The 144,179-nt window shown below is 37.7% G+C and overlaps 3 protein-coding genes and 2 non-coding genes across 6 annotated transcripts; 2 read left to right on the top strand and 3 right to left on the bottom strand.

Annotated features, from left to right (window-relative positions):
- Positions 1–34,124: 34,124 nt before the first annotated feature.
- LOC130942838 (small nucleolar RNA R71) lies at positions 34,125–34,232 on the bottom strand. Its single transcript, XR_009071387.1, has one exon. It is a non-coding gene; the product is annotated as a small nucleolar RNA R71 (small nucleolar RNA).
- Positions 34,233–61,672: 27,440 nt separating this feature from the next.
- On the top strand, positions 61,673–63,796 carry LOC130940401 (uncharacterized). Of its 2 annotated transcripts, XR_009070295.1 has the most exons (6): positions 61,673–62,047; positions 62,116–62,257; positions 63,000–63,052; positions 63,220–63,338; positions 63,419–63,495; positions 63,590–63,608. XR_009070295.1 is itself a non-coding variant. In XM_057868526.1 (5 exons), the coding sequence occupies exons 1-5, from the start codon at positions 61,813–61,815 to the stop codon at positions 63,613–63,615; spliced, it is 537 nt and encodes a 178-aa protein (XP_057724509.1). In that variant the 5' UTR covers positions 61,678–61,812; the 3' UTR covers positions 63,616–63,796. The 2 variants fall into 2 exon arrangements, 1 of the variants encoding a protein (XP_057724509.1); XM_057868526.1 differs by lacking the exon at positions 63,000–63,052 and having other exon boundaries at positions 61,678–62,047; positions 62,116–62,195; positions 63,590–63,796.
- Positions 63,797–65,102: 1,306 nt separating this feature from the next.
- Positions 65,103–67,430, bottom strand: LOC130941881 (transcription factor bHLH63-like). Its single transcript, XM_057870509.1, has 7 exons — positions 66,908–67,430; positions 66,610–66,825; positions 66,386–66,520; positions 66,227–66,298; positions 65,926–66,120; positions 65,685–65,787; positions 65,103–65,326 (listed from the first exon to the last, which is right to left on the bottom strand). Exons 1-7 carry the CDS (start codon positions 67,328–67,330, stop codon positions 65,283–65,285), a joined length of 1,188 nt encoding a protein of 395 aa, XP_057726492.1. The 5' UTR covers positions 67,331–67,430; the 3' UTR covers positions 65,103–65,282.
- Positions 67,431–74,510: 7,080 nt separating this feature from the next.
- On the bottom strand, positions 74,511–76,013 carry LOC130939861 (uncharacterized). The gene has a single exon (XM_057867926.1). The coding sequence runs from the start codon at positions 76,011–76,013 to the stop codon at positions 74,511–74,513; it is 1,503 nt and encodes a 500-aa protein (XP_057723909.1).
- A 21,028-nt stretch (positions 76,014–97,041) lies between these two features.
- On the top strand, positions 97,042–97,145 carry LOC130942687 (small nucleolar RNA R71). The gene has a single exon (XR_009071250.1). It is a non-coding gene; the product is annotated as a small nucleolar RNA R71 (small nucleolar RNA).
- The last annotated feature ends 47,034 nt before the right edge of the window (positions 97,146–144,179 follow it).

Genomic DNA, 144,179 nt, shown 5'->3' on the forward strand with positions numbered 1-144,179 from the left:
CTAACAAAAGGAGGTACTCGAGCACCCGATGTCCGAGAAAGCTCGGCCCGAGAAAGAAGCCTTAAACGGCAAGAACCAGGATTTCGAAAAACGCTTACTAAAAAGTTGCTTTACAAAAGCAACTAAAAAGTACAAAGCGAAAAGAACGAAATCGAAAGAAGTTCAAAACGCTAGCTAAAAAGTTGTTATCCGAAAAACAACTAAAAAGCACGAAAGTGGAGACATAAAGTCAAACGCTAGCTAAAAAGTTGTTATCCGAAAAACACTAAAAAGCACGAAAGCGGAGACATAAAGTCAAAACGCTAGCTAAAAAGTTGTTATCCGAAAAACAACTAAAAAGCACGAAAGCGGAGACATAAAGTCAAACGCTAGCTAAAAAGTTGTTCTGAAAACAACTAAAAGCACGGAAGCGGAAACATAAGTCAAAACGCTAGCTAAAAAGTTGTTATCCGAAAAACAAAAAAGCACGAAAGCGGAAACATAAAGTCAAACGCTAGCTAAAAAGTTGTTATCCGAAAAACAACTAAAAAGCACGAAGGCAGAAACCAAAGGTCAAAACACAACACCGCATAATAAAGTCACCACAAGTGGCTAAATAAAAGCAAAAGGTGTCCAAAAGTGTTCACAAAAGCCATCCAACAAAAGCCCACAGGCCGGGCAAACCACTAAAAAGATCACAGAGGATCAAGGTCCTTTCCGGTCTCCGCATCAACAGAAGGCTGCGGAGGGAACATCGAAATCGGGACTGCATCGACAGCACCATCATCCCGGCTTGAAACCTCCACACCAGATCTATCTCACCAAAGGTGAAGTCGGTTCACAACCGGAACCTCGGGTCAGACACCGGAGCCTTGTGGTCACCGGAACCTCATCCTCGGCAGGAGCAGGAACAATCTTTCCCTCCACAACAATGTTTTCCGTACTGAATAAGCTCAGATCCAGGTCGGGAGCAGAACCCGGACCTGATCCCTCAAATTCACAAACATGGCATCCATACCCTTGGCCACATTATCTTCCAGCTCGTAAAAATCATCCCGAGCAGACTGCAACTTCTCCTTCGTCTCCACAAGCTCGGCATACAGCTTAGTATAGTTCTCCGTCGCCACCCTCGCCATCTCCTCAGATGTCTTCGCCGCCACAGCCGCGGTGGCCCTAGTTTTCTCTTCCTCCAAAGAGGCCTCCAGCTCAGTAATCCTGGCAGCCTTCAGTTGACTAATCTTATCAAGCTCGGACCGTGCCTTCTCAAGTCGGGAGCTGGTCCCCAAGGGGAGCTTTCTTGAACTCCCGAGCAATAGCGCATGAAGACTAGCCATCCGAACACAGCTCCGCGCCATATACTGAAAGTGATGCTCCATAGACGCATCATCAGTAGAAATAAAGGTCTGGGGAGAATGTGCTGCTCATCCAACCAAGAGCGTCAAAATCCTTATCATTGAAACCGGCAAGCTCTTGAGAGGTCTTCTATTTCTTGGGGGAGGACCCGAGGTCGAAGACGGGGAAAGGTGACCGGGTCCGGAGGTCGGAGGATCTTGAGTTATAGCTCGGAACTGAGGAGTCGGAATGGTCTTCGACCGAGTCTGAACACCCGGTAGTCTTCTGTGGAGAAGATCGGGCAGAAGCCTCAGCCTCGATTTCCGAGCAGCCGCACTTCTTCGACCGCGAAGGAACTTCATGGAATCAGCCTGAGAAGACATCTCTGCAGAAACAAAAGAAAGGGATTATCACAACAGAAAAACTCCAAAACGAAGCCAAAATACTAAGATGAAATCTCAAAGAGGTCGGGAACTACCTAACTCGGAACGGAGAAGGCTTGGATCTCCCAACATTTTCTTCGTATCCAAGTGAGGTGCCCGACCCCATAAACTGCTCAACACACCCACAAAAGCCTGCTCCACCTCATCTAGACTCTCAAAAGTATACTTAACCGACACTACATTCTCCTGCCAACAAAGAGGAAAGAAGGCTCCCCACTCTCATCTAGAAAGAAGGTCGGACATCTCCAGCCCCCGGACCTTGAAATAGTAGTTCTTGAAATCATGAAACGACTCATCATACAAGGTACAAAACTTCTTTCCCTGGTTAGCCCTAAAAGAGACCCAGGACACCTTCCCAGCACCCGACCCCGGCTTCGTCAACACGAACAGAGGAAAAAAGAGAACAGAAGGGGGACGCCCAAAACTGACACAAAAGTTGAAACAGCTTTAAAAACGCCCAAGAATTTGGATGGAGTTGCGTAGGGGCAAGGTTACAAGACCAAAGGACCTCGGACTCCAAGTCGGTAAAAGGAAGTCGTACACCCAGCTTAGAGAAAAAACAATCGTAAGCATAAAGAATAGCTTCTCGGAACTTTCTAAAGGCGGGAAGCACACTCTCTCCTCGGACTCCGGGCTACTAGCTCATAATCCCGCTCAGACTCCCTGTTCTCACAAATACTACACTCCCTACGGAACCTAACTAGATACTCAGAATCTACAACAGAAGGGACCCTTAGAGGAACAGGATCTACCCAACCAAGACCACTCGGAATCTTCGACATTGCTTGAAACACCTTTCGAGACATAAAAAATCTTGCCTACAAAGAGAATACAACAGCAAGCCAAAATCACATAATAGGCAGACAGCAAAAAACCCATTCAGCAGAAGCAAGAAAACAAAAGTTCTTTTAGAAGAAAAAATGCAGTAACCCGAAAACAAAGTACCAAGAGAAAAGAGCCCCCCCCCCACATACAAACAACCAAAACAATGGCGGCGCCTCTTTTCGGGGCAACCCCAGCATAGAAGAAAAAGAACAAAAGCATATGTGCACAGCGAAGTAAAGACGAGAAACAAACCTGGAAGAAAGGAAGAAAACGACAAGCTCCGATGCAAGAAGAACGAAAACAGCGGCGCAGAGGAAACCCCGAAAAACAACGCACAGAAAGAATCGGAGAAGAATAACAGAGAGAAAGGAAGATGCTCGAAAGAGAGGTGGCGAAACCCAGAAAAAGGGGATAGAATAAACAAAGAAATGAGGAAAGGCAAATAAATAATGCCTTCACAGAGCCCGAACGGAAATCGAGGAGAACGGTAAAAAGCAATAAATGCTGAAACGGCCATTTTCAAATTTTGAAAAGACGACTATGCCCGAGCTCGACCTCTCAAAAGGACGAACTCGGACAGGGGCACTGTTCATACCCTGACCGAGCTCTCCAAACTCGGGAAGTTCGCAGAAGGTCCGACCTCGTCCCAAAGGCCCACGCCTAAGGTCGGACCTCGGACAAATAAAGAAGAAGGCCCATCAAAAGGAACGAAGCCCAAAACCTAAAGGCCGAAAAAGGCCTAGGAAAGGCGGTTCCACAAAAGATAGGGATAAGACTCCCAAAGATAAGATAAGATAAGAATATCTTATCCAGGGAAGATCACGACCAACCACTATAAATACACTGGAGCACCCAGGTATAACTCATACTCTAATTCTACTCAATATCTGCTTGGACCCATGCTAACTTAAGCATCGGTGTCATTGCAGGTACAACCCCCAGCCGCTCAGCACACCAAGCTCGGGTCACGGAACCCCTACCTCGGGTCTTGCCAGACGACCGAGCTACACGTTTCAGGTAACCCTCGGAACAAATATCATGGCTCCTAAGGGAAAACAAACCAATTTAAGAGGCAAGAAAGAGAATAATCCAAAGAATCTTTGGAATGAAGAGAAGTTCTTAACCAAAGAACATGAAGACCATTATCATAAAATAATGGGTCTGAGGTCAGTAATCCCGGAAGTTAAATTTGATCTGAAAGAAGATGATATCCGGGGATCCAAGAGCAAATTCGAAACAGAGGATGGGAAGTTCTAACCATCCTGAAACAAAGGTTGGAAGGAACATGGTTCAGGAATTCTACTCAAATCTGTGGCTAACAGATAAGCAGAGAATGACTGGGAACTGCTTACCATACCTATAACCATGGTCAGGGAAAGTTATACTTCCATCTGGACAAAATAAGAGAAATCTTCAAGTTGCCTCAACTGCAAGATGATCCTGATTCCTTTAATAGGAGGATGGTGAGAGTAGATAAGGGGTTGGATCAAGTTCTAGAGACATATGCCTCCCTGGAACTAAGTGGATAACCAATTCTAAGGGTGTCCCAAACCAACTCAAGAGGGAGACCTCAAACCAATTGCAAGGGTTGGCTAGACTTTATTGGGCGTTCCATATGCCCACTAGCAACCGTTCTGAGGTCACTATCAAGAGAGCAGTGATGATTCATTGCATTATGCTTGGAAAAGAAGTGCATCATGTGATTGCTTGTGAGATCTACACATTGCAAATAAGAATTCCACTGAAAGCCAAATTGGCTTATCCAAGCTTGATTTCCTTGCTCTGTAAAGAGGCTGGGGTGAAGATGGGAGTAGAGTTCATACCTATTGAACACCCAATCACCAAGAAGTCAATGGAAGGACAAGTGCAAGACAACTCCATCAGAGGAGGGCGCAGGAATTCCTCCCTGAATTCCCAAGAATTGACTACTGGTCCAACCTAGAAGCATCTATTAACAAGTTGCAAGAGACTATGGAGCAACTGAAGGAAGAACAGCAGAATCAGAACTGCATGCTCTGCAAATTGCTGAAGGAACAAGAGAAGCAGGGGCGTGAAATTCAAGAGATGAAACGCCAAAAGCTCTCCTCTCAAGCTGAGGGAGCATCCACTTCTCAAAATCAAGGTTGTTGAGTCCTAACTCTGTGAACACCTCTATCATTAGGAGCCTATTTTTTTCGTTTTTGTTCTTGTTTTTCTATTTCTAGTCTCATCTTATATCTATATTTGAGTCTTGTTCTTAGTTCATAATTAATAAATTATAAGTTTATGCCTTAAAGCTATGAATGTCCTATGAATCCATCACCTCTCTTAAAAGAAAAATGCTTTAATCACAAAGAACAAGAAGTACAGGGTTTCGAAATTTATCTCTGAAACTAGTTGAATTAGTTTGATGTGGTGACAATACTTTTTGTTTTCTGAATGAATGCTTGAACAGTGCATATGTCTTTTGAATTTGTTATTTTAAGAATGTTAAAATTGTTGGCTCTTGAAAGAATTAAGAGAAAGAGAACTGTTATTGAGGATCTGAAAAATCATACAAATGATTCTTGAAGCAAGAAAAAGCAGTGAAAAAAAAAATTTCGAAAAAAAAAGGAAAGAAAAAAAAAAGAGAGAAAGAAAAAAAGAAGAGTTGTGATCCAAGGCAACAAGAGTGTGCTTAAGAACCCTGGACACCTCTAATTGGGGACTTTAGCAAAGCTGAGTCACAATCTGAGAAGGTTCACCCAATTATGTGTCTGTGGCATGTATGTATCCGGTGGTAATACTGGAAGACAGAGTGCTTTGGGCCACAGCCAAGACTCATACACTGGCTAGTTCAAGAATCAACATACTTACTAGGAGAATCAATAACACTATCTGAGTTCTGAGTTCTTATAGATGCTAATCATTCTGAACTTCAAAGGATAGTGAGATGCCAAAACTGTTCGGAGGCAAAAGCTACTAGTCCCGCTCATCTAATTGGAGCTATGTTTCTTTGATATTTTGGAGTCTATAGTATTCTCTTCTTTTATCCTATTTTGATTTTCAGTTGCTTGGGACAAGCAACAATTTAAGTTTGGTGTTGTGATGAGCGGATAATTTGTATGCTTTTTGGCATTGTTTTTAGTATGTTTTTTAGTATCTTTTAGTTAGTTTTTAGTATATTTTTATTAGTTTTAATTAAAATTCACTTTTCTGGACTTTACTATGAGTTTGTGTGTTTTTCTGTGATTTCAGGTATTTCTGGCTGAAATTGAGGGTCCTGAGCAAAATCTGATCCAGAGACTGAAAAGGACTGCAGATGCTATTGGATTCTGACCTCCCTGCACTCGAAGTGGATTTTCTGGAGCTACAGAAGCCCAATTGGCGCGCTCTCAACGGCATTGGAAAGTAGACATCCTGGGCTTTCCAGAAATATATAATAGTCCATACTTTGCCCAAGATTTGATGGCCCAAACCGGCGCTCAAAGTCACCTACAAAATTCCAGCGTTAAACGCCGGAACTGGCATAAAATTTGGAGTTAAACCAAACTGGCATGGAAGCTGGCGTTTAACTCCAGAAAAGGTCTCTACACGAAATTCCTTCATTGCTCAGCCCAAGCACACACCAAGTGGGCCCGGAAGTGGATTTTTCTGTCATTTACTCAATTCTGTAAACCTTAGGACACTAGTTTACTACTTATAGGATTTTTGACATTGTATCCGTACCTTATGACCTCATAACATTTTGTACACGTTTCTTTCCACAGTATGAGCCTCTAAACCCCATGGTTGGGGGTGAGGAGCTCTGCTGTCTTGATGGATTAATGCAATTACTACTGTTTCTTATTCAATCATGCTTGCTTCCATTCTAAGATAACACTTGTTCTTAATCCGGATGAATGTGATGATCCGTGACAATCATCATCATTCTCAACTATGAACACGTGCCTGACAACCACCTCTGTTCTATCTTAGATTGAGTTTATCTCTTGGGTTCTTTAATCGGAATCTTCGTGGTATAGGCAGGACCTGATGGCAGCATTCAAGAGAATCCGGAAGGTCTAAACCTTGTCTGTGGTATTCTGAGTAGGATTCAATGATTGAATGACTGTGACGTGCTTCAAACCTGTAACCTACTGGGCGTTAGTGACAGACGCAAAAGAGGGATTCTATTCCGGTAGGGGAGGGAACCAAACCGGTGATTGGCAGTACTGTGACAGAGTGCGTGCATTAGCTTTCACTGCGAGGATGGGAGGTAGCCATTGACAACGGTGAAACCCTATACGAGCTTGCCATGGAAGAGACTTGCGTGTTTGATGAAGAAGACAGTAAGAAAGCAGAGATTCGGAAGATGGAGCATCTCCAAACCTCAACCTATTCTCCATTACTGCAAAACAAGTAACCATTTCATGTTCTTTTGCTTTTCACAATCAATCCTGATAATTTCTGATCTCCTGACTAAGATTTACAAGATAACCATAGCTTGCTTCAAGCCGACAATCTCCGTGGGATCGACCCTTGCTCACGCAAGGTATTACTTGGACGACCCAGTGCACTTGCTGGTTAGTTGTGCGGGATTGCAAAAGTGTTATTGCAATTTCGTGCACCAGTGTCACGGATCATCACATTCATCAAGTTGAAGAAAAAGTGATATCTTGGACAAAGAACAAGCGGAATTGAATAGAAGAACAATAGTAATTGCATTAATACTCGAGGTACAGCAGAGCTCCACACCTTAATCTATGGTGTGTAGAAACTCCACCGTTGAAAATACATAAGAACAGGGTCTAGGCATGGCCGAATGGCCAGCCTCCCAAAGTGAGTTCAATCATAAAAACATGATCAAAAGCTCTTCCTAATACAATAGTAAAAGGTCCTATATATAGAGAACTAGTAGCCTAGGGTGTACAGAGATGAGTAAATGACATAAAAATCCACTTCCGGGCCCACTTGGTGTGTGCTTGGGCTGAGCAATGAAGCAATTTCGTGTAGAGACTCTTCTTGGAGTTAAACGCCAGCTTTTATGCCAGTTTGGGCGTTTAACTCCCATTTAGGTGCCAGTTCCGGCGTTTAACGCTGGAATTTCTGAGGGTGACTTTGAACGCCGGTTTGGGCCATCAAATCTTGGGCAAAGTATGGACTATCATATATTGATGGAAAGCACAGGATGTCTACTTTCCAACGCCGTTGAGAGCGCGCCAATTGGGCTTCTGTAGCTCCAGAAAATCCACTTCGAGTGCAGGGAGGTCAGAATCCAACAGCATCTGCAGTCCTTTTCAGTCTCTGGATCAGATTTTTGCTCAGGTCCCTCAATTTCAGCCAGAAAATACCTGAAATCACAGAAAAACACACAAACTCATAATAAAGTCCAGAAAAGTGAATTTTAACTAAAAACTAATAAAAATATACTAAAAACTAACTAGATCATACTAAAAACATACTAAAAACAATGCCAAAAAGGGTACAAATTATCCGCTCATCACCTGTTTTTTGTGACTGGCGCGAGTACAGCCTCGCGGTCGCGCAACTCTCTGTTCGAAACTCTTTTTGCCAAAAATCTGGGTGACGCAATCGCGTGGGGCAAGCGATCGCGTGAGTGGCCATCATGGGGATATGACGCGGATGCATGGGGCACGCGTTCGCGTGGTGAGGCTTGGGCTTCCAGCACGAGTCCAACCCAACTCCAGCTCAACTTTCGGCCATGCACCTGGTTGACGTCGATTTTCAGGTCACACGGCCGTGTGGGTGACGCGGTCGCGTGGGAGGCATGTTTCTTATGTGACACGGACGCGTCAGCGACGCAGTCGCGTGGATCGATTTGTGCCATTAGCGCGCCTCCAGCCACGCTTTCGCGTGACTCTCTGTTCAACCTTATTTTCTTCCAAACGCACATACGACGCGGACGTGTCGGCGACGCTGTCGCGTCGCGTGCGAAAATCCCTTTTTTTATATATATATAATCTGAAAAATGCAGAATGCAGTGTTAATATGAATGTGATGCAAAACTCCAGGTTCAATATAATAAAATAAAATAAAACTAGAAAACAAATAAAACTAAATAAAAATGAAAAAGGAACAATCATACCATGGTGGGTTGTCTCCCACCTAGCACTTTTAGTTAAAGTCCTTAAGTTGGACATTCGGTGAGCTCCCTGTTATGGTGGCTTGTGTTTGAACTCATCCAGGAATCTCCACCAATGTTTGTGATTCCAGTAACCTCCGGGGTCCCAAACTAAGCATGTAAAGCCCTTAAGAAGCTTCAAACAGATTCTTAGGCTCCCGGGGTGACAAATGCCAGAACAGATTTCAGGATCCCAAACTTTACTTTTACACCCATCTTTGTCGAGATCTGTATTTTTCCAAATGGGTGATAAGTAATTTGAATTCTCACTGCATCTACCAAACAGCTTCCTAGACCCATTCAGTTGAGCTCTATACCAACCTTTACATTTAAGCTTTGAGCTTCCAACCATGATGAACCTTGCAGGACAATTCTTACCACTGGCCATCTTCCTCTTACTCTTAATGTCACAAAGAGCTCTAAGTTGGCCATCCGTCTCAAGTAGCCCATATTCAAGTGGAATTAGAAAGCTAAGGGATATGAATTTTACCCACTTGAATGTTGTGAAGGATGATGGCAACTTAGGGGGAGGTATTTTTAATGAAATTGCAAGCTCCACTCCCTTGTGCTCTTCTCTGATAACTACCACCTCTTTGCAAGCTTCTTCAATTTCAACCTCTTCCTCTTGGTAGCTCTCTTTCAATTCAATCTCCTCTTCATTGCTTTCCAAGGGCATGGGAGGTTGTGCTTCTTCTTATTGAATCTCCATCTCTTGATCAACCTCTTCCAAGTCTTCAACTGTGATATGTCTTGGAGGTTGTATACCTTACTCAACATCAATTGCAACCATCTTGGAAGGAGGCTCTATGTTTTGACTTTCCCATGGATGTTAAGCATCTCCTAAGTCTTCAACCAATTCTTCTTTTTTAATAATTCTGGCTTTCTTTACTTGTTCCAGTACAAAGTCATGCTCCGTACTGTTCACTGGAGTTTCTAGTATCTCCTTCATACTACGTTCTTCATTAGATTGTCCATATGAAGTCATGGGGTTCCTTGAGTGTCCGAACGTCGGGAAGCTAATTGACTCATTATTGCTTGCCCCAATTGATGAATGGTTGCCTGAAATCGATCCACTGTTTCCTTGAGACGATCCTTTGTCTCTTGATGCACTCGGCTTTCATAAATAGGATCATAGTGCTCTTGGATTGATGGATATGGAGATGGTGAATATTGAAGTGGTGGTTCTTGTGAGTAATTGGGTTGGAACTGGGGTGGTTCTATATATGGTTCATATGGCTCATAAGGTGGTTGGTATGGTGGTTGAGGGTTAGGGTCATATGGAGGTGAATGGTGGTAGTTGGCTTGTGAGTGTGGTGGTTCAAAGTTGTGTAGAGGAGAGGGTTTATAGGCATATGGTGGTGGTTGTTGATAGTTCATTGGAGGTGGTTGTTGCCATGAGGGTTGATCAAATCCTTGTGGCTCCTCCCATCTTTGATTGTTCCAACCTTGATACCTGTTCGCATTGTAATTTCTTCTTCCTGCAACATAATTGTAACCAGACTCATAGCCAAAGGGGTGAGAGTTCATAGTAATTAATAAAAATTAAAAACAAAAATAAATAAACAAGCAAAAGAAATTTTTTTTTTTGAAAAATATTTACAATAACCAATAATAAGGCACACGTTTGCAATTCTCCGGCAACGGCGCCATTTTGATGAGAGAACTTTTGCGTGGTCTAGAAATTTGCGAATAAATCCTCGTTGCAAGTATAGTTTCTAAACCTTCAAAGTCCTTTCATACAAATGATTTGGGTGTCACAAGTAACAAACCCCTTTAAAAATTGTTAACTGAGTATTTAAACCTCGGGTCGTCTTCTCAAGGAATTGCAGGGAAGTATGTTCTTATTATTGGTTATGCAGAGGTATGTTTTGGGGTTTTTGGATCAAGGTAAAAAGTTAGAAAAGCAATGGCAGGGGAATAAAATAGTAACAATAAATATAAACTTTTGGCAAGGTATTAGAAACTGGAAGTCCAGACCGAATTATCCTTATCAATGATAATAAAAATTGAATCTCAATTTCACTTAGTTAATCCTTACTTAAAGCAGAGGAAGGTCAAGTGACTAAATAGTTTGATCTTCAAATCCGAGTTAATTCCTAAGAAAAGATTGGGATTATTGAAGTTCAATTCAATTAGAGGAGATAACAATTATCAATTATGCTGTTGAATTGGATAACTCCTGAGTTACTGATTTCTTAACCAAAACCAAAAGGAAAGGAAATTGAAGCTACTGGAATAAAAATGTCTTCAGATTGAGAACAACAATAACATAAATAAAAAAAAGCAATATTAAACTGAAATATCTCAAATAACATTAATTTAAAAGAGTAATCTGTAACATGGAAGAGTTCATAAATTAAATTGGGATAAATAAAAATAAAGAACCTGGGATTGAGAGTCACTCCTAAAACTAAGAGAAGTCCTAAATCCTAATCCTAAGAGAGAGAGAGAGGAGAGAACCTCTCTCTCTAAAACTACATCTAAAACATGAAAGGTGAATTATGAGAGCCTGATGAGTCTCTGCAAGTTCCCTGACTTTAATCTGTGTTTCTGGGGCGAAAACTAGGTTAAAATGCGGCCCAGAATCTTTGCCAGCGACTTTTTGTAATTCTGCAGATCGCGCATGTCACGCGTCCGCGTCGTCCACGCGACCGCGTCACTCAGCGTTTTTCGTATCACGCATCCGCATCGTCCATGCATTCGCGTCGTATATGCAGCTTCCAATCCGTGCGGTCGCGTCAGGCACGCGATCGCGTCACTCCGATTTCTTCCATTTTACGCAGTCGCGTGAGCCATGCGACCGCGTGACTTCTCGCTGGTCACTGATGAGCGGATAATTTGTACACTTTTTGGCATTGTTTTTAGTATGTTTTTAGTATGTTTTAGTTAGTTTTTTAGTATATTTTTTTTAGTTTTTAGTTAAAATTCACTTTTCTGGACTTTACTATGAGTTTGAGTGTTTTTCTGTGATTTCAGGTATTTTCTGGCTGAAATTGAGGGACCTGAGCAAAAATCTGATTCAGAGACTGAAAAGGACTGCAGATGCTGTTGGATTCTGACCTCCCTGCACTCGAAGTGGATTTTCTGGAGCTATAGAAGTTCAATTGGCGCGCTCTCAACGGCGTTGGAAAGTAGACATCCTGGGCTTTCCAGCAATATATAAACCTTCAAGAAGGCTCTGTGTGACTTAGGGTCAAGTGTAAACCTCATGCCTCTCTCTGTGATGGAGAAGCTAGGGATCTTTGAGGTACAAGCTGCAAGAATCTCACTAGAGATGGCAGACAATTCAAGAAAACAAGCTTATGGACTTGTAGAGGATATTTTGGTGATGATTGAAGACCATTACATCCCTGTTGATTTCATAGTCCTAGAGACTGGGAAGTGCATGGATGAATCTATCATCCTTGGCAGACCCTTCCTAGCCACAGCAAAGGCTGTGATTGATGTGGACAGAGGAGAATTGATCATTCATGTGAATGAAGAATCCTTTGTGTTTAAGACTCAAGGATATCCCTCTGTCACCATGGAGAAGAAGCATGAAGAGCTTCTCTCAAAACAGAGTCAAACAGAGCCCCCACAGTCAAACTCTAAGTTTGGTGTTGGGAGACCACAACCAAACTCTAAGTTTGGTGTTGAACCCCCACATTCAAACTCTAAGTTTGGTGTTGGGAGGTTCCAACATTGCTCTGAGTATCTGTGAGGCTCCATGAGAGCCCTCTGTCAAGCTACTGACATTAAAGAAGCGCTTGTTGGGAGGCAACCCAATGTTATATTTTATCTATTTTCCTTTGTTATTTTATGTTTTCTGTAGGTTGATGATCATGAGAAGTCATAAAATCAATTGAAAAAGCAAAAACAGAATGAAAAACAGGAAGACAAATAGCACACCCTGGAGGAAGATCCTGCTGGCGTTTAAACGCCAGTAAGGGTAGCAGTTGGGCGTTTAACGCCCAGTCTGGCACCATTCTGGGCGTTTAACGCCAGAAAGGGGCACCAGACTGGCGTTAAACGCCAGGAAAGGGCAAGAAACTGGCGTTAAACGCCAGAAATGGGCACCAGCCTGGCGTTTAAAGCCAGAATTGGCAAAGGGTGCATTTTTTGCACGCCACTTGGTGCAGGGTTGAATTTTCCCTGACACCTCAGGATCTGTGGACCCCACAGGATCCCCACCTACCCCACCACCCTCTCTCTTCTTCACCCATTCACCAATCACCTCAACACCTCTTCCCCAAAAACCCTTCACCTATCAAATCCCATCTTTCTCTTCACCACTTACATCCATCCTTCATAAAACCCCACCTACCTCACCATTCAAATTCAAACTACTTTCCCAACCAAACCCACCCTCCCATAGCCGAACCCTACCCCTCTCTCCACCCCTATATAAACTCATCTTCACTCCTTCATTTTCACACACCCTAAACACTACTTCTCCCCCTTTGGCCGAACCACAAAGCCACCTCCATCTCCTCTATTTCTTCTTCTTCTACTCTCTTCTTTCTTCTTTTGCTCGAGGACGAGCAAACCTTTTAAGTTTGGTATGGTAAAAGCATTGCTTTTTGTTTTTCCATAACCATTTATGGCATCCAAGGCCAGAGAAACCTCTAGAAAGAGGAAAAGGAAGGCAAAAGCCTCCACCTCCGAGTCATGGGAGATGGAGAGATTTATCTCAAGGGTGCATCAAGACCACTTCTATGAATTTGTGGCCTTGAAGAAGGGAATGGTTGGAGTTTATCCAACGCTCAATCATTCCCACTAGCAACCGGTTCGAAGTTACTCTAGACCAGGCCATCATGATCCATAGCATCATGATTGGAGAATAAGTAGAAGTTCATGAGGTTATAGCCCAAGAACTCTATAAGGTGGCGGACAAGTCCTCTACCTTGGCAAGGTTAGCCTTTCCTCATCTTATTTGTCACCTCTGTTATTCAGTGGGAGTGGACATAGAAGGAGACATCCTCATTGATGAAGACAAGCCCATCACTAAGAAAAGGATGGAGCAAACAAGAGATCCCACTCATCATGAAATCCCTGAAATACCTCAAGGGATGCACTTTCCTCCACAAAACTATTGGGAGCAAATCAACACCTCCCTAGGAGAATTGAGTTCCAACATGGGACAACTATGGGTGGAGCACCAAGAACATTCCATCCTCCTCCATGAAATTAGAGAATATCAAAGAATCATGAGAGAGGAGCAACAAAGGCAAGGAAGAGACATTGAGGAGCTCAAGCACTCCATAAGATCTTCAAGAGGAAGAACAAGCTGCCATCACTAAGGTGGACCCGTTCTTTAATTTCCTTGTTCTTTATTTTTCTGTTTTTCAAAAAATCATGCTTATGTTTATCTATGTTTGTGTCTTGTGATCATTAGTGTCTTAGTGTCTATGCCTTAAAGTTATGAATGTCCTATGAATCTATCACCTTTCTTAAATAAAAAAAAATGTTCTTAATTGAAAAAGAGAAGAATTGCATGAATTTTAAATTTTATAACAGATTAATTATTTTGAAGTGGTGGCAATACTTTTGTTTTCTGAATGTATGCTTAAACAGTGCATATGTCTTTTGAATTTGTTGTTCATGATTGGTTGGCTCTTGAAAGAATGATGAAAAAGGAGACATGTTACTGAGGGTCTGAAAAATCGTAAAAATGATTCTTGAAGCAAGAAAAAGCAGTGAATATAAAAAAAAGGAAAAGAAGCGAAAAAAAAAAGAGAAAAAAACGAAAAAAAAAGAGGAGAAAGAGAAAAAGAAAGAAATAAGGTTGTGATCCAAGGCAAAAAGAGTGTTCTTAAGAACCCTGGACACCTCTAATTGGGGACTCTAGCAAAGCTGAGTCACAATCTGAAAAGGTTCACCCAATTATGTGTCTGTGGCATGTATGTATCCGGTAGTAATACTGGAAGACAGAGTGCTTTGGGCCACGGCCAAGACTCATAAAATAGCTGTGTTCAAGAATCATCATACTTAACTAGGAGAATCAATAACACTATCTAGATTCTGAGTTCCTAAAGAAGCCAATCATTCTGAATTTCAAAGGATAGAGTGAGATGCCAAAACTGTTCAGAGGCAAAAAGCTAAAAGCCCCGCTCATCTAATTAATACTGATCTTCATAGATGTTTTTGGAATTCATTGCATATTCTCTTCTTTTTATCTTATTTGATTTTCAGTTGCTTGGGGACAAGCAACAATTTAAGTTTGGTGTTGTGATGAGCGAATAATTTGTACGCTTTTTGGCATTGTTTTTAGTATGTTTTTAGTTAGTTTTTAGTATATTTTTATTAGTTTTTAGTTAAAATTCACTTTTCTGGACTTTACTAAGAGTTTTTGTGTTTTTCTGTGATTTCAGGTATTTTCTGGCTGAAATTGAGGGACCTGAGCAAAAATCTGATTCAGAGACTGAAAATGACTGCAGATGCTGTTGGATTCTGACCTCCCTGCACTCGAAGTAAATTTTCTGGAGCTACAAAATCCCAATTGGCGCGCCCTTAATGGCGTTGGAAAGTAGACATCCTGGGCTTTCCAGCAATATATAATAGTCCATACTTTGCCCAAGATTTGATGGCCCAAACCGGCGTTCCAAATTAGCTCAGGAATGCCCGGCGTTAAACGCCGGAACTGGCACAAGAATGGGAGTTAAACGCCCAAACTGGCACAAAAGCTGGCGTTTAACTCCAAGAAGAGTCTCTACACGAAAATGCTTCAATGTTCAGCCCAAGCACACACCAAGTGGGCCCGGAAGTGGATTTTTATGTCATTTACTCATCTTTGTAATTCTTAAGCTACTAGTTCCCTATAAATAGGACCTTTTACTATTGTATTTGACATCGGGGTAGCTATCTTTAGTCTTATGCTATCTTTGGATCATGTTTTTATGATTGAACCCTCTTTGGGAGGCTGGCCTCACGGCCATGCCTAGACCTTGTTCTTATGTATTTTCAACGGTGGAGTTTCTACACACCATAGATTAAGGTGTGGAGCTCTGCTGTACCTCGAGTATTAATGCAATTACTATTGTTCTTCTATTCAATTCAGCTTGTTCTTGTTCCAAGATATCACTTGTTCTTCAACTTGATGAATGTGATGATCCGTGACACTCATCCTCATTCTCACCTATGAACGTGTGACCGTCAATCACCTCCGTTCTACCTTAGATTGGGTGGATATCTCTTGGATTCTTTAACCAGAGTCTTCGTGGTATAAGCTAGAATTGATGACTGCATTCAAGAGAATCCGGAAGGTCTAAACCTTGTCTGTGGTATTCTGAGTAGGATTCAATGATTGAATGACTGTGACGAGCTTCAAACTTGCAATTGTGGGGCGTTAGTGACAGACGCAAAAGAATCACTGGATTCTATTCCGACATGATCGAGAACCGACAGTTGGATAGCCGTGCCGTGACAGGGTGCGTTGAACATTTCCACTGAGAGGACGGGACTGTAGCCATTGACAACGGTGATGCCCAACATACAGCTTGCCATGGAAAGGAGTAAGAAGGATTGGATGAAGACAGTAGGAAAGCAGAGAGACGGAAGGGACAAAGCATCTCCATTCGCTTATCTGAAGTTCTCACCAATGAATTACATAAGTATCTCTATCTTTATCTTTATGTTTTTATTCATATATCATCCATAACCATTTAAGTCTGCCTGACTAAGATTTACAAGGTGACCATAGCTTGCTTCATACCAACAATCTCCGTGGGATCGACCCTTACTCGCGTAAGGTTTATTACTTGGACGACCCAGTGCACTTGCTGGTTAGTTATGCGAAGTTGTGTTTATGCCATGGTATTGAGCACCAAGTTTTTGGACTCATTACTAGGGATTATTTGAGTTGTGAAAAGTAGTGATCACAATTTCGTGCACCAGTCACCTCCTCGATTCCTTGTGTTCCTTCCATTTTTGCACACTTCCTCTTCATCCTCTAATCCATTCCTGCCCTATGAAGCCTGAAACACTTAACACACAGATCAAGGCATCGAATAGTAATAAGAGAGAATTAAGATTAGCTAAATTAAGACCAAAGAAGCATGTTTTCAATCATGTAATAATTTTAGGAAGAAAATATAAATACATGCTAAATACATGAATAAATGGGTAAAGATCATGATAAAACCACATAATTAAGCACATTATAAACCATAAAATAGTGGTTTATCAGGCAACACCAAACTTAGTGTGATACTCTCAATTTAGAATGTTGCAAGTACCCCGTGAAGATTGAAAATGAAATTGTTGCATGGCAACACCAAACTTAGAATCTAATCATATGCCAAATTATTGAAAGTAAACTAAGCAAAGCAAGGAAATGTTACCTACGGTTGGGTTGCCTCCCAACAAGCGCTCTTTTAATGTCATTAGCTTGACATGTTGTTTATGGCTTTCTTTCTCCTCTTCCAGTTTGTTAAGAGGAATGACCTCAAGATGAAAGAGGAGCCAGTTAATGCCCCTTGCTTAGAGTGCCTCTCCCCAGCAAGCTTTCTTTTGTTGTTAGCTTGAGTAGACTTGCTTGTTAGGGTAAGGGTGGAATGGCTTTTGGTTGACCTTTTTCTTCTTCATGGATATTGTTCTTCTTTTCTTGGTTACCATCCTCTTTTTAGTGCTCACATTGATTGCCTTCACCACCTTGATTTTAGGACTTGGGTGTTGTATGATGGTTGGAGCATCCTCTTCATCAAGTGCTTCTTGAATTGGTGGTTCAATGAACTCACCCTTTATGCAACTCTCTGTTTCATTAGAGTGGGGGCTCCCTTGATTGACTTCCTCTCTTGTTCTTGACCGTTGAATGCACTCCTTTGTTTCTGGAGAGAGTGAAGTGGTCTCTCTTTGTGATTTCAGCTCTTCAATGAATTGTTCTTCAAAATAGAGTTGTGCATTCTGTCTCAATTTTTCTTCATGGTCCCTTTCTGCTATTTTCTCCTCTTAGATTGTCTTCATTATTTTTTCAAAGAGGAGTTCTATCCTAGTGAGTATATCTTCTTCTCTACTTCTTTTGAGTTCTTCAAGGATGAGTTCCATCCTAGCAAGTCTATCTAAAGAAGGTTGGGTAGGTTGTAATGGTTGGTTGTTTTGTGGTTGTGTGTTTTGAAAGTGGTATGAGTCTTGTGGGTAGTGGATTGAGTTTTGTGGATGATGAAATGAATTGTTTAGATTTGGGATAGACCTTTGTGCTGAGGCATACTCAAATGATAAAGAATTTAGGCGTGTAAAACTTGGAGGTGAGGTTGTATAATTGAGAGGTGATGGCTCTTGATGAATGGGGTATGAATGAGTGAAATCTCTTTGATTTTGATCTTCCCAGCCACAACTTGAGTAGTGATCAATTTCACCAAAATATGGATCATTTTGTGGCCCTCGGAAGCACCCCATTTCATGTTTTTGATACTCCCACCCACCATGAGCATAGTAAAGTGGATCATTCTGTGGTGGTGGAGAGTTTCCCATGAAATTTGATTGACTACCATATGATGGATGCTCTTTTCTTTTCTGCAGAAAGCTTTGTCTCAAATAATAATCACCAAAAGAAATTGGAATCTCCATTGTCACAGATGAGGAAATTCCCAGTGAGGCAATATCACAAACAGTTAGTTAGCAAAAGAAAATAAAGGAACAAAAGAAAAGTGTCTAATCTAGTAAATCAATCAACTGGTAGTTTGTTAATCACAATTAATCCCCGGCAACGGCGCCATAAACTTGATGCATGAAAACTTGTCTCTCAACAAATTTTCCTTCGGCAAGTATACCGAATTGTCGTCAAGTAATAACTCACAATAGAGTGAGGTCGAATCCCACAGAGATTAACGGATTAAGCAAACAATGATTAATTGATTATCCTAGTTAGACAAATCATATTGTAGTGATAAGTAATAAGGAAATGTAAATGGCATAAAAGTAAAGAAAAGCTATAAAGTGCAGAAGAGTAAAATGGCAAGAAAAGTAAATGTAAGAACTAAAGATAAAATGAACATTGGGATCAAGAGATATTGCAATTCTCTGAATTAAGTTCATTCTCATCTCTTCCTCAATCAATGCATTCATTGATCTCCTTGGCAATCTTAAGTGATTGGATCCCAATTCCTTGGCAATCCAATCTCTCTAAGCTTGAACAGTTTCCCAATTCCTTGATTTAATTACTCATGGGAAGAGATGAAGTTTGGTCACTGATTATACCACACACATTCATAGATCAAAGTATTGGTAGGATTACATGTCACAATATCCATCCAACCCCCAACCTAATCCAATGTGAGAGAACATTTCTAGCATGATTTCCTCATTCCTCTTCCAAGGTTTAGAGGAAATCCAAGTATGAACAATTTCTCTTCCAAGACAATTACCCAATTGAATTAAGATCGAAAGCTCTCTAGTAAAATCAAGAGAAAAGAAAGAAGAAGAAGAATAAGAACTACAATTGATCCATTGAATCACAATAGAGCTCTCTAACCCAATGAAAAGAGTTAGTTGGTCATTGCTCTACCAAAATAGAAAGAAAGAAAATGCAGAAAAGTAAAGATGAAGAATAAACTAAAAATGAAACTTCCAAATTCATAAATGAAAAGTACAAAGAAAAGAAAAGAAGGAAAAGTGTGTGAGGGGAGGGAGTCCGAAGACCCCACTTCACTCCCCCAATTTCCCAGCCTCCTTGAATGTACAAACTAAGGCCTTTATATAGGCTCTCCTAAATTACAAAATGAAATTAAAAGCAAATTACAATTAAATAAAAATTCCTATTCTAGATGCTTCTTGTGGTCTTGATTGGTTGACACTTGTGGGCTTGCTTCCTTGAGGTTGGGTGGTCCTTGAAAGAGAAGTGATCAAATTGAGGCCCATGGTGAAATGCTGCCCAGTTGATGTTTTTGGGGCTTAAAAGATGCCTCTTGTTTGTGCTTTAATTTCATTCCCACTATAGACTATTATATATCTTTGGAAATCTCTGAATGTCAGTTTTCTAACGCAACTAGAATCATCTCAATTGGATCTCCGTAACTCAAGTTATACTCCTTTGAAGTGGACATGGTCGCTGGCATAGTCACTAGAGTTAATGGAAAACGTGAGTCCCGATAACGCTAGCGACCAGGGGCTTAATATTTCCAGGTTCTGGAGCTTAAAATCAATGTCCATCCCATACTATTATATATTTTTGGAAAGCTCAGGATGTCTACTTTCCAACACCTTTGGAAGCGCATCATTTGGAGCTCTACAACTCGAGTTACACTTCTTGGAAGGTGAAGAGGTCAGTTGGCCTTACTATAGGTTGATACCATGTTCATGTTTGCACTTTCGGGGCAGGTTTTCTACCTCAAATTTAGTATCAACCATGTAGTGCCATATATTCTTGGAAAGCTCTGGAATCCTACTTTCCAATGCCGCTAGAATCACCTCATTTGAAGCTTTGTGGCTCAAGTTATGCGTGTTTGAAGAAGGCATGGTCAGGCTGCCAGGTGGGACTTTTGCCCACGTTAACTACCACGTTAACTTAGTTAACGTAGAAGTTAACGTGGGTCTTCTTTTTGCCTCGCCAACGTTAGTGGCACTCACTTTTTCCACTAACATTGGCATCTCCCTTTCCTTCCACGTTAACTACCACGTTAACTTAGTTAACGTGGCTGTTAATGTGGGTCTTTTTGCTTCGCCAACGTTAGTGGCACTCACTTTTTCTACTAACGTTGGCATATACCCCTTTCGCAAGCCTTATTGGGACTCACCTTTCCCTTTAACGTTGCTTGGTGCCTTTTGTCCCTACGTTAGAGTTCACGTTAGTGTAGCTAACGTGACTCTTAACGTGGGTCTTCCTTGCTAACGTTCCATGCTCTCCTTCTTCAAAGTTAATGCCACTAACTTTTCTCGCTAACGTTGGGGCTTCCCTTCCTTCCACGTTAGTGCCCACGTTAGTGTAACTAACGTAGCCACTAGCGTGGCTCTTCTCTTCTTCTTTTGGCCTGAAATCAATCAAACAAAGTGTATCAAAGTCTTGCTCTTAATCATGGGATCATGCATCATCCAATTTATCATTCAATTTATACATAATTCTCATGAAATCATTCAAAATTCACAATGTTTGCTTGAATCATGGTATGATTGCATTTTCAACCAAATACTTGCTTATTTCCTAAGAAAATGCATGTAACCAACCTAAAGCATACAAAAAATGGCTAGTAAAACTAGCCAAGATGTCCTGGCATCAACTATAAAAATCGCGCAACATTAAAACTTTCTCAAAATCTAAAAAGGCAGAAACCTCAATTAAAACCCTTACCGGAAGAGTCCTCCGGCGACGGCAGTGAGATTCTCCGGTGACAGAGATGGCGGAGTAGCTCGAAACGGCCAGCAGCAGTGGCGGTGCTGACCCAGCACCAACATCCACCACCGTCACCGCTTCCCTCTCCGGTCAAATCCAACGGCCGTAAAAGGAGCAGCCCCAACTTGCGATGCCATTTCCTCCTCCCTTCATGCTTGACGGCGGCAGACCTAGCAGGAAAGGAACCCTCGGTGCGGCAGAACGGCGGTGGTCAGTGGCGCGTCGGTGGTGACTGGACACAGCTCCTCCAGTTCGCATTTCCTTCTCTCCCAGCGTCACCCAGTCTCGGCCTTCTTCCTCCTTCGAGTTCGACGGAAATGGACCCACGATGGCGCTATGCTTCCTCCACGATTGTGGGCCCGACATTGGCGCAGCAGTAAGGACAACGGCAAGCTCGACGGTAATGACAGGAGTAGCCTTCCTCCCCTTCCTTGGCTCTCGAGCTCTCCGTCTTTCTCAATCTCTCATCTGGGCTTCCCCTTCAGCTCGCGGCGACGGACGTGAAGGACAGCACAGGGAGGACACGACGGACGTCTGTAAAGCGCAGCTCACGGTAAGGCGCAGTGAGGACGATGGTGGCGTGGGTGAAGCCCCATCTCTTTCCCTCAACTCTCTCAGAAGTTCTCCTCTCCTGTTTTGTGTGTGTGCTTTCATTTTTGGGGGGAGAAAGGGGTTTGCGACTGTTGTTGCAGTTTCTGATGGGAAACGGGTAACGGGTTAGGGTTTCAGGGTTAGGGTAACAATTGGGTACAAGGGTAATTTTGTAATCTCACTTAAAAATAGGGTTAATATAGTAATTAGAAATGAGTTCTAATCCAACAATAATAGTGTATAAAAATACTATTTGCTCATCAATTTCACATTCTATTTTCAATAAAATATTCAAATCAAATAATTAAAAATAATATAATTAAACCCTCTATTTTTCAAAGTAGCAGTATTAATATTTAAAATATTAATTATTTAATCCAAATCATATAAAATCCTTATTATTTCATAACTGTCGAATTTATAATCTAAATATAGAAAATAATCTAATAATTATAATATTGGATAATAATCATAACTCATCTCAAATTTAATAAATCAAAACTTACTCTAATTCTCTTTAATAAAGAAATTTCTGAATTTAAAGCTACAGAAATATTGAATTTGAAATTAGCTAATGATAGCCCTTTTTCAAAGGTTTTGGGTCTTACACACTTAGTGTGTGCTTTTTATATGGCTCAAACCCTAGCAAATGCTCCTTATTGTCCAGTGGTTGAAACTTTAATGTTGATTAACTTATTGAACTTGTACTCCATGTTCGTTACTCAATTGTACTGCACATCAAAATCATTTTTACTCTATTCTAACATGTTTATTTTTTTTTGCCAGCAGGAGGACATGATGTAAAGAAAATATATTCCATACAAATATAAGATGGGATGGGTCTTATAATGATTTTAGTTATCTAAATGTATTATTTTGATGTGTTCTTTACTTTTTGATAAAAGACTTTATCTGATATTACATGTAATGGATAAATTACACCCTATTCTGATTAGTGTTGTTTGGACTAAAAATATATCTAGTTTTTAATAAAACTTTTATGATTTAGATTTATTGAATTTTTCATTCTTAGATTTATTTCGTAATTATCATCATTTTGCGATGTGATTATGCTTTTAAAAAAATTAAATCTCATAAAACAAAATAGGCTATGGTCGCCATTTAAAAATAGGGTGACCATAGACAAGTTATGGTCACGGTAAAAATTATGACCATAGATAAAGCTATGGTTACGATTTTAAAGTGGGGTGACCATAGAAGCTATGGTCACGGTTTTAAGAAGGGGTGACCATAAAGGCTATAGATAAGGCTATGGTCACGGTTTTAGGTAGAGTGACCATAGAGGATATGATCACGGTTTTAAGTGGGGTGACCATAGAGGCTATGGTCATGGTAAAAACCGTGACCATAGATTAGGCTATGGTCACGGTTTTTATGCGTGACCATAGATTAACCCATGGTCACGGTAAAAAAATATGGCCTAAAGTGCCAGAATTTGAACACTAAAATTGTACCATAGAAATCGTGACCGTAGATAAAAAAATCGTGACCATAGGTCTATGGCCACAGCAGAATAGGTCACGGTAAAAAAATCGTGATCATAGACCTATGGTCACCCTTTTCACTAGCTATGGTCACGGTTTTTCACCGTGATCATAGACCTTTTTGTAGTGTTAGAAGAAGATTCGGAGGCTTAGTGTGTATTTGGATTAATATTTACAATACAAATGTACTTTTATAAAATTAATTTTGATCAAAGTTGGATTAATGTCAATGTAATTTGTGTTTGGATAATTTTTTGTCAAATGTGCTTTCAAAAAACAAATTATGTTTGGATTATATTGACCAAAATTACATTAGAATGTAAAATTATTAAAAAAGATATAATTTATATTATTCTTTATATTATTTATGTAAAAGATAAATATTATTAAATATAATTTTTAAAAATATAAATATTATTATATAAATATAATATGTTAACAAAAATGTATTTAAATAATAAATATTATTTTTTGATTTGAAAAACCAAAAATTTAAATATATGTAATTATGAAAAATTATAAAATAAATATGACATTATGTATTGTGCAAATTGACATATATTATAAGGTGATTAGTTTTTTTTTCGTGTATTGTAGTATTTCAAACATATATATAGAATGATGTGTAAATATAAGTATATGAAAAAAATCCAAGAACAACAACAACATAATCCAATTTTTTTTTTAAATTATAGCTTATAAGTAATATATAGATTATTTTAGATAAAATACCTATTACTATTATAAAAAAAAAGTTGAGTTCATACCAATGAAAAAATCTATTCAGATTGACAGATAATAAAAAAAAAAAAAGAAAGAGTATTTACCTATTTTGGTCCTCAAAGAATTTCGAACTAGACACTTTAGTCCTCAATTAAAATTAATTACTTGATTGGTCCTTAACAATTAACTCCGTCAGTCACTTAGGTTCTTTGCTCCGTCAACTCTAATAAAAGACAAAATAGTCCCTGCTAGCAGGGACGGACATACGGGGGGCGAGTGGAGGCCTCGTCCCCCCAGCTTTTTTAAAAAAAGATTAATAGTAATAAGTTATTAAGTATGATTTAATTTTTTAAAAAATTTATTTAGTATTTAGTTTAATATAAATAAAGTATAATCTAACTTAAATATTAATGATTTCTAATATCTAAAAAGTAAGTAACAATATTAAAAAAATCTAAAAAGATATTATTACTAATATTTTTAAATTAAATAAAATTTTTCAAATCTCATAAAGCGAATTTTTTCTTCTTGTGAGAGTCCTTCTTGATTCATTTGGTATTAATTCTCTATATTTCAACTACTACAACTGAGAGATTATTTTCAGCTATAAATGTTGTGAAGAATAACTTAGAAATAAAATAAAAGATAAATTTTTTGTTAATTGTCTTTTAATATATTAAAAAGAAAATTGCTAAAAAATTTGATACAGATTCTATTACCAATGAATTTTATGATACAAAAAAATGACTACTTCGTTAATAAAAAATACATACATATTTTTTATATTTTAAAATATATTCTCTATCGGTATATTTTTGTAATACATTTTACATTATATAATTTTTTTCATAATTTTTTAATATTATATATGTTATTGGCCCCCATGATAATATTTCTAGATCCGTCCCTGCCTGCTGGCAACTCTAACAGGGGACAAAATGATTTCTGACCCCCTCTGTTCGGAAACGACACCGTTCTCTCCCAATTTTCATAATATCTTACATAACCCTAACGTTCATATTCTCCTGCTTTACCTTCTTAGTCTTCTTCTCTATCTTTTTCTTCCTCCTCTTCAGCTCCAAGATCAAGCCATGGGGTAACTGCCACACGTGTTGTACCCATCTCAACATGCATGGACCACACACTTCCTAAATCTCTGTGACTGGTACATCCACCTCCTCTGCACTTTATCCACCAGAAGCATCCACCTCCACGTCATTGATAATAGCATTACCTCTAATCCCGACAATGTCGACCACATCCTCAAGATCAAATTCCATAACTACCTCAAGGAAACGCCTTTCTCCACTCAAACCCCGTTTTTAGGGTTTATCTTGTGTTGAATTTAGAGTATTTTGATAATATTTTCTCACATTTAGCCAATGAATTAGCATGGTTTTGTTATCTCTCCCGTATTGTGCTTGAATGTAAAAACAGACTTTTTAAGCCTTTATTTTGGTAATTTTAATTCATCCTTGATTCCATAAGATGCCTTGATGTGTTTGCTAGTAATCTCAGGTTAAAATAGGCTAGGCATGGATCAAAGGAACAAGGAAGGAAGCATGCAAGTAGATAGAAGCACAAAAAGCCAAAGAACTTATCTCGTCCAAGGACGCGCACGCGCACAAGGCGCTCGCGCGCACATTGCAATATCAACCAAGGATGCGTACGCGTACTATGCGCATCCACGCCGAAGGCCGCACGTGATTTTTAAATGAAACTCGTGCCCAGCAATTTCTGGGAAGCTATGGGGCCCAGTGCAACCAACTTCGGCGCCAAGATGCATTAAAAGGACCAAGGATTGAAGGGGAAGGCATCATCTTTGCATCAATAGTTCATTCATACACATTAGGATTAGTTTAGAGATAGTTTCTAGAGAGAGAAGCTCTCACTTCTCTCTAGAATTAGGATTAGGTTTAGGTTAATCTCTCTTCTTAGATCTAGGATTAATTCATGTTTTGATTTACTTTTCCTCTATCAATTCTTACTCTTCTACTCTTTCTCTCTCTAGTTATGTACTTTAATTCTTGCAATTCTTCCTTTTGTTGTGGATCTAATGTTGTTCTTTTGTTTTCTTTCAATAATGCAATTTGAGGTAATTCATGATAATTGTGATTTCCTTGATTGTTGTTGTTAATTCTTTGCATTCAATTGTAGGTAGAATTCATTCTTGTTGTGATTTACTATATTTCTCTTTTGTACCTTCCAAATGTTTGATGAAATGCTTGGGAGAATGTTAGAATAGAATTTTATGTTCTTGGCTTGGGAAGATAACTTAGGAACTCTTGAGTTACTAATATCCAAGTGATTGATAGTTGATAGCCATTGACTCTAGCCTTCATTAATTCAATTAGTGAACTAGGATTTATGGACTTGGATTGATATAACTCACTTGACTTTCCTTTGCTATTTAGCTAGAGGATGACTTAGTGAGATTAATCCTTGCTACTATCATGATTGTGATTAGTTATAATAATATAGGTCCTTGATCATCAAACCTTGCCAAGACCATTTTGTTAATAAAATTTCATTTCCATTTACTTTTCATATTTCTCATCTAAAACCCCAAAACAAACAACCAATAACAAGAACACTACCCTGCAAGTCCTTTGAGAGACGACCCGAGGTTTAAATACTTCGGTTTATAGATTTTAGGGGTTTGTACTTGTGACAAACAAATTTTTTGTATGAAAGGATTATTGTTGGTTTAGAGACTATACTTTACAACGAGATTTCATTAGTGAAATTCTAAACCGTCAAAAATCCAATCATCAAAATGGCGCCGTTGTCGGGGATTTGCAATGGTGTTATGTTATTGGTTATTGTACATATGTGAATATTGTGAATAGGTTGATTTTGTTTGTTTACTTGATTTTGTTAGTTTTATTTTATTTTTCCACCATGAATTCTCACTTTGGCTATGATTTTGGTCCTAATTGTGTTGTAGGAAACGTGAACTTCAATGATGACCCTCATTATGGATGGAACCAACAAAGATGGGAGGAGCCTCAAGGAATTGATCACTCTTATTGGCAACAATCTCCGGACACTTATAGGTATAATTCTCATCCTAATGTATGCCAATTCAATGGCTATGGTGACTCCTTTTATGATAATCAACCACCACCATATGCCTATGAACCTTATCCTCAACATGATGCTCAACCATACTCACAAGCCTCTCCATACCGAGCACCTTCCTATGATCCATATCCATCATATGACCAATCACCCATATCACATTCTTATGACCATCATGAGCAAGGACCTTTAGAACCACCACAACCCTACCAAGATTACTACCAAAAACCACCTCAATGCACACCATCTCCACAATTTTACCAAGAAGAACCACCTTCTTACCATGAACCCTCTCTCCAACATAATGAACTTTCCTACTCACCCTAAGTCCTAATAGACGATCCTCTCACCTTGTTACTTCAAGGACAAGAAGCCATGAAGTAGGATACATTTGCGTTTGTAACTAATTTGACCAAGGTGGTGCACGCTTTAGCCCACCAGTGTTTGAATACTCAAGTTATCCCCGTAGCCTCATGTGGAAAGCCCAAGGAAGAGCAAAGCATGGAAGAGATATCGGATAATCCGGTGAAAAAAGAAGAATCGGTAGTAGTAATGGAGCAATTGGAGAAGCCTACGGCTATTGAAATAAATGAGGAAGTGGTCCAAGATTTAAAAGATGTGGAACTACCATGTGAGTCTCAACAACCTCCGGAGCATATCAAGATTGAAGAACACGAGAAGGTTGAGCAAGAAATAGATTCAATCATGGAGGAATTTCTATCTACAATTGAATCTCTTCCTAGTAGACATGAAGTTGAAACCATAGAAGAGTGTGCACAACCCCCCAAGGAAGAAGAAAATGGCATGGAGCATATTGAAATTGAAGAATATGAAGAGGTTGATCAAGAGATGGATTTATTCATCAATGAATTCCTATCCAAAATTGAATCACCTCCCATTGGGCAAGAAACCGAAGTTCTTGAAGACAACACCAAGTCAAGTAATAAAAGGGAAAAGGTTGAAATTGAAGAAATTTGTCAAGAGATGGAAATACCCAAAGAAGAGCATAAAGAAGTAAGCCTTGCATTGTCTAAGTGTGGGAAAGTCGCCCTTCCCAAATCACCATCCAACACAACATTCAAGTGGGTAAAATTCTTATCCCTAAGTTTTACTTTCTCGTTTGAATATGGTTTAATTGAGACGGATTGACAACTTAGAGCTCTTTGTAGACTTAAAGGAAAAAGAGAATTGTGTAGTGGTTGAAAATTCGGTATAAAGCTCACTAAGGTCAAAGCTTTAAGATATAGGGATTATGATGGGACAAGAACCACTTTGTATGGGTCTAGAAGGAAGAATTTATGGGCTAAAGAGAATTCTATGTGTCAACCGCCCTTACGTCAACCACCCGTATGGAAAAATCATGAGACTCAACTCACGGATGGGTGTGAAGATAAGATATGGGATCCCGGTTCGCTATGTGAAGACCAACTATGGGGACTCATATCTTGGGTTGAAATTCACCCAAGATTGGTGAAGATGGTTGGAAATTCTATCAACCTATTGAGAAGCAAAGATTTTTAGAGATTCAAGGATGAATACAAGCACAAGCCACCATGACAATAAGCTCCTCAAAAGGTCCAACTTAAGAACTTTAACTAAAAGTGCTAGGTGGGAGACACCCCACCATGGTAAAATCTTCCCAATCTCTTTTAGTCTTGTTTAATAAGTGGTTTGAGTTGCCATTGTAGGTAGATCTTCAATTCATATAGATTTGTTTGTATGAATTGATTGTTAGCATAGTCACATGTATGTTGTGTTTTGTAGTAGATGAATAAAATCAAATTGCATTTCTTGTGAATTGTATGATATTTGATTGAATAAAAGTTGTAGGCATCATAGGGAACCCCTGGGCATATTTTTCTGCTTATTGAAAAAAAATAATAATAATAAAGGGGGAAGGACACGCGTGCACGCTGTACGCGCACGCGTCCATGAGCGGATGAACCACCATACATTTTCCAAAGAGTTGAGCCTCTCTTGGACAAACATTGTTCCTTTGGCCCAAGTCGTCCCACGCAGACGCGCACTAGCTGCGTGCGCACCCATCAACCATTAAGGGAAAGCACGCGGACGCGCACTTGCCGCGTACGCGTCCCTAAGCTGATGCCACCATCCCACACATGCCACCCGAGAGTTAGGCTTGTGTTGGGCCAACACCAAGCCCCTGGCCCAAAATCCATCACGCGGACGTGCACTGCGCGCCTCCATGCCTATGAGTCTAGAAGAAAATGCGCGCGCCTGCGCACCTGCCGCGTGCGCGCCGATCCAGTGACGCAACTTCCGGGCCAAAATCCAGAAAGTTGTGCCAACTCTGGCCAACCTTAGGCCTCCAGCCCAACCTCAAGCACGCGTGCGCGCACCATACGTGCACGCACTTTTTGCAATTCTCGTCTAGCATGCGTAAGCGCACAAGGCGCTCACGCGTCGGTTGCAAAATCATCAATGCACGCGAAGGCGCCATGTGCGCGCCCGCGTCGATTTAAAAACAGGATAACCCTAGGACGCGAGGAACGTTGCGCAGTCGCGCACCTCACCCCTACTCTCATCTCTCCAACGTCTCCTAGCCTCTTCTCCCTCCTTGTCACGGCTCCGACCACCACGCCGCCGGCGACGACAGCCGCGGCAACCATGCCACTCCCCTCTCTCTCTCCTCCTCCCCCCTCTTAACCATACTCTCTCTCTCTCTCACGGCCATCTTTCCTCTTTCTCTGCCATAACCACCGGTGCACCTCCGCCGCCGTGGGCCTCTGCCGCCACCACCAACTGAGGTGGCCTCCCAGTCTGAACCTCACTCTCCACCTCTGCCCTGTCGCCTGCCTACCCATTTCTGATTCTGCCCAGCTTCCAGGTTACCTGTTTCCCCCTCAACTCTGCTTTCTTATTTCTTCATTTTACTCTTAGTTTACTGTTAGCTTTAGTTAGTTAGGAACTTGATTTTCGCATGTTAGGTTAGCTAGAGATATCTGCTGTTAGGTAGCTAGGTCTGGATAGAGGATTCTAGGCCTGATAATTGCTCCGTTTGTGTTCATTCTCTGCTTGGTACTTGTCTGTGGAGTGCTGATTTTGAACTGCTCTGAATTCATACTAGTGTTGCCTTGCTGCTGTGTTATTGCTGCTGTGTTTAATTGTTTGCTATATGCCTCATGTAATTCTTTGTGCTACGATTGCTATCCGGGAACGTCCAATTTTAAGCCGAAATGCTGCCCAAATTTTTGATAAAACTGTTTCACTTTTAGATATCGGTTTCGAAATTGAACTTGGCACTTTCAAACTGAGCTTTGCATAACTTACCAAGTTCAATACCCGGGACTTTTGGGACAGCTTTTCCATTCTTATGTTAGTTCCCGCAATTGGCATCACCCAAGTGAACTCATGTACTTTTGAGAATTCCATACTCTCATGATGGTGAACACATTTGTTGTGCACAACTTGCATATTTCTTTTCATTAGGCAATTCTTCACTATACCACTAACCCTCTAACTTCATTTTCCTAACCCTCTAACTTCTTTCACTTACTAACTTCACTTTAATTACACTTAACCGCTTAACCATTCTTTTAGGATATGATTGATGAATATGCCTATTCTTCGAGCATTATGCTACATTGATTGAAATGTTGAATCCTTGGTTTATGGCTATGTTTTCTGTGCTTACTTGCTGATGAGCGGATAATTTGTACCCTTTTTGGCATTGTTTTTAGTATGTTTTTAGTATGATCTAGTTAGTTTTTAGTATATTTTTATTAGTTTTTAGTTAAAATTCACTTTTCTGGACTTTACTATGAGTTTGTGTATTTTTCTGTGATTTCAGGTATTTTCTGGCTGAAATTGAGGGACCTGAGCAAAAATCTGATCCAGAGACTGAAAAGGACTGCAGATGCTGTTGGATTCTGACCTCCCTGCACTCGAAGTGGATTTTCTGGAGCTACAAAAGCCCAATTGGCGCGCTCTCAACGGCGTTGGAAAGTAGACATCCTGGGCTTTCCAGCAATATATGATAGTCCATACTTTGCCCAAGATTTGATGGCCCAAACCGGCGTTCAAAGTCACCCTCAGGAATTCCAGCGTTAAACGCCGGAACTGGCACCAAAATGGGAGTTAAACGCCCAAACTGGCATAAAAGCTGGCGTTTAACTCCAAGAAGAGTCTCTACACGAAATTGCTTCATTGCTCAGCCCAAGCACACACCAAGTGGGCTCGGAAGTGGATTTTTATGTCATTTACTCATTTCTGTACACCCTAGGCTACTAGTTCTCTATATATAGGACCTTTTACTATTGTATTAAGAAGAGCTTTTGATCATGTTTTTATGATTGAACTCACTTTGGGAGGCTGGCCATTCGGCCATGCCTAGACCTTGTTCTTATGTATTTTCAACGGTGGAGTTTTTACACACCATAGATTAAGGTGTGGAGCTCTGCTGTACCTCGAGTATTAATGCAATTACTATTGTTCTTCTATTCAATTCCGCTTGTTCTTTGTCCAAGATATCACTTGTTCTTCAACTTGATGAATGTGATGATCCATGACACTCATCATCATTCTCACTTATGAACAAAGTGACTGACAACCACTCTGTTCTACAAGCAACCAAGGCTCTAGTGAATATCTCTTGGATTCCTGATACACGATGCATGGTTGATCGCCTGACAACCGAGTGCTCGCCTAACAAATGAGCCAGCCATTCCGTGAGATCAGAGTCTTCGTGGTATAGGCAAGAACTGATGGCGGCATTCAAGAGAATCCGGAAGGTCTAACCTTGTCTGTGGTATTCTGAGTAGGATTCAATGATTGAATGACTGTGACGTGCTTCAAACTCCTAGCAGGCGGGGCGTTAGTGACAGACGCAAAAGAATCACTGGATTCTATTCCGGCCTGACCGAGAACCGACAGCTGATTAGCCATATGCTGTGACAGAGCATAGGAACATTTTCACTGAGAGGATGGGAGGTAGCCACTGACAACGGTGAAACCCTACATAAGCTTGCCATGGAAAGGAGTAAGAAGGATTGGATGAAGACAGTAGGAAAGCAGAGAGACGGAAGGGAAGGCATCTTCATACGCTTATCTGAAGTTCCTACCAATGAATTACATAAGTACCTCTATCTTTATCTTTATGCTTTATTCGTATATCACTATACCCATTTGAGTCTGCCTGACTAAGATTTACAAGGTGACCATAGCTTGCTTCATACCAACAATCTCCGTGGGATCGACCCTTACTCGCGTAAGGTTTATTACTTGGACGACCCAGTGCACTTGCTGGTTAGTTGTGCGAAGTTGTAGTGATCACAATTTCGCGCACCAAGTTTTTGGCGCCGTTGCCGGGGATTGTTTTGAGTATGGACAACTGACGATTTATCTTGTTGCTTAGATTAGGTATTTTTCTTCAGAGTTCTTAAGAATAAATTCTAGTGTTTCATGATGATCTGTTGAAGTCTGGCTGGCTGAGAAGCCATGTCTAATCTTATTGGACCGAGGTTTCAACCTATCATCACAAGAGCTTGTTGATTTCTATCAATCTTACTATTGGAGCAATGATCTGCTAAGGCTTGGCTGGCCATTGGCCATGTCTAGTGTTTTGGACCGAAGCTTTCTTTGAAAGCTTGGCTGGCTGTGAAGCCATGTCTAATTCCTGGACCGAAGTCTTAGACTAACATTGCAATGATTCCTGGAATCCAAATTGAGAATTTTGAAACTTTTATTTTCTTTTCATATAATTTTCGAAAAAGCACAAAAAAATTTCAAAATCATAAAAACCAAAAATATTTTATGTTTCTTGTTTGAGTCTAGTGTCTAATTTTAAGTTTGGTGTCTTGCAATGCATTGTTTATTTGATCTTGGTTCTATTTTCAAGTCAATAGTACAGGGAACTGAAGATTCAGAACATGCAGCAGAGGAATTACACAGAAAAAGCTGGGCGTTAAAAACGCCCAGTGAAGAAGGACAGACTGGCGTTTAAACGCCAGCCAGGGTGCCTGGTTGGGCGTTTAACGCCCAAAAAGGTAGCATTTTGGGCGTTAAACGCCAGAATGGATACCATTCTGGGCGTTTAACGCCAAGATGGCACAAGGGGGAGGATTTTGTTTTCAAATCAATTTTTTTCAAGTTTTCAAAGTTTTTCAAAATCAAATCTTTTTCAAATCATATCTTTTCAATCAAATGTTTTCAAAATCAATTTCTTTCCTTTTTCAAAGATACTTACTAACAATTAATGATTTGATTGAACATCTCAAGTATATTGCCTTTTCTGTTGAGAAAGGTTTAATGTTTGAATCATATCTTTTCTTGTTAGGCAAGTCATTAATTTTTAAAATCATATCTTTTAAAATTGTTTTCAAATCATATCTTTTCAATCATATCTTTTTAATCACATCTTTTTCAAAATAGCTTTCAATCAAATCTTTTTGACTTCTAATTTCAAAATCTTTTTCAAAAATCACTTGATTTCTTTCCCACTCTTATTTTCGAAAATTAATTAGTGTTTTTCAAAATGTTTTCAATTTCTTTAACTTAATTTTCGAAAATTCTCTTCCCCTCTTCCCACATCCTTCTATTTATGGAGTACCACTCCTTCTCAATGCACAATTCGAACTCTCTCTGATTAAGTTCGAATTCTTCTACCTCCTTCTTCTATTTTTCTGTTCTTCTGACACCTCAAGGAATCTCTATACTGTGACATAGAGGATTCTACATTTTCTTGTTCTCTTCTCTTTCATATGAGCAGGAGCAGAGACAAAGGCATTCTTGTTGAAGCTGACCCTGAACCTGAGAGGACCTTGAAGCGAAAGCTAAGAGAAGCTAAGGCACAATTCTCTATAGAGGACCTAACCGAATTCTTCAAAGAAGAAGAAGACATGGCAGCCGAAAACAACAACAATGCCAACAATGCAAGGAAGGTGCTGGGTGACTTCACTGCACCTACTCCCGACCTCTATGGGAGAAGCATCTCTATCCCTGCCATTGGAGCAAACAACTTTGAGCTTAAGCCTCAATTAGTTTCTCTAATGCAACAGAATTGCAAGTTTCATGGACTTCCATTAGAAGATCCTCATCAGTTTTTAGCTGAATTCTTGCAAATCTGTGACACTGTCAAGACTAATGGGGTTGACCCTGAAGTCTACAGACTTATGCTATTCCCTTTTGCTGTAAGAGACAGAGCTAGGACATGGTTGGACTCACAACCTAAAGAAAGCCTGGACTCATAGGAGAAGCTAGTCAATGCCTTCTTGGCAAAGTTCTTTCCACCTCAAAAATTGAGTAAGCTTAGAGTGGAAGTCCAAACCTTCAGACAGAAGGATGGAGAATCCCTCTATGAAGCTTGGGAAAGATACAAACAATTAATCAGAAAATGTCCTTCTGACATGCTTTCTGAATGGAGCATCATAGGTATTTTCTATGATGGTCTCTCTGAACTATCAAAGATGTCTTTGGATAGCTCTGCTGGAGAATCTCTTCATTTGAAGAAGACGCCTACAGAAGCTCAAGAGCTGATTGAAATGGTTGCAAATAACCAATTCATGTACACTTCTGAAAGGAATCCTGTGAACAATGGGACTAATCAGAAGAAAGGAGTTCTTGAGATTGACACTCTGAATGCCATTTTCGCTCAGAACAAGATATTGACTCAACAAGTCAATTTGATCTCTCAAAGTCTGTCTGGAATGCAAAGTGCACCAAGTAGTACTAAGGATGCTTCATCTAAAGAAGAAGCCTATGATCCTGAGAACCCTTCAATGGAAGAGGTGAATTACCTAGGAGAACCCTATGGAAACACCTATAATTCTTCATGGGGAAATCACCCAAATTTCTCATGGAAGAATCAAGAAAGACCTCAACAAGGTTTTAATAACAATAATGGTGGAAGAAACAAGTTTAGCAATGGCAAGCCTTTTCCATCATCTTCTCAGCAACAGACAGAGAGTTCTAAGCAGAGCCACTCTGACTTAGCAACCATGGTCTCTGATCTAATCAAAACCACTCAAAGTTTCATGACTGAAACAAGGTCCTCCATTAGGAATTTGGAGGCACAAGTGGGACAGCTGAGCAAGAAAGTTACTGAACTCCCTCCTAGTACTCTCCCAAGTAACACAGAAGAAAATCCAAAAGGAGAGTGCAAGGCCATCAACATGGCCGAATTTGGAGAGGAAGGAGAGGAAGTGAACGCCACTGAGGAAGACCTCAGTGGGCGTGCACTAGCCTCCAATGAGTTCCCCAGTGAGGAACCATGGGAATCTGAGGCTCAAAATGAGACCATAGAGATTCCATTGGACTTACTTCTGCCTTTCATGAGCTCTGATGAGTATTCTTCCTCTGAAGAGGATGAGTATGTCACTGAAGAGCAAGTTGCTAAATACCTTGGAGCAATCATGAAGCTAAATGACAAGTTATTTGGAAATGAAACTTGGGAGAATGAACCTCCTTTGCTCACCAAAGAACTGGATGACTTGTCTAGGCAGAAATTACCTCAAAAGAGACAAGATCCTGGGAAGTTTTCAATACCTTGTACCATAGGCACCATAACCTTCAAGAAGGCTCTGTGTGACTTAGGGTCAAGTGTAAACCTCATGCCTCTCTCTGTAATGGAGAAGCTAGGGATCTTTGAGGTGCAAGCTGCAAGAATCTCATTAGAGATGGCAGACAACTCAAGAAAATAAGCTCATGGACTTGTAGAGGATGTTTTGGTGAAGATTGAAAACCATTACATCCCTGCTGATTTCATAGTCCTAGAGACTGGGAAGTGCATGATGACAAGTCATCATATATCCATTTTTCAAGCTAATTTCACTTGTTTTGTTAGCATTTATGCACTTTCTTGCATCCTAAGTTAGTGATTTGGAGTGAAAATGCATAACTTCTCTAAATCAAGCAACCACTATGAAATTAATGATAAATCATGAGGTTTAAGCTAATTTTAATTGCATTTTAATTGATTTATAAGCCTCTTGAATTTAGTGATACTTTGAGTGGTTGTTTTAGTTTATTGTAGATGAAGAAAAGAAAAGAAAATGAAAAGCGTGGCCTAAGAAAGTGTAGCCAAGAAAAGGAAAGCGTGGCCGAATCAAGAAATAGCGTGCCGCAACTCATAGGGGAAGCAACCTTGCCCTCCACAAGGGCAGAATGCCCTCTAGGAGGGCAGCATTAAGTGACCAAACCAAGACAAGGCAACCTTGCCCTGCCCACTCCAAGGGCAGAGCACAAAATGGTGCCTTGGAGCCAAGAGAAGCAAACGCTGCCCTGCCCTTGTGGAGAGCAGTATCGGGCTCCATGAGGAAAGAAATTCAAGGGAAAATGACACCCATGCAAGCTACAAGTTTCGAACAAGGGACCATGAGGAAGCCAAGGACTAAGGGTGACTATGGTGCCAAGAAACCAAGAAAATAACTAGCGTGTTTGCTTCCTCCGTGATTCGAACCCGAGGCGTGCAATATGGAAACTCTGCCCTGCCCTTGGCGCGGGCAGGGCAGCATTTGAAACTGGCGCATCACACACAAAACCTTGGCGCACCAACTTTGCTTCCTGGCGCACCAACCGCGCGCAACATTCCTTTCCTGGCGCACCAAACCATTCCTGCCCTGCCCTTGGCGCGGGCAGGGAGCATCCCACGCATCAGCGTGCAGCACGCGCACGCGCGCTCCTCAAGCATGGCGCACCAAGCGCGCGCATCAACATTTTCTGCCCCGCCCTTGGCGCGGGCAGGGCAGCTTCTGGCGCACCAATTTCTTCTTCATGCGCACCATGGCCGCACCAACTCCAAGCACCAAGCATCAATTCTCTGCCCTGCCCCCCACAAGGGCAGGGCAGCCTCCTAGGAGTGGATTTCATGGGCCGAAAATTCAAATTAAATTCCCATTTTAATTCATTTCTTCACCAATTCAAAAGCCCATCCAAACCCCATTATCCAAGAATAGAAAGTGTATAAATAGTAGTTAGTTTGATGTAATTAGGATCGGGATGCTCACTTTTGAATTTTTACTTTTACCTTGGCTTTTGAATTTTCACTTTCACATTCCTTTGGAGTTTTGACTCTCTTGGAATTGTTCTTGAGAGAATTGGCCGAGAACTAAGAGGATCAAGGGAGAATTGATTGATCTCCTTCCTCATTTCCCTTGGGCAATTCTACTCTCTGTTTTTCTGAGTATTGGATGTGTGAAATTGGGGAAATTCTGTCCCAATTCCCATTCAAACTCTTTGCGATTTGTTTTCTGCATAATTCACTTTCAATTCTGTTCTTCTACTGCTTCATCTTTAATTTTCTGTCAATTGCTTAGTAACTTCAGATCTGGGAAGGAAATTGGGTTTTAGGCTCTGCTACCTAAGCCCTTGGGATCCTGAGATCACTTTTGGTTCTTCTGTGAACCTTTACTGCACTTTAATTTCCTTGCTGTTTAAATTTCTGTTTGCATCCAATTCAATTTCTGCTACCTTCATTACTGCAATTTACTTTTCCTTCGTTTAGATCCTGCAATCCCATTCCTCAATTCCCTTTTACATTCAAGCAATTTACATTACTTGCCATTTAAGTTACTGCAATTTACCTTTCTTGCACTTTAAGTTTCAGTTATTTAGTTTCTTGTTCTTTAAGATTCTGCAATTTTTCTTTCTTGCTCTCCAATTTATTGCCCATTTCCCTTTCCCCCTTTACATTTACTGTCATTTACTTTCTGTTAAACACAAATCACTCAACCAACACTTGATTTGCTTGACTAAACCACCCACTAAACTAAAATTGCTCAATCCTTCAATCCCTGTGGGATCGACCTCACTCTTGTGAGTTATTATTACTTGATGCGACCCGGTACACTTGCCGGTTGGATTTGTGTGTTGGAAATTCGTTTTTCCACAAAAACACCATCAGTGCATGGATGAAACCATCATCCTTGGCAGACCCTTCCTAGCCACAGCAAAGGCTGTGATTGATGTTGATAGAGGAGAGTTGATCATTCAAGTGAATGAAGAATCCTTTGTGTTTAAGGCTTAAGGATATCCCTCTGTCATCATGGAGAGGAAGCATGAAGAGCTTCTCTCAAATCAGAGTCAAACAGAGCCCCCACAGTCAAACTCTAAGTTTGGTGTTGGGAGGCCACAACCAAACTCTAAGTTTGGTGTTGAACCCCCACATTCAAACTCTAAGTTTGGTGTTGGGAGGTTCCAACATTGCTCTGAGAAAATGTGAGGCTCCATGAGAGCCATCTGTCAAGCTACTGACATTAAAGAAGCGCTTGTTGGGAGGCAACCCAATGTTATATTTTATCTATTTTCTTTTATTATTTTATGTTTTTTGTAGGTTGATGATCATAAGAAGACACAAAATCAATTGAAAAAGCAAAAACAGAATGAAAAACAGGAAGAAAAACAGCACACCCTGGAGGAAGAACCCACTGGCGTTTAAACGCCAGTGAGGCTAGCAATTGGGCGTTTAACGCCCAGTCTGGCACCATTCTGGGTGTTTAACGCCAGAAAGGGGCACCAGACTGGCGTTAAACGCCAGAAAAGGGCAAGAACCTAGCGTTAAACGCCAGGAATGGGCACCAGCCCGGCGTTTAACGCCAGAAATGGCTCAAAATGTGATTTTGAAAGCCATTTGGTGCAGGGATGACTTTTCCTTGACACCACAGGATCTGTGGACCCCACAGGATCCCCACCAACCCCTCCACTCTCTCTCTTCTTCACTCATTCACCAATCACCTCAATACCTCTTCCCCAAAAACCCTTCACCTATCAAATCCCTTCTTTCTCTTCACCACTCACATCCATCCTTCATAAAACCCCACCTACCTCACCATTCAAATTCAAACCACTTTAACACCCAAACCCACCCTCACTTGACCGAACCTTACCCTCCCCCCTCCCCTATATAAACCCTTCTTCACCCCTTCATTTTCACACAACTTAACCACCACTTCTCCCCCTCTTTGGCTGAACACAAAAGCCATTCCCTTCTTCCTCATTTCTTCTTCTTCTACTCTCTTCTTTCTTCTTTTGCTTGAGGATGAGCAAACCTTTTAAGTTTGGTGTGGTAAAAGCGTTGCTTTTTCGTTTTTCCATAACCATTTATGGCATCCAAGGCCGGAGAAACCTCTAGAAAGAGGAAAGGGAAGGCAAAAGCTTCCACCTCCGAGTCATGGGAGATGGAAAGATTCATCTCAAGGGTGCATCAAGACCACTTCTATGAAGTTGTGGCCTTGAAGAAGGTGATTCCCGAGGTCCCTTTTTCACTCAAAAAGGGTGAATATCCGGAAATCCGACATGAGATCCAAAGAAGAGGTTGGGAAATTCTTACCAACCCCATTCAACAAGTCGGAATCTTAATGGTTCAAGAGTTCTATGCCAATGCATGGATCACCAAGAACCATGATCAAAGTGTGAACCCGGACCCAAAGAATTATCTTACTATGGTTCAGGGAAAATACTTGGATTTTAGTCCGGAAAGTGTAAGGTTGGCATTCAATTTGCCCATGATGCAAGGAGATGAACACCCTTACACTAGAAGGGTCAACTTTGATCAAAGGTTGGACCAAGTCCTCACAGTCATATGTGAAGAGGGCGCACAATGGAAGAGAGATTCAAGAGGCAAGCCGGTTCAATTGAGAAGGCATGACCCCAAGCCCGTGGCTAGAGGATGGTTGGAGTTTATCCAACGCTCAGTCATTTCCACTAGCAACCGGTCCGAAGTTACTCTAGACCGAGCCATCATGATTCATAGCATCCTGATTGGAGAAGAAGTGGAAGTTCATGAGGTTATAGCCCAAGAACTCTATAAGGTGGCGGACAAGTCCTCTACCTTAGCAAGGTTAGCCTTTCCTCATCTCATTTGTCACCTCTGTTATTCAGTTGGAGTTGACATAGAGGGAGATATCCCCATTGATGAGGATAAGCCCATCACTAAGAAAAGGATGGAGCACACAAGAGACCCCTCTCATCATGAGATCCCTGAGATGCCTCAAGGGATGCACTTTCCTCCACAAAACTATTGGGAGCAACTGAACACCTCCCTAGGAGAACTGAGTTCCAACATGGAACAACTAAGGGTGGAGCATCAAGAACACTCCATCATCCTCCATGAAATTAGAGAAGATCAAAGAATCATGAGAGAGGAGCAACAAAGACAAGGAAGAGACATTGAGGAGCTCAAGCACTCCATAGGATCTTCAAGAGGAAGAAAGAGCCGCCATCACTAAGGTGGACCCGTTCTTTAATCTCTTTGTTCTTTATTTTCTGTTTTTCGAATTTTAGTGCTTATGTTTATCTGTGTTTGTGTCTTGTGATCATTAGTGTCTTAGTGTCTATGCCTTAAAGTTATGAATTTCCTATGAATCCATCACCTTTCTTAAATAAACAAATGTTCTTAAATTGAAAAAGAAAAAGAATTGCATGAATTTTGAATTTTATAACAGTTTAATTATTTTGATGTGGTGGCAATATTTTTGTCTTCTGAATGTATGCTTAAACAGTGCATATGTCTTTTGAATTTGTGGTTCATGAATGTTGGCTCTTGAAAGAATGATGAAAAAGGAGACATGTTACTGAGGATCTGAAAAATCATTAAAAATGATTCTTGAAGCAAGAAAAAGCAGTGAATACAAAAAAAAAAGAGAGAGACGAAAGAAAGAAAAAGAAAGAAATAAAGTTGTGATCCAAGGCAAAAAGAGTGTGCTTAAGAACCCTGGACACCTCTAATTGGGGACTTTAGCAAAGCTGAGTCACAATCTGAAAAGGTTCACCCAATTATGTGTCTGTGGCATGTATGTATCCGGTGGTAATACTGGAAGACAGGGTGCTTTGGGCCACGGCCAAGACTCAGTAAGTAGCTGTGTTCAAGAATCATCATATTTAACTAGGAGAATCAATAACACTATCTGGATTCTGAGTTCCTAAAGAAGCCAATCATTCTGAATTTCAAAGGATAAAGTGAGATGCCAAAACTGTTCGGAGGCAAAAAGCTACTAGTCCCGCTCATCTAATTTGGAGCTAAGTTTCATTGATAATTTGGAGTCTATAGTATATTCTCTTCTTTTTATCTTATTTGATTTTCAGTTGCTTGAGGACAAGCAACAATTTAAGTTTGGTGTTGTGATGAGCGGATAATTTGTACCCTTTTTGGCATTGTTTTTAGTATGTTTTTAGTATGATCTAGTTAGTTTTTAGTATATTTTTATTAGTTTCTAGTTAAAATTCACTTTTCTGGACTTTACTATGAGTTTGTGTGTTTTTCTGTGATTTCAAGTATTTTCTGGCTGAAATTGAGGGACCTGAGCAAAAATCTGATCCAGAGACTGAAAAGGACTGCAGATGCTGTTGGATTCTGACCTCCCTGCACTCGAAGTGAATTTTCTGGAGCTACAGAAGCCCAATTGGCGCGCTCTCAACGGCGTTGGAAAGTAGACATCCTGGGCTTTCCAGCAATATATGATAGTTCATACTTTGCCCAAGATTTGATGGCCCAAACCGGCGTTCAAAGTCACCCTCAGGAATTCCAGCGTTAAACGCCGGAACTGGCACCAAAATGGGAGTTAAACGCCCAAACTGGCATAAAAGCTGGCGTTTAACTCCAAGAAGAGTCTCTACACGAAATTGCTTCATTGCTCAGCCCAAGCACACACCAAGTGGGCCCGGAAGTGGATTTTTATGTCATTTACTCATTTCTGTACACCCTAGGCTACTAGTTCTCTATATATAGGACCTTTTACTATTGTATTAAGAAGAGCTTTTGATCATGTTTTTATGATTGAACTCACTTTGGGAGGCTGGCCATTCGGCCATGCCTAGACCTTGTTCTTATGTATTTTCAACGGTGGAGTTTCTACACACCATAGATTAAGGTGTGGAGCTCTGCTGTACCTCGAGTATTAATGCAATTACTATTGTTCTTCTATTCAATTCCGCTTGTTCTTTGTCCAAGATATCACTTGTTCTTCAACTTGATGAATGTGATGATCCGTGACACTCATCATCATTCTCACTTATGAACAAAGTGACTGACAACCACTCTGTTCTACAAGCAACCAAGGCTCTAGTGAATATCTCTTGGATTCCTGATACACGATGCATGGTTGATCGCCTGACAACCGAGTGCTCGCCTGACAAACGAGCCAGCCATTCCGTGAGATCAGAGTCTTCGTGGTATAGGCAAGAACTGATGGCGGCATTCAAGAGAATCCGAAAGGTCTAACCTTGTCTGTGGTATTCTGAGTAGGATTCAATGATTGAATGATTGTGACGTGCTTCAAACTCCTAGCAGGCGGGGCGTTAGTGACAGACGCAAAAGAATCACTGGATTCTATTCCGGCCTAACCGAGAACCGACAGCTGATTAGCCATATGCTGTGACAGAGCATAGGAACATTTTCACTGAGAGGATGGGAGGTAGCCACTGACAACGGTGAAACCCTACATAAGCTTGCCATGGAAAGGAGTAAGAAGGATTGGATGAAGACAGTAGGAAAGCAGAGAGACGGAAGGGAAGGCATCTTCATACGCTTATCTGAAGTTCCTACCAATGAATTACATAAGTACCTCTATCTTTATCTTTATGCTTTATTCGTATATCACTATACCCATTTGAGTCTGCCTGACTAAGATTTACAAGGTGACCATAGCTTGCTTCATACCAACAATCTCCGTGGGATCGACCCTTACTCGCGTAAGGTTTATTACTTGGACGACCCAGTGCACTTGTTGGTTAGTTGTGCGAAGTTGTAGTGATCACAATTTCGCGCACCACTTGCTATCCAAGTTTTCAATTTTAGTTCACCACATGCCTATTTCTCATTCATCTTACATCCTGAACATGTCTTACTTGTTTCGTGCTACTCGATTAATCGCTTATACTCTATTCTATCCTTATTTTCAAGATGTCAGACAAAGGAAAGGCCATAGCCACTATCTCCAAGAAAAGGAAACACTCTAAGATTTCTACCCCTTTTCCCTATGCGAATTATGCTAAGAATCCGCTGAATGACACGAATAAGGAAAATCAGTTGCTACCTTCCACTGATCCAAAAAAATTTCCCAACCTTTACTGCGAGCTTCGCCTTCCTAGGTATCGGAAGAAGAACTTGAACATGGAGAAGAAGCTCGTCCTTCCCAATGATGTGAGACGCGCAATCAACACCCGTATCTTAGAGTTGGGTTTGGAATTTGTTGATAGGAATTTGGGAAACATCAACGTCTCATGGGTCAAGGAGTTCTATTGCAACTTTTTCCGTCCTACTCTTGATTCAGTACAGCTACGGGGTAGAGAGATCATGATTACCGACACTGCTATTGAGGAGACATTGCAGTGCCGACACCTTACTGATGGCACCTACGCTCATCGGCAGGCGGAGACAGCTATTCAGTGCATGACTTTTGACTATGAGGCACTTAAGCGCATGATTGCCATACCCGATGCCCCTTGGGTCATGGATTCGGGCAACACAAAGCCCAAAGGGATGCGTTTTGCTCATTTGACTAGAGAGGCCAAGACTTGGCAGATGATATTTGCCCACTATGTCTTACCCACTACCCACTTTTCTGAGATCCCCATGGAGATGTTACTTCTGATTGGCTGTGTTATGGAGGATAAGGAGGTTTACTTTCCCCGATTGATCCGACAGAGTATGTGGCGAGCACATATCCGTGGCCTACTCCCGTTTTCCACACTGGTCACCAGTATGGCCGCATTAGCCGAGGTTCCTTGGCTGGATGATGATGCGACACCACCACCCCCAGATGACGATGACAAGGAGGTTACTATTCCTTGGGGCGGCTGGGTGCACGAGAAGCCCCCGACTAGATGCTATTCTCGGGCTAGGGCAGCTAGACCCTTACTCGCCACAGCAGCAGCTCCATCCTCTTCTACAGCCCCTTCTTCAGCCGCTGCCCATGTACTACCACCCCCAGCACCTCAGTCGACTTACTTACTGGTTCAGCGACTCTTCCAGTTTATGGAGCACAGCAAGCGCCAGATCATGCACTGACTGGATTGGATTGATCAGATGTTTGTGGCACAGGGCCTTGAGCTACCCCCTCTTCCAGAGTCCTCCGGTTCAGATGAGGAGACCTATGAGGAGGAGCATGCCAATTTACACGATCAGGGTACTCATGAGGAGGAGTCGGTTCACATGGAGATATCACCTCAGACTCAGGAGACTCAGCCTCAGCCGGTACCACAGCCAGAGCCTCAGGATTAGCATCGAGGACGATGCTTGATCTTAAGTGTGGGGAGGTTGCCGATGGCACCATTAGAGGACCGGTGAACATTTTAGCTATTTCCTAGTTATGCTACCTAGTTATCTTATTTTTTGCACTTTTGTATATATTTGTCATTTTGGATATTTCAGATACTTTTGCCTTAGTAGTTGCATACCTTGCTATTTTGGATATTATATGTTTTGGATGCTAGATTTCATACTTTTAGTTGGGTTTTTCTTTATATACTTTTGCATATTTTTCTTTTAGTTGTGGTTGTGATTGAAAACTATTTTGGAATTGTTAAAACCTAGTTAGCCCTTTTTGCATAAGAAAATTGTTTTGATTGAAAAAGGAAAGGGTAAACTAGAGAATTTTTAGAATTTCTCAATCACAACAATTCTTAGTCAAATATTGAGATTTTCCAAGGAATTTAACTATAGGGCACCACTCCAATTGATTGGAAAAAATTTTGTGGAACTTGCTTGAATTTTATTTTGTGAAGCATGTTTTGAGCTAAGAACACAAGCAAGTGAGTTTTGAGCCTATTGATGTGGTTACATTTTATAACCACCCATTCTTCCTTCTTGTGTGCAATTATTTTCTTTCTATGATTGTGATTCTAGATTTGCTTGATTCTATATGTCCATTTATCCTTTGTATTCATGCATTTATATGATTGAGGCCATTATTTCATTAGCTCACTTAACCGAATAGCCTACCTTTTATCATCCATTGCAACCAATTTTGAGCCTATGCTCAACCCAATTATTCTTCATTCTAACACATTACAAACCCTAAAGCGGAAAACAATAAAAGTCCCTTATTTAGATCTTTGATTGGCTTAGACTAGTGAGAGTGCTTATTTTCAAGATTAGTGAGGATTGGGAACATTGGTTGGGATAAAAGGGATGTTTTGTATTTTTATATTTGAAAATTGGTGTATGCTCATGTATTGGTTAAATGTAGACCTTATGCATTGACATTCTTGAAAGAAAAGAAAGAAAAATGATGAGAAAATCAAAAGAACAAAAGAAAGAAAAAATATATAGAAAAAGAAAGGAAAAGAAAAGCAATAAAAAGGGGACAAAATTCCCCAAAGCAAAGCTCAATAAAAGATCAATGCATAAGTGTTGTGAAATGAAAAGAATATGCATGAGTATATAAAAAGTGAAAGATGGGTAGTTAGGTTAGAATTCAATTGTATAGGTCATTATATAGGCTAGGTGGGAAAGTTTAAGCTCATCAAAGGTCCAAATTCTAGTCCACTTATCCGTATATGATCCTACCTTGACCCTAACCCCATTACAACCTACGAAAGACCTCATGATGAATGTATACATGCATGGATTAAGTGTTGATTGTTAGAAGAAGATCAAATCTTGGAAAAACATGACTAGGAGAGAATTGAGTGAATTAACCCTTAAACACTTGAGTGAAAAGAGCGGATACACATCCGGTGAGGGTTCAAAAGCTCAATTACATGTTTTTACCACAATTATCTATATTCATGCAAGTTATGATTCTTTTGATAATCCAATGCAATTGTGGTTTGGACTCGATTCCTATTACCCTAGCTCTTGTGCTTACACATGTTCTCTTGGAAATTGATTTATTTTGACCAAGCATTTTCATTCACTTTAGGTAATTGCATTTAGATAGGTTCACATAGCTTAGTTGCATTTAGTAAATGCCATACCCCTTAGTTCCTTCTTATTTTAGCATGAGGACATGCTAAGGTTTAAGTGTGGGGAGGTTGATAAACCCCATTTTTAGGGTTTATCTTGTGTTGAATTTAGAGTATTTTGATAACATTTTCTCACATTTAGCCAATGAATTAGCATGGTTTTGTTATCTCTCCCGTATTTGTGCTTGAATGTAAAAACATGCTTTTTAAGCCTTTATTTTGGTAATTTTAATTCATCCTTGATTCCATAAGATGCCTTGATGTGTTTGCTAGTAATCTCAGGTTAAAATAGGCTAGGCATGGATCAAAGGAACAAGGAAGGAAGCATGCAAGTAGATAGAAGCACAAAAAGCCAAAGAACTAATCTCATCCAAGGACGCGCACGCGCACAAGGCGCTCGCGCACACATTGCAATATCGACCAGGGACGCGTACGCATACTATGCGCGTCCGTGCCGAAGGCCGCACGTGATTTTTAAATGAAACTCGTGCCCAGCAATTTCTGGGAAGCTATGGGGCCCAGTGCAACCAACTTTGGCGCCAAAATGCATTAAAAGGACCAAGGATTGAAGGGGAAGGCATCATCTTTTCATCAATAGTTCATACATTCACATTAGGATTAGTTTAGAGATAATTTCTAGAGAGAGAAGCTCTCACTTCTCTCTAGCCTTAGGATTAGGTTTAGGTTAATCTCTCTTCTTAGATCTAGGTTTAATTCATGCTTTGATTTACTTTTCCTTTATCAATCCTTACTCTTCCCTTCTTCCTCTCTCTAGTTATGTACTTTAATTCTTGCAATTCTTTATTTTGTTGTGGATCTAATGTTGTTCTTTTGTTCTCTTTCAATAATGTAATTTGAGGTAATTCATGATAATTGTGATTTCCTTGATTGTTGTTGTTAATTCTTTGCATTCAATTGTAGGTAGAATTCATTCTTGTTGTGATCTACTATACTTTTCCTTTGTACGTTCCAAGTGTTTGATGAAATGCTTGGGAGAATGTTAGAATAGAATTTTATATTCTTGGCTTGGGAAGATAACTTAGGAACTCTTGAGTTACTAATATTCAAGTGATTGATAGTTGATAGCCATTGACTCTAGCCTTCATTAATTCAATTAGTGAACTAGGATTTATGGACTTGAATTGATATAACTCACTTGACTTTCCTTTGCTATTAGCTAGAGGATGACTTGGTGAGATTGATCCTTGCTACTATCATGATTGTGATTAGTGATAATGATATAGGTCCTTTATCATCAAACCTTGCCAAGACCATTTTGTTAATAAAATTTCATTTCCATTTACTTTTCATATTTCTTATCTAAAACCCCAAAACAAATAACCAATAACAAGAACACTACCCTGCAAGTCCTTTGAGAGACGACCCGAGGTTTAAATACTTCGGTTTATAGATTTTAGGGGTTTGTACTTGTGACAAACAAAATTTTTGTATGAAAGGATTATTGTTGGTTTAGAGACTATACTTTACAACGAGATTTCATTAGTGAAATTCTAAACCGTCAAAAATCTAATCATCAGTAAGCAATATAGATTGTTGGACATTAGGATATCATGAGAAGATTCTCCTTCAATATAGTATACAAATTCTAATTTGGAATGGACCCTGAGTACTTCGTTCCTTCTCTCCTGGAGTCTAAGCTGGCAGGCAGCTTCGACCTCGCATCCAAGCTATTAGTATAGCAAGCAACGTCGTCGTCGCCGCTCATATGAGAACTGAAGCGATTATTGAACATTAGTTCAAAGAAGAAGCTGAAGGAGGCGATCAGAGTGGTGGGCAATGTGGCCATGGAAATGATAGGGCAGAGGAGGAAGGAGATGGCAACGACGACGATAGGTCTTAATAAATCGGACTTGCTGAGAGACATAGTCATTAATTTCCTGAGTATGAATTGGTTGAGAACAAATTGAGGATTTTTCTTCTTGTGAATATTGAAGTTGCATAGTATGCATTATGTAGCTTAAAGTTGCAACGTTAGACTGTTAGGGTTATGCGAGATATGATAGAAATCGGGAGAGAACAGTGTCGTTTTCGAACAGAGGAGTCGGGGACCATTTTGTCCCTTGTTAGAGTTGTCAGGGACTATTTTGTCCTCCATTAGAGTTGACAGAGTAAAAGACCTAAGTGGCTAACAGAGTTAATTGTTAGGGACCAATCGAGTAATTAATTTTAGTTGGAGATTAAAGTGTCTGATCCTAAATTCTATGCTGACCAAAATGGGTAAATTCCCAAAAAATTTATAAAAAAAAAGAAAGAAAGTATTTTATTTTTTGAATGAACCAGTCTTGTAATTTCAAAGTCAATCTACTTCTTTGTATCTTAGACTTTATAAAAAAAGGTTCTTTTTAAAGGAAAAAAAGAATATGATTAATAGAAAATAAATTAGTCTATCTTAAATTTTGAATGACATTTTCAATTGAATGTTAAAACAAGTTTAATGTTATTTTTTGAAAACGTACATTTGAAAAATACTAAACGTTGATAAAAGAGAAAAAAAAGAAACTAAACAAAAAAAAAAATTCGTTCAAAAAAATAAAACGTATATCTGTTAAATAAAACATTAAATCAAACTCTCATTTAAATCTATGTTTAATGCTTGAGGACTTTCGTTATTTTCATTGAAATTTTCTTATATGGTTGGCTACAGTTATATTAAAGAGTCATTACGAACTCTTTTTATTAATTCTATTTTATTCTTCGAGTGCCTTCTAGTTATGTTTCAGAAACAAAGGCTACATAATCTTTAATCGAAAATAATATTAAATTATTTTCAAAATATTTAAAATAGAAAAGCAATAAAAATATATTTAGAAGAATATTTTTTATCTCAAATATTTATGATAAGAATGATACTTTTTTTCAAATTTAAATGTTACACAAACTTAATTTGTGCTTGTAAATCCCGCTAAAATTGATAAATAATTAGTTAATAAATTGTATTTTAATTAGGAAAGCTAAAAATGCAAAACTAATATTAAAATAGGATAGAACTCGTCAAAACGAGAATTTTGATATCAATTTCAAAAATTTGGCCCAAAATTGGATTGGAATGGTCGAACCGGTTGAACCGAGACCCAAACCGGATTCATAGGTTCAACCGGACCCATAATATAAAAGAAGCATCATCTTCTTCTTCCTCACTTCATACACCACGCAAAAAACAGAAAGGGGAAGAGGAGGAGATCCCTAACCCTCATCCAATCTTCAAACCACCGTATCTTCCTCGTCTGAGCTCCGATCGCTACACCGTTTGCGGCCACGCGTCCAGCGCGTCGAGCTCTACCTTTCTATTGATCAATTTTACTAGTAAGCTTCACTTTTGAGTCAGAATCTCTACCCCTTTTCTTTGGTAAAATTGAAAACCTATAGTGAATCTTGTCCAATTTTTGTGTTTTAGGTTCAAGTTAGCTTCCGGGACTTATGGGCTCAAGCTATTGAGCATATGGGTATGGTAAGAATACCCTAACCCTATCTCAATCTTTTTTTTTATGGAAAAACTGAAATTGGAACATGTATATGTATTAGGTGTAGACTAAGTGGGTATATATGCTTTGGAATTGAATTGGGAATATTTGGAGGCTTGTTGGTGATCAAGACTTGGTTTGTGGCTGTTTTAATTGAGCTTGGAGGGGCTGTGTTTTGTGTTGTGAGGCTGCCTTGGGTGAAACTAAGTGGTAGGCCAAGGTATGTTTTAAGTTTCGCATGTTTAATATTTACGGTGTTGTGAAATCTTAAGTTAGAGGAATCATAGAAAAAGTTGAATTGTTTGTTGTATTTAATGATTAGCCTTGTAATGTTGTTAGAATAGATTTGTTGGTGGATATATATTGTAATTATGAGGTCTGGAAGTTATTAATGGTATGCTCTTGTATTTATTTATGAGGGATTATGGTTGGTGTTTGTTAATAAGGATGTAGAGTTGTGTTGTGGTGGTATTGCATATGCTGTAACTAATTATGTGATGATCAGAATTGCATGGAACTAAGTCCTGGTTAAACCTCAGAATATTTAGAACTGAACTGGAGAAAATGGGATCTTTTCGTTAAATATATGATTTATGGTGAATTTTCAAATTGTAGTCGTGGAATCTGATTTTTACCGCATAATTTTTAGAACAGCAGTAAATTGTTGGCTCTACTGCGAATGTTTCAAAATAAATTTTGAAATGAAACCAAATTTAAATAAAGTTTTAGTCCAATTATTTTAACTTCGTAAAATGTCAGAATGGTTGGACTTGTGGTTTTAAAGATATGAATTTTTGAAATACGATGCGTTATACAATAAAAGCCAGATTCTCTTTTCTTAGACTAGCAATTTTGAGAGTTTATAACTTCTGATTATGGATGGATATTAGATGCAACCAATTGGAGGTGAAAATTAATTATGCTTAGCAGTTGTGATTTAAATTTCAGAGCTGTCCATATTTTAATGAGTGAGTTATGGAATTTGGAAGAGGACATGTTCATTGTCTTTTAAAACAGAATTCTGCAAAAAGTTACTCAATTTCCAAGTTACATAAGTCCTTCATTAAAAATTATTTTTACCTGAAACTAATTAGATAAGATACCTGGATATGTTAAGTTGAACCATATTAATTTTTAAGGCGATTAGATTTAATTTGATTTTTATATGTAATTTTAGATATCATATGCTGCTGCTGTTTTCTAGTTTCTAAGCACTATATAGCAGTCAGAGCTTTTCTTCTGTTTCTGAGGCTAGTTAAATCTAAAAATTATGATTTTTGATTTGCTAGAAAGCTTATTCCGAGATGAATGTCTGGATATAAAGTTTTCCTAATTCCGAGTTCATTTATTATATTAAAAACAGAAAAAAAAATAGAGTATCGAGGATGTCTTAGTGATAGTCATGGGTCCGAGAAGTCAAAGATTAATCTTCGTGTTATGTGATTGACTTAATGTTAGATTTGGGTTGATTTTAAGATTATTCGATATTAAAAAGGTTGAGAAGAGTTTCATAAATGGTTTGGTCATGACCCGAAAAGGGTAAACGTGATGAGTTATAAGGGAATGATGTGAAAGCTAAATGAATACATGTTGCTATGGCTATAAAGAACGAATGTAAGGAAATGATGATGATAAATGATGAGATTTAGGAATGACTGTGTGTGGCCGAAATGGTCGATATGGCTTGAGGACGGAAGTTCCCTCTCTTGTCGTGATGCAGGTATGGGGAAGGTGAAAAGGCACTCTCCTTCGTATTGTTTCCCCCACATTCTTCTCTGGTTGCAAGGTGAAAATGCACACTCCTTCGATGTGGAAAGGCATTCTCCTTCGTTTATGATCCTCCTGGAGATGCGCAACCTAGAGACCAATGTTTGGGTTAGCTACCAGATGTGTCAGGTTCTGACAAAGTAACCGACACGTGAGCTCATGGCCAGTATGATAGACATTCATCATATGCATTTGTTTGTTTTGATTGCTATGCATTTCCTGGGTTTGCCTATTTGATATATATACCACCTACTACCTATTACACTTGCTACTTGTACTATCTGCTTATTACTTGTACGTGAACTTGTTTGGTTGCTTGTTTCTGTTGCATTATGAATGATGGAGAGATGGAGGAAATGAAAAAATGGTTTGGTGTTAGATTAGGATTGAAATTGAGTAAGTTAGATAGATTTAGAATATCTACCACTGTTTATGGCTTCTATTTAGTAATTAAGTTGGATAACTGAATAACGAAGTTCTAGGATTGCCTATGGCATTCTCAGGACCTTATTTATTATACGCGTGGCACTTTTACCATGCTGAGAACCTCCGGTTCTCATTCTATATTGTATTGTTATTTTTCAGATGCAGGTCGAGAGGCTTCTCGCTAAGCGTCTGGATTGCGAAGTAGTTCTTGGATGTCTTTTGGGTTTTTGTTCATATTTGTGTGTATATATATATTTAGCTTACTCTCCAAGTAACTTATGTATGCTGCTCCTCTTAGAGGTTGAGGGAGAGATAAGAGTTTACTTTGGCATTTTGGTGTATTTTGGGAATACTTATGTATGTTATATATATATATATATATATATATATATATATATATATATATATATATCCTCCGGCCAGCCTTAGTTAAGCAGGTTGAGTCAGGAGCTAGTTATGTTATTTCCTTGACTTTTATTTCTCTCTTATTTATCTTTATCACTTCCTTTTAGGCTTCTTAACCCGCGAGAAATTCAATTCCTCGAGCATTGCATTTTCCATTTTGCGAATTTGTTTTACCCGTTTTTCAAGGCTCCTAGTTGACTATCTTTTTCCTTATTATTATATATATATATATATATATATATATATATATATATATATATATTACTTTTAGAAGTCGTAATACCATACTATCTCAGTCTTATGACTTAAGCATAAGATTAAGTATAGTAGGGTGTTACATTATGGTATCAAAACAGTTCGTTCCTATAGAGCCTAAGGATGGATTGAATATGCTATTGTGCATTCTCTGTGTATGTGTCTATGTGCTATTAGGATATCTAATTGATATGTGTAGCATACATGTTCGTGAGCATGCATTTGGAATTCTTAAGTACTAAACTTGAGATATTGAGACTGATCACCTTAATATCAATTGTTTGGTGTGAACAGGGACCAAATGTCGACTCGCGGATCCGAGCGAGGCAACTGGAAGAAAAATCCTAGGACCGAACCAATGCAAGGACCCTGAGATAGAAGCTTGGGTGCTGGTACGCGCAACATAGGTCGATACTATAGGTCCATGACCCTTACTGATTTCCTCAAGAGTGGTCCACCCCGGTTTAACAGAAATGCCAATGCGTTAGAGGATGATCAGTGGTTTCGATATATGGAGAGATTCTTATACACTCAACACATACTGGAAGTACAGTCAGTGGAAATAGTGACTTACATGTTGGAGGGAGATGCTCAGGTATGGTGGCAGGAGTTATATCACACCCTACAAATGGAGTTAACAGATATCTCTTGGAGTAAATTCAAGACGGAATTTTACGGGAAATATTTCTTACATGGGATTCGCATTGCAAAAGAATTGGAGTTAATACAACTGAAGCAAGAAAATATGTCTGTTGCTGACTATACCCGTGAATTTGACAACTTGTGTCATCTCTCAAGAGTTTGTCAAGAAAACCCAGCCGACTATGAGGCGTGAAAGTGTGTTCAGTATGAGAAAGGGCTTAGAAGAGACATCTTCAACTGCGTGTGCCCGCAAAGGTTAACGAATTTCCCTGAATTGGTTATGAAAAGTCAATTCGCAGAACGTTACTCCATGAAGTCAACAATATTACAGGAAGGCTATGGAGAGACTACTCCGGATGAGCCGCATAGAGCCAGACTAGGCATATGTTGCAAGTGCGGGAAGCCGGGGCATATAGCTCGAGACTGTCCACACAAAAAATATCGGGATGTAGTTGAATCCGATCTTCAGACCCGAGGTAACCATAAACTAGCAGTTGAGTTTTTAACTACCTTGCGTATCATTAATATATGTATGATCCATTTGTAAAGCACGACAAGTTTTGATGATCGTGGAGTCCGAGCCGATGGTTAGTCGAAGACTACTAGTTGATGAGATGGAGCGATACTTAGCTAATTTAGATGAGTGGCTAGGTTCTTGGAAGATAAGAATCAGAATGACGAAATGGAAGCCGGGTGAATTATACCTAAGGAATTGGAACCGTTGAGAGCTATGTGGAGTTACCATTTGAAATCCAGTGACGTTAAGATTTCGAGGAAAAGGAATAGAGCGAGTTCAACCTTTAGTTGTTAATTGATCGAGAGACAAGTAGAGGTGAGACCGAATTCCTATACGAAAGAGTTTCTAAGACCGTTCTTGAAGATGTACCAGAATTTCTACCTTAGAGAGAGCGTGAGTTGGTCATAGACGTAGTGTCAAAAATCAGATCAGTGTTGATTGCACCACAAGTAAAGACATTATTAGAATCAGTAGAGTTCAAGACCGAGTTAAAGAGAGTACTGAAAGAGAGGATCGTCCAACTAAGTGTTTCTTTGCAAGAGCATGCCAGCTAATCTTCACGACTTAATCTAACCTTTCTCTTATAGCTCGCATTGAAAGTTCTATCTTGAACCTTCTCCTGTAAAAGCCCAACTCATTGTTCTTCCGATCTTGTTCCTTACTCGTACAAAGCTTGTCTCTTTTGAATTCAACTTGAACTCGTCCTAATATAATCGTATAACTTTTGAATCCTGGTGACCTGCGGTGCATGAAGTTGCTCTCTTGTGGAAACTCGCATTCCTTTCAAGTCAATTAGAACTTATTCAATCGATATGCCTTATTCTTTCTATTTAAGCTTGATTCGAACTTCTTTCCTAAAATGCAACTAGGTTTCTCTTCTTGTGCATCCCATTAGTTCTGTACAACTCCGGTTAACTGTATACAAGACTTTCTTTTGAATTTTTGTGAACACCATTCGCGCTACTCGTTCATCCCTTTGAACATAACTTTTCTTTGAAAAATAAACTCATATTGGATTTTGCGTCACGCACAAGTCTTAGATGCAATTATTAGAGTGTCAATCCTTTAGGGCAAGACTTTGGAACATGAAAGTAAACCAGCGATATTATGAGGGAATTCAAAACCTTAATCCTCGCCTATCGTATCGCTCGTGACTAGATAGATGCAATGAGGTGCACCGTGTGAATGAAATACCAGGATACGATGAAAGCCTTCGAGTCATGGAAAGAAGATCGATCCTTATGCCAATACTTGTATCACTTGAACCTAATAAACCATTTGGGAAAATTATTACGAGGCATTATTGGAAGACTTAAGACGCGTGCTGAAATGACATCGTGAGATCGTAGCAGACGCCTTAAGCAAGAAGATTTTAAGGGATTCTTGAACGTTAATTCCAAAGGAGAAAATGTTAGATGAGTTAAAGTTCTAAGTTGAAGAGTGAGAGTGTGGTTGGGTGTGCCGGACTAAAACCACTGCTCGTCTACAACATGATGACAATGAGATATGGGATGCGTAACGAGACAATAAGGAGCCACCAAAGATATCGAAGTTTGGTAAACAAAGGAGGATTAAAAAGAGATTTATATGCCTAATGCAAATGCCGAAATAGAGATCGTAGGGTCAAGGGCTTAGGGAGTGCAATAACAGTGATAAGGAGCTACTAAAAGTATTGAAACCTGTTGAATCAAGAAGATACCAAGAAGGAGTTATGTGTCTAAATCGGAAGTTGAGACAAGAAATTATTATCCGAAACTTACGAGAAAGGATTTTCGAAGTTACCGTGAAGCTGCCAAGACGTACCATGAATCAAAGAAGATATTTTTGGGTTATCAGAAATAAATAATAAAGTGGCAATGCGTATAATGGCATGTTGAAGCATGAGAAAGTAAAAGAGGACCACCAGAAACTATTCGGAATGCTGTAACCATTGAAGATTCTACATCAAAGTAAGGAAGAGTAATTATCGGTTTCGTATTAGATTGTCGAGGACTAGAGGAGAAGATGGAGCTTCACAGAGTGCTAAATACTACCGTATCGATAAAAACTAGAGCATCGAATACCTTAGTTCCTGAATTTAATAGCCGATATAGCGGAGATGAGCTACACAAATTCGAGTTAACAATCTTACTATGAAAAGCCGACAAAAGAATTACATGAACCAAGGAAGTCCTGAACTTGAGAAGGTTACTTTAACAAGCTGGAATCAGTGAGTGAGTCAAGATGAAGGTATTGAAACCAAAGTGTTTTGGGACCTAGGATAATGGCAATGACGGACTTGTCGGATTCTGAAGAGAATTAGGCCAATGGCAAACTGGTATCATGTAACACATCTCAACTTCAAGAGTACACTTCTAATGTCAATCACATATTAGAACTTAAACCAGTGCAACTGAAGAAGGATCTCACGCTTCGAGTAACCTCGGTTAGGATATATAATAAGATACCATGGCCAAGCAGCTAGGCAGAGTAGAAGTTACGTACTAGAGGATGTAAAAAGTGAAACTGGAAGTGAAAAACGTACTTAAGAACTCAAATCGGACAGGAGGAAGGACTACCCACACTTCTTCTCAGATAGCTGAGTTTGAATTTTGAGGGCAAAATTCCTAATTAGGTGTGCAGGATGTAAACTCCGCTAAAATCGGTAAATAATTAGTTAATAAATTGCATTTTAATTAGGAAAGCTAAAAATGCAAAACTAATATTAAAATAGGATAGAGCTCGTCAAAACGAGAATTTTGATATCAATTTCAAAAATTTGGCCCAAAATCGGACTGAAAAGGCCGAACCGGTTAAACCAGGGCCCAAATCAGACCCGTGGGTTCAACCAGACCCATAATATAAAAGAAGCATCAGCTTCCTCTTCCACATTTCATACACCACGCAGCAAACTGAAAGGGGAAGAGGAGGAGATCCCTAACCCTCATCAAATCTTCAAACCACCGTATCTTCCTCGTTTGAGCTCCGATCGCTGCACCGTTTGTGGCCACGCGTCCAGCGCGTCGAGCTCTACCTTTTTATCGGATCAATTTTACTATTAATCTTCACTTTTGAGTCAGAATCTATACCCCCTTTCTTTGGTGAAATTGAAAACCTATAGTGAATCTTGTCCAATTTTTGTGTTTTAGGTTCAAGTTAGCTTCCAAGACTTATGGGTTCAAGCTATTGAGCATATGGGTATGGTAAAGACACCATAACCCTAGATCAATCTTGTTTTTTTTATGGGAAAACTGAAATTGGAACATGTATATATATTAGGTGTAGACTAAGTGGGTATATATGCTTTGGAATTGAATTGGAAATATTTGGAGGCTTGTTGGTGATTAAGGCTTGGTTTGTGGCTGTTTTAATTGAGCTTGGAGGGGCTGTATTTTGTGTTATGAGGCTGCCTTGGGTGAAACTAAGTGGTCGGCCAAGGTATGGTTTAAGTTCCGCACGTTTAATATTTACAGTGTTGTGAAAACTTAGGTTAGAGGAACCATAGGATAAGTTGAATTGTTTGTTGTATTTAATGATTAGCCTTGTAATGTTGTTGGCATAGATTTTTTGGTGGATATATATTGTAATTATGAGGTGTGGAAGTTATTAATGGTATGCTCTTGTATTTATTTATGAGGGATTATGGTTGGTGTTTGTTAATAAGGATGTAGAGTTGTGTTGTGGTGGTATTGCATATGCTGTAACTAATTCTGTGATGATCAGAATTGCATGGAACCAAGTCCTGGTTAAACCTCAGAATATTTAGAACTGAACTGGAGAAAATGGGATCTTTTCGTTAAATATATGATTTATGGTGAATTTTCAAATTGTAGTCGTGGAATCTGATTTTTACCGCATAATTTTTAGAACAGCAGTAAATTGTTGGCTCTGCTGCGAATGTTTCAAAATGAATTTTGAAATGAAACTAATTTTAAATAAAGCTTTTAGTCCTGTTATTTTAACGTCGTAAAATTTCAGAATGGTTGGACTTGTGATTTTAAAGATATGAATTTTTGAAATACAATGCATTATACAATAAAAGCCAGATTCTGTTTTCTTAGATCAGCAACTTTGAGAGTTTATAACTTCTGATTATGGATGGATATTCAAGTGCAAACAATTGGAGGTGAAAATTAATTATGCTTAACAGTTGTGATTTAAATTTTAAGGCTGTCCATGTTTTAATGAGTGAGTTATGGGACTTGGAAGAGGACATGTTCATTGGCTTTTAAAACAGAATTCTGCAGAAAGTTACTCAACTTCCAAGTTACATAACTCCTTCATTAAAAATGATTTTTACCTGAAACCAATTGAAAAAGAAACCTGGATATGTTAAGTTGAACCATATTAATTTTTAAGGCGATTGGATTTAATTTGAATTTTATATGAAATTTTAGATATCGTATGCTGCTGCTGTTTTCTGGTTTCTAAGCACTGTAGAGCAGTCAGCGTTTCTCCTCTGTCTTTTAGGCTAGTTAAATCTGAAAATTGTGATTTTTGATTTGCTAGAAAGCTTATTCCGAGATGAATGTCTGGACATAAAGTTTTCCCAATTCCAAGTTCATTTGTTATATTAAAAACAGAAAAGAAAATAGAGTGTCGAGGATGTCTTAGTGATAGTCATGGGTCCGAAAAGTCAAAGATTAATCTTCGTGTTATGTGATTGACTTAATGTTAGAGTTGGGTTGATTTTAAGATTATTCGATATTAAAAAGGTTGAGAAGAGTTTGATAAATAGTTTGGTCAGGACCCGGAAAGGGTAAACGTGATGAGTTATAAGGGAATGATGTGAAAGCTAAATGAATACATGTTGCTATGGTTTTAAAGAACAAATGTAAGGAAATGATGATGATAAATGATGAGATTTGGGAATGACTGTGTGTAATCGAAATGGTCGATATGGCAAGTTGAGGACGGAAGTTCCCTCTCTTGTCGTGATGCAGGTGTGGGGAAGGTAGAAAGGCACTCTCCTTCGTATTGTTTTCCCCACATTCTTCTCTGGTTGCAAGGTGGAAAGGCACACTCCTTCGATATGGAAAGGCACTCTCCTTCGTATATCCTCTAGGAGAAGGTGAAAAGGCACACTCCTTCGATGTGGAAAGGCACTCTCCTTAGTTTATAATCCTCCTGGAGATGTGCAACCTAGAGACCAATATCTGGGTTAGCTATCAGATGTGTCAGATTCTAGCAAAGTAACCGACAAGTGAGCTCAAGGCCAGTAGGATAGACATTCATCATATGCATTTGTTTGTTTTGATTGCTATGAATTTCCTGGGTTTGCCTAATTGATATATATACCACCTGTTACCTGTTATACTTGCTACTTGTACTATCTGCTCATTACTTGTGCGTGAGCTTGTTTGGTTGCTTGTTTCTGTTGCATTATGGATGATGGAGGGATGGAAGAAATGGAGAAATGGTTTGGTGTTAGATTAGGATTGAAATTGAGTAAGTTAGGTAGATTTAGAATACCTACCCCTATTTATGGCTTTTGTTTAGTAATTAAGTTGGATAACTGAATAACGGAGTTCTAGGATTGCCTATGGCATTCTCAAGACCTTATTTATTATAAGCGTGTCACTTTTACCATGCTGAGAACCTCCGATTCTCATTCCATATTGTATCGTTGTTTTTCAGATGCAGGTCGAGAGGCTCCTCGCTAGGCGTCTAGATCTTGAAGCAAAGTAGTTCATGGATGTCTTTTGGGTTTCAGTTCATATTTGTGTGTGTGTATATATATATAGCTTACTCTCCAAGTAACTTATGTATGCTGCTCCTCTTAGAGGTTAAGGGAGAGATATGAGTTTACTTTGGCATTTTGGTGTATTTTGGGAGTACTATATATATATATATATATATATATATATATATATATATATATATATATATATATATATATATATATATATATATATATATAAGTCGTAATACCATACTATCTCAGTCTTATGACTTAAGCATAAGATTAAGTATAGTAGGGTGTTACAGTGCTTGCTTGTTTTGTAACCCTAACTTAATTCTGTAGGTCAGAATTTAAGAGATCTTAATTTCTATATTTTTATTTTTTAAAATTATTTTTTGGAAGTAAAATTTTAATTTAATTTAATTTTAATTTTAATTTTAATTGTTAATTATCTTTATAGTAATACAAATAGAAAGTTTTTCTGATATTTAATTTTTTAAAATTGAACTTGATCCCTTTCAGATTCAGAATTGTCATTTAAGTTATAAAGGAGACAATTTCTATTAACAGTATGCTTTGCAATTACCATTAATAAGAGTCAGAGTCAATCATTATCACATGTAGACTTTATTTGCCAAAATCAGTATTCACCCATGGACAACTTTGTGTTGTTTTGTCAAGAGTTAAGAGTGCAGTGGCCTCAGGGTTCTAATTCTAGACAAAGACGGCAATTCAAAATCATCAACATACAACAAATGTCGAATTCAAAGAAAATTTTAATAATAGTTAGATAAGAAAAATATTATTTTCATTTTAATAGCATGTTATGATTTACACTTTTGTACAAATATTTACTGTGGATATAACTAATTTATCTATAACTCTACTTTCAGACTTGAGATGATGAAATGTGTAACAGGAAGTCAACATCATATGCCAATTGCTTTTCTAATGAAGTTAGTAAGATACTAAGTTGTCGATAATTTTTTATTAGCCTTTTGATATAAAATTTTGTGTAAAATTGACATACTATTGTTACAGTTATATGTTCTTAGTTTTTTCATGTCTCCCTCCTTATGGTTCAAGAATATTATAGACTTCAAAATGTTCCATTTGCATTTTATTTTGAATAAAGATAAATCAGTATATTCAGTATGTTTATTATTTAATGACGATAATAGTTTATATGTAATCGTAACATTAGAGTGTATATATAGGTACATAAATTAATAACAAAAGATATAAATATATGTAATCTTTTAAATTAATAACATTAAAGTGTATATATAGGTACATAATATATGAAAAGATTAATAAATCTTACTAAAAAAATATAGTTAGAAATATCTTTTGCTTAAGATAATAAAAATAATATAAATACGTTTATTTTTATTAAATATAAATTATTAATTTAAATTATATTTATCTAAATTTTATATACAAATTTTTATAATTTTAAAATTTAAATATGTGAATAAAATTAGATTAATAAAAAAATAAAAATATATGAATACCATCCAAATTATATAGAAATAGGGACAAATTTGTCCGTGGACGAACTTAATATTTTCAATGAACAAAAAAAATAATATATAAGATAAATTTTATAAGATAAATTATAATTTAAATAAATAATTAAAATAAATAAAATATAAAATTATTAATTAATTAGATCATTTAATAACCTTAATAACTTATATATTAAATATTAATAGAGCATATTAAATTTTTTATAGCTATGATAATTATCATTTATTAAAAATATATTTTAGAGGTTGTAATTGATGTGTTTGAGCTTTACAAAAAAAATTGTATTAATTGTTTATTGATCTTATCAATATACATTAAATGTTAAGCCAAATCAATGGCAAGATTAAATTGAGTTTTGAATTTCGATAGTAATTTTTTTCTTAAATTACATGGAGTTTTAAAACTTCAAATATCAAAAGAGTATTGTAACATATACGATATAATAGGAAGTACAACATTATATGCCAATTACTTTTTCAATAAGATTAGTAAAATATTAGGTTGTCAATAATTTTTTATTAGCTTTTGATATAAAATTTAATGTAAAATTGACATATTACTAATATTACTATATACGTTCTTAGTTTTTAGGTTTTTTTCTTATGGTTTAAGAATCTTATAGATTTTAAACTATTCTATTTACATTTTACTTTGAATAAAGATAAAACAGCATATTCAATACGTTTATTATGTAATGACAATAATAATATTATACTAAATTCAAAAAATTTATGATTATAAAATATTATTTTCAATTTATCATATCAAATTAAAATATAAATTTGTACATCGCACGAGTTTAACACTAATATATTTAAAAATGTACATTTATCTACTTTAAAATTATATTAATTTCATTTGCAAATTATAAAACTAATTTTATTTCATTATGTCCAAACAAAAAACATTCTTTTAAAAAATACTCTTTCCCTACCAAAAAAAAATGATTCAATTATTTCAAAGGTAATTATTTCAAAAGCAATTCGCAAATAATCAAACCAAATTAGCGTTACACTCTTAATTTTTCCAGCAAGAGAAAAATCTATAGAGTTATTAAAATATATTTAATTATTTATATAACATTTAAAATATTATAAACAAAAAAACAATGAATGTGAAATTTCTAAAACGTGCAGTTAATGAATTATTATTGTAACATAGAATTGTAGATAATTATAGCAATTTTATACGAAATGAATAATGAGTATGATTTGTTAGAGGACCCCAAGAGAAAAGCAAAATAATGTGCTCTGGAATTGCATATATAGAGTAAGTCAACAAAGGTTGAAGTGGGAGACCATAGATTAGAGTTGGACGTTTTCCACTTGGCCACGACATTTGAGTGCTGAGGCGGCTCCTCCCTCAATAATAGAGAGTAAAGAAAAGAAGAGGAGAGAAGAGAAATAATGGAGACAGTGATGGAGGAAGTGGAGGAGTACAACTACCGAGAAGTGAGGCTTCCGTCTTTGATACCAGTGGTGGGGGAGCCTGAGCTGGAGAGGGAAACAGGGGAGCGAAGAAGAGGAAGGGACATACTCATAGCCATTGATCATGCTCCCAATAGCAAGCATGCTTTTGATTGGGCTCTCATCCACCTCTGCCGCCTCGCTGATACCATCCACCTCGTCCACGCCGTTTCTGGTTACTTTTTTATTACTCTCTTCCCATTATTCTCTTTTTTAGTTACTTATTCCATCAATATGTTGCAGACGTAAAGAACGAGGTCGTGTACGACTTAACCCAGGGTCTCATGGAGAAGTTAGCCGTTGAGGCTTTTCAAGTCCTCATGGTTAGTTCTCACCATCTTCGAAACATCACTTGCCTTAATACTATGCAACATGAAACAAACATGTATGGCCACTTGAACTACTAACCATGATTCATCAAACAGATTATTTTCATTGTATTGTTGTGAATCCAACTTCCCTCTTGGAAAATAGTATTATCATCTTATATCACATATGTAATGTATGCACCATGCAATTGCAAACAACAATCATGCGGATTCATTCAAGATGTGGTTTTAACATCCTGAATTTTGGGCATTGACATTATTAGTTATAGCCTAGGTTCTCTTGTAATAAAACAAAGAATGATTTTCGCGCTCAGAGTCTTGTAGCTGCTGTTTCCTCATATCAACTCTACTCCATAATGTGTTGTTCTGCCAAAATAGTTGACACTTGGGGTTACTTTCTTCAGAGTAAAATAGTTAATTACAGTGTGTAGCAGATGCTAATCCACAAATAACTTATAGAAAGAAGTTCTCAATATTGAACCAATGGGATTAATTCTCAGCCCAATTAAAGTAAATTAAACTGAATTAACAAGAAAAAAGGGGTAAATTTGGGGAAACTAGATAAGAAGCAGGTACTATGCTATTCTTGAGTCATAGAGGGTTTGTCATTCCTGCAAATTGACAAAAGCTTGACATCAAGACCAAAATGAGGATGAGAAAACAGAATTCCACAAATGGAAGTCTAGAAGAAAGTCATACCAGTCTTCCTTTTTATTTTATTGTCTTCTTTTCCTTTCATAGTAGTGTATTAAAGCTCGGGCTTGGGCCAATTTCATAATCATAACACTGTGCTTTCAGGGGGAAAGATATGGATATAGGAGCAGCAAGTAAATTTTTACACCTTGTAATGAGTATGTATAAACACTTAATGAATGAATTTGATCATTCTTCTCATGTTTCTTGTTCTAATACTTTGTTTCTGTTACACCTAGATTTTGCTAGGCATGAACTTCAAATGTACCGTGGACATTCCGATCCAATAGTACCTAGTTAATAATCCTTGTTATGTTTTATGCAGGTGAAGACAGTTGCTCGGATTGTGGAAGGTGATGCAGGGAAAGTAATTTGCAGGGAAGCAGAGAGGATCAAACCTGCGGCTGTAGTTCTGGGATCAAGAGGCAGAAGCTTAATTCAAAGGTTTGCCTCTCCATTCCCTCTGCAGTTATCCAATACTGTTCTGAATTTCTGATGCAAGAGTGTGTTTCTTCTTTGTTCAGTGTGCTACAGGGAAGTGTTGGAGAGTACTGCTTCCACCACTGCAAAGCAGCACCTGTTGTCATCGTTCCTGGAAAAGGTTTGCATTGTGCCTCTGTCCTTCTTTTCAGGGTTGTATTCTCTTGTAACTGAGTATTAAAATCTTGAAGGAGTTTCATTTCCTTGATTGGCAGATGCTGGAGATGCATCAATATTGTAGTAAAGCTTTGTACGTATGTCAATTGGCCTTGTTAGTATATCTAACAGTCATGTTTAGTGATATGAAGATTGGTTCTGACTCATTTTCACCAAGAATAGAGATGTTTTCCTTGCATATTATTAACCACTAGCATGTTATTAATTCAATGGCTTAGTAACTCATTTTCTCATTGTGCTGTTTAGACTTTCTTTGATGCTACAAAGCATTTGGACAGCTTTATTTTTGGAATAGGTTTATTTGAGTTGCTGTTAGATTCTACTGGTATAAATATACTATTCATTTGTATTAATAGTTAAGGAAAAAATATAATAAAAAGAAAGTTCATCTGTGCAACATAATGGGCAGTGTTGTAGCTATAGGCAACTAGTTTTGTTGGACCACAAACAAATCAGCTATTGGTGTACTAGTTTTGTTTTGGAGCCCAATTTTGTATGGATTCAACTGAGTCAAAGATTGTGCTCAGTTGCCGTATATCAAGCCTTGGGATGCAAATTTGTGTAGTTGTCTTCACTTCACACCAATTCTTTTACGGTATATAACACTTCATTCAAATGAAAAAGTACGAATCCAGATTTCTAAATTTCCAAGAAGGGGACACAAACGTGGAAGCTAAGTTGATGTTTGAGATAAAAGCAAAGATAATTTAGTTAGTTGCAAGGGAATCTCTGTGGATTTGGTTAGCCTGCCTTTATTAAATTGAAAGTTGGATGTGGTAAACGGCGTTCCATGTGAGTGAGAGTGAGAGCAGAGAAGAGAAGGTGTATGGTTGGGCCAATGAAAGGACAATCCAAGATGCATCTCTCACTATCCACAGCAACAAAGAGAATCAACAAAATCTTGGCCATGAATGAGACAGGTCCACCCCCCATATTGCCTCTGAAAGTGAGTATAACCCAGCCACCAGCACTTATCTCAAACCCTGATTAAACTTCCTTTCATGCATATTAACATGACGCATATACTACATATCAACTCGACGGTGGAATTGATATATATGTTTTTGGATCGAACTGAATCATAACAATTCTCTAATAAGAGAGGGTACTTAGAAAGACAAAAATCATCGTAATAAATTGAAGAGAGGGAAAAATGTCTGGCCATCGGTACGGGCCTATATCCATCACTCTCAATTAACACTTTCTTATTCTTGTCCCCTAATGCTTCCTCTGTGAAACTCTCTCTCTCTTTCTCTCTCTCACAAAAGTCTCAACCACCTTCACTATTATCTCTGCCTTCACACAGACATAACTAAACCGGTCAGGCTTTTTTACTTTTTAGTTTCACTCATTGCTTAGTATCTTTCCGGCTTTTAATTGTTTCCGCTTTACCATAAAGTCTTGGGAAGGAAAAATAGAAAAGGAAAAAAAAAGGCAGTGAAAAGTTGTTATCAACGCGTTTATGTGACTTGGAATAGTTACCTGGTCCCATATGAGCCAGCTGGTCGATGGCGCACTTTAGTTTTTTCTCACTGGCTTTAATTGTAATGTAAACTTTCAAAATACATGTGGTTGGGTTAAAAACTTAAAAAAGGTATTAATATTAAGATTTTATTTATTTATACTATCGTAGCAGTATACAAACAATATATGTTATGTACTTGCAAAGAAAAAGAATCTTGATAATAGGCCCTTTTTAGTAATCTAATCCATCCAACAGTAATTGGAGGTCTACATATCCATCTCCATCTTTAGATTGCTCGGTTCAAGTAGACCTGCAGAGAAATCAACACACAGCAATATTAGAATTTATGTCAAGTAGCCCAGCATAAATATTCTTTATGTTTTATGCCCCATAACCTATGCTAACATTTTCTAAAAGGTAAAAAGGAATGGGAAAGAAACATTGTTGTATAATTTCATGATAAAACAGATCCTTTTTTGAAAATTTGATTCATTCAGATAAAAAAGAGGCATCAAGCAAGATTTCTATGCCTATTATCAATATTACTGGGGGCTATAAAGTCTCTGTCATCCATTAATATCCACTCTCTTCTGCCTTTACTTTCTGCTTTAAAGATATCAAGCTAAGGGGGGAAAAGTGATTTTGACATGACACAATTTGTTGGCTACCTGTGAATAGCTGAGAAGGAAAGGATGCTGCTCTTGCTTGATCAAAAGCCACACTGTAAAGGTTTTGAAAATCACCTTCCCATGTTGAGGAGGGCAGAGTTTGCTGCATTTTGCACATTAACTAAATATCAAATTCAGAAAAGCGCACCACAATTTCGTAGTTATCAAAGTTTATAATTTGATTACCTTAGGCACAACAGGGCCAAAGGGTAAAATGGGAGAGATAGAGAGGGGAACTTACAGTGAAACAAGACGAATCAAGAAAGGTTTCTGGCGCGGATACTGGGGCACTAATGGTCCTTCGGAGACTGATATCTTGAGGGTTTATCCCTGCATCTATTTGTTGTGATGAATTGAAGTGAAGATAAGAGGCAGTGTTAGCCATGTTTGGTGACATTTCTATGGCAGGAAAACTTGCAGCACATGCAGGAAACACCTATAAAATACAATAGAATTGGGTACATGTCAGCAACATATATTTATATATAGAAAGCAGCAATTGATTTGAGCTAAAAAAGATTGAGTACATATTGAGTACTTACCTCTCTGGTAAAGAGATCATCCATGTTGAAGTCAAGTCTTGGGTTCACAGCAGCTAATTTCATTGACAAGAACTGCATATCATAATATAGTATATTATATAAGGATAATATCACATAGCATATGAAGAGAATGGACCTAACAGTAACACCGACTCTCACCTCAACTTGTCGTTGAAGGGACTGGACATAGTTGATGATTTCATCAAGCATTCCAGCTTTTCCAGTAATCTTGTTGCAACCGGGCACTAAATCCTGCAAGAACTTCATTCTCTCGCTGATTTTTTCCCTTCTAACCTGCAACAAGAGTGCTTGCTTTGAGTTTGCAGTGGCAAAATAAATCCAATTCCAACATTATCATTGCTTCTTGGGTAAATAGAACCCACTCTTTCAGCTAAGCTATGGCTATCAGTGGCTTGGCCCCGGCGTGCTCGGACATGAATGTAATCTGGCTTCTGATTCTGAACCTCAGAAACTTTTGAATTATCCTTGTTGGAATTATCTCCACAAGCTTGTGTGCCTTTCTTGCCTACGGTTGCTGAGTCATTGGGAGCAGCCACTTTGACCCTCTTGTCCTTGTTATCATTATCTGAAGCAACAACCTGAATCAAAACCAACAACATCAACATATATAAAATAATGTGAGAGAAGGAAGACTTAGTGTGTATGCAAGCAAGTACCAACCTTGGTGTTGTGAAACTTGTCAGTTTTTCTCTTGTTATTGGGAGTAGTAGTCTCTTTCCCCTCTGCAAGAGAAGGCAGTGGACAGCTGGAAGTCCTTGAGATTGCGGAATTTAGATCAAAAGAAGCAGCAGAAGTTGTAGGAGGAGGAGGAGGAGGTAGCGGGAATCCAGAAGAAGGAGAAGAGGTGAATCCCATGAGAAAGTTGTTGTCGAGTTTGGGCCACGCTCCAGCAGCAAGGCAAGTAGGAGAGCTGCTCTGAACTTGAACAAGTGAAATTGAAGAAGATGAAGATGGTGAAGGTGAAGAAGAAGAGGAGTATCCTTGGTGATGATTGTTGTTGTGTTGCCACTTGATCGTTGCCCTTTGCCTTTCTAGCACTGTCATCTCGGAGCCCGAAGCGTTACTGTTGAGACAGTGCAACATCTTCTTTCTTAAGTTTCTTAGTGCCGTGTTAGAGAGATGATGAATGAAGCTTCACAACACAATAAATAGAGTTGTGGGCTGTATGTGTATTTATATAAAAAACTAATCTAGGAAGGAAATCATTGTTCCTTATTTCATAACTATTTCTTATAACTAATGAGTGGGGTGTGAAAGAAAGAGATGCATACATCAAAATGAACGAGCCTGTGGGCGCTGGGCCCTCACCGACATGACTCTCACGTGGCCCTCCCCCGTCACTTTGACTCCGTAATACTCCCTAACCCTCAACGTAACTAAATCATCTTCATGTCAACCCCGTACAACGCTTTCATTTTGGGTCCAAATTAAGAATGATGAAAACTTTTTTATTATGATAACATCGTCATTAGCAATAGTAATCATGCAGGGGAATGCTTTTGTTGGGTATGGTTTTCCGGGCCCCCTGAATAATGGCTGCAACTCGGTCCAACTTACGTCTACACCCACGTGGTTGTTTCACGTGGCAAATCCTGGATCCTTCGATCTGACATGTCACCAGATGCTGTGTCCTTTATTGGAATTGTTGTCAACTGTGATCCATTTCCACCTTGCCTGGGAAGTTGTGATTTGTTACACAACTCTGAATTTCCTACTGGGGAAGCTTCAAACTTCACAACGACACGTGTCGCGTCGATTACACGCATCCAATATATTGGCAGTAGAATCCACGCGCCTTCATATCCAGCATAGTACACTCACTACACACAACACACCCCAGTAGGCCAGTAGTACCATCATGATTAATTAGCACCTCATTATTTGAACCCCTTCTAAAAATGGCTACCCCTTTATATCTAGTGATCTGTGTGTCTTTATTTTTGTAGTAGTTACTAGTCCGCGCTTCTCTCGTTAAATACAAGGTCGATGCTGTTTATACTCTCGCTCGGAAATATAGTTAGGTCTAAAATGAATAATAACTTATTTAAGAGAATTAATCTCATTTATTTTTATCTGATTTCATAGAAGTTGAATACGATAACATAGTACAGCTTTATTTATTTAAATAAATAATTAATTTTTAAGATATTTTTTATTCATTTAAAAGAATCTCAATAATTTTTTAAAAAAAAAATGACCATCCATAATCAAAAAGTAAAATTATTCTAAAAAATAGTTATTTATTCTATTATAAATATATTGACACCTTTAAATATATTTAGAACCCAATTTACTAAAAAGTTACTTAAACCCTTACTAACTTAATCATCGGAGTCCCTTATAAATACCACTCACATCTCCTTACGAAAAATTTGACCTCTCAACTTCATCCTGTTGCATATTATTTTTGGTAAATGTGCGAAGTCCAAAACTTTGAGTATAGACTATATTGTGGTCGACGTAGTATCAGCGTATAATGCATTGATAGGTCGGACAACTTTGAACCGACTAGCTGCGGTCGTTTTCACTCCTAAATTTTTGACCTCTGAGAAAATTACTATCATAAAGAGAGATCAGAGGTTGACACGAAAATACTATAATGAAAGCTTGAATATACGGAAAAGTATTAAGGGAAAAGATGTCAACACCATTGATTTAGGTGGTGTTTGAGCTCGAGAAAAATTACGACCTCAACCTGGTGGAAAGACTGAAGAGGTTCAAATCGGAGATCAGGCAGAAAAAACGACAAGCATATGACTTAACCTGAATAAGGAATTGAAGGCAAATATCGTTAAGCTCTTACAACAAAACCTTTATCTCTTCGTTTGGAAAGTCTCAAATATGCCCGGGATACACCCTGACTTCATGAGTCACAAGCTTGTTGTCTGCTTGGGATCGCGACCTGTTCAATAAAAACGACGAAAGCTTGTCTCTAAAAGAGTACAAGTCGTGAAAGAGCAAGTGCAAGCTTTACTAGAGGCCGGGTTAATAAGAGAAGTGAAATACCCGCTACGACTGGCTAATGTCGTACTCATGAAAAAATAGAGCGAAAAATGGAGAATGCACGCCGATTATACCGACTACAACAATGCCTACCCTAAAGACCCCTACCCCACTTTTCAGCATTGATGCCTTGGTGGATTCAACATGACCTACAAATGCTCAAGTTCGACTTCTTAAAAGTCAGACTCAAGTAAAGACATTGTTCATACCCTGATCCATGAACATATCCAGGTCCAAAATGAATAACGACCCACTTAAGAGGACTAATCTCATTCACTCCTACCTGACCTCATAGAGGTCGGACACGATGACCGCGATACAACCCTACTTATCTAAATAAGTAAACAACTTCTAAAATATCTTCCACTCATTTAAAAGGGAAATCTCAACAACTTTCTTAGAAAAAAGGAATGATAATTCATTATCAAAGGTGGAACTACTCTAAAAGGTGTTTATCTATTCTATTATAAATATACTGACATCCTCATGTATATTTAAAACCCAATCTACTAATAAATATCTACTTAAACCTTGTTAACTTAAATATCAGAGTTTCTTATAGGTTCCATCCCACACCTCTTCACGAAGAACTTAGACGGCAGCACCTCGATACCTAAAGAATTTGGATGCTGTTTTAAAAAGAATCTAGATCTCTCACGTTTAGGCGCAAAAACAACCCAATTTCCATTAACTCTCAAAACATATGCCAAGATAAAGAAGAAAAGCGGTGAAAAAATGAAAATTCATTTAGTTAGTTAGATATTTTGTTATAAGAATATATCATTTTATTTTTATTAATTTTTTAAAATAAATTATATATTATTGTTTTTTATTTTTTCGCAAAAGTTTTTTGTCGTAAAATTATCCTAAATACAATATCATACTTTTCCAACTAACTTCCTAATTAATTTGTCCGTTGACTACTCAATTCATTTTGGAGAATTGAGTTTTTTTTTTCTGTTTTAATCTACACATTGTTAAACAAAATACATAATAAAATATTCCTATTTCCTACCATAAATCAGATTTTAAGTAAGGGTGAAAAAGAATTTTAAAATCAGCTATAAGTTCTTTTAATTAGTGTATGAATTAATAAGTGACCAAGATTATTATTAGAATGCAATACTACTTTTTTCGGAGATAACTCTTACTCCACTCAGCGACGTACAATTTTTAGAAACGTGCAGGCTATGTGTATGAGTAATTGTTTGTGAAAAGATTGGTTAACCAACCAATCAATCAAGTCTTGATCCCATTGATTTGATCTGCTCCTAATAATAATCTCATGTTGATATCAGTAAAAGGTTTAGCGGTTAAAAACAAAGGTTCATGATCATCGTTCATAAATTCGATCAATGTTCTTTATTTTGTTAATTGACAGTAATTCAGTTGCTGCATTCTCCAATTAGTAACGACCTTTTCAAAATTCACCTTAAACGTTACTTTTCGCTAGAGGAAACTAATCTGAAAAGAGTGTGATGATGATAGTTAGCAGTAGAGGGCAGTGTGTCATAAGCTTATACAGGAGCCACTAGAAATGAAGACAGTGCAGTCGATATGATTATTGTGGAAATCATGGTTTGTTTGCTTGCTTGGGAAATACATATTTATGGTGCGATCTGAAGGGTGAAGTAGAGCAGTATTGGAAGGTATAATAAAAGGGTGATGAGAGTGGTAGGAACCAGTCCAGAGAGGATGAAGGCAACTTCCATTATCATCATCACCACCTAATGTTAATGGGCCCTATTCCTTCTCTAACTTCATGTATGCATGTCATTATCCTCTTCCTCCTAGCTTATTGCTTCTCTAGGTCCCCTCTTTGAGTCTTTTCACATTCTCTCTATACACCATTTGCAAATGCGAATAATGGCCTTAAGCACACACCTAAAGCCGAATGGGCCCTTCATTTCCTCCATCACTCTCAACACAAAATTAAACTACTCTGTCCAGGGGCGGAGCTAGCCTCAATGTGAGGGAGGGGCCAAAAAATTAATTTTATATTTAAAATAAAATAAAATAAAACATTTAGGGGGGGCTAAATTAAATTTTATGTATAATTTATAGAGAAAAATTAAGGGTTGGGGGAGGCCATTGCCCCCCTTACCTTCTATGTGGCTCCGCCCTTGACTCTGTCCCCTTTTGTCCTCCTTTGTTATTCTAGCTACTGTTGTACTCTTTTTTTCTTTTTTTGGACTAATTTCTCAGTAATAGTTTTTATTCGATTTTTAGTAAATTAATAGTGGTTCGATTCTAATAGTCTGAAAACGAAACTAATTTTTTTTTTGCGAAACCAACTCCTCTTTTGTGGGTATCAGTTTTCTAATAATGCATCAAAGATTCTTGAATTAGACAAGATTTAAAAAAGAAAGACCGAAAAGACATAAATAAAGGCCTTGAAAATAAAATTGACGGAAATTTAAACAGTTTGCATTGAATTTAAACAAAACAGTAAAATGCTTTCGATTAAATCAAAAACTTTTGACATGGAAATTAAAGGTTTTAAAACATAAAACTAGGCAAGTAAAGTAAATGTTGCTTTGAAGATAAATTTGCATGAAAAATAAAGTTTGCAAAAAAGATAAATGGAAAGTAAAGACATGTGGAAGAAACCTTATAAAAAATTAACTCGAAGCAGACTCAAAAAGTCTCTGAAATGTGAGTATGCGTGAGTAATTTCTGAAGTAAAGTTTTAACTTTATATCTTCGAGTCTTCTCTTATTTATAGCAATTTCCTAACCAATCGATTTGAAGTGTAACTTCCATGTACGTGAAAAACGTGAGTAACTGTTCTCGCTCTTTTGCTTGATCTTGTAAAGGCTAGAAAACAACCTTCGAATCCCAAGACCTTTGATTCACTTCTTCGAATGGCTCTTTGATTTGTTAAACTAATCAGACTCTTACTCGATGACCTTAAACACAAGATCCCTTCAATATCAACTCTCTTACGAAAACTCACTCACTACTCTTACGAGTAACCCTTTTCCTCAAAATTAATTATTTTTGACCAACAAATAGTGCTCTCCATGCTTATTCTTCTATTTCTCTTTGACTAACTCTAACTCTTCACATACTTTGCATTATTGTATCCTCTCACACACATTCACGCAGTCATTGTTTACATAATAATGTATACTTAACAGTTAACACACCTTCGATATTCAAACTCATGAATTGATAGTTGGAGCATTAATTAATGCATATGATTAGACATTTTCTGGTAATTTATCAGAAATCATTAGATAAGAAATTGTTAATAATTAGTAATGATTATTATCTTGAAGCCTTATCAATCTTTAGACTACCTGCGAATTAAAGAAATTAAGACCAATCCTAATGATTGAACTATAATATAAATCTAATTTAGTTTGTTTCAAGCATGTCAGCAACAACAAACTATTCTGCAGTTCATGAGAACATTAGAGTTTCAGGTCTCTCTCTCTCTCACATGTTTTTTCTTTCTGCAGAGTCGGTGTCTAGAATCTGATATGATTTTCTTGGCAGTAGAATCAGAATTACAAACAAGTCCCAAAGAAAATAATAAATAATTGATATACGCCTTCTCCTTATCTTATCTGATTGAGTATAGTATATAGTGATGAACAGTTATAATAATTGAGTTATGGGGACATATATTTTATATAGAAAGCAATAAAGTAGCAGATCCAATGTATCGGGAATCCTAGTTCCTGCTGCTCCCCTCCATCGTAGTAACAAATAATCAAATATTGAGATATATAGTCCCCAGAGTAAATTAAAGAAGCAGCTTGGTTAAATTTGGTGTTTGGAAACTTCTTCTGTTGCTATCTGTATCCACATTAGGTTAGGGTGGTCCACTTAATGCAAATTGCAAATGATGAATATACAAATGATGAGATGGATAGCAGGATACGATACTATGGGCTTCCTTCATTCCCTCTCAATTGCATTTGTTTCCTTTGGGAAAGATATCAACCGAGCGAGCCAATCATGGTTACATACATACGGGAATGAATCCTCTTTGTTTTCAACTTAGAAAATAAAATGTGATTTCTAATTTTTTTATTTTTTTTTATATTTTTTAATCTTATTTATAAAATATATAATAAAAAATTATATTTTATCTTTTTAAGTAGAAAAAAAATTGAGTAGATTCAAAGCTCATACCTACAATCTTATTTATTTAAGAAAAAGTCTAGGAAAAACAATTTTATTAAATTCTAGTCAGTATATAATTAGTAAAAGAAAAGTGAATAATTCTACACTATTAGATAAAATCTCATACCATTAAATATCATTGATAATTATTTAATGACTATAAATCACAAAAATTACTAACCTCTTAGTACTCCTCTTTATTTAATTTCCCAACAAAATTTAATATGAATTACACTGGATATATATATAAAATTAATGTTTCCATCCTGACATGTGATTCGGAAATGGTTGTACATGGGAACCTGGTTTGAAGTCTGAACATCATATAAAAAATTCTAATTAAACTTGTCATCTCTCTATCATATTGATGACTAGTATTGGAGAAACCAAAGTTTGTTGATCGTCCATTAAAATTTGAGGACTAACTGGAGTCTACTTCCTCAGCAGAATCTAAGTAAATAATGATATTCCTTCTGTATCACCGAAAGTGATAGTTAATGAATTCTAATTTTACTTTCTTCTTTTCTTATATATAAAAATAGAAAAGGATATATAGATAAAAAGATTGACTCCTTTTTCAACTTTCAGGTTCCAAGTAAGCTTATATCTAATTTTTTTTTTATCTATTTTTGTGTTTAATGAAGTTATATATCTTAATTTTAATTTATTTAATACAACAAAAAAATAAAAAATTAAATCAGCTGTTTTAATATAATCAAAATATATAAAAAGAGCAAGGCAACAATCATAATAATTTATCACAAACAACTTAGAAAATAATAAGGATATCATTACAATTATTATATTGTTATTTACTCCATTTAATTTTTTTCTTTCTTTTTTTTAATATAAAAAAATCTTTTTTCTTTTAATTTAAATAAAATTCTAAGTTTTCTTTGCCATAAATTTTGTTTTTAAAATATTAAAAAAATAAAAAATAAAAAATTCTCTTATCAACTTGATAAAAAAATAAGGGTAAATCACTTTATTAAACCAAGCAACGACCAATATTACGCTATTCACCCAAAATCAAAATCGATACGTGAATCACCCAGGCCATCGTTTTTATATAAATTAAAATAGAAAGGCCAGATTTACGTTCCTTCAAAAATCGAAATAATTTTGGTCAAATTATATATACTCCTATTAAATCTAATGGGGCTATTCTACGTACTAGTCCTGTTCCGATTCTTGCCGAGATGATGAAAGGTGCGTCTTCAGCCGAGGTGCCGTGCTGACAGTCCTCGGGTAGGAAAGTTACCGTGTTGTCGGCAGTGGTGGTTGGGGTTTGATTTCTGATGGCCAGGATCTTGAGGTCTTTTTTTAGTGTTGATTTTGACTTACCCGATATGTCTTTGCCTGTCATAACGTTTACTATTATGGTTGGATCGTCCTCTGGGTTTTCCTTCGGGTGTTGTTTTTGCGTTCTCGGGTTGCATCCTTCTCTTTCTGTCGACCTGTCTCTTTCCGTGCATTTTGGTTCTCTGATGATTTTGGCGAACTCTGGGAGCTTGCCGTCTCTTATGGCTTGTTTGAGGGCGTCTTTAAGGTCGAAGCAGTCTTGTGTCCTGTGCCCGTAACCTCGGTGGTAGTCGCAATAAAAGGTTTTGTTGCCGCCCGTTCTTTCTTTGAGTTGTCGTGCTTTTGGGATGATACCTCGATCTGCTATTTGGTGATATATCTCAATAATTGGGGCTGTCAAGGGTGTGTAATTAGAGAATTTGCCGATTTTTGGTGGTTGGCTTGTGTTTGTTGGTTTGGGATGTTCCCTCTGGCTTTCTCTGGGTGGTGGGTTGTGTCTAGGTGCCGGGTTGCCATGTTGGGTGTTGTTGTGTTGCCGTTTGTTGGCAACAATTACCTGGTTAACCTCCTCGTCGTTTATATAATCTCTGGCGATGTTTTGGATCTCGTGCATGGTCCATACTGGTTTGGTGGTAAGGTGCTTGCGGAGGTCTTCGTTCATGAGTCCGTTTGTAAGGCAGAGACTTGCGACCGAGTCTGTGAACCCGTCGACTATTAGGCACTCGTCGTTGAATCGGTCAAGATATTTTCCCGTAGATTCATCATGTTTTTGTGTGACTCCCAATAGGCTGATGGAGTGTTTGGCCTTAGTAATTTTGGTGGTGAATTGGGTCATGAACCTCCGTGATATGTCATGGAAACCGGTTATGGATCCGTTGGGGAGGGAATTGAACCATTTGATTGCTGGCCCAGCTAGGGTCACTGGAAGGCTTTGCATCGGACGGCGTCGGTGGCGCCTTCTAGGTTCATTCTGGCTTCGAAGGCCGTTAAGTGCTTTTGGGGGGTCTTTGGTTCCATCGTATTTCATGTCCGTGGGTTTATCAAATCCTTTGGGGAGCTTTGCTTTCAAAATTCTCTCCATGAAGGGGGTGGCTCCCGTTATCACCTGGTCATTTCTCGTGCGTTTGGTTTCTCGGTATCGTCGGTCATCGTCCGTGTGAACGGGGTCGCGAGATACGCTGCAGTCGTATCTTTTGCTGTGTCGCCACTCTGGTGATATGTCGTGTCTTAGGTCACGTGAGGTGCTTTTATCATGTCTCTTGGCGTGTCGCCATTCTGGCGATCTGCCGTGGCGAGACCTGAATCTGGAGGTCGCGTGACTTCCCATTTTCGGCGTTGTGCTTTTCTTTGGTGGCAACCCGACCTTCGAGTTCCTGTACTCGGTGGCAGAGTTCTTGGATTATTTGTGCTGACCTGTCTTCCGGATTCTCGGGATGCCGAGTTTTTGTGATGGCGGGGCCATTTTTCTTGTTATGGACGGCGCTTGCTATCCTTCCATGGAGTATGGCTTCTTGGCGTTCGGGAGTAGGGTTTCGTGTTCGGGAGTTATCTTGGTGGCTTATGGAGTGCTCTTCAAGTTCGTCTTCCATTTCGACTTAACCGGCGTAAGTCCCCGCAGACGGCGTCAATGTACAAGATGTCTCTGGTACGGGTTGAGAGATGGATCGAGAACTTGCAGGTTGAGGCGGATGCCGGATCACTTGATTAGAGCAATAGGGGGAGGTACCTACAAAGACACTCCGACGCTCAAGTCAGAATAGATCTGAGAGGTAAAAGATGTGAGGAATGAATGAGTACCTAGAGGGACCTAGGTCCTCTATTTATAGGTGATGGTAGCTGTCTTATCTTATCTTATTTGACTAAGATAAAAGAGACGTTTAAATTTAAAAGTTTGTTAGAAACTCTAGTAGACCGATTCCTGACTTTCTAAAAGCTTTCGGTGGGTCGGACCCAAATAGCCGAGTTCGGAGACTATCCTGAGTTATGAGATCCGTGTCTGTAACAGTAAACATTAAGACAACATGTACCAAAAGTAAGCAAAATTTACAGAACAAACATAAAATAAATAAGTAATGAGACATATTTCTTCTAGGATTTGAAAAGAAGAAAAATTTTATATTTTTTTGATATGCTCATTAACGGACAAAACACACACAGCCCCTCCCCCAACCCCCACCCCCCAATAACACTTTTACCAAGTAAAACTCATTTGCACATCAAAAAACGGTTTGAACATGAATGAAATATAATAATAATAATAATAATAATAATAATAATAATAATAATAATAATAATAATAATAATAATAATAATAAGATGAATTATAGTAATTGAAAAACAGTCAAGCAAAAGTAGAGGAAGTAAAAATATGCGACTTACACGTTTTGAAGTAAACAGAATAGGAATAATAAAATTATTAATATTTTCAAGAAAAAAAAATAATCAAGACACGTAGTGTGCATGCATTATTACTGTCTCATTATATATTGTATCTGTACAATTACGTATACTTTACCCTATCTTTTTTTTTTGTTGTCCACGGTATCTCCCAACCCGATAGGTTAATGACTAATCCGTTACGGATTTGAGCTCCATTTAAGGGTCTGTCGCTGGCCAATAAATTGCTGCATGCACAAAACAGAATTCGAACCCCCGACATTTACTTAAATGGACGAGTGAGCTGACTACTCGTCCAACCCAAATTAATTACAGTATCCTTCTCTTTATTCACCACACCTCATAGTTCCAAATTTATAAGGCATGCCACACATTATAGTTACAGAACACACCCAAATTCAATTTAGAACACACCCAAATTCAATTTTTTTCCTTTTTTCATACTTCTTTTCTTCCATTTCAAACGTGTCTTTTAACTTCACATCTCTTCTTCTTAATTGTTCATCACATTGTTGCAAATATAGTCATAGACAAACATAATAATACATATTTTAACACACACAACTTAAAATATTTTTTTTAAATAATTAAGGGAAAAAAACTGAGAAGCTTAAAATTAATACTCATAATAGTGGCAAAAAAAATACTATCAAAATGAAAAAAAAACTTAGTTACATATAACAAAAAAAATTTTAGAACAGAATCTCTACCAAAAAATCGATAAACTAAATCCCAAACTGATATAATCCAAGATCATGATCGTTTTGAGTAAAAAATCGTTACGAATCAGTCAAACACAATAAAAATCGGCCCAACCGACATGAACCTACAACGCTTATGATTTTGGAACTTTTTTCAAAACATACCGAATGGGGTTAGAACCCTTTTCTTATATGTGGTTAACGCTAAATATGTTTACTTTGTTTCAACTCTAAAATTGTTCTTCTCCTTTTTCTTTTTTATCTAGATAGATCCTAATTATCTAAAGGTGATGCTTCTTTTTCAATATAGGATCACACACAAACCTTTTTCTCTGGTCTCCTTCCTCTTCTTTTTTAATGTTCCTTCCCTCAAAATTATAGAAAAAGAGATCTTCGAAAACAATGGCACTTTTCTTCAATTATTCTCTTTACCTATGCCTCCAGCAGGGATAGTGTTTGGTTAATCATTCTGTTTTCAAATTTTTTTTTGCCACTGCAACATTTTTTATCACAACTTTCGTTACTCCGCTCTTTATCATCATATTTTTATTTATTGAATTTTTTTATATTATTTTTTGGGTAAATCACTTTATTAAACCAAGCAACGATGAATATTACACTATTCACCCAAAATCAGAATCGATATGTGAATCACCCAAGCCATCGTTTCTATATAAATCGAAATAGAAAGGCCAGATTTACGTTCCTTCATAAATCGAAACAGCCTTGGTCAAATTATACGTACTCTTAGTAAATCCAATATATATATATATATATATATATATATATATATATATATATATATATATATATATATATACCAGGTTTCTCCTTTTCCTGAGAGATTTTCAGAGGTTCTATTATTCTCTCTGGTTCCTTCAGATCAGGCTGGGCATCTTTAAAGATATCTCTAGCTCTGATTCGAGACTCTCAATCATACTGACCTCTTTTACCAGAGAGTCAATAATATCAATGCTCATGCAGTCATTTTGGGTGTTTGGATGCTGCATAGCTTTGACAACATTCAACTTAAACTCATCCTCATTGACTCTTAGGGGTCACTTCCCCTTTTTGGACGTCAATGAGGGTTCGTCCAGTTGCTAGGAAAGGTCTTCCTAGAATGAGAGTTGTACTCTTGTGCTCCTCCATTTTCAGCACCACAAAATCAGTGGGAAAGGCAAATGGCCCAACCTTGATAATCATGTCTTCAATCATGCCTGATGGGTATTTAATGGAGCCATCAGCAAGTTAGAGACATATCCGGGTTGGTTTGACTTCTTCAGTCAAACCAAGCTTTCTGATAGTAGATGCAGGTATTAGGTTGATACTTGCCCCAAGATCACATAGAGCTTGCTTGGTGCAAGTACCCTCTAATGTGCATGGTATCATAAAGCTTCTGGGATCTTTAAGCTTTTCTGGTAAACTTTTCAGAATGACTGCACTGCATTCTTCAGTGAGTTAAACTTTTTCAGTTTCTCTCCAATCCTTCTTATAACTTAAGATCTCTTTCATGAACTTAGCATAAGAGGGTATTTGATCAAGTGCCTCTGCAAACGGAATCTTTATTTCAAGAGTCCTGAGATAGTCTACAAAGCGGACAAATTGCTTATCCTGTTCCGCTTGGCGGAGTTTCTGAGGATAAGACATTTTGGCTTTGTATTCCTCAACCTTAGTTGCTGCAGGTTTATTACCTACAGATGTGGGTTGAGAAGCCTTTTTAGAGGGGTTGCTATCAGCACTTGTATGTGTCTGATCTCCCACTGGCGTTTGAATGCCAGGGGTGGAAGCTGGAGTGGCGTTAGACGCCAACTCCTTACCTGTTTCTGGTGTCTGAACGCCAGAACTGTGCTTCATTCTTTTGGGCGTTCAACACCAATTCCTTGCCTGTTTCTGGCGTTGAACGCCAGGACTGAGCATGGGTTGGGTGTTCAACGCCAGTTTTCCACCCCTTTTCTGGCGTTTGAGCGCCAGAATTATTCCTCTCTGGGCTCTGACTGTCCTCAGAGGGATTTTGGGTAGCAATTTGTTCATTTCTTGGCTTCCTGCTACCTTGAAGTGAGGTATTTAATGTTTTTTCACTTCTTAATTAAACTGCTTGGCACTCTTCTGTTATTTGTTTTGATAGTTGCTGTTCTGTTTGCTTTAGCTGCACTTCCATATTCATATTAGCCATTCTTGTCTCTTGTAGTATCTCCTTGAATTTGGCTAGCTGTTTGTTAGAAAATCTAATTGCTGATTGAATTCAGTAACTTGTTCTGCAGGACTTAGTTCAGCAGTTACTGTTTCAGCCTCTTCTTTCATAGAAGGTTCACTGCTTAGGTACAGATGCTGATTTCTGGCAATTGTATCAATGAGCTCTTGAGCTTCTTCAATTATCTTTCTCATGTGTATAGATCCACCAGATGAGTGGTCTAGAGAAATCTGAGCTTTCTCTGTAAGCCCATAATAAAAGATGTCTAATTGCACCCACTCTGAAAACATTTCAAAGGGGCATTTCTTAGCATCTCTCTGTATCTCTCCCAGGCATCATAAAGGGATTCATTATCTCCTTGTTTGAAGCCTTGGATGCTTAGCCTTAGCTGTGTCATCTGTTTTGGAGGAAAATAGTAATTCAGAAATTTTTCTGACAACTGTTCCCATGTCTTTATGCTGTCCTTAGGTTGGTTATTTAATCACATCTTAGCTTGGTCTTTTACAACAAATAGAAACAGTAACAATCTGTAGACATCCTGATCTACTTTCTTATCATGTACTGTGTCAGCAATTTGTAAAAACTGTGCCAGAAACTCTGTAGGTTCTTCCTGTGGAAGACCGGAATACTAGCAACTTTGCTGCACCATGATAATGAGCTGAGGATTCAACTCAAAGCTACTAACTCCGATGGAGGGTATACAGATATTGCTCCCATATGAAACAGTAGTGGGGTTGGCATATGACCTCAGAGTCCGTCTGGACTGTTCATTTCTACTTAGGTCCATGATGGAGAAAAGGAGATGATTTGGATTTATTTTATTTATTTTATTATATAAAAAAATTATTTTTGAAATAATAAAATAGAATAAAAAAACCAAAATAAAAAATGAAAAATAAAAAATAAAATAAAATAAAAAAATAAAAAATTTGAAAATATTTTATGAAGATTTTAAAAAAAGTGAGGAGAGAGAAAGTGGTTAGGATATTTTTGAAAAAGATATGATTTGAAAATTTTTGACCAAGTCAACCCAAGTAATTCGAAAATTATGAGAAATTAAAGGAAAAGATATATTTTTTATTTTTGAATTTTATGATGAAAGAGAAAAACACACAAAAGACACAAGACTTAAAATTTTTAGATCTAATGTTCCTTGGTTTCGAAAATTTTGGAGGGAAAACACCAAGGAACACCAAACTTAAAAATTTTAAGATCAAAATACAAAGAAGACTCAAGAACACTTTGAAGATTCACAAGAACAATAAGAACAAAAGAAAGAACACCAAACTTAAAAGTTTTTGAAAACCAAATTAAATTTTCGAAAATTAAAGAAAATTAACAAGAGAACACCAAACTTAAAGTTTGGCACAAGATTCAATCAAAGAAAAAATTATTTTTGAAAAAATTTTAAAAAGAAGATACCCAATTGCCAAGAACATAAGCCAACGCTCTAGCCAACTGAGCTATAAATATAACGTGTTTTAATATTGTATAAAAAAAATATTTTTGAAAACTAATATTTTAAAAAATACAAGGAAAACACGAAAACACATAGAACAAGAAAAACCAAAGATCAAATAAGAAAAATTGACAAGAACAATTTGAAGATCAAGGAAAAACAAAGAACATGCAATTCGAAAATTGAAAGACAAAGAAAAGCATGCAATTGACACCAAACTTAAAACATGACACTAAACTTCACAGAAAAACTAAAAATTAAAAAAGAAAAATAATATTTTTGAAAAGTTTTTAAAAGGGTTAATAAAAGATGCAATTCTAGTGACTCTAGACCAAAAGGACTAATTTTTCCAAATCTAAGCAACAAGATTCACCGTCAGTTGTTCAAACTCAAACAATCCCCAGCAACGACGCCAAAAACTTGGTGCACGAAATTACAATCACACTTTTGTAATATGCACAACTAACCAGCAAGTGCACTGGGTCGTCTGACGTTGGAATTTTTGCTAGTAAAGAATTTTACAAAACTAGTTGCGTTGTAGATATAGTTTCTAAACCAACAGAAATCCCTTCGTACAAACGTTTTGGTTGTCACAAGTAACAAACCCCTTTAAAATTGATAACCGAGTATTTAAACATCGGGTCGTCTTCTCAAGAAATTGCAGGGAGGTATGTTCTTATTATTGGCTATGAAAAAGGTAAAATTGGGGTTTTTGGAAATTGGGCAATGGGTACAAGCATATTTAAATAACAAGTAAAATAAATTAACAGTAAAATAAACTCTTGGCAAGGTATAAAGACTGGAGGTCCTATCCTAGTTATCCTTATCAATTATGAAGGGAATTGGATTCTTCTCCCACCTTGTTAACCTCTAACTATGAAGGTAAGTTAAATGGATGAGTTAATTCAAATCCTCAAGTTCTAGTCTTTCCTTGGGAAAGGCTAGAGTTATTGGAATATGAATTAATGAAATGAAGAAATCCAATTTTCAATCAATAATGAGTTTGATAACTATAGAGTTACCAATTATTTAACCAAGACCAAAAGGAAAGGAAATTGAAGCTGCTGGAATAAAAATACTTTTAGATGGAAAGTAATAATCATGTAAATAAAAGAAAGCAATATTAAACTGAAATACCTCAAATAACATTAATTTAAAAGAGTAATCTGTAACATGGAAGAGTTTATAAATTCAATAAAAATAAAGAACCTATGATTGAGAGTCACTCGTAAAACTAAGAGAAATCCTAAATCCTAATCCTACGAGAGAGAGGAGAGAACTTCTCTCAAAACTAGATCTAAATCATGGAAAAGTAACCGAAAATTCCGAGTCTCTCCCCATGGATGCATTCCTCCACTTCATAACCTCTGGCCTATGACTTTTGGACTTGGATTTGGGCCAAAAAGGTTTCAGAATCTGCTATGAGCGTTTTCTGCAATTTCTGGTGCGTGGCCTCTGTCACGTGTCCGCGTGGGTCACGCGGTCGCGTCATTCGGAGTTCTCCTTGTCGCGCAGTCGCGTTGGTCACGCGTCCGCGTCGTATGTGATTTGTTCAAGTCGCGCGGTTGCGTCAGTCATGCGGCCGTGTTGTTGCCTCTTCGCTTCTGGCACACGATCGCGTCGTCCATGCAATCGCGTGGATGCCAGTTCCTTCAGAAACTCCATTTTGCACTTTCCTTCCATTTTTGTATGTTTCCTTTTCCATCCTTTAAGTCATTCCTGCCTTAGAAGATCTGAAACTACTCAACACACTAATCACGGCATCGAATGGAATTACAGGTGATTAAAATAATTAATTTAAAAGCATAGGAAACATGTTTTTCACATACATCACATACTAAGGAAGGAGAAGTAAAACCATACAATTAATATGAATAAGTGGGTGAAGGATTGAATAAATCACTCAGATTAAGCATAAAATATATCATAAAATATGAGTTTATCAACATCCCCACACTTAAGTAATAGCATGTCCTCATGCTATGTCCAAGGTAAAAATCAAGGTTTTGAAGTGGTTGAATGCCATGCAATGCAATTCTAATCTAAATGCAACTAACTAAATGCATGATGCAATTCTAATTTTATTCACTCATATATAAAGCTTACATGTAGTTAGGTCAATTCACATTCTCAAGGATTCATATATATATATAGCCAACCTTAGATAGTGATAAAGCACTTTTACAATTGAGATGGGAAAAGAAACATTTATAAACTCGCAAGACAATTAGTAATTTAAGCAGAGATATATGTTAATGAGTTAGTGAACCCTCACTGGATTTTGTGTTTACTCTCTAATCACTCAGTGTTTATTGGGTTAATCACTCTATTCTTCTTTTTATCCTTACTTTCTATAACTTTATTTTTCATCTAACCAATCAACAATTATAAAATATAGACATACCAAAAATCATGAGGTCTTTTAATTAAGGTTGTACTGGGGCCAAGGTAAAGGTAAGGGTATATGTGTAAGGCTAAGTGAGTTAATAAGTGAATCCTTAATTAGACTAAGATCTCACCTAACATACATATTTAGTAAAACAAAATTTATTTACCTATTTTCCCATATTTTCCCACTTGTTGTTACATGCTCATGCTTCAAAAATATATTTTTTTATTTTTATCCCATGTGCATTGCTTTTATTTTGGAAAAATTATTATTTATTTATTTATTTTTTTTTTTAATGCACATGGTAATTAATTTTTGAGTTTTCATGAGCATGCTTCCCAAAGTTTCTGAGTTATTTTATTTCTTTCAACTTTTCCTACCTTTGTTTCTATCATCCATGTTCCCAATAGGTTTCCCACACTTTAATCTATTCGCAATTTTCTATCTTAAGCTAACCAAGGATTCAACTTGGGATTTAATTTTGTTTTCCTGTTTAAGGCTAGTGGTGTGGCTAAATAGAATAAAAGGGAATCAAAAGGTTCAAAGGGCTAACAAGGATGGCATAAAAGGTAGGCTTTATTTGGGATAGTGAGTTAAAAATCAAACAAGGCCTCAATCACTCTCTTGGTATGTATCTATATTCTATACTGGACATATAGATTAAAACAAAGCAAAGAACACCAGAATAGAAAAGAAGAGTGGAACACACAGGAATAAAATATTATGGTTTAAATGTAACCATACAATTAAGCTCAAAACTCACAGGTTGTATGTTCTCAAACTCATAAATCATATATCACTGTTTAGTTAAAATTTCCCATTATTCTCTTAAAAAAATGTCTTAGGTGGCCTTTAAGGTTTTAATGTTCCTCCTTGATGAAATGTTGTCAACTTAACTATATGATGTAATGCTCTATATACAAGGTTTATGGATTTAAATCTATTATGTTCAATTTCCTAGCTTACTTCCTTTTTATATTTTTCAATTTAGACTATGCTGTCTTATGCTAAAAAGGGTAAACTATTGATGAGCGGATAATTTATACGCTTTTTGGCATTGTTTTTAGGTAGTTTTTAGTAAGATCCAGCTACTTTTAGGGATGTTTTCATTAGTTTTTATGTTAAATTCACATTTCTGGACTTTACTATGAGTTTGTGTGTTTTTCTGTGATTTCAGGTAATTTCTGGCTGAAATTGAGGGACTTGAGCAAAACTCTGAAAAAGGCTGACAAAAGGACTGCTGATGCTGTTGGAATCTGACCTCCCTGCACTCGAAATGAATTTTCTGGAGCTAAAGAACTCCAATTGGCTCGCTCTCAACGGCTTTGGAAAGTAGACATCCAGAGCTTTCCAGCAATATATAATAGTCCATACTTTATTCGGAAATTGATGACGTAACTTGGCGTTGAACGCCAAGTACATGCTGCTGTCTGGAGTTAAACGCCAGAAAAACGTCATGATCCGGAGTTGAACGCCCAAAACACATCATAACTTGGAGTTCAACTCCAATAAAAGCCTCAGCTCGTGGATAGATCAAGCTCAGCCCAAGTATACACCAAGTGGGCCCCGGAAGTGGATTTATGCATCAATTACTTACTCATGTAAACCCTAGGAGCTAGTTTATTATAAATAGAAGATTTAACTATTGTATTAGATGTCTTTGGACCACGTTTCATCTTTGGTCTCAGTTTTGTTTTATTCTTCATCTTAGGAGGCCATTGAGCACGTTTTGGGGGCTGGCCATTCGGCCATGCTTGAACCTTTTACTTATGTATTTTCAACGGTGGAGTTTCTGCACACCATAGATTAAGGGTGTCGAGCTCTGCTGTACCTCAAGTTTCAATACAATTATTACTACTTTCTATTCAATTCTCTCTTATTCTTATTCCAAGATATACGTTGCACAACACTTTGATGAATGTGATGACCTGTGACACTCATCATCATTCTCACCTATGAACGCGCATGACTGACAACCACTTCCGTTCTACTCTAGGCCAGACGCATATCTCTTAGATTCCCCAACAGAATCTTCGTGGTATAAGCTAGATAGATGGCGGCATTCATGGGGATCCGGAAAGTCTAACCTTGTCTGTGGTATTCCGAGTAGGATCCCGGGAATCCGGAAAGTCTACCTTGTCTGTGGTATTCCGAGTAGGACTCCGGTATTGAATGACTGTGACGAGCTTCAAACTCCTGAAGGCTGGGCGTGATGACAAACGCAAAAGAATCAATGAATTCTATTCCAACCTGATTGAGAACCGACAGATGATTAGCCGTGCTGTGACAGAGCATTTGGACCATTTTCACTGAGAGGATGGGATGTAGCTATCAACCAAGGGTGATGCCTCCAGACGATTAGCCGTGCAGTGACAGCGCATAGGACCATTTTCCCGAGAGGATTAAAAGTAGCCATTGATGATGGTGATGCCCTACATACAGCTTGCCATGGAAAGGAGTAAGAAGAATTGGATGAATGTAATAAGAAAGTAGAGATTCAAGAGGAGCACATCATCTCCATACGCCTATCTGAAATTTCCACTATTGATTTACATAAGTATCTCTATCCTATTTTCTGTTTATTTTTATTAATCATATTTGATTTTCTAAATTCCATAATTTTATCCTCCTGACTGGGATTTACAAGGTGACCATAGCTTGCTTCATACCAACAATCTCTGTGGGATCGACCCTTACTCACGTAAGGTATTACTTGGATGACCCAGTACACTTGCTGGTTAAGCTGAATGGAGTTGTGATCATAAATTCCAATAGAGCCAATTTTTAAATTCCATACAAAGAGAGTGAATCACAATTTCGTCCACCAACTATACTAATTAATCCACTAATAAGTTAGAATTGCAAACTAAACTAAATAACTAAAATAAACTAAATAGCTAAAATATGAACTAAAAATGCAAAATGCGGAAATAGAGTAGAAATACATCAAAGTAACAATGTATAAGTACTCAGAAAATAACAATAAAAAGAAAAATACAGAAAAATATCCAGAATAAAGGAAAAAGAGATGTAGTGGTTCACCAAAATAAAACGCCAGAGATGGCGACCTCCCCACACTTAAAATAAAGCATCATCCCTGATGCTCAGTCAAGTTGGTTGTGAAGGGGTGTCATCACTGGTAGGGATGGTAGCTGGAGGCTCTGTGGTGGTGGGCTGAGGATCTGGCTGCTGTAGAGGAGGTGCTGACTGGATCGGGATCTCAGGATCTGCGGCCTCAATCTGAGGTGGAACCTCTGCCTGGGGAGCAGCCTACTCTGTGCCTGCCTGTGGATGGGTCTCCTCCTGGTGCTCATCCGCCTCCTCCTCTGATGGCTTTGATGGCGAGTCAGGCTCGGAGGGGATGTCACTGCCCTGTCGGATCATCAGCTTCAGATGCTCATACCGGCGCCGGTTACGGCGCTCCATCTGATCAAGCTGTCGAAATAAGCGGTGCACGAGGCGGTAGACGGGCTCTGAGGTAGGTGGAGGTGCAGTGGTGGCAGCAGGGGCAGCTGTGGATGAAGAGGGTCCGACGGACGGTGGGGCTGTCTCATCAGTAGCAGTGAAAGGTGGTGGTCTGTAGCCCAAAGCTAGGAAGTTCCTACTGTGAGGAATGATCTTCCTGCAGTCCGTAGCCGATGGTCTCTCATCGGCATCCTCCCATGGCACGTCAGCTCGACGGCCTAGCTGTGTAATCAGATAAGGAAAGGGGAGAGTGCCTCGGACGTGGACCCTGGCCATATAATGCCGGATAAAGTGTGGCAAGTACAGGTCCTTACCCTTCATCACACACCAGAGGAGGGTGATCATAGCAGCTGGAATCTCTGTCTCATGAGTACTCGGCATCACATAATTACTCAGGATCTGATGCCATAACCGAGCCTCATCATTTAGGTACGCCCTCTTGATACCCTTGGGCAGGGAGGTGTCCTGACCCATCTCCCAAGGAACAGTCGGGTCCAGGGCTATCCTAGCCTTGACAACATCCCAATCAAACCTCAAGAAACGCATGTCCTCCTCAGCCTTTTTGTAACCATCAGGCTGATCGGACTTAGGTGGGAGCTGTAGGATGTCCTCAATGGCCTCTTCAGTGACCAGAATCTGCTTGCCCCGTAGGTGTACTGCATCTAGGGTAGTGAGATAGTAGTTACAGTAGAATTTCCTAACCCAAGATGCATTTACCTCTGTCAGTGCTCTTTCTAGAAAGAACCAGCCTCTTTGTTTGATTTGCTCAGTGGTGTATTGCTGGAGTTCTCCTAGGATCCTCAGAGTCCTCTCCAGGTACAGGTTCCTGGAGGTTGCAAACACCGGGTACTTTAGCTCACAGTACCGGTTAGCAAATTTTATCGGATTAGTGGCAGGGAGTAGCTGGTCAGCTTTTTCCTGCTGGGTAAAGTTCTTCTCCCGCCAGGAAGAATCATGCATTAGATCTATGATGGACTGGGAGGGGTCTCCTCTTTTGCGCTTGCCAGTAGCCTTGCCTTTTCCTTTTCTCTGTGGGGCAGACATCCTGAAAAATAGAAAACCAGGAAATATAAAAATAGGAAAACAAATAGGCAATTAAATAAAGAAAACTCAAAGCGGCAAAGGAGAATGAGAATGAGGTAAATGAGTTAGGTAAATGTGCATTAAGGATTGTATAGCAGTTTAAAAGTTTGAAAGGAATAATTTACAATCCAAAATGTATTAGAATGCAAGTTAAATAGAGAAATTGTCATTATGCCATGGTGGAAAAGTTAGAGGAAAGTGAAAGTCAGAAAAGATGTTATAAAAAGTTAGTATGGTTAGAATTTGAAAAAGAAGTTAGTAAAGTAAAATTAGTGAGTCAGTAAAAGGTGGGTAAAGTAAGTGGCATAAAGAAAATAGTCTAGGTAACAAGGATTCACAGGTAGGAATAGAAGTAACTCATAACCAAACAAGGAAAACAATTTGATGTTGATTCAAAGAGATAGAAAGAAGAAATGGAATCAGAGCATCACAGATGCAGTTTATAAACCAGGAAATCAAAGAAGATAATAAAGCATCCCCTGGCATTCATGAAATGGTTCGGGTAAAGCAGAGAAAAACAGAGTTCAAAATGCTAAACCAAAACATGAATGAAAATATTTTATAGAAATTTGGGCAGCATTCCGGCTAAATATGGATTATCCCAGAAAATAAACAACAATAAAAGCAGTGCATATAAATTAAAAAGTAAGCTGCAGGTACAGATAATGAATATAAACATGAAAATTCAGAGTAATAAGCAGCAAAGCAGGAAATCACAGCATATGAACAAGGACATAGCAACAGCAGAATTGCAGATTTGATAAAACAGAAACATGAACAGTGCAAGTAAACAGACCTAAATCCACTAACCAAATCCTATGCTACCTAACAACCTAAAATCCACTACAACATGCATATCGAACTAGCCTAAACATGAACATAAAACGAAAAAAATTAAGAAAAGCTACGAACGGATAAAAGGGACTGCGTGTTGCGGAACCTGGGAGGGCGAAAGAAGTAGAACGGGTAGGAAACGGCTGGGTGGTGGTGGTGGCGGCGTCCGGCGCGGTGGAGGGCACGGCGGCGCAGAGGGGCAGTTCGGTCAGGGGGGAAAGGGAGGGATGGGGGGAAAGGGGGGGATGGGGGGCTGTTGTTGGTTGAGGGAGGGTTGTGGTTGACGGTGGCGGCGGCGTATGGGGGCGCGGAGGGGAAAGTGGCGGAAGAGGAGGGGGAAGAAGAGAGAGGAAGAAAGAAGGGAAGAGGAGAGAGGGAGGGTAGGTGGCGGCGGCGTCCGGGTGGTGTCGGTGGTGGTTGGGTGGTGGCGGTGGCGGGTAGAGGAAGGAGAGAGGGGGAAGGGGGTGGAGGTGTGCGCGCGACTGATAGGGTTCGCGTGGCTGGGGGGGTTATATTTTGAAATCCACGCGGCCGCGTGTGCGTGTCGCGTGGTGGGGGTGAAAAATGGGTGGGCGCGATCACGTGGATCGCGCGATCGCATGGGAGGGGTAGGAGAGGGGTGGACGCGATCCCGTGGGTCACGCGATCACGTCACTGGAATTTGTGCTAGAGGCACGATTCCAGCGTTGTTTCAGCGCAAATCTCTGTCTCCATTTAGGGTGTGGTGCAGTCCATGCGACGCGGTCGCGTCGCTCACGTGGTCGCGTGGAGTTGGTTATGCACAGGTGACGCGATCGCGTCGGTCTTTTGCGTGAAAAGCACAAGGGAAGCACGATTCCAGCCCAACTTTCTGGACGTTGGGGTTATACGCCGATCTCCAGGGCACGCGACCGCGTGAGTGACGCGGACGTGTGGGGGAGGTGTTTTATCGCAATTGACGCGATCGCATGATTGTTGCGGTCGCGTCGCACGCCACTTTTTTTTTTTTTGAAAAAAAGTAATTATGCAGTATGCAGAGTGCAAAATAATATGAATGTTATGAGTAATCCCAGGTTCAATGAAAAATAAAATAAAACTTGAAAACAGCTAAAACTAAATAAAAAAAATGAAAAAGGAACGATCATACCATGGTGGGTGGTGGACGAAATTGTAATCCATGTTCTAACTATTTTGTATGAAATCATTATTATGGCACTGGCTGAATTCACAACTCCGTTCAACTAACCAGCAAGTGTACTGGGTCGTCCAAGTAATAAACCTTACGTGAGTAAGGGTCGATCCCACAGAGATTGTTGGTATGAAGCAAGCTATGGTCACCTTGTAAATCTCAGTTAGGCAGATTAAACCAATTGATTATGGATTTTCTAAAATAAATAATAAACAGAAAATAAAAAGGGATAGAATACTTATGCAGATTCATTTGGTGGGAATTTCAGACAAGCGAATGGAGATACTGTATGCTCAAGGACGCCTGCTATTCTCCCGCTTCAACTCAGTCCTTCTTAATCCTTTCCATGGCAAGCTGTCTATAGGGGTTCACCGTTCGACGATGGCTACTTTCAATCCTCTCGGGAAAATGGTCCTCTGCGGCTGTCACTCGCATGGCTAATCGTCTGGAGGCATCACCTGGCCGAAGGCCACATCCCATCCTCGCAGTGAAAACTACGCTCACGCGCTCTGTCACAGCACGGCTAATCACTGGTTGGTTCCCGCGCCTACTGGAATAGAATCCCTTGATTCTTTTGCGTTTGTCACTAACGCCCAGCACTTGCAAGTCTGAAGCACGTCACAGTCATTCATTACCGGAATCCTACTCGGAATACCACAGACAAGGTTAGACTTTCCGGATTCCCAGGATCCTACTCGGAATACCACAGACAAGGTGAGACTTTTCGGATCCTCATAAATGCCGCCATCTATCTAGCTTATACCACGAAGATTCTGTTGGGGAATCTAAGAGATACACATTCAAGCTCTGTTGCATGTAGAACGGAAGTGGTTGTCAATCACGCGCATTCATAAGTGAGAATGATAATGAGGGTCATATAATCATCACATTCATCATGTTCTTGGGTGCGAATGAATATCTTGGAATAAGAATAAGAGAGATTTGAATAAAAGAAAATAGAATTGCATTAATACTTGAGGTACAGCAGAGCTCCACACCCTTAATCTATGGTGTGCAGAAACTCCACCGTTGAAAATACATAAGTAAAAGGTTCAGGCATGGCCGAATGGCCAGCCCCCATGTGGTCACAAGACCGAATGATCAAAGACATCAAATACATTAGTTAAATGTTCTATTTATAATAAACTAGCTCCTAGGGTTTACATGAGTAAGTAATTGATGCATAAATCCACTTCCGGGGCCCACTTGGTGTATGTTTGGGCTGAGCTTGATCAATCCACGAGCTGAGGCTTCTCTTGGAGTTGAACTCCGAGTTATGACGTGTTTTGGGCGTTCAACTCCGGATCATGACGTTTTTCTGGCGTTTAACTCCAGACAGCAGCATGAACTTGGCGTTCAACGCCAAGTTACGTCGTCAATTTCCGAATGAAGTATGGACTATTATATATTTCTGGAAAGCCCTGGATGTCTACTTTCCAACGCCGTTGAGAGCGCGCCATTTGGAGTTCTGTAGCTCCAGAAAATCCATTTCGAGTGCAGGGAGGTCAGAATCCAACAGCATCAGCAGTCCTTTTGTCAGCCTTTTTCAGAGTTTTGCTCAAATCCCTCAATTTCAGTCAGAATTTACCTGAAATTACAGAAAAACACACAAACTCATAGTAAAGTCCAGAAATGTGAATTTAACATAAAAACTAATGAAAACATCCCTAAAAGTAGCAAGAACTTACTAAAAACTACCTAAAAACAATGCCAAAAAGCGTATAAATTATCCGCTCATCACAACACCAAACTTAAATTGTTGCTTATCCCCAAGCAACTGAAAATCAAATAGGATAAAAAGAAGAGAATATACTATAAATTCCAGAATATTAATGAATATTAATTATAATAAGATGAGCGGGACTTGTAGCTTTTTGCTTCTGAACAGTTTTGGCATCTCACTTTTTCCTTTGAAGTTTAGAATGATTGGCTTCTCTAGGAACTTAGAATTTCGGATAGTGTTTTTGACTTTCCTAGTTAAGTATGTTGATTCTTGAACACAGCTACTTTTATGAGTCTTGGCCGTGGCCCTAAGCACTTTGTTTTCCAGTATTACCACCGGATACATAAATGCCACAGACACATAACTGGGTGAACCTTCTCAGATTGTGACTCAGCTTTGCTAGAGTCCCCAGTTAGTGGTGTCCAGAGCTCTTAAGCACACTCTTTTGCTTTGGATCACGACTTTAACCACTCAGTTTCAAGCTTTTCACTTGGACCTTCATGACACAAGCACATGGTTAGGGACAGCTTGATTTAGCCGCTTAGGCCTGGATTTAATTTCCTTGGGCCCTCCTATCCATTGATGCTCAAAGCCTTGGATCCTTTTTACCCTTGCCTTTTGGTTTTAAGGGCTATTGGCTTTTTTCTACTGCTCCTTCTTTTTCTATATACTCTCTTTTTTTTTTAAGCCTTTACTTTTTCACTGCTTTTTCTTGCTTCAAGAATCAATTTCATGATTTTTCAGATTATCAATAACATTTCTCTTTGTTCATCATTCTTTCAAGAGCCAACAATTTTAACATTCATAAACAACAAGATCAAAAGACATATGCACTGTTCAAGCATTCATTCAGAAAACAAAAAGTATTGTCACCACATCAATATAATTAAACTGAATTCAAGAGCTATTTTCGAAATTTATGTACTTCTTGTTCTTTTGAATTAAAACATTTTTCATTTAAGAGAGGCGAGGGACTAATGGATTTTATTCATAGCTTTAAGGCATGGTTACATATTAATGATCATGAAATAAAGACACAAAACATAGATAAACACAATACTAAAAACCGAAAAGCAGAAAGAAATAAGAACAAGGAATGAATCCACCTCTAGTGGCGTCTTCTTCTTGAAGGACCAATGATGTTCTTTAGCTCTTCTATGTCCCTTCCTTGCTTTTGTTGCTCCTCCCTCATTGCTCTTTGATCTTCTCTTATTTCTTGGAGAATGATGGAGTGCTCATGATGTTCCACCCTTAATTGTTCCACATTGTGGCTCAAACCTTCTAAGGAAGTGTTGAGTTGCTCCCAATAGTTGTTTGGAGGAAAGTGCATCCCTTGAGGCATCTCAAGGATTTCTTGATGATGAGCTTCCTCATGCATCTCTTGAGAACCGTGAGGGGCTTCTCTTACTTGCTCCATCCTCTTCTTGGTGATGGGCTTATCCTCTTCAATGGAGACATCTCCTTCTATGATAACTCCAGCTGAGTAACATAGATGGCAAATAAGGTGAGGAAAAGCTAGCCGTGCCATAGGTGAGGGCTTGTTGGCTATTTTGTAGATTTCATTGGAGATGACCTCATGAACTTCTACTTCCTCTCCAATCATGATGCCATGAATCATGATGGCCCAATCCACAGTAACTTCAGATCGGTTGCTAGTAGGAATAATGGAGCGTTGAATGAACTCCAACCATCCTCTAGCTATAGGCTTGAGGTCCAGTCTTCTTAGTTGGACTGGCTTGCCTTTAGAGTCTCTCTTCCATTGAGCTCCTTCCACACAAATGTCTATAAGGACTTGGTCCAACCTTTGATCAAAGTTGACCCTTCTAGTGTAGGGGCGTTCATCACCTTGCATCATAGGCAAGTGGAATGCCAACCTTACATTTTCCGGACTGAAATCCAAGTATTTCCCCCTAACCATTGTGAGATAATTCTTTGGACTTGGGTTCATACCTTGGTCATGGTTTCTAGTGATCCATGCATTGGCATAGAACTCTTGAACCATTAAGATTCCGACTTGTTGCATGGGGTTGGTTAAGACTTCCCAACCTCTTCTTTGGACTTCATGTCGGATCTCCGGATACTCATTTTTCTTGAGCTTGAAAGGGACCTCAGGGATCACCTTCTTCTTTGCCACAACATCATAGAAGTGGTCTTGATGGCTCTTGGAGATGAATCTTTCCATCTTCCATGACTCGGAGGTGGAAGCTTTTGCCTTCCCTTTTCCTTTTCTAGAGGATACTCCGGCCTTAGGTGCCATTAGTAATGGAAAAACAAAAAAAAGCTTATGCTTTTACCACACCAAACTTAAAATATTGCTCGCCCTCGAGCAATAAAAGAAAAAAGAGAAGAAGAAGAAGAAGAAAATATGGTAGAGAGGGAGAAAGGTGGGTTCGGTTTAGGTGAAGAAGGAGGTGTTGTGTTGTGTAAAAATGAAGTAGAATGGAAGGGTATTTATAGGGAAAGGGGGGAAAGTATGTTCGGCCATTTGGGTGGGAATGGGAGGGAAATTGGTTTGAATTTTTGAAGGTAGGTGGGGTTTATGGAGAAGAGTGGATGGATGTGAGTGGTGAATGGGGTAATTGGGAAGAGGAATTGAGGTGATTGGTGAAAGGTGTTGGGAAGTGTGACATGGGGAAGAGTGGATTTGGATTAGGAGAGTGTGATTAGGATTAAAAGGTAAAGTGGGAATATGTTAGGTGGGGATCCTGTGGGGTCCACAGATCCTGAGGTGTCAAGGAATTCCATTCCTGCACCAAATAGGCATGTAAAATGCCTTCGTGCATCATTCTGGCGTTTAAACGCCCATTGGTGCACATTCTGGGCGTTCAACGCCCATGTAAAGCATGTTTCTGGCGTTGAACGCCAGTTTCATGCTTGTTACTGGCGTTCAACGCCAGTTTTTCCTTTCTGGGCACATTCCTGGCGTTCAGCGCCAGAATGTTGCTTGTTTCTGGCGTTCAGCGCCAGAATGGTGCTCTGTTCTGGCGTTGAACGCCAGCCAGATGCATCTTACTGGCGTTGAACGCCAGCCTGTGCGTCCTCCAGGGTGAAAAATTTTTTTTTCTTCTGTTTTTGACTCTGTTTTTAATTTTTTTGATTTTTTTCGTGACTCCTCATGATCATGTACCTAATAAAACACAAAATAACAATAAAATGGTATAAAATAGAAATTAGATGAATAAAATTGGGTTGCCTCCCAACAAGCGCTTCTTTAATGTCAATAGCTTGACAGTGGCTCTCATGGAGCCACAAGGTGATCAGGTCAATGTTGTATAGTTGTCCACACCAAACTTAGAGTTTGGATATGGGATCTTAACACCAAACTTAGAGTTTGGTTGTGGCCTCACAACACCAAACTTAGAGTTTGACTGTGGGGGTTCTTCTTGACTCTGAACTGAGAGAAGCTCTTCATGCTTACTCTCTTTTGTCATAGAGGGATGGCCATGTGCCTTAAACACAAGGTAGTCCCCATTCAATTGAAGGACTAATTCCCCTCTGTTAACATCTATCACAGCTCCTGCTGTGGCTAGGAATTAATGGTCTTCCAAGGATGATGCAATCATCCTCTTCCTTCCTAGTGTCCAAGATTATGAAATCAACAGGGATGTAAAGGCCTTCAACCTTTACTAGCACGTCCTCTACTATTCCATAGGCTTGTCTCAATGACTTGTCTGCCAGTTGTAATGAGAACAAGGCAGGTTGAACCTCAATGATCCCCAGCTTCTCCATTACAGAGAGTGGCATTAGATTTATCCCTGACCCCAGGTTACACAGAGCTTTTTCAAAGATCATGGTGCCTATGGTACAAGGTATTAAGAACTTGCCAGGATCTTGTTTCTTTTGAGGTAGAATTTTCTGAATCCAAGTGTCCAGTTCATTAATGAGCAAGGGAGGTTCACTTTCCCAAGTCTCATTACCAAACAACTTGGCATTCAGCTTCATGATAGCTCCTAAATATTGAGCAACTTGCTCTCCAGTTACATCTTCATCCTCTTCAGAGGAAGAATAGTCTTCAGAGCTCATGAATGGCAGAAGGAGATTTAATGGAATCTCTATGGTCTCTGTATGAGCCTCAGATTCCTTTGGATCCTTAATAGGAAACTCCTTCTTGCTTGAGGGACGTCCCAGGAGGTCTTTCTCACTAGGATTTTCGTCCTCCTCCTCCCTTGTGCATTCGGCCATATTGACTATGTCAATGGCCTTGCACTCTCCTTTTGGATTCTCTTCTGTATTGCTTGGGAGAATACTAGGAGGAGTTTTAATGACTTTCTTACTCAGCTGGCCCACTTGTGCCTTCAGATTTCTAATGGAGGATCTTGTTTCACTCATGAAACTGAAGGTGGCCTTTGACAGATCAGAGACTACATTGGCTAAATTAGAAGTATTTTGTTCAGAATTCTCTGTCTGTTGCTGAGAAGATGATGGATATGGCTTGCTATTGCCCAGCCTATTGCGTCCACCATTGTTAAAGCCTTGTTGAGGCTTTTGTTGATCCTTCCATGAGAAATTTGGATGATTTCTCCATGATGAGTTATAGGTGTTTCCATAAGGTTCACCCATGTAATTAACCTCTGCCATGGCAGGGTTCTCAGGATCATAAGCTTCTTCAGAAGCTGCCTCTCTAGTACTGTTGGATGCATGTTGCAATCCATTCAAATTTTGAGAGATCATGTTGACCTGTTGAGTCAACACTTTGTTCTGAGCCAATATGGCATTCAGAGTATCAATTTCAAGAACTCCTTTCTTCTGAGGTATCCCATTGTTCACGGAATTCCTCTCAGAAGTGTACATGAACTGGTTATTTACAACCATGTCAATGAGCTCTTGAGCCTCTTCAGGCGTTTTCTTCAGGTGAATAGATCCACCTGCAGAATGGTCCAATGACATTTTCGAAAATTCAGAGAGACCATAATAGAATATATCTAATATGGTCCATTCTGAAAACATGTCAGATGGACATCTTTTGGTCAGCTACTTGTATCTTTCCCAAGCTTCATAGAGGGATTCACCATCTTTTTGTTTGAAGGTTTGAACATCCACTCTCAGCTTGCTCAGCTTTTGAGGAGGAAAGAACTTATCTAAGAAGGCAGTGACCAGCTTATCCCATGAGTCCAGGCTATCCTTGGGTTGTGAATCCAACCATACTCTAGCTCTGTCTCTTACAGCAAAAGGGAAAAGCATGAGTCTGTAGACTTCAGGATCAACTCCATTCGTCTTTACAGTCTCACAGATCTGCAAGAACTCAGTAAAAAACTGATAAGGATCTTCAGATGGAAGTCCATAAAACTTGCAGTTTTGTTGCATTAATGCAACTAGCTGAGGTTTCAGCTCAAAGTTATTGGCTCCAATGGCAGGAATGGAGATGCTTCTTCCATCAAACTTGGACGTTGGCTTTGTGAAGTCACCAAGCATTCTCCTTGCATTATTATTATTTTCGGCTGCCATTTCCTTCTCTTGTTCGAAAATTTCTGAAAGGTTGTTTCTGGATTGTTGTAGTTTAGCTTCTCTTAATTTTCTCTTCAGAGTCCTTTCAGGTTCTGGATCAATTTCAACAAGAGTGCCTCTATCCTTGTTCCTGCTCATATGAAAGAGAAGAAAACAAGAAAAGAAAGAGGAATCCTCTATGTCACAGTATAGAGATTCCTTTATGTTAGTAGAAAAAGAAAGGGGTAGAAGAATGAAGAAGGAGATTCGGAATTTTGGATGAAGAGAGGTGAAGAGAAGTGTTAGTAATTAAATAATTAAATAGAAGAAGAAAAGAGAAGGGGATTTTCGAAATTAATTTTTGAAAAAGAGGTTAGTAATTTTCGAAAATTAGAGATAAAATGTAATTAAAATTGAACATGAAACAATTAGTTAATTAAAAATAATTTTTGAAAAAGAGAGAGATATTTTCGAAAATAGAAGATGGAAAAGTAGTTAGGTGGTTTTGAAAAAGATAAGAAACAAACAAAAAGTTAGTTAGTTGATTGAAAAAGATTTGAAATCAAAATTGAAAAAGATAAGAAGATAGTAAGTTAGATAAGATATTTTAAAATCAAATTTTGAAAAAGATAAAATTTTTGAAAAAGATAAAAAGATTTAATTCAAAAATTTTTAAAATTATTTACTTCACTAACAAGAAACTACAAAATAAGATTCTAGAACTTAAAGATTGAACCTTTCTTAACAAGAAAGTAACACACTTCAAATTTTTGAACCAATCACATTAATTGTTAGCTAATTTTCGAAAATAAGGATAAGAAAAAGATTTTGAAAATAATTTGAAAAAGATTTTTGAAATTTTCAAAAATTATAAAAAATTGAAAAAGATATGATTTTTGAAAAAGATTTTGAAAAGATAAGATATTTAAAATTGAAATTTTGACTTGACTTGTAAGAAACAACTAATTTTGAAAATTTTTGACCAAGTCAACCCAAAATTTCGAAAATTTGGAGGGAAATAAGGAAAAGATATTTTTTTTATTTTTGAATTTTTAATGATGAGAGAGAAAAACAACAAATATACTTAATGCATGAAATTTTTGGATCAAAACAATGAATGCATGCAAGAATGCTATGAATGTCAAGATGAACACCAAGAACACTTTGAAGATCATGATGAACATCAAGAACATAATTTTGAAAAGTTTTTAATGCAAAGAAAACATGCAAGACACCAAACTTAGAAATTTTTAATGCTTAGAAAACATTAATGCAAAGATGCACATGAAAAACAAGAAAAGACACAAAACAAGAAAACATCAAGATCAAACAAGAAGACTTATCAAGAACAACTTGAAGATCATGAAGAACATTATGGATGCATGGAATTTTCGAAAAAATGCAAGAAAAATTTTTAAAGCATGCAATTAACACCAAACTTAAAAATTGACTTAAGACTCAAACAAGAAACACAAAATATTATTTTTTATTTTTATGATTTTTTTGTATTTTTATTAATTTTTTTCGAAAATAATGTTTAAAAGAAAACGAAAAATAAAAGAAAAATTTTGAAAAAAAGATTTTTGAAAAGAAAATTACCTAATCTGAGCAACAAGATGAACCGTCAGTTGTCCATACTCGAACAATCCCCGGCAACGGCGCCAAAAACTTGGTGCACGAATTTGTAATCCATGTTCTAACTATTTTGTATGAAATCATTATTATGGCACTGGCTGAATTCACAACTCCGTTCAACTAACCAGCAAGTGTACTGGGTCGTCCAAGTAATAAACCTTACGTGAGTAAGGGTCGATCCCACAGAGATTGTTGGTATGAAGCAAGCTATAGTCACCTTGTAAATCTCAGTTAGGCAGATTAAACCAATTGATTATGGATTTTCTAAAATAAATAATAAACAGAAAATAAAAAGGGATAGAATACTTATGCAGATTCATTTGGTGGGAATTTCAGACAAGCGAATGGAGATACTGTATGCTCAAGGACGCCTGCTATTCTCCCGCTTCAACTCAGTCCTTCTTAATCCTTTCCATGGCAAGCTGTCTATAGGGGTTCACCGTTCGACGATGGCTACTTTCAATCCTCTCGGGAAAATGGTCCTTTGCGGCTGTCACTCGCATGGCTAATCGTCTGGAGGCATCACCTGGCCGAAGGCCACATCCCATCCTCGCAGTGAAAACTACGCTCACGCGCTCTGTCACAGCACGGCTAATCACTGGTTGGTTCCCGCGCCTATTGGAATAGAATCCCTTGATTCTTTTGCGTTTGTCACTAATGCCCAGCACTTGCAAGTCTGAAGCACGTCACAGTCATTCATTACCGGAATCCTACTCGGAATACCACAGACAAGGTTAGACTTTCCGGATTCTCAGGATCCTACTCGGAATACCACAGACAAGGTGAGACTTTCCGGATCCTCATAAATGCCGCCATCTATCTAGCTTATACCACGAAGATTCTGTTGGGAAATCTAAGAGATACACATTCAAGCTCTGTTGCATGTAGAACGGAAGTGGTTGTCAATCACGCGCGTTCATAAGTGAGAATGATAATGAGGGTCATATAATCATCACATTCATCATGTTCTTGGGTGCAAATGAATATCTTGGAATAAGAATAAGAGAGATTTGAATAAAAGAAAATAGAATTGCATTAATACTTGAGGTACAGCAGAGCTCCACACCCTTAATCTATGGTGTGCAGAAACTCCACCGTTGAAAATACATAAGTAAAAGGTTCAGGCATGGCCGAATGGCCAGCCCCCATGTGGTCACAAGACCGAATGATCAAAGACATCAAATACATTAGTTAAATGTTCTATTTATAATAAACTAGCTCCTAGGGTTTACATGAGTAAGTAATTGATGCATAAATCCACTTCCGGGGCCCACTTGGTGTATGTTTGGGCTGAGCTTGATCAATCCACGAGCTGAGGCTTCTCTTGGAGTTGAACTCCGAGTTATGACGTGTTTTGGGCGTTCAACTCCGGATCATGACGTTTTTCTGGCGTTTAACTCCAGACAGCAGCATGAACTTGGCGTTCAACGCCAAGTTACGTCGTCAATTTCCGAATGAAGTATGGACTATATATATTTCTGGAAAGCCCTGGATGTCTACTTTCCAACGCCGTTGAGAGCGCGCCATTTGGAGTTCTGTAGCTCCAGAAAATCCATTTCGAGTGCAGGGAGGTCAGAATCCAACAGCATCAGCAGTCCTTTTGTCAGCCTTTTTCAGAGTTTTGCTCAAATCCCTCAATTTCAGTCAGAATTTACCTGAAATTACAGAAAAACACACAAACTCATAGTAAAGTCCAGAAATGTGAATTTAACATAAAAACTAATGAAAACATCCCTAAAAGTAGCAAGAACTTACTAAAAACTACCTAAAAACAATGCCAAAAAGCGTATAAATTATCCGCTCATCACGTCTCCCACCTAGCACTTTTGGTTAAAGTCCTTAAGTTGGATGTTAGTTGAGCTTCCTGTTATGGCGGCTTGTGTTTAAATTCATCCAGAAATCTCCACCAATGCTTGGAATGCTAATGGCCTCCGGGGTCCTAAACTAGGCATGTGAAGCTTCTGAGCAGCTTCAAACAGACTTTCAGGCTCCCGGGGTGATGAATATCAGAATATTTTCCAGGATCCCAAACTCTGGTTCCAAATCCGCTTTCGTTGTGATCTATACTTTTCCATCTGGGCGGTTTGGAAATTAAATTCTCACCACGGTGGCCAAACGTTCTCCGTGATCCATTCAATTGAGCATGATACTAATCCTTGCACTTCGAGTTGACGTGTGGAACCTTATTGAACCTTGTGCTCTGGCTCTGAGTATGAGCCATTTCCCTTTTATTCTAAAAGCTGCAGAGAGCTCTAAGCTGGCCATCTGTTTCAAGCAAACCATATTCAAGTGGAATATTGAAGATAAAAGACAAGGATTTTGCCCACTTGCAGTTTGTGGTGGACGGTAACGGCCTTGGAATGGGTGTTTCCAGTGGTTTTGTAAGTTCTACTCCCTTATAATCTTCTGTAAATTCTTCCACTTCAACCATCTCTTGATCAGAGTCTTCAATTTCTCCCTCATCATCGCTCAAGTCATATATTGGAGGTTGAGAAAGATCTACCTTAGCATCATCTTCATATTTACTCGGGGAAGATTCTTCTGTCTCAAAGAAGTCACTTGTGGATGTAAGTTCGCTGCTAAGAGAATAGGTCTCGTGATCATCATCATCAAGGAAACCTGTGTCATGGGTTATTCCGTTCAGTTCTTCATAAGATATTTGTAGTGGAGGCGGTGCAAAATCCTCCTCAGCGTCAATTGTAACATCCTTGACAGAGTTCTCCACAACAACTGACTCTTCTTCTTCTGCAATGACGGCTTTCTCTACTTGTTCTGGTGCGAAGTTATGCTCTATGCTATTCACTGGAGCTACCAGCGTCTCCTCGGTACTGCGTTTCTCATTGGATTCTCCACATAAAGCCATGGGGGTCTGTTGAGGGGCTGAACGTCCAGAAGATAATTGCTTTAACTTCTCCATCATTGCTTGTTCCAGTTGATGAAGGATTGCAGTGCACTGTTTCATTGATTCTTCGAGGCTAACCTGTGATTTTGACTTTGATGGATATGGGTAATGCGTATGGGGGAGTGGTGGTTCTTGGAAGTAATTGGATTGGTATTGGGGCGGATAAGGATCGTATGGTGGCGAATGGCGAAAAGAAGCTTGTGAGTGTGGTGGTTCGAGGTCATGTTGAGAGGATTGTTTATAGGCACGGGGTGGGGCTTGTTGGTAGTTACAAGGTTGTCCACAGCTGGGTATGCATTGTAGAATGGTCGTTGTCCATGATATCTTGGAGGGTGTTGTTGTCTAAAGGGTTGATTATATCCTTTTGACTCTATCCATCCTTGATTGGTCTGACCTTGATGCATATTCCTACTGTGATTTCTATTTCCTTCAACAAAGTTAGAACTGAACTCAAAGCGAGAGGGGTGAGAATTCATAGTAGCTATCAGAAATAAGGGGGAAAAAGAGAAAACAAATAAACACGTAAAAGAAAGATATTTTTTTTTTTGAAAAATATTTACAATAACCAATAACAAGGCACACGTTTACAATTCCCCGGCAACGGCGCCATTTTGACGTTGTGATTTTTGCTAGTAAAGAATTTTACAAAACTAGTCGCGTTGTAGATATAGTTTCTAAACCAACAGAAATCCCTTCGTACAAACGTTTTGGTTGTCACAAGTAACAAACCCCTTTAAAATTGATAACCGAGTATTTAAACCTCGGATCGTCTTCTCAAGGAATTGCAGGGAGGTATGTTCTTATTATTGGCTATGAAAAAGGTAAAATTGGGGTTTTTGAAAATTGGGCAATGGGTACAAGCATATTTAAATAACAAATAAAATAAATTAACAGTAAAATAAACTCTTGGCAAGGTATAAAGACTGGAGGTCCTATCCTAGTTATCCTTATCAATTATGAAGGAAATTGGATTCTTCTCCCACCTTGTTAACCTCTAACTATGAAGGTAAGTTAAATGGATGAGTTAATTCAAATCCTCAAGTTCTAGTCTTTCCTTGGGAAAGGCTAGAGTTATTGGAATATGAATTAATGAAATGAAGAAATCCAATTTTCAATCAATAATGAGTTTGATAACTATAGAGTTACCAATTATTTAACCAAGACCAAAAGGAAAGGAAATTGAAGCTGCTGGAATAAAAATACTTTTAGATGGGAAGTAATAATCATGTAAATAAAAGAAAGCAATATTAAACTGAAATACCTCAAATAACATTAATTTAAAAGAGTAATCTGTAACATGGAAGAGTTCATAAATTCAATAAAAATAAAGAACCTGTGATTGAGAGTCACTCGTAAAACTAAGAGAAATCCTAAATTCTAATCCTAAGAGAGAGAGGAGAGAACCTCTCTCAAAACTAGATCTAAATCATGGAAAAGTAACCGAAAATTCCGAGTCTCTCCCCATGGATGCATTCCTCCACTTCATAACCTCTGGTCTATGACTTCTGGATTTGGATTTGGGCCAAAAAGGCTTCAAAATCCGCTATGAGCATTTTCTGCAATTTCTGGTGCGTGGCCTCTGTCACGCGTCCGCGTGGGTCACGCGGTCGCATCATTCGGATTTCTCCTTGTCGCGCGGTCGCGTTGGTCACACATCCGCGTCGTATGCGATTTGCTCAAGTCGCGCGGTTGCGTCAGTCATGCGGCCGCGTCGTTGCCTCTTCGCTTCTGGCACGCGATCGCGTCGTCCATGCGATCGCGTGGATGCCAGTTCCTTCAGAAACTCCATTTTGCACTTTCCTTCCATTTTTGTATGTTTCCTTTTCCATCCTTTAAGTCATTCCTGCCTTAGAAGATCTGAAACTACTCAACACACTAATCACGGCATCGAATGGAATTAAAGGTGATTAAAATAATTAATTTAAAAGCATAGGAAACATGTTTTTCACATACATCACATACTAAGGAAGGAGAAGTAAAACCATACAATTAATATGAATAAGTGGGTGAAGGATTGAATAAATCACTCAGATTAAGCATAAAATATATCATAAAATATGGGTTTATCATCGTCCAAGTAATACCTTACGTGAGTAAGGGTTGAATCCCACGGAGATTGTTGGCTTGAAGCAAGCTATGGTTATCTTATTAATCTTAGTCAAGATACCAATAGGATTCTTTAGCCTCGATTGTAAAAGATAAAAGAGCATGAAATAAATAGTTACTATGCAGTAATGGAGAATATGTTGGAGTTTTGGAGATGCTTTGTCTTCTAAATTCCTGTAACATAATGCTTTCTCACTTTCAAACATGCAAGGTTCCTTCCATGGCAAGCCGTATGTAGGGTATCACCGTTGTCAATGGCTACTTCCCATCCTCTCAGTGAAAATGGTCCAAATGCTCTGTCACAGCACGGCTAATCATCTGTCGGTTCTCGATCATGTTGGAGTAGAATCCCTTGATCCTTTTGCGTTTGTCATCACGCCCAACAATCACGAGTTTGAAGCTCGTCACAGTCATCGAATCCTTGAATCCTACTCAGAATACCACAGACAAGGTTTAGACCTTTCGGATTCTCAAGGATGCTGCAAATGAATTCTAACTTATACCACGAAGATTCTGATTAAGAAATCTAAGAGATACCCATTCAATCTAATGTAGAACAGATGTGGTTGTCAGACACACGTTCATGGATTGACAAAGGTGATGAGTGTCACGGATCATCACCTTCTTCATAATGAAGCGCGAATGAACATCTTAGATAGGAACAAGCGTGTTTGAATGGAAAACAGAAATAATTGCATTAGTTCATCGAGACGCTGCAGAGCTCCTCACCCCCAACAATGGGGTTTAGAGACTCATGCCGTCAAAAGGTATATAATTCAGATCTAAAATGTCATGAGATGCAAAATAAGTCTCTAAAAGTTGTTTAAATACTAAACTAGTAACCTAGGTTTACAGAAAATGAGTAAACTAAGATGAATAGTGCAGAAATCCACTTTTGGGGCCCACTTGGTGTGTGCTGGGGCTGATAATTAAGCTTCTCACATGCCTGGGCTGTTTCTGGAGTTCAATGCCAGGTTGTAACCTGTTTCTGGCGCTGAACTCCAACTTGCAACCTGTTTCTGGCGCTGAACGCGAGAATGCAACATGGAACTGGTGTTAAATGCCAGTATACATCGTTTATCTTCGCGCAAAGTATGGACTATTATATATTGCTGGAAAGCCCTGGATATCTAATTTCCAACCCAATTGAGAGCGCACCAATTGGACTTCTGTAGCTCCAAAAAATTCATTCCGAGTGCAGGGAGGTCAGAATCCAACAGCATCAGTAGTGCTTTTTCAGCCTGATTCAGATTTTTGCTCAGCTCCCTCAATTTCAGCCAAAAAATACCTGAAATCACAGAAAAACACACAAACTCATAGTAAAGTCTAGAAATATGAATTTTGCCTAAAAACTAATAAAAATATACTCAAAACTAACTAAAACACACTAAAATCTACATGAAATTACTCCCAAAAAGCGTATAAAATATCGGCTCATTAGGAGACAACCAGCGAACAGTGACGCGCACGCATGGCTGACGCGTGCGCGTGATTTGGACAAAATCACAGTGATGTGTACGCGTGCTTGACGTGTACGCGTGGAATGGAGTTCGCGCAATCGACGTGAGCGCGTGCCTGACATGCATGCGTGGAGAGGAAAATCGTCAAACGACGCGTACGCATGACCGACGCGTACGCGTGACATGCGCAATCGGCAGAAAATTCAGGAAACGCTGGAGACGATTTTGGGCCGCGTTTTGACCCAGTTTTCGGTCCAGAAACACAGAATAAAGCCAGGGAACATGCAGAGACTCAATTCATACTTAGCATAAGCTGATAATTCATAATTTTAGGATTAGATGTAGGTTTTAGAGAGAGAGGCTCTCTCCTCTCTCTTAAGATTTAGGATTTTTATTAGGATTAGGCTATGATTTCTTCATTCCAAGTTCAATGTTCCTTTACTTTGGTTTCTCTTCTATTTTTATTTATTCTATTACTTGATTTATGAATTCTCATATTTAATTTGATTTTCTATTTATTGCAATTTGAGGTATTTCATATTTATGATTTTAATTTAGCTTTTTACACTCTTAGCTTTGGTTGAGTAATTAGTAACACTTGAGTTATCAAACTCAGCTGTTGATTGGAATTGGAATTCCTTGCTGATTAATTTGTACTCCAATAACTCTAGTTTTTCCATAGGAGTTGACTAGGACTTGAGGATAAAATTAATTAGTCCGCTTGACTTTCCTTTATTTAATAAAGGTTAACTAAAGTGGGAGCAGAATCCAATTCTCATCACACCTGATAAGGATAACTAGGATAAGACTTCAATTTCTTGTACCTTGCCAATAGTTTTTATTAATTATTAATTTATTTTTCTTATCAATTAAATTACTTGTTCAAGCCTTTTAAAAATCCCAAAATATACCTTTGCATAACCAATAATAAGAATACTTCCCTGCAATTCTTTGAGAGACGACCCGATGTTTAAATACTTCGGTTATTATTTATTAGGGGTTTGTACTTGTGACAACCAAACTTTTGTACGAAAGGGATTCCTTGCCGGTTTAGAAGCTATACTTGCAACAAGGATTTATTTTGTGAAAATTCTAGACCGCGCAAGAATTCAATTCATCACACCCCCAATTGGGAAGGACCATACAGAATCAAGGCTGTAATCGGAAAGGGAGCGTACAAGCTCGAACAACTTAACGGCGACGAAATCCCAAGGACATGGAACGCCGCCAACTTGCGACGATACTACACTTAGACTGACCCCCCAGGAAATCCCTTACCTTATTTCCCTTTTTTTCTTTCTTATGTACTACTTTCGTTCTCATAATTTTTTTTTCTTTCACACTTCGCACAAGTGTCAATCTCGGGTACTCTTTCCCGCTATAAACGGAGGGCTTTAACGAGGCCTGAACTTAATAAAATTCAACTTTTACAAAAATACATTTGCCAATACCACTATAAAGGTGAAACAAACAAAACGGCCAACACCGAGAACTGATCACCCTCGGGGCCTAACAAACGGATATCCTCAAACACTATCAAACGGCCTACCAAAGGCCCTAAGTCACGACGGCTTAAAAACATAAAATGGCTCGAAAAGTGGAAAAGCCTGAATGGCCACAACCACGCGAGTCAAGAAAAAAACGTTCATAATGGCATAAAAAGTTCAAAACATACCAAAATACACGGCCTCAGGGCCAACTAACATCCAAAATAAAACTAACAAGTCCAAATAAACCAACATAAAAAGATATAACAAAAAACTACTCAAGGTCGACGATCTGGCCATCACGGACGGTCTTGAAAGCACCCATCATAGACACGTCCACACCCGGAGCCAGCACTAAAGCCTGAGCCCTCATCGTCTCCTCGGTAGCCACAATCGCACCCTTCGCATCAGCCAGCAATTCCACCTTCTCCTTCTTCAGAGCAGCAACTTCGGCCTTCAAAACCTCAACCTCCCCAAGAAGCACGACAGCTTGAGAACCTGCATCGGAAGCTCGCTGCCGCTCCACACCTAGCTAAGATAAAAGTGAAGTCTCAACCTCAGAAAGTCAAAGGATCTCAGCTCTAGCTTCCTCGGAAGACTTCACCGCCTTCTCTCTCACCACTTCAGCAACCTCAAGCTGCTCTTTCAACTTGGCCACATCATCTTGGGAATGACGGAGCTTCTTATCTAGCAAACCGACCTGAGCCATCACAGGCTCAGCCTTCCGAACAATTACAGCAGATCAGAGAAAGGCGCGATATACCGACTTAGATTGAAAAGAAACATCACAATTATCAAAAAATGGTTCGGTGCCAGGCATCAAGTACTGATCTATAAACCCTGAAGCATCAAAACGCCGATCCATCACGGTAGGAATGGCACCCTCCTCCTCCAAGTTCTCACTACTAGGCTCCTCAAGCCTCTTTCTCTTTCGAGAAGCCTCAGCAGCCGAAACCACAACGACTTCCTCCTTAGGCGAATTCACGGGACCAGGTGAAGCTTGAGTACCATCAGCCATTGCTGCCTTCAACCTCGCCAGAGAAGTCAAACCACCAGCCATCTCAACTGAAAAAACCAAAGAAAAAACACAAAGTTACAAAACCAGGAAACAAACGTAAGAAAACAAAGAAAATGATAGCCACACACTAATATACGTCCTACAGGCCACAGGATCCCCCATGACGTCCCAAGGATTCAACGGATGCTCCCCGAACAAATGCCAAAGGACACTAGCGATGTCCTTATCCTCCAAAGACAAACCAGGTATGTGACTTTGGTCAAAATTGATGGCCCGGCACCGAAATTCCAATAAGTCGGAAACCGACGCTCGCCCTCTAACGTTAACCAAAAAGGACGATGCCCCTGAACAGGGCGCACTTTAAAGTATTCTCTCTTAAAACCATGGAAAGAATATTCAAACAAACCAAATATACGACGATGAGGCTGAGTCTGGAACTACATGTATCCTTTCTTATGCTTTCCTTCCTTAGCCGGAAGAGTACATAAGAAAAGAAAAAGGAAAACAGGCATAGAGACCGGAAGATCAGGGTATCGACACACAAGCTTAAAGGACCGAACGGCCGCCCAACTATTCGGATGAAGCTGAGACGGTGCCACAGAACACCGACTGAGCAACTCCTGAACAAACGGCGAAAAGGGGAGGCGCACTCCGATCCGAGTAAACATCGATTCATAAACCTATATCCAGTCCGGCACGGTCGGCGAATTAAGATTCAGATAACAAACCCACTCATCGGGATTAGGGAGGGCAAGCTCATATTGCCGCTCCACATCACCGCCATCACATACTGCCCCCTGATCATGGAGCCTTTGGAGATCGGCCTCCATCATCCGAGACGGAACACCCCACACATCGCTAGTCATCCAAGTATAGCGAATAGGGATGCCCTTGGAAGGGGCTATCAGAGTACCCACACCCTCACTCCTCTGCCGATGCATACCTAAAACAGGGAGGAGCACCACCATCAGCCTACTAACCCTACGCAGAAGCAGAGAAGACAACCAAAAACCTACTGCCCACTACCAATCCAATGCAGTAGTGCTCAGCCCCTTCAAAACACAAATACCACCACCACCCAAAATGCAAAATGCGGTACAAGAAAGCAGATAGCAAAAACAATGCATGGCAAAAACAGAACAACAAAACACCATCAAATGATGAAAGCAAGAAGAAACAGAAGGATATCAACCTAAGAATGTAGAAAGCAAGCCCAAAAAAATGCTGTAGCAGGAAAGCAGAAACTCAACCGCGAGGAAACACCAGAACACAAAGGAGAGAAAGAGATTTTTTCAGAAAAGGGAGTAAAAGAGATATGAAACAAACGAGGGAAGTAAGAAAGAAAACCAAAACGGTTTCAAAAAAAGACAAAAAGACGCAAACAGCCTTGAAAAGTAAGAGCGGGCATGGGGGCAATAAAGGAAAGCTACCCAAAAAACGCCCCCTCACAATAAATGCCCTTGGAAAAAGAAAACAATAAAGTACGCCTCGAAAAATGCAACAGGCGCAAGGACACAGAAGAGTCACATCAAGACCAAAACGACCAGGCAAAACTTCGATCTAGCCACAAAAATCGGGACCGGAGCACTGACTTCTCCCCAAAAGCGTCAAACGACGACCCGAGAAAATAAAAGAAGGCCACAAACGGTCAAGACCGCATCTCCCAGCGATAGACCGACCTCGCTCGCTCTCCCGCTGCGGGGGCAACTGTTACGGATCTGCCCCACGGATCCCATAACCCAGGATAGTCCCCGAACCCGGCTACCCTGGCCTGACCCACTGAAACCTTCTAGAAGGCTAGGAACCGGCCTACTAGAGTTCCTAACCAACTTTCAAATTCAAATGTCTCCCTTATCTTAGTCAAATAAGATAAGATAAGACAGCTACCATCACCTATAAATAGAAGACCCAGGTCCGTCCAGGTACTCATTCATTTCTCACACCTTCTACCTCTCAGATCCATTCTGACTTGAGCGTCGGAGTGTCTTTGTAGATACCTCTCCCCCATTGCTCCAGTCAAGTGATCCGGCATCCGCTTCAACCCGCAAGTTCTCGATCCATCTCTCAACTCGTACCAGAGATATCTTGTACATTTACCAATGATAAAAAATAAAAATTTGGAAGCATGCTTCTATCTGAACATTGTTTTGTGTAGATAATGTTTACTATCATTATTAATTTTGTTATTTTAATTTGAATGGTTCTTTGTCCTTTGATGCTATTATTATTATTATTAAAAGTTTTTAAGTTCGTTGAGAAGAGGATTGAATCAAAGAAATATAAATGATAAACAGTTTTTTAGATTACGAGCGGAATTAATAGACAAGAGATTATTTTTGTTTTTATCTCGTCCAACAACAGGAGAACAAAACGAAAATAGAAGCTGTAGATTTTAGAAAAAAGAGGAGTAATATCACGATATATCCTGGTTTGATCATGAAGTGCAATGTGATCTTCCTCCAGTCTCCTAAAAATTAATTGGTTACAACATATGCATTAAATATAACATCCTTACCATTAAAATGTCACGCTTTCATCTGCGCCACTCTGATAACGAGAATATTACGACAACTATATACTTAATAATAAAATAGGAGACTTTAACTCAAAACCATATCTCTATTTTCTTTGAGAAACCCAAAGTTCTTTTTTCTTTTTACAACACGCATATATAACAAATTCGCTCACAATCTTTATATATATATATATATATATATATATAACACAAGAAGAAAAACTATAACTAATATATAAATATATAACACAAGAAGATATGCAGAAGAAATTCTCTAAACTTTTCGTCTATCCTGAAAGGAGAAATCTGTAGAGGGTGAGAACCTAACCACATAGTCTCACTGTAGGAGTTCCAAAATTGTCATAAGAAGATATATATAAAAAAACTATTTTCTACCATAGTGATCATCATTTGTCTTATGAATCTTTTGAAAATTAACAATTATTCAAAATCTAAATTTATATTTTAATTTATAAAAAGATCCGATCAAACATTTTATCCAAAAGATTTCACCATATACCAAAGAACCATTCTACCCAGACTTACCAATAATTCAACCAATCTTGGTCTCCGATCCAAATAAAATCAAATTATGGCCCCTCTCTCTCTCTCTCTCTCTCTCTCTCTCTCTCTCTCTCTCTCTCTCTCTCTCTCTCTCTCTCTCTCTCTCTCTCTCTCTCTCTCTCTCTCTCTCTCTCTCTCTATATATATATATATATATATATATATATATATAATCAATTCACGACCTCCGGTCCAACATATAATCAAATCACGGCGTTCGCCCCAACATATAATTAATTCATGGCCTCTGGCCCAACATAACCAACCAACACTCGGTCTCAAAACAGCATCAATCACAGGCACAAACAATACAAGGCAAACACAATTAGAAAGCAGTTACAGCAAGTACCACAACTAACAATTAAACAAAATTCATCAGATACGCAAACCAAAACATTGAAACACACCTAAACAATAGCAAACAAATACAGTATGATGCATGCCTGTCCTACTGATCGTGAGCTCACGCGTCGGTTATCTTGCCAGAATCTAACATATTCGGTTGTTAACTCGGATATCGTCTCTCGTGGGGAATCAGGGATATAATGCCGACACACTCTTAGAATATAGTGCCCAACACACCACTGGGTTATAGTACCCGCTACACTCTCGGGATATAGTGTCCATCACACTTTCGGGATATAGTTCCCACCACACTTTTGCACACTAAGAAAATGTACTATTAGGGATATAATGCCCAACACACTCTTGGAATATAGTACCCGCTACACTCTTTAATCATAATCAAAACATAAGTCTCTTTACTTGTTTTCATCTTGATTCAAAAATCATTCTTGACCCATTCACTTTCAAGAGAAATATATATTCAATTCACATCACGCCAAGAATCACTTTTTCTCCAATCGTTTTCCTTTAAAATCAAAAACCACTTTTTATAATATTTTTTGAAACCTTCAAAACAACTTCACGCTAAACCAATTCTCTTTCATAAAATTCATTTATCACCAAATCAAAAGTCCCAAATTAAATTCGATAATCAATTTCTTCAATTATTTCATTTGAAATACCCAAAAACATAACTTTTAAATCACTTTTGATTTTCAATTAAATACCCAAAATCACTTTCAATTTTATTCTCAAGTTCAACTTTAAAGTATTCTCATAATTCTTGAAAATCTCATCTCAACATAACCATAAAAAATCACTTTTACCCAAAAAGATAGCACATTCAAAAATAAACTATTTCCAAATTCATGCTCTTTAAAAGCAAGTTCAATCTTCATTTTTACTCAACCAAAAATTACAAACTAACTTCAAAACCTTTTCAAGTTTAATCCTCCTTCAAAATACTCAAAAATCATCTTGTTTGGAAATTAAAATCTTAACTGAAACCACATAATCGTTTATTCTTTAATAATTACTTTAAAGTTTGCTAAAACACCCCAAATCATACTCTTTTTTTTAATTAAATCAAAATCAAATAAAATAATTCTTCAATCAAATTAACTAAAATAAAATTTTTAAATTTTTATAAAAATTTCAATAGCATCTCCTCTAAAATTCGGACTTTACCACCATCTAAGGTCCCATCTGAACACCCTTCAACCCTTCTCAAACATTTCCAAATATCAAACCATTTTAAAATATAAAATCATTTCTAACATCAAATCATTTTCAATATCAAACAATTTCTCAATTCTTTTTAATGGGTTCAAAACCAAATCATTCTTCGATAAAACATACAAACTAGATTTTTAAATCAAGTTTTTATTTACTACCACAATGCCAACTCAATAATCAGAAACATCCACAATCTAACCATCATCATAACAACTTTAAACCAAGCACAAAATCTAACTAAACATCTTTAATCGATCAATAAACCAATCAAGCAAGCAATTACATTCATTCAAGACAACTTAATTTAATCTATAATACTTACGAAATCTCAAAAATATATTTTTCACATTAATATCGACTTGTAACAATTCTTAAAAGTAAACTAAGTTTAAGAAAAAATCCCTAGCTCGAATAGTTGAAACCCAAAAGCTATAAAACGTGTCAAAATCCGTCTTTTTCCCGGCCCGCAATAGCAGCAGCAGTAACCTCTTCCCCACTTCACTTTCGCATCAACCATAGCAACTTTAGTCGTAACATGCGATAACCAGAACTCAATCCTATGGCAATAATGCCGCAAAACCTCATCAAATTATAACGGAACAGCAATTTAAAAGAGTTATAGAGCAAAATAACTTACTATACTTAAACAAGAACCACAAGGAAGCAGCGGCAGCTCTGGCGGTTGACTCCGGCGAGCTCCAGCAACGGTGACTTCAACTAGCGGCGAAAAAACTCATTGTGACAACATCATCCAACATATACGACTTAAGCAACAACTCTCATGGTAATCACGACTTTGGCGTCATAAAAAGAAATCAAAAACAGGGGTAGAGCTTACCAAGAGGGTGGCGGCTCCAACAGCAATTTTCGACGGCCAAAACGGCAGCGTGGAGCTTGGCGATGAAAGAAGCTTCGTCAATGGTGATGCGACAGCGGTGATGGAAATTGCCGTCCTTTCATGACACAGCTTCACGCATCTCTCTCTCTCTCTCTCTCTCTCTCTCTCTCTCTCTCTCTCTCTCTCTCTCTCTCTCCCGTGAGTTTCCCAGCGTCCCTCTTAACGACGACGACAAATTTGACGGCAACGGAGGCACAAATGGCGACGAAGGGCTTTTTCTTGGCGACAATAGCAAGTACGAATTGCCAGCGGCATTTGGGCTCCCTCTCTCTCTCGTCAGCATCTCACCCTCTCTCTCTCTTTCTCCTTGGGTTGACGTCGACGCGTCAACGGTAACGGTGGCACCTAGTCCCGCTGGCGTCGTCCCCTTCTTCATCCTCTCCTTCTTATTTCTTTCATTCTTCCGCTGGCTCACTCCCTCTGTCTCTTTCTTTCTTCTTTCCGGGCATGGGGATGAGAGAAAGGGGGGTAGCGGGGGTAAGGTGACGGCGTTTGTGTGGCGTGTGTGTGAGTGGGGAGTATGTGTTGTGTTGTGTTAGGATTAGAGGTAGTGTGTAAATTAGAGTTTGTGTATGAAATTGGAGATTTTGAAGTTTGGTAGAGTTAGAATTTTAATAAAAATAAAAGGGTAGAGTAATAATTTAAAATCAAATTTAAATACAAAATAATTATCTTTAGAATACCATTTAATTATCAATTTGTAAATTATTTTCAAATAAATACTAATTCAATTAAAATTAAAAATAATTAAATTAATTTTTTCTTTAAAATCATAAATCAATAGGATAATAATTGAATTTCTAAAAATCCGGGTCTTACATTAAATAATTCTTAAAATCTTAAGATTAATCTGAGGGGTGAATTTGATCTAATGTCTATAATAAAAAAAATTATCATAATTAAACTCAATAATTGTATATTATTCTCATTTTTCTAAAAATAACCAATGAAAAAAATTAGAAGAAGGTTGAGATACTAATTAAATTATTTCTTTCTAATATTCCTAAAATTTTATTTTAAATTTAATCATAAACGCTGGTTAAACTTGATTTTTATAACAATATGATGATAGTATAAAGCAAATACTATTTTTTTTTATAAAATTATCAAAATATAATATATTTGTTCCCGCCATTTCGATGGACAAAATTTATTATTAAAGATAAATAAAAATATTTTTCAAGAGTCTAAAATTCCTAAAGTTTTATTTTGAGTTTAATAATGAGTATTGGTTAAACTTAATCTTCATGACAAAATGAATAAATGATAATAATATAAAATAAATAATTTTATCACAAAATTATCAAAATATGTCAATTGCATTCAGAAATTTGTTTATCAAAACAATAAAAATAAATAAATAATATATATTTTTTAGAAGATCAATAAAATTAATCTATAAATAATAAAAAATAAAAAATAATCGTTTAAAAACGGACATATGGAATATTAATATATTTTTTATTTGTAATTAATTCTCGAACCTAAATTCTGATATCGTAAACTGCTTTTCTTTTAATATTATTTAATAAAAGAATTGATCAGTAACGATTCTAAATCTCATAATAGAAATTCTCTTAAAAACAATGAATAAGCATCCTTTATCTTTTGGGTAATCTCCAAGTCACGCCGCCTTGTCTGGGGAGATTGCGACAATGACGTACTTTAAGTTTCTATTATTAGCAATGCTAACATCACATGCATGGGCATATAGTAATATACTAATTTCATGGCGGCAGATTAACTGGTTTGTTAATTGTTATATCCTTCGGTAAACTTTGTCATTTTTATGTATGAATAAGAAAGAGGACAACTCAGTTAATCAAAGACGTACGTAGGCATAGACAGCGTACTTGTGCTGTGCAACGAACAATTCTTTAGAGTGAGTTTCTAGCTAATTAGGCGTGCGTCAATTAAATAATAATGTGTTGTTAACAAATATATATAATAATAATAATAGTTGCTAAAGAAAGACAGACAATATCACATGAAAGTTAGGGAGCAGTTTTGTTTTGAGATAAACATGGACCGACGGAAATATTTGACCCCTGAGGATAGGAAAGGCTTAAAAGGATGTAAGTAATGTAATGCTATGGTACGACATTTAATGAACAAAGCATATGGATTTGTTCCCATCTTGGTGCAGAACAGAAAAAGCTGCAGCTCATTTTATTGTTGATCGTTTTCTATGTACACCAACTCATTGTGTGGCCGTGTAATTGTGTTTCCCTCCACATCCCTTTATGTACCTACCAGCAATTATACATAAATATATCAAGTCGATCTTCTTTCTCTCCGCATACCCTAAATGAATTTGGACTTTTAATTTTTAAATTTTTATTTAAAAAGATAAAATATGATCTTTTATTTTTAAATATTTTTTTATTTTTTTATTCTATTCATAAAATAAATGATGAGAGATTATATTTTATATTCTAAAATAAAATTTAAAATTTAGAGGATCAAAATTTATTAATAGATGTTAACCCTCTAAATTTTAGATTTCACTTAAAAAGATAAAAGTGTAATTTCTTATTATTTATTTTATAAGTGAGGCTAAGAGAAAATACCAAAAAAAAATATTAAAGAATAAAAAATTACATTTTATTCTCTTAAATAAAAATTCAAAATGTAGAATATTCAAATTCTACATAAATACATAAAATGAATATTCCAATTCTATTTTGGAGGGACGAATCCCAAAATATTATGATGGAGACCAATAACGTATATAATATCAGAAAAATATAGAAACAAAATTATATAATGTAATGTATTACAAAAATATACCAATAGAAAATATATTTTAAAGTACAAAAAATATATGTGTATTTTTTCTAACGAAATGGTTGATTTTTTGTATCATAAAATTTATTAAAAATAGAATTTGTGTCATATCTTTTAGCAATTTTCTTCTCAATGTAATTAAACGACAATTAGCAAAAGATTTATATTCTATTTTTGTTTTTGAGTTATTTTTTACAATATTCATAATTAAAAAATATCTCTCAAAATAGAAAGAATAAATACCAAACAAATTAAAAAAGACGATCACAAAAAAAGTCACTTTATAAAATTTAAAAAAATTTATTTAATTAAAAATATTAGTAATAATATCTTTTTTAATTTTTTTAATATTATTATTATTATTTTTTAAATATTAAAAATTATTAATATTTAAGTTATTCTGAATTTTTATCTATATTATACTAAATATTAAATATATTTTTTAAAAAAATTAAGTCCTATTTAATAACTTATCATCATTAATTTTTTTTAAAAAAACTCCCTATGTCCGTCCCTGCAGCGTTTTGGGCTTTTGGCCATTACCTAACTAGCAAATTAAAATGTCAATACAGAATGTCATGCGTGGATTAAATAAATGACAGCATGCACTTGATGGTGGAAATGGTGATCCATCTTATTTTTGTTCATTATTCTAATGCTGAAGAAACGAAAAAACGATGTATAGAGAGACACAAGGAAATCTCATCAATGTTTACTGGACCAACATATCACAATCAAATCCAAATGAAACTAATATGTTATTTGATGATTTCCTAACTTTACTTTTGCTGTTGGATCTCACTATCCACCTCCCCAACAAACACACATGGAATGTTTCATTTGCCTTGCAATAACATTTTCTGAACTAATTAAGTACAATAAATAGTAGGTTGATATATAGTCTTCATTGAAAAATATAGAATAAAAGCAGTGATCCTCAAATGTGGTCCACTCTGTAGCTAGCTGTAACAGTTTCTGGGAAAACACTGACATCATACCCTCCCTTAATTAATAACCACCCTCGAGGTTACAATTACAAAATTGAAATATTTTTGCATCACCACCACTTCAAATGTACGTACATTTTCCATTCATGAATCGCAATAATTAATAATGATATGATAATGTGGGCTCTCACCGAAGGGGGAAAAAAAAAATTATATAGTGTACTTTAGACTTGAAGGTGAAGGATGATGATCTATCAAGCATAGCATGGGAATGAATAAGTCATTGAATTCTATGATTATGGTTGGTTAGGTATAAGTAAGGTCAATACGATTTAGGGAGAGGCCAGCTGTAGTCGATGATTTTTTTTTTTTTATTCATATTAAATATCACGCAAGCTAATAAGCTTATATACACAAAATATCTCTAGTGTATGCCACTCACAATGACGGACACTGGAGCCTGGAGACACTGCACCACATATTCTTAGTAGCAATATAACCAGCTCATAGAAAAATAGGTACAAAGGTACGAAAAACGGATACTGACTGGTATACAGATACGGAGTACCATATAATACGAGATATATAAACATATTAATTTTAATAAATAATAATATATATTATTTCTAAATTTATTTAAAAAATATAACTTAAGAATAGTATTAGATATACTAATACGTAATATAATATATATTGAGACATATTTAAATAGAAAAAATATCCATATCATATGAATGTAAAATAAGAGTGATGATAGGTAGCTAAAGAATAATTATAATATAAAAATATCATATAAAAATGTTTATTCTCTTGATAAGTAAGTGATATACACTTTCTTATCATTTATCCTCCTTATCACCTACTATTTTACTGCATGTTTGTAGTTATTAATGTTCTTTCCACAATTAATTTCAGTTTTTTCCAAATCAAATTTCTAACGTCTATCAATAACATTATTATCCATTAAAATGTAATAACTCTCTGCAAAAATTATGAAAATTAAATTAAAAATTTTTAACAACTTCTATTATACCACTTATATTTTACATATAGACTATTAAAAAATAAAATATAAAATATAAACAAAAATTAAAAAAAATTTAAAAATAATTATGAACTCGTCATATTAAAATCAATAAATAAGCATACATATGAATATTAAATAAAAATATTAAAATAATTAAAATCATGACCTATTAGTGCATATATGAAATAATTTAAGAAATACAATAAGACGACGTATAGTTTAAAATTTGATAATATTAATTATAAAAATTTATTAATTATAGACATCATAGGCATAGTTAGCAGAACCGGACCGGACCGGCCGGTTCGACCGGAAAACCGGTGAACCGGACCTAGTACCGGTCCAGTTTGATATTTGGACCGTACAAAGTATAAAATCGGAACGAACCGGTCAAACTCGGTAAGACCGGTCTGACCGAACCATTTGAAAGGCAAATTATCCAAAATGTGTGATATGGGGTTCGAACCCCTATCTGCTGGAAGATCAAAACCTCTCCTTGCCGCTGAGCTGTGTTAATTTTCATTAATATATATGCAAATTATAATATATATAGATATCTTTCATCAAATAGTTTACTTTTATTTATTTTATTTTAATTTTAGTTATAAACTCACTCATTTTTAAATTAATTATATTTTTATTTAACAATAATTATAAACTCACTTATTTTTTCTTTTCATAATTATATAATATATTAATATTATTTTTAATGAATACATATAGCAATTTTTTATTTTACTTATATTCAATTAATTTTAATTTTAAAGTCACTCATTTTTAAATCAATTATATTTTATTTAACTATAAAAAAATTATTAACCATAATTTATTTTTTCTTTTTATGATTATATGATATCTATTAATATTATTTTTTCAATAAATAATTGTAGCATATAATAATAGGTAAAGACTCACATGCAGTTATCTTCATATGAAGTTAATAATTGAAAATCGTTAGATGATATTTAGTTAAACTTGTCAAATCATCTAACTGTTTTTAAATATCAACTTCACATGAAAATTAACTGTATGTAAGTTTTTATTTATAATAATACAATAATACAATAAATATAAATTAATTAATAAAGTATTAAAATTTGAAAATAATTATTATTTTTATAAAAACAAAATAAAAGTACTTATAATAAAAAAAATAATTAAATTTTACATAATTACTTAATTATACCGGGTTAACCGGTTCGACCAGTGACCCACCGGTTGAACTAGTAACCCAGTGACCTCACCGGTTCGATCACCGGTTCGGTTCTGACAACTATGATCATAGGTATAAAATTATGAATATTATGAGTACAGATTATGGATGATTAACATGAAATAATGGATGTTATGTGTATGAATTTATGGATGTTATGAGTAAATTTATCAATTGAATAAATTAATTTAAGAATATGATATTTTTTTAAATTCAACTGTGATAAAATTTAAAACATCTGTGTTAACTTTATAAGTACTTATGCAATAATTAAAAAATGATATGTGTATAGATGTAATATCTAATAAACATAAATTTAATTTTTAGATGTTAGTTGTATGTAATTATGAATGTTATGTATATGAACGTATGAATGTTATGTGTATGAACTTAGTTAGTACAATATAATTATAAATGCTATAAAAGAACAAAAAATAAAAAAAATTAAATCAATTTATTACATACCTCATCAAAGCTAGTGTGTTTTCCATATTCTCGAAAATTAGTTGACTGACAACAACTTCATCGGGTGAGTCTGTCTGTTGTTCAAATTCTTCATCAACACCTTCTACCATAGGTACCGTATTAAGATCGAATTCAAATGCCATACTATTTGCAATGATAAACGCGAGTTTTTGTAAAATTCTTTGGCTTATACACTATTATGCTTGCAATGGTATTAGAGTCATGATTTTTGAATGATCATAATTGAATTAATGGACGGTATATATTATAAAGAATTAAGTACAATTAAAATGCCTTAACAGAAACAAAGAATTAATAATTTTTTCGTATCTCCATTGATTGATATTAAATACCTTAAGAAAAAAAAATCAAGTATAATTAACTCACTATATATTATCATTATTACCGTCTATTATTATTATTATTATTATTATTATTATTATTATTAATATTTAATGTATTATTAAATATAAAATTAAATTATAAAAAAATATTAAATATTAATTATAAAAATTTTTAATATTAAGAAATATGATATTATAATTAATATCATTAACAAGTGAAGTTGATAAAAATATGATCAATAAAATAATAAAAAAATAAAATAAAAAATAAAATAGTTATTAAATGATGTAAATAAAATAAATTATAAAAAATTTTAATTAATTATAGCTAAAAATTTTTAGTTACCAAACTTTTTCTGTAAAATAAATACCTTCGAAATATATCTGAAACACACAATAATTTAACAAAATATACATATTTCATGGGTAGGTATGCTGTACGTTCTTGTTCAAACTACTCAACAATCAATGATGGTCCACAACTTAACGGGCTTTAGGTCTGTTTTCTTAGTGGTTTTTGGACTTCAAAGCTTAAAGTGAAATCCCATTGCTATGCTTAGTGAGCTAATCACTTAGTAACTATTAATTGTGCCGTACATTTTTAGAATTCTCTAGAATGTTATGTTCCTAAATTTAAATATAAAAAATATTTAAAAATAATATTTAAAAATATCTAAGTTAGTATCTAAAAATATCTATATTATATAACACTTAGAATTAATTAACACCTATAATATCAACTTAACACCATAATAAATATAGATTTTAACACCACCAAATTTTGCTATGCCTTAAAATTATTTTATTAGATAGTCAGACAATAGTTTTTGTTCCAAAAATTACCTGAAACGGTAATTTAGGTCCGAATGTGAGATTCAGACTTTTGGTGAGGCAGCGTCCGACTTGTTCTTGCGTCGAGGTGCTGCCGTTCGAATTCTTCGTAAGGAGGTGGTGGATGGTACCTGCAAGAGATTCTAATGCTTAAGTTAGCAAGGATTTTAGACAGGTTTTTAGTAGATTACAACATGAATATACCCGAGAGGTGTCAGTATATTTATAATAGAGCCAACAACCACCTTTTTTTGGAGAAGTTCCACCTTTTTTAAGGGATGACCGTTCTCTTTGTCTTAGGAGTTTGTTAGGATCTATCTTTTAGGTGAGATAGAGATAGTAGTAGATATTTGAGGAGGTAGTTACTTATTTTAGACAAGTAAAGCTGATCTCTTTTGTTGTGTCCAACCTCTTAAAGAGGTCGGTAACGATAGAGACCATCCTTTTTAGGGTGGGCCCTTTTATCTTTATTGGACCGGACTTTATGTTTTGGGTCAAGGTGTGAACAGTGTCCTTGCTTAAGTCCGAACTTTCATGAGGTCGGGTTCAAGCATTTTATGTGGCTTCAATTTTCGTCGTCGGGTACGCTGCCTTCAAGAGGTCAGGTATTCGACGTGTTTTGAAATTTTTGAAATGTTAATGCTTTAAATGAGGGGTGAACGTTAGGTGATGATTCCCTTGAAATTCACGCGTGGCTTTAAAGAGGGATGCAAAATGCCTCTTTTGCCCCTTATATAAAATCCTTGTGCCTTTCTCCTCTTCTTTTTTTTTTTCCATTTCTGAAAATCGCTTTTCTCTGATCCCTTCGTCAAAAAAACCTTTACTCTTCTTCTTCTGTTCTTGCTTTGTAACCATTTCTTGGCTTCGAGATTTCTCCATCTTGATTCCTTTGAACGTTTCTTGGCCCCTCGAAGGGGAACATGCGAGTTTTCTTGCTATTTGTCGTGCCTTCCCATTTCGCATCTCTTCAAGGTTGGTACTTTCATCTACCATTTTGTTTTTGCCTTTCGGTTGCTTTGATTACTTGCCTTTGGTTGTTCTGAATGATACCTTAGGTTAATATTGTTTTGACAGGGACTCTTGCTTGATGGATACTATTGCTTTACCCTCATCACTGTTTGTTTATTGCTAAAAAATGCTTTTGAAACTATTTTGTTTATGTGGTATTATTACTATGAACTTTGGTTGTGTCTCTGAAATTTTGAGAAATTGTTGCCATTTGTTGCTGTAGAATATAATCATGTTGTTCCCCAGTGGCGTTGTTGTTGCTAGTGCAGGAGTGACGCCATTTCTATCCCCTTTGTATGGAAAAAATCTGTTGAAAATTGCGTTTTGTGTTTTGTTGCACTTACCCGACTTCTTTTGATTGGTGTTCGAGTTTTCTAGTGACAATTTCTTTGTTGTATTTGTAGGTATAGCTTTATGTCTTAATCTGTTGTTCACGATATGCCAACAAAAGTCCCTTCTTCTCTTTTAACTTGGATAGAGACTTCTATCCTTACCATTGTCCCTAAAGTCGATAAAGAATATGCTGAGACTTTTTGTAGGCATCATAGGCTCTGTGAGAATCGGAAAGATGAGCAAAATTATGAAATAGTAGTGGCCGATCCTGAGTAGAGGGTATGCTTTTCCCCTTTAGATAAGTCGAAACACCCATTTTTAATGCTTATGATTGTTTTTTCTCAAACTAGACATTAGGCTTCCCTTTTCCAACTTTAAGAGTAACGTTCTTTGGACTTGCAATATTGCGCTTTCCCAAATTCACCCTAATTCTTAGGCTTTTCTCAAAATATATCAACTTCTATGTCGGGAGTTTGATGTCTGACCTTCCCTTAAGGTTTTCTTTTACTTTTTTGTTATGACCAAGCCTTTTGGTTCAAAAAAGCTAGCTTGGATTTTCTTCCGTGCCATTTAGGGTAGGAAGATTTTCTCTATTTTTGATGAGTGCTTCCACGATTTCAAGAATTATTTCTTCAAAATCCGAGTTGTAGAGGATGCCCGACCCTTATTTTTGGATGAGAATAACGAACCCCGTTTCCCCTTGAATTGGGAAGAGAAGCTTGTGATAGCAAAATATAATGTAGGTGACTTAGATGAGGTTGAAAAGAGTGTAGTTGACTCATTCCAGGAGTGCTGGGGGCTGGGCTCCTTACTTGGACACCAAAAAGTGTTTAAAGGATCCTAGTCACCTTCAGTTCGAGCTAGGTAGCTTTCTTACCTTCTTCTTTATAGATTTTTACTGTAAATTTATGTTGCCAGCTTAATGTTCTTTTTTGCTTTGTAGAGAGAATAACTCCCAAATCCGTTGCTATGAAAACACTACGGGCCACCAGAAAGAACGTCATGGCTCATGGCATACAACAAAAGGAAACTGGGGATACTTTTGGCCGATCTACTCCTAAGAAGTCAGATTCGGGTACATCGGCTCCAAAGAAGGTTATACCTGTCCCATTAACTCAGCTAATTATCCCTGACTCTCCTTCAGATAGTGTTAGGGCCCGTCCTTCTCTTTCTTCCTCTAAACCGCCCCCTAAAAGACAAAAAACTTCCGAAAGGGTAGCCTCTACGATAAGGGATTTAACGGGCTTTCTTGGAGTGAGAAAAACATTCTCCCTCATAGCCGTATCAGCATGGATGATATGGCTATCCAAAATCACCTTTAGCTCATGGCACGAAATGGAATTTGGATGGCGGGTGTGTGCGTCGCCCTGGCTAGGGAGTTAGAGAAGACTCCTATCAGTGCTACTCATAGCTCTCTGGTGGTTGCTCGAGCTGAAGTGGAATGGCTTAAGGAGATCAAGAAGGAACTGGAGGAGGAGAAGGATGGGCTGCTGTCTGACTTGGAGAAAGCTTGGGCTAAAGTGAAGAAGGCAGAGGCATCCTTGGGCATGGCGGAAGGAATGAAAAAGAAGGCCGATGAGAGTTACACCTGAGTTTTCGGGGAGAAGCTCGACCTTCAGGAGGAGTTGGACAAGGCTCGGGAGAGATATGCTACACTTGAGGAGTCTGTAGCCGAGGGAATGGATGAAATGTTTTCCAACCTGAAGGCTCAGATTTAGATTATTGCTCCCGATGTAAATCTTTTCTTATTTAGCCAAGATAATATTGTAGTTTATAGGAAGATCATCCTGGCTCCTGAGGATGATGAGGAAGTTCCCTTGCTCGACCCAAAGTTTTCGGATGTAGAAGTCGGTCAAGCTTCTCAGAATCCCAAGGTTTTCTCTGAGGTTGTTAACATCGAGCTTCCTCCTTTGCCACATGGTCCTATCCCTGCTGTGCTAGTCTCCGAGTACGATCCGACCCCTTCCGCCCGAGGTAAAGACGTAATTACTGAGGACGATATTAATCCTTTACTAGGGGCCTCTTTGTAGTCTCACTTGCATTTGAATAGCCCTTTTTTTATGAAAAATTTCTATGTGCAATATTTGGTAGCTCTCTGAACACTTTATTTTATGATAGCCGTAGTTTTAACAACTTTACTTCCCCTTAAGTTATTTTTCCAAGAATTTTAAAGAAACCTTTCTTCATCTTAATAATGATTTAGGTCTTTAAATAATTATTTTTGTTAAATTATCTCTCAGTTTATATAGCTTGCTTAGTTGGGGATCATACCTCGACAACTTCTAATGCTAGATTTTTGCTAAGTTTAAAAGTGATGTCGACGAGTTTGTTATACTAATTTCCCTTTGTAAGTTCTGACTTCATCTAATCGGACTTTGTTAAGTTACTTTTACACTTTGTTTTTATTCCACCTTGATTTTGAGGTCGGTTTTCACGAGTTGTTTGTATAACTTCTTACATTAATTTATACCTTGTCGCTTCATCTTGCCAACCATTTTAGGTCGGACAATAATTTTTGCGGTTTGTCAAGCTTAAATTAATGCATTTTTATAGGAAACTTTAAAGAAGAAATGGAGCTATCATTGATAAATGAAGAATTCCTTTACATAAATTTGCTACTAAGAGTTTTGACTACCCTTAGCCCTTGTTATGGTGCCTCGTTAAAACCCTCTTCAGAAAAAATCCTTATTGAAAAAGTTTTAATTACTCTGTAGGTCCCTATAGTTTCATCGAATTTTCAATTAGATCCCTATACTTTTTTTCTTTTCAATTGGGTCTTTGTATGTTAAATTATTTTTCAATTAAGTCCCTGTTAACGTTTAACATCACAAAAAAATGTTAGTGAGTTGTGAAATGACTTATATATCCTTGTCTTCCACCTATAAATACTCTCTGACTTATCTGAGATTTCTCTTCTTCCCCATTTTCCATTTTCAGTTTTTATCTTCCACAAACTTATGATTCAGAACCTCTTTCATTCTCTCTTCTGAAAGTTGTGTTTTCAGGAGCCCCAACCCAAAGGAAAGAAGATAGCTGTGTTTCCACATGATTTAAAGTAGTTCCCATTTCCTGGTGGAAAAAATTCACCTTTTGCTCAATGGTTTCCGAATTTTGATTAAGAATCCTTGGGGTTGTTCTTACCATCATATAGAGCCGGGAGAATTCAATCTTTGAACGTAGGAGACAATCGAATCTTTTGTGCAGTACTAGTGCCATGAAGATGATTCAAAAGGTTTATGGACAAAGTATTTTCTCCAAAGCCCAAGCCAAGCAAGAAATTAATTTACCGATATTATGAACCCATGTTTTTAAACTTCTAATTATCCTTAAGCCTTCTTGATAATCTAGATCCTGTTCTTCTTTAGGATATCTTCCGATATAATCTACTAACAACATATGATTTCCATCCTTGATTTTCTTCAAGAACCACTCTTGTAAGCCTAAAGCCTTTATTACATTAGGAAGATTAGCCATTTTATTTGTTCCCATAACATGACCATAACTTCGACTTACTTCCTCCATATCTTCAGTGCTAAGGCCAAAGTGTGTCAATAGCTTCATTACATTGAATACCGGTTTCTCCAGATCCAGTTTCAATATTTTCGGGCATTGTAAAATCAACTGAGCCACTTCCTCCTTCTCCACACCAAATCTACAGAAATAATCCACTTTATTAACTAATTCTTCTTCTGTCTATTCGATAAATATACTTTTATGCCTTTCGATTAGTTTGTCTAACTCCCCTTTCTAACTATTTAAATCATAAAACACTCTTAATTTTCTACACATATCATGCCAAGAATCCACATCTCCTTCAACAAACCTTCCTAACCTAAAATCGAAAAATATCAATTTCAGATCACTTAAGAGTCCCTCAATTCATTACAAGAAAAACACCCATTCAGCCACACTTTTTTTAAGCTACATTTGAAAAGCGTAGCCTATTCCTAGAATAGGCTACGCTTTTCTCAGTGTTGTCTTTTTGTAAGAGAAAAGGAAACACAATTTTGGCATCATTTGAAAAGTGTAGCCTTAGGTATTATAGAAATCACTTATAAAGCGTAGCCTTTTCTAAATATCTATGGCTACACGTTTCACACCAAAGAGAGCACTTTTAAAGAGTAACCTATTTGTTATAATTTGGGTACTCTTCAAAAACGTCTCCTAATATATCTAGGGCCAAATACGGTGTATAACTTAGTGAATATTTTCCCCTTTGCCCCCCAAAGCACGCAGATCAGCTAGCTCTTCAGTAACTCGCGCCTCACCTTCATTCACTATCAGAGGAAGCCTTCGCGTCCTCACTTCTCACCTTCGCCACTCACCGTTGCTCCTTCCCCACTCACCACTCACCACTCACCACACACGACTTCGCCATTCATCATCAGCTGCTCTCTCCTGAATTGATCGTCAGTTGCGCTCTCTTGCATTGATCGTGAGCTGCACCCTCACCATTGTCGTCTCTGCGCTCTGGTCGTCCTCTCTGCGCACACATCGTCGAGAAGGTATCTATAGATTTCCGTTTGGTTCTAAAATTTAGGTGTTTAGATTTCCAATTTTAGGGTTTTTAATTTGAGGGTTTGGTACAATAATATGGTTTATATGCAACTATGAATTGTGAATTGATGAACAAGCCATGTATTGTTGATGAACATGCATGGTTCAACTTGAATACCCCTTTTTTCCTAATTCTCGCCAAATCCCGTTACCCAGTTTCTGTACGCACCTACTACCCTCTACGGTGTTGGAGTTCCTTCAAGTTGAGCTCGAGCTTCAGGTAGCGGCTTTGCTTTCCATTCTTAGTGAAATTTGTGTTTTATTTGTTTATTTGTTTATTTTTTCCGAATTGTTACTGATTCTGGTTCGCGTGGCGATGTTATTTTGGAATAAAGAGGGAAGAGAGGAATTGCTTGTAGTGTTACTGAGCCACATTCAGATCCTGAGGGTGACAATGAGGAGGTACTTTCAGTTTGCTTTGGTACTATATCTGTTGGAGAATTTGTGAGTTGGTTAATTTGTTGTAACTGTCAGGTTAGTTAGAAATCAGAAGTTAGTTAGTTTGTTTCAAATTTTGACAATTTGCTGCACTATATCTATTAGACTAGCATCTGTTATAACAGTTATTTTAGTTTCAAAAGTTAGTGTCGATTAGTTTCAAATTCTGATCATTGTAGAACTCGACAGGAAGAAATTTGATTCAAGATCTGTACCCTTGCATGTTTATAAATTCTAAGTGGCTGGTTCAGTCCCCTATTGCAGCTCTTTCCCATTTCTTGAAGATAAGTATTGCTCATAAGTGTAGCAATGGTCGTATGAGCTTGCTGATTTTGTTTGAAATTTAAAATCAATAGTAAAAATATTTGCATGATAAGCAGCTCTTTCCCAGTGTATTTTTGCTTCTTATGCTTACTATATGTCATTCTGTTTCCTGAATTTTGATATCAATTAAAAAATAAAATAGTAGATTTACTAATGACTTTCAATATAATGCTACAATTTACATTTTACAAAACACCATATATGAATGAGTTGCTGATCCTTTTCTATGTTCTCGGAAGTTATATTATTTTAAACACCAACTGCCAATGTACGTTCAGCTGATTTACTCGAATCAGTGTCATATTGGAACTAACCTTCTTTCTTTGTTTTTTCAGTCTAACTCAACTGTGTCATCATTTGGATTATGAAACAGATCTCGAGGATGTGAAGTATTGGAGTTGGCACAATGAGGTTGTTGGAGTTTGGGTGCCTGGTTGCAGTTCTATGTGGTATTCTTGTGTCTGTGAAAGCTGAGATTAGCATTACTCTTTCTTTTAGTTGCATTGTCATAGCTACTGGTTTAAGCTATGTACCTACCTTATTTTAATTTAACTTTTTTGCACAAGACAGCTATAAGAAATGCTTGATTACAAGTAAAGCAAGTTGATTCCTTCGTGCCAAACAGAGTTGGAGTTTTGGTTCCAATTTTAGAGTTGTCTTCAGGGATTATTGAGTAACTTTTTAACTTTGAATTTGCTAGTATATTTCTTATAGGAAGGGCATCTTTGGGAATTGGGAAGGGTATATTAAATTGAGACTAAAAGGAAACCTTTTTACTAGTATACTTTGTGGCAGGATTTATTGTAACTTTGAATCTACCAATGATTTTTATTGTTGCTTTATGTTGTGGAGGCTGCTGTGAGTTATGAGATTGGAGTCATTTTCAGGTTTGATTTGTATTTATTTAATTTTCTATAGCAAATGTGATTTCTTTTCAAGTAGGTGCTTCTCTATGTGGATGAGAAGAAAATAGCAGCTTTATTTTTCCAATAATTGTTATGGTATTTAATTAAACTGATATAATCTGCAATGCAATTTTTTGTACCTTTGACTATTGTATCAACATGTAGATAACCTCTCTACTGAATCTGTTACTCAGATATTCAGAAAAAAGAAGCCCAAGAAGTAAAACTCAAACTTGTTTACAATTTCATAATTACTAAGGGGCCTATTTTGATCATCCCTTATTTTGATGAACAAGTTCTCATGAAAAAGGATTGGTATAAGAAGTGAGGACCTAGAAGATTCATTGGAGTTGTTGATAAAGGGTTGTAGAATGTCTCTTTCATTTCCAAGGCTTGTGATTCCAGCAGCAATCTATGGTATTTCGGTTCTGTCCCATCAGTATTTTACCAATGATTTCTTTGGTTTTCATGTAAAATTTGAAACTTATGCTATAAAATATTTGAAGTGCACATTACTAGACAAAACACATTCTCATTTGCATTAATATATATCATTCATTTTAACTTGTGCCGGTCATATTTGGGATGTTTGTGTACAAGGCTGCAGTTCTAGCTCAAGTTAATAGAGACAATGAAGACTTGCAATTAGTATTTCCAGAAAATGACTTACTCAATTGAATGATATTTTATTTGAAAGGAAATGAAGAGAGCTATAACCAAAGCTATTCACTGCTTAAAGTCCTTCAAATTTTAATGGTTGAGGCCATTGTTAGCATAGTTAGAGTTGGTTAATTGGTTCTAATAATTGCCAGAAGATGCAGCTTTGATATGTCCATTTTTATTTTGTTCATTCCAATTTAAGATTCCGATCATAGTTCTCTATTAATGAACTGAGTTTGATTGAGTTGCAAAAGTAATATATGTAATGTAATATGAATGCAGGCAATAATTAGGGGTGTGACATGGCTTCTACATTATTTTTGGAATGTACACAATTAGCATGTTTATTTGATCCTCGATTTGGTAGTGAATTTGTTTGAAGTTATTTATTATGATGATGAATTGTTGATTTGCTGCAGATTGAGCATTAAGATCCAGTTGCATCTGATGCATTCCATAAATGGTAACCGCCGATGATTTAGATCGAGTCTCCATTTGGAACTGGGAACACCGCCAATGCTGCTCTGCTCTCTGCTCGCCTAGTCTTCGTCAAGAATTTGCTTCAATATATGTTCAATTCAGTCGCAGATGTTAGGTGCTCTATTTGACATCAATTTGTTTTTTTCTCTTCTATTAGAAGATTAATAACTTTTATTAGTAGATACTTATGTAGGATACAATATTTTAGTTTTTTATAGTTTATTAGTAGTAAATTCTAAGTGATTTAATGTATATTTTGATATGGGTATGTTTAATTTAGTGTGAGATGTATGAATGCTCATTTATGATCATCCCAATATTTTTAGTTCATTATAAATATATTTTGTTAAAGGATAATTTTTATTATTTAAAGAATATTGTATGGTATTATTATGTATTTATTTTTATTTTATAATTTTTGACTAATTTAATTAAAAAAATAGGATTATATATATAATCATATTACTAAATATTAGGTTTTAGAAAAAAAATTATTAAAATATATATATATATATATATATATATATATATATATAGAAAATAAAAAAAATAATGAGGGACCTAAGGCTACACTTATATATAGTAGCAATAGTATACAAAAAAAGAGAGACCTAAGGCTACGCTTATAAAAAGTAGCTATGGTATACAATGTGGCTACGCTTTACAAGTGATGCAGTAGCGTTGAAAAGCGTAGCCTATTGATGATTGGATTTTTGATGGTTTAGAATGCACAAATGAATTCTCGTTGCAAGTATAGTTTCTAAACCAATCACTAATCCTTTCATACAAAAAGTTGTTTGTCACTAAAACAAACCCCTAAAATTTATAAACCAAAGTATTCAAATCTCGGGTCGTTCTCCCTAGGAATTACAATAAAGTGTCTTGTTATTGGTTAGAAATGTGTTTTGGGGTTTTGGATAAGAAGCATGAAAGTAAATGGCAATGAAAATAAACTAACAACTATAAAAGGCTCTTGGCAAGGTATAAAAATTAGAAGTCCTATCCTAGTTATCCTTCTCAATTGTGATGAGAATTGTTCATTGCTACCACTTAGTTAACCCTTACTAAATAAAGGAAAGTCAAGTGGATGAATTGACTTGAGTCACAAGTCCTAGCCAACTCCCCAGGAAAGACTAGCTTTAGTGCACTCCAAACCAATTAGCAATCTCTTCAATTACCAATCAACAAAGGAATTAGATAACTCAAGTATCACTAATTACTCTACCTAGGCCAAGAGGAACAAATCTATACTATATCTAGAAGAGGTATTTCAACAAACACATAAAAGGCAATAAAAGTAAGCAACATAAATTGCAAGAATTAAAGAGAGATCTAACTACAAAGGCAAGAGATCAACAATAGAAAAGCAAAGAAGAACAATTATTATGAATTACCTCTTATTTAATTGAAAGAAAATGGAAGGAACAATAGTAGATCTACAACAAAGTATAAGAACAACATAAAGGAAATTACAACAAAAGAATAGAGGAAGATGAATGTAACAACAAAGAATTGAAAGGTAGAAGTAGAAGAAAGCAAAGATTAAAACCTAGATCTAAGAACTAATCCTAATCATAATCCTAGAGAGAAGTAAGAGCTTCTCTCTCTAGAAATTAACTCTAACTACTAAACTAAGCTAAAACTAAACTAATGGTAACTAACATGTCCATCCCTCTTCAATCCTTGGCTTAAATAGGATCAGAAATGAGTTGGATTGGGCCCACAAGGCTTGTAAATTCGCTAGCCACGAGTTTGCATGAAGTGAACCACGTGCACCAACGGCGCGTACGCGTACAGTGCGCGTACGCATCCTTATACGTATAGCAACTATGGCAAATCTTATATCGTTTCGAAGCCCCGGATGTTAGCTTTCCAACCCAACTAGAACCGCATCATTTGGACTTCTGTAGTTCAAGTTATGGTCGTTTAAGTGCGAAGAGGTCGGCTTGACAGCTTTTCGGTTCTTTCATTTCTTCATGAGTTCTCCAACTTTTCATGCTTTCTTTCTTCATTCCCTTGATCCAATCTTTGCCTCCTAAACATTAAATCACTTAACAAACATATCAAGGCATCTAATGGAATCAAGGAGAATTAGATTTAGCTATTTTAAGTCCTAAAAAGCATGTTTTCACTCTTAAGCACAATTAAAGGAGAATATACAAAACCATGCTATTTCATTGAATAAATATGGGTAAAATGTGATAAAATTCCCAAAAATCAATACAAGATAAACCCTACAAATGGGGTTTATCAACCTCCCCACATTTAAACCAAGCATGTCCTCATGCTTAAACCAAGAGAAAGCGAAGGGCATCAACATTTATTCAATGGAAACTAACTAAATGCAATCTACCTACATGCAACTATCTAAATGAATGCAATTGCTTGGTCAAAATAAATCAATTTCCAAGAAGCATATATGCATGAGGGCTACAGGACTAGCAAGTCTAATCCACAATTGAATTGAGCTATTAAATATTTTTTTTACAAACTTGCATGAAAGGAGATGATCATAGGTGGAGATATGTAATTGAGCATCAAACCCTCACCGGATGTGTTTGCACTCTATTCGCTCAAGTGTTTAGGGTTGACTCTCTCAATTCTCCTCTATTTCATGCTTTCTAAGATTTGTTTTTCTTCTAACAATCAACAAATATTTCATGCATGCATACATATATCATGAGGTCTTTTCATAGGTTGTAATGGGGCTAGGGTTAAGGTTGGATGCATATTTGGTCAAGTGAGCTTAAAATTTGAATCTTTGATAAACTTAGACTTCTCACCTAACCTATGACATCCTATACAATTTCAAAGCTAGCCTAACTACCCATTTTTCACCTTTTCACATACTCATGCATTTTCTTTTTCATTTCACAACACTTATGCATTGATCTTATTGAGCTTCACTTTGGGGCATTTTGTCCCCTTTTTATTATTTTTCTTCTTTTTCTTTCTTTTTTCTATTTTTTTCTTTTCCATATTATTTTTTCTTTTCTTTTTCTTTTGTTTTTCTCATTTTTTTTATACAAGAGCATCAATGCATAAGGTCTATACATTTGATCAATACACGAGCATGTACCCAATTCCCAATATTTACAACAAAAATACAAAACTACCCTTTTATTCCCCCAATGTCCCAAGAATTCCCACACTTGAATGGTACTCACACACACTAGCCTAAGCTAATCAAAGATCCAAATTAAGGACATTTATTGTTTTTTGCTTTAAGGCTTGTAATGTGCTAAAATAAGAACAAGTGGGTTAAGCGTAGGCTCAAATTGGCTAACAATGGATGATAAGGGGTAAGGCTTTTTGGGTAAGTAAGCTAAATGAAATGATGGCCTCAATCATATAAATGCATGAATACACAAAATAATAGACATAAAGAATCAAACAAAGCAAGAATTACAATCATAGAAAGAGAATAATGCACACAAGAAGGGAAAATAAGTGGTTATAAGATGTAACCACACCATTAGGCTCAAATCTCACAAGCTTGTGTTCTTAGCTCAAAAACATGATCCACAATATATATAATTCAAGCAAGTTCTATGAAAAGTTTTCACTCAAATCAATTGGTGCCCTATAGATAGAATTCTTGAAAAATTTCATTATTTTGACTAAGCTTATTGTGTATATGTATGCAAAAATAAGAAAATGCAAGTAAAAACCATAAAATCCTAGAATGAAATGCAAAAGTGTTGGGATTAGAAATTTGTCACCCAAAATCACCGACCGGTCGGACGACCTCCCCACACTTAAAAGTTTGCACCGTCCTCGGTGCACTCAAAGATGAGCAAGGGGGTATGGCGACTCTCCGATTTGCTGCGTGTTCTTAGTCTTGCTTCCGTTATTGCTTGTGGTGCATCATTTATGAAAAACAAAAATATAACACCATAAGATTAGAAGATATAAAAGCAAGGAAGCATATATTGTTGGAATGAGGTAAGAATCACTAGGAATGAGTGAGTGAATTAGTGTGACATGAATGACAAATAAGTGTGTGAATTCTAAATTGCGCGGTTTAGAACACACGTTAGCCTAAAAGTTATGTCACAAAAGAAGCATGCACATCATTTATCCTAGTGTGCTTGAGATGCTTTAAGTAAACTTGTAAGGTAAAACAAGTATTAAAGAAGCATGAAAGCATTCAAGCTAAGCCTATGGATGCATATGATCATGAAATACAATGCATTAAGGTATATGCACAACATCATCCATCAAGAAGTTGCCTAATCAAAGAATACGGTTCAAATCTCATGGTGGCCAAATCATGCAATTCAAAAGAATTACAAGCTCGAAGACAATTCTCATCACTTGGTATTTTTCAAAAGGTAAGCATGAAAAACTCAAAACCAAGTAGCAAAATATAACCTCAATCATAGAATCCAACAAATATTATCTAAAAACATTCATGCTAAAATAGCATTTAGGCAATAAGAGGCAGCAATGTGTAGTAAACAAAGTCAATAATCCAACACTTATGATGAAAAGAGAGAAAATAAAATGAAAACTAAACTAAAACTAACTAATCAACTAACTAACTAACTAATTAACTAACTAACTAACTAACTAATAACTAACTAAAATAAATGGTTATCGACGGTGTTTGGAAGTGTTGGATGAGGGGTAGGAGGGGGGAAGAAGAAAGGAGAAGGAAAGAAATAGAAAGAGGAGAAGAAAAGAAATGTGGTGAAGGAAGAAAATCCGCGCGTACGCGCGCATGCCGCGCGCGCGCAGATGGCTTATTTCGAGAGTGACGCGTACACGTCATATACGCGTGCACGTGAGTGGGGTTGTGCCAAAGGCACAACGTTGGCGCGGCGTAGGCATAACTCTCTGAAAAATGTATGGAATGTGGAACTTCTCAATCCACGCGTACGCATGCATGGCGCGCTTGCGTGGATGGTCGAAAACGCTTGATGCACGCGTACGCGCGCAGTGCGTGTACGCGTGGATGGTGCTCTATTTTTCAAAAACTTTTTGCTATGTTTTTGCACCAATCCAAGCATTCTAATCCTCCAAGCAACTACCAAAACAACATAAAACCTTATTTAACATACTAAACTACCAAATATACTCAACTAACTAAACAAAACATGAAATTAGACTAATTCTACCAAATATTTACAAAAGAGAAAATGAAAAGATATTACCATGGTGGGGTGTCTCCCACCTAGCACTTTTATTTTAAGTCCTTAAGTTGGACTTATGGGGAGCTTCTCTCAAGGTGGCTTGTACTTGTACTCATCTTGGAACTTCCACCAATGCTTGGACTTCCAATAAGCTCCATCATTCAAGATCTCCAAGCTTTGATGGAGTTCTTCACAAACCATGGGCTCCCAATGTTGATCCTTATGTGTTTTCGGATCCCATATTTTGTCTTCACACCCATCTCTAAGTTGATTATCATTAATCCATGTGGGTGGTGAGCAAGGTGAATTCTCAACAAGTGACCAAACATTCTTCTAGACCCATGTACTCTAGTTATACACCAACCTTTGCTATCAAGCTTTGGACATGTGACCATAGTGAACCTAGAATGATGCTTCCAACCACTAACCATCTCCTTTTTACTATTAAAGCCACTAATTTTTCTAAGTTGACTATCCGTCTCAAGCAAACCATATTCAAGGGGAATAACAAAGCTTAAGTATAAGGAATTTACCCACTTGAATGAGAGAATGGATGGTGGTGGCTTGGGTTGCTTCATTCTCTCCAAGTCTTCATATAGAATATGCCTCGAAGGTTGTGCACATTCCTCCTCAACATCAAATTTACTCTTCTTGGAGGGATTTTCTTTGATTTTAGCTTCCCATGGAAGTTCCGCATCTCCTAAGTCTTCAACCACTTCTTCCTTTTCTTCAATAATCATAGGCTTCTCCAATTGTTCTAATATAAAGTGGCATTCCTCATTTTCCACCGGAGTTTCCAATCTCTCCTTCATGCTATGCTCTTTAATCGATTCTCCACATGTGACCATGGGAGTGCTTTGAGTTCTCAAGCATTGGGAGGCTAAAATGCTTACTACCTTGGCCAAGGTAGCCATAAATTCTAGTGTCTCCCTTTGCATTTCTCCTTGCCCTTGAAGTATAAGGCTAAGGATTTCATCCATTGAGGATTGGGGTGGATAAGAGGGTTCATTGTCTTGGAGAAAGGGTTCATTATAGGAAGGTGGTTCTTCTTGGTAAGGTGGTGGTGTGTATTGAGGTAGTTCTTGGGAGTAGTAATCTTGGAATCGTGGTTCCATGTATGGCTCATATGGTTCAAAAGGAGGTTGGTATAGTGGGTAAGGATCATGGTCATATGGAGGTGTTTGTTGAAAATAGGCTTGTGAGTGTGGTTGAGGGTCATGTTGAGGATATGACTCATAGGCATATGGTGGTGGTTCTTGAAAGTCACAAGGTGATTCACCATAGCCATTGGATTGATATGCATCATAGAATGGCTCTTCTTCATAGTGCATTGGTGGAGGTTGTTGCCAAGAGGATTGATCATATGCATATGGCTCCTCCCACCTTTGGTTATCCCATCCTTGATACACATTCTCATTATAGTTCTCATCACCTACAACATAATTGTAACTACACTCATAGCCAAAGTGAGAATTCATGGTAGCAAGATAAAGCAAAAACAAAAACTAATAACAAATAAAGAGAACAAATTCCTACAACTACCAAAAGCTAACAAAGAGGCAAAAGACAAACATATTCACAATATTCACAAACATACAATAACCAATAACATAACACTATTGCAACTCCCCGGCAACGGCGCCATTTTGATGATTAGATTTTTGACGGTTTAGAATGCACAAATGAATTCTCGTTGCAAGTATAGTTTCTAAACCAATCACTAATCCTTTCATACAAAAAGTTGTTTGTCACTAAAACAAACCCCTAAAATTTATAAACCGAAGTATTCAAACCTCGGGTCGTTCTCCCTAGGAATTACAATAAAGTGTCTTGTTATTGGTTAGAAATGTGTTTTGGGGTTTTAGATAAGAAGCATGAAAGTAAATGGCAATGAAAATAAACTAACAACTATAAAAGGCTCTTGGCAAGGTATAAAAATTAGAAGTCCTATCCTAGTTATCCTTCTCAATTGTGATGAGAATTGTTCATTGCTACCACTTAGTTAACCCTTACTAAATAAAGGAAAGTCAAGTGGATGAATTGACTTGAGCCACAAGTCCTAGCCAACTCCCCAGGAAAGACTAGCTTTAGTGCACTCCAAACCAATTAGCAATCTCTTCAATTACCAATCAACAAAGGAATTAGATAACTCAAGTGTCACTAATTACTCTACCTAGGCCAAGAGGAACAAATCTATACTATATCTAGAAGAGGCATTTCAACAAACACATAAAAGGCAATAAAAGTAAGCAACATAAATTGCAAGAATTAAAGAGAGATCTAACTACAAAGGCAAGAGATCAACAATAGAAAAGCAAAGAAGAACAATTATTATGAATTACCTCTTATTGAATTGAAAGAAAATGGAAGGAACAATAGTAGATCTACAACAAAGTATAAGAACAACATAAAGGAAATTACAACCAAAGAATAAAGGAAGATGAATGTAACAACAAAGAATTGAAAGGTAGAAGTAGAAGAAAGCAAAGATTAAAACCTAGATCTAAGAACTAATCCTAATCCTAATCCTAGAGAGAAGTGAGAGCTTCTCTCTCTAGAAACTAACTCTAACTACTAAACTAAGCTAAAACTAAACTAATGGTAACTAACATGTCCATCCCTCTTCAATCCTTGGCTTAAATAGGATCAGAAATGAGTTGGATTGGGCCCACAAGGCTTGTAAATTCGCTAGCCACGAGTTTGCATGAAGTGAACCACGTGCACCAACGGTGTGTACACGTACAGTGCGCGTACGCATCCTTATACGTATAGCAACTATGGCAAATCTTATATCGTTTCGAAGCCCCGGATGTTAGCTTTCCAACCCAACTGGAACCGCATCATTTGAACCTTTGTAGCTCAAGTTATGGTCGTTTAAGTGCAAAGAGGTCGGCTTGATAGCTTTCCGGTTCTTTCATTTCTTCATGAGTTCTCCAACTTTTCATGCTTTCTTTCTTCATTCCCTTGATCCAATATTTGCCTCTTAAACATTAAATCACTTAACAAACATATCAAGGCATCTAATGGAATCAAGGAGAATTAGATTTAGCTATTTTAAGTCCTAAAAAGCATGTTTTCACTCTTAAGCACAATTAAAGGAGAATATACAAAACCATGCTATTTCATTGAATAAATGTGGGTAAAATGTCATAAAATCTCCAAAAATCAATACAAGATAAACCCTACAAATGGGATTTATCACCTATTCTGGAAAAATGAAAGCTGAAAAGCGTAGCCTTTGGTCCTGAACAGCATCACTTGAAAAGCGTAGCTTATTCTCAAGCGTCAAAAGCGTAGCCCTTGGTGCAGAAAAGCGTAGCCTTTGAGAATAGGCTACGGCCGAATAGGAATCACCCCAAAAAGCGTAGCCGTAGCCCAAAAAGTGTACCTGAATGGGTGTTTTTCTTGTAGTGATTCTTCCAGCTCTCACTTGGCCTTCCTCAAGCAAGACAAAAGGGAAAGCTAAACATATACCAATAACCTCAATGCTACCAAAACCAAACCCTTTAAATCCACAAAGCCTTCTATTCAACTTTTCAGCATTCATGCCAAATATTGAACTTTCTGCCATATACAACAACCACAACTTCTCCCAGGGAAACCTGAAATCGCAAAGAGTGCAAGCATCATCAAAGAGGATCACATCTTCAAAAAAGAACATCTTGTCACGAGGCAACAACTCAAACACCATACTGTACCCTATCCCTATGCTCTCGAAGAAGACCTCGAATTCATTAATAGGATGGTACCAAGGAACTTCTGAAATCTTTTAGAGAAAATAGGGGCTGAGAAATCTAACTTTGCAATGAGACTTATGAGGGGACAAAGGGCTTTGTTGCCAATGTGCTCTGCATAGGTAAAAGGCAAGCACCTAGTAACACACTTTCATTAGCTCAACTGGCATATATACAAACACATAATAGGCATTATGAAGCTTGGCACGGTACAACGCGGCGACGTCAGGCGAGGTGCTTCACTGCGAGGGACGGCGATGGCATGGACGGACAAACGGCAGAGAAGATCTCCAAACAGAACAAAGCAGAGCAGACCAGTGCAGAGGGAAGGAGGTGACGGATAGCAGACCACCAAGCGTCCGTTGCAAATAACACCAGAGATGGACGCCGACGACAGACCGACGCAGGAGACGAGGGACGCAATCTCCAGAGAGCAACTTAGGTATTTTTTTTCTTTGGGATGAAATACAAGGGGTGCTTTTGGTATTTTGGAAAAATATATGTTTGTTCAGCTAGCCACTCCAACCAAATTACAAGAATATTCGTTTTTTACTAAGAATATTCTGTTATCTTAAACGTTATACTCACGGCAAGGACTTAATTGAAAAAAAAATTAACGTATAGGGACCCAATTGAAAAGAAAAAAAGTATAAGGACCTAATTGAAAATTTGGTGAAACTATAGGGACCTGCAGAGTAATTAAACTTTGAAAAAAAATCTTTTAGGTTGGGAAAAAGAGTGCACTAGGAAACAAGGTGCGCTACCTAACTATAGTACTCTTTTAGGTTATATGCGTGCCACGACCTCGGGAGTTTCCTTCCTTTTAGGTTGAACACTTTGTAGTAACCTTTTCCTAAGACTTCGACAAGCTTGAAGGGTCCTTTCCAATTTGCAGCTAGATTTTCATCGCCCGACTTCTGAATTCTAATGTCATTTCGGATAAGGATTAGGTCGTTTATGGTGAAGCTTCTTTTGATTACCTTCTGTTTGTACCTTAGGGCCATCCTTTGCTTTAGTGTTTTCTCTTTGATCTAAGCTCATTCTCGGACTTCTGGGAAGAGGTCGAGCTCTTCTTTTTGTGCTTGGGTATTGGCCCCTTCATTGTAGAATATAACCCTAGGTGACTTTTCAGCAATTTATATGGGAATCATAGCCCCCATTCCATAAGTGAGTTAAAAAGGTGATTCCCCTATTGTGGAATGAAGGGCTGTCCGATATGCCCATATGACTCGAGGAAGCTTGTCTGCCCATGCTCCATTAGCATCTTGTAGTCGACACTTCAACCCGGCCAATATAACTTTGTTTGCAGCTTCAGCTTGTCCATTGGCCTGAGGATGTTCCACTGATGTGAATTGGTGTTTTATCTTAAGATCGGCTACCAAATTTCTAAAGGTTGAGTCAGTAAATTAGGTTGCATTATCTGTGGTGATGGAGTAGAAAACTTTAAACCTTGTGACATTATTCTTGTAGAGGAATTTTCGGCTTTTATGGGCAGTAATCGTTGCTAGTGGTTCCACCTCAATTCACTTAGTGAAATATTCAATCCCTACTATGAGATATTTGACTTACCCAGGAGCTTGAGGGAATTGTCCGAGTAGATCGAGGCTCTATTTTGCAAATGGCCATGGTGAGGTGACGCTAATGAGCTCTTCAGGAGGCACAACATGGAAGTTATCATGCTTCTGGCAAGGCGGGCACATTTTAATGAACTCATCTGCTTCTCTTTGTAAGGTCGGCCAAAAGAAACCGACCCAGATCACGTTCTGGGCTAGTGATCGGGCTCCCAAGTGGTTTCCACATATGCCGTTGTGTACTTCCTCCAAGACCTCCTTTGTATTAGACGTCCGGACACACTTTAATTTTGTGCTTCCCTGATGAGTCTTCGAGCCTCCTTTTTATTTTCAAAAAGGATATCAAATTTAAGATAGCTGACTATGGGGGTAGTTCATTGATGATTGAAAAATTGATGGTATAGAATTTCACAAATAAATTCTTGTTGCAAGTATAGTTTCTAAACCAACAATAATCCTTTCACACAAAATATTTGGTTGTCACTAAAACAAACCCCTATAAAAATAACCGAAGTATTCAAACCTCAGGTCGTTCTCCCTAGGAATTGCAATAAAGTGTTCTTGCTATTGCTTATAAAGTATGTTTGGGGTTTTTGAGATAAGAAACAAGAAAAGCAAATTACAAAAGAAATAAACTAGCAAGTAAGAAAGCTCTTGGCAAGGTATGAGAACTAGAAGTCCTATCCTAGTTATCCTTGTCCAGAAGTCAAGTGGATGAATTAACTTGAGTCCATATGTCCTAGCCAACTCATAATGAAAGGCTAGCTTTAGTGGCATTCAAATCAATTAGCAACTTCTAATTGTCAATCAACAAAAGAATTGGATAACTCAAGAGTCACTAATTACTCAACCAAAGCCAAGAGGAACAAAACCTTCCTCATAACTAGAAGAAACATTTCAATAAACACATAGAAGGAAATAAAGGAAAACATTATTAATTGCAAGAGTTAAAGGAATATACAACTATAAAAGTAAGAGATTAACAATTGAAAGACAAAACAATTATGAAACAACAAAGAACTTACCAATTGCATTGAAAAAGAAATGTGGATCTACAAAAGAATTCATAAACTACAACTAACAACACAAGAGAATTACAAGAGGAGTAGAATGCTATAACTACAAGAGAACAATTAAAGAGGAAAAGGAAAATTGAAGTAAGAGAAGAGAGAGATCTAGATCTAAAACTAAGAACCCTAATTCTAGAGAGAAGAGAGAGCTTCTCTCTCTAAAAACTAACTAAAGCCTCAAAAAAATCAACTAAAACTAACTATCTAACTAATTGGTTCATCCCTCTTCAATCCTTAGGTTAAATAGCATCAGAAATGAGTTGGATTGGACCCAAAATGCTTTAGAAATTACTGGCCACCAGTTGCCTTTAGTGAGTCACGTGCAAGCATCGACGCATACGCATACATCATGCGTACACGTCTCTAAATATCGTTTTAAAGCTCCGGATGTTAGCTTTTCAACGCAACTAGAACCGCCTCATTTGGACTTCTATAGCTCAAGTTATGATCGATTAAGTACGAAGAGGTCAGGATTGACAGCTTTGCGATTCCTTCATTTCTTCATGAGTTCTCCATTTCTAAATGCTCTTTCTTCATTACCTCAATTCTAATCTTTGCCTCCTAAACTTGAAATCACTTAACAAACATATCAAGGCATCTAATGGAATCAAGTTGAGTTAAATTTAGCTATTTTAAGACTCAAAAAGCATTTTTTCACTCTTAAGCACAATTAAAGGAGAATTTACAAATCATGTTATTTTAGTGAATAAATGGGAGACAAGTTGACAAAACCCTCTAAATTCAACATAAGATAAATCCTAAAAATGGGGTTTATCATTCATCCTAAATTTTGATTGGATATTGCCATCATGTTTGAATTGTCATCTCCCTTTGATATTGATGGTGCACGGAGAGTTTCCTAGATGAGACTTCTATTGTTGCCCCCTGGCTTGGTGCTAGCTAGTTTGGAGAGGGCGTCTGCTCGGACATTTGATTCCCGAGTTATATGTCAAACCTCTCCTTCCAAAAATTGTGCTAATTGTTCCTTTGCTTTATCTAAGTATTTCTCCATGTTGGAGTCTTTAGCTTGATAAGTGCCGTTAATTTGTAAAATTATCACTTGAGAGTCACTAAACACTATCAGCCTTTGAGCCCCTACTACTTTAGCTAGCTTTAAGCTAGCAAGAAAGGCCTCCTATTCTGCTTGGTTATTAGAAACGGGGAACTCGAATCTTAGAGAGAGCTCTATCCGAGTTTCTTGCTCACTTTCCAAGATGATACCTACTCCACTACCAGCTTTATTGGATGATCCATCTACGTATAGGCTCCATGTTGTTGGGCTTTCCCAATTTTCAGTGTATCTAGCTACAAAGTCAGCTAGATATTAAGATTTGATTACTGTCCGAGCTTCATACTTCAAATCAAATTCAGACAGTTCTACAGCCCACTGTAGCATTCTTTTTGCTAGGTCTGTCTTTTGTGAAATGTGTTTTATTGGTTGATTAGTACGGACCTTTATTGTGTGAGTTTGGAAGTAAGGTTGGAGCCTTTGGGAGGTAAGGATAAGGACATAAGCAAACTTTTCTATCTTTTGATAGTTCAGCTTTGCTCCTTGTAAAGCTTTGCTAACAAAGTAAATAGGTTGCTTCCTGTTTTCATCTTCTTAGATCAAGACTGAAGCTATAGCTCGGTTTTCCACTGCCAGGTAAAGGATGAGTGATGAGCGGATAATTTATACGCTTTTTGGCATTGTTTTTAGGTAGTTTTTAGTAAGTTCAAGCTACTTTTAGGGATGTTTTCCTTAGTTTTTATGTTAAATTCACATTTCCGGACTTTACTATGAGTTTGTGTGTTTTTCTGTGATTTCAGGTAAATTCTGACTGAAATTGAGGGATTTGAGCAAAACTCTGAAAAAGGCTGACAAAAGGACTGCTGATGCTGTTGGATTCTGACCTCCCTGCACTCGAAATGGATTTTCTGGAGCTACAGAACTCCAATTGGCGCGCTCTCAACGGCGTTGGAAAGTAGACATCCAGGGCTTTCCAGCAATATATAATAGTCCATACTTTATTCGAAGAATGACGACGTAACTTGGCGTTGAACGCCAAGTACATGCTGCTGTCTGGAGTTAAACGCCATGATCCGGAGTTGAACGCCCAAAACACGTCATAACTCGAAGTTCAACTCCAAGAGAAGCCTCAGCTCGTGGATAGATCAAGCTCAGCCCAAGCACACACCAAGTGGGCCCCGGAAGTGGATTTATGCATCAATTACTTACTCATGTAAACCCTAGTAGCTAGTCTAGTATATATAGGACATTTATCTATTGTATTAGACATCTTTTGACAGTTTAATCTCTTTGAATATTCGGTCACTTGATCATGGAGAGGGCTGGCCATTCGGCCATGCCTGAACCTCTTTCACTTATGTATTTTCAACGGTGGAGTTTCTGCACACCATAGATTAAGGGTGTGGAGCTCTGCTGTACCTCAAGTATTAATGAAGTTCTATTTTCTTTTATTCAATTCCTCTTTTATTCTTATTCCAAGATATTCATTCGTACCCAAGAACATGATGAATGTGATGATTTAGATAACCCTCATTATCATTCTCACTTATGAACGCACGTGATTGACAACCACTTCCGTTCTACATGCAACCGAGCTTGAACGTGTATCTCTTAGATTCCCCAACAGAATCTTCGTGGTATAAGCTAGATAGATG

Source organism: Arachis stenosperma, chromosome 7, assembly GCF_014773155.1.
Source record: "Arachis stenosperma cultivar V10309 chromosome 7, arast.V10309.gnm1.PFL2, whole genome shotgun sequence".
Lineage (NCBI taxonomy): Eukaryota > Viridiplantae > Streptophyta > Magnoliopsida > Fabales > Fabaceae > Arachis > Arachis stenosperma.

Bases quoted from the DNA above. Each gene is read 5' to 3' on its own strand.
- LOC130940401 (XM_057868526.1), top strand. From the start codon at position 61,813: ATGGAGACAGTGATGGAGGAAGTGGAGGAGTACAACTACCGAGAAGTG. The intron at 62,048-62,115 runs GTTACTTTTTTA...AATATGTTGCAG, and splicing joins CCTCGTCCACGCCGTTTCTG to ACGTAAAGAACGAGGTCGTG. The intron at 63,496-63,589 runs GTTTGCATTGTG...CTTGATTGGCAG, and splicing joins TGTCATCGTTCCTGGAAAAG to ATGCTGGAGATGCATCAATA.
- LOC130941881 (XM_057870509.1), bottom strand. From the start codon at position 67,330: ATGTTGCACTGTCTCAACAGTAACGCTTCGGGCTCCGAGATGACAGTG. The intron at 66,826-66,907 runs GTTGGTACTTGC...GTTTTGATTCAG, and splicing joins ACAAGTTTCACAACACCAAG to GTTGTTGCTTCAGATAATGA. The intron at 65,327-65,684 runs GTAGCCAACAAA...ATTTCTCTGCAG, and splicing joins TCCTTCTCAGCTATTCACAG to GTCTACTTGAACCGAGCAAT.
- LOC130939861 (XM_057867926.1), bottom strand. From the start codon at position 76,013: ATGGGAAGTCACGCGACCTCCAGATTCAGGTCTCGCCACGGCAGATCG.